General features: G+C 51.1%; 2 protein-coding genes, 2 long non-coding RNA genes and 2 other non-coding genes across 6 annotated transcripts; 3 read left to right on the top strand and 3 right to left on the bottom strand.

Annotated features, from left to right (window-relative positions):
• Positions 1–4,156: 4,156 nt before the first annotated feature.
• METTL14 (methyltransferase 14, N6-adenosine-methyltransferase subunit) lies at positions 4,157–19,411 on the bottom strand. The gene is made up of 11 exons (XM_008154882.3): positions 19,165–19,411; positions 15,820–15,908; positions 14,048–14,135; positions 12,848–12,928; positions 12,532–12,619; positions 11,950–12,040; positions 10,715–10,856; positions 9,750–9,842; positions 8,890–9,006; positions 7,395–7,605; positions 4,157–5,494 (listed from the first exon to the last, which is right to left on the bottom strand). Exons 1-11 carry the CDS (start codon positions 19,228–19,230, stop codon positions 5,190–5,192), a joined length of 1,371 nt encoding a protein of 456 aa, XP_008153104.2. The 5' UTR covers positions 19,231–19,411; the 3' UTR covers positions 4,157–5,189.
• Positions 19,412–19,510: 99 nt separating this feature from the next.
• On the top strand, positions 19,511–31,227 carry LOC129149359 (uncharacterized). The gene is made up of 3 exons (XR_008556276.1): positions 19,511–19,600; positions 25,137–25,182; positions 31,066–31,227. It is a non-coding gene; the product is annotated as an uncharacterized LOC129149359 (long non-coding RNA).
• Positions 31,228–64,910: 33,683 nt separating this feature from the next.
• PRSS12 (serine protease 12) lies at positions 64,911–130,063 on the top strand. Its single transcript, XM_054718300.1, is given in 17 exon segments — positions 64,911–65,424; positions 66,936–66,950; positions 67,365–67,378; positions 81,640–81,676; positions 81,679–81,748; positions 84,248–84,373; positions 84,796–84,917; positions 88,290–88,446; positions 102,387–102,565; positions 104,414–104,555; positions 107,337–107,533; positions 110,323–110,464; positions 114,624–114,829; positions 117,969–118,047; positions 118,609–118,731; positions 128,902–129,182; positions 129,756–130,063. Coding segments are annotated over 17 exon segments (2,712 nt in total).
• Positions 117,442–117,503, top strand: LOC129149593 (U7 small nuclear RNA). Its single transcript, XR_008556471.1, has one exon. It is a non-coding gene; the product is annotated as a U7 small nuclear RNA (small nuclear RNA).
• Positions 130,064–132,479: 2,416 nt separating the features above from the next.
• Positions 132,480–134,115, bottom strand: LOC129149259 (uncharacterized). Its single transcript, XR_008556212.1, has 2 exons — positions 133,188–134,115; positions 132,480–132,709 (listed from the first exon to the last, which is right to left on the bottom strand). It is a non-coding gene; the product is annotated as an uncharacterized LOC129149259 (long non-coding RNA).
• On the bottom strand, positions 133,011–133,140 carry LOC114227583 (small nucleolar RNA SNORA24). The gene has a single exon (XR_003613639.1). It is a non-coding gene; the product is annotated as a small nucleolar RNA SNORA24 (small nucleolar RNA).
• Positions 134,116–136,952: the final 2,837 nt, after the last annotated feature.

The following is a 136,952-nucleotide window of genomic DNA, read 5'->3' as shown; positions in this document are numbered from 1 at the left end:
TTCAGAGGTCACCACCTCCCGTTGCGTCTTGTTGGCTGGGAATGCCAGCCCAAAGCGTGTCCTCACAGCACGGCCCCCAGAGCCCTCGCCCCCACACCGAGCACTCCGAGCCCAGTGTTCAGTCACCTCGCAACGGCGGATGTGGGCGGAGAACCGAGCGCCCAGTACCTGTCCTTGCAGCGCGGCGGCTGCAGGGTGAGCTCGCAGGAAGGTCAGCGGGTTTCTCTGGACAATATTTTTGAAAGTGTTACCAGTTAGCTATCAATATAAAAATCTTTTGCAATAAGAATTTTCCATTTTAATACCTTTTATAGACTAAGGCTTTAGTTTATTAAGCCAGTCTTTTTCATTGTAATTTTTCAAATTTTGGTATTCTTTGGGCCATGAAAAACTGTTTCTTTAAAAACAGTATCCGTGCATGGCCCGTGTGGCTCCGTGGTTGATCATTGACCCATGAACCAGGAGGTCACGGTTTGATTCCTGGTCAGTGTACATGCCCAGGCTCAGTCCGTAGTAGGGGGCGTGTAGGGGGCATGCAGGAGGCAGCCGATCAATGATACCCTCTCATCATTGATGTTTCTCTCCCTCCCCCTCTCCCTTTCTCTCTGAAATCAATAAAAATATTTTAAAAAACAAAAACATTACCCATGTTTGAAGAAATCAGCTTTAGGATACTCTGTGGGGTTTAATGCCTGTTTGGCAAAAAGACGACATTTATGAATGAGGGGAAATGAGACTTGGCACATAGACTGACTTTGCAACAGTAAACTAGTGTGCAAAAAAAGTCCCGTTTTACAAATCACCCTCAGGAGCCTGACCTGTCCACGGGCTGGCACCCACAGGCCCCAGGGAGGAGACAGGCGGTATTGGCTGCGATGGCGGCCTTCCCCCGGGTCAGGACGTGGAGACACCCAGCCTGGGAGTGACCCCCCAGCTCTGAGGCCACCCCACCCTTCCTGTCAGCACCACCCCAGGAGGCGGCAGGATTTAAAATTCCTCGTGGGCCCAGATCAGCCCCACGGTGCCCTGGAACCCAGCTGCTCTGCTTCCTTGCTGAGCTCAGGGTGTGGGGACGACACTCAGCCAGTTCCCAGGGAGCCCCCCGCCCCCCAGGCTCCTGGGCTCCTGGGCCCCTGAGCCCTCCTCGGCCACCTGCCCTGGGCCCCACTCCTCACCGGGAGGAGCTAGTCCAGCTGCTCCTCCAGCTCCTGCCAACAGGCCGTGCAGCGTGGCCATGTCACCGTCCTTCCCGAACAGGCTGCGTCTGGCAGGAAGTGTTTAACATTACACCCCGAGGAAAGAGGCCATAAAGGCAGGGCCGGGGCAATTGGTTCGGTGAGTCCATCGATAAGCCAATGGACTTTCATACTATTCTATAGCTCTAGGAAAATGAATTTTTCAGTGTTTCACCAACTCCATGGAAATTTCTCGTCTCCTGAGCCTCAATAATGCTCTTTTTGGTGAGAGGAAAAATCCGTACTAGACACACAGGCTTCCTGCGCAGCGGGGAGGCCTCCGGGAGGGCCGGGGGGGCCTCGGGCGCCACCTCCAGGGCTCGGCAGGCTCCGCGGACTGTCTGTCCTGATGGTGTTACATTCAGAGGCCGGAAGCACCCCTGCGCCTTCCTGACGTGGCACGGGGCACCGGGTGCTAAGGGCACGGGCCGGTCACCCACAGGCCCCAGGGAGGAGACAGGCGGTATTGGCTGTGATGGCGGCCTTCCCCCGGGTCAGGACATGGAGGCACCCAGCCCCGGAGTGACCCCCCAGCTCTGAGGCCACCCCACCTTTCCTGTCAGCACCACCCCCAGAGGCAGCGGGATTTAAAATTCAGGGAGTTAGTTGGCTGAAAAGCTGACATTTGAGCTTATATTTCTTAAAATTTTGCTTTAGAATTATTTTTATACATAAAATTGCTTTAAAGACAATATTCTTAGCCATGCTTATGTGCTTTAAAAATCCTATTTCGATAAGACAGAACAGTAAAAAAGAAGCTCTCACCTTTTTTAACTGATTTGAGAGAGAGAAATACCTATTTGTTGTCACACTTAGTTATACATTCATGGGTTGCTTCTTGTATGTGCCCTGACGGGGGATGGAACCCGCAACCTTGGTGCATCGGGACGATGCGCTCATCAACCGAGCTACCCGGCCAGGGCAAGTGAGCTCTGATCTTGACCCCCTGTGACCAGGCACATAAGCCTAGCTTTTTGGACAGCCATACCCTCCACCGACCCGTGCAGCTCATCGGAATTATGGGCAAAGCCTCTCTCCCTCGTATTGAAGTGTGTGCACTGCCTGCCCCGATGCTGGTGTGCGAAGCACACACCTGTCAAAGGACAGCCAGCGCCATGACGGGAGCATGAACTTGGTGGCATCACCAGCATGAACTACTGTGGGCATCTCTGAACACAACTGTCCTGACTCTCCATCCTCCGCTTTAAAGACAAAACGGAAACCCCACGAAGGGGCAGGAGAAGCTGGTGGCTCTTTTCTCCAGGCCCAACCCGGCCTCCCTGTGCGCAGCGGAATGGCGCAGTCGCATCCGAGTGTCCGCCCGTGGCTGCGATCCCGTGTCCCAGAGCGTCCCGGCCGCATGCGCTCAAAGGGGATGGTATCCTGCCCCAACGGACCAACTGTTTTCCTCTTCTAGTAAATTTGGTTACGTAGTATTTATAGCGTGGAATGTACAATATGCCTGCAGCATTCAGCAAAATTAATTTTCAGAAATGTAGTTCCATGAAAGGCAAATGCAGGGATTTCGCATGAACATCTCAGACTTCAGCTCTTCCCTCCGCGGTGACCTCAGCGGGAGCGCAGCCAGGATGCCCACCTGACCCGGTGTGAGCTCTCCTGTCCGCACCTGCCTCAGGCCCGGGCTCCACGCCCCGAGGCCCATCTCTGTTTACTGAGGTGCTGGGCTGCTCCGCTCTCCTTAGGGAGCCGAGAACACCCCTCGCCGTGGGGACAGCACAGAGGAGACAAATGGGAGAACGGGGAGTGCAGGTGAATGCTCCGTCTGTGACCCTCACACTCACGCTTCCCCACGGACCCTATCACGCGCTCAGTTCCCATGGTGCTCCTGTGCCTACATTCTCAATTACTTTGTCTTTGGAAAAACCTACCGAATCCGACTTCATGTTGTTAGCACCTCTCTAGTCAGACCCCGCGGTCTGCTCGAGTGTGCCGGGCACTGGGGACGGGCTCAGGGGGTTGTCCACGTTCAGTGAGGCAGCGTTTCCCCCGAGGGGACGATGAGGCCTTGAGAGCAGGCGTCTCCAGAGCGGAGAAGTCAGGGGAGGCTTTCTGGGAAGGCCTGGGTGCACAGCTTCGAAGCTGACGACAGGTACTCGGCACCCAGGCCCCAAAGCCAGGAACTGCTAGGTCCTCATGGGCCCGGCCTCGCAGGGCAGCTCTAAGGAAGGCCTGCTTGTGAGCCCAGGTTTGCTGAACAGCCCACAACAATGTGAAGCTCAGATCAAAGAGCACTAATTAGAATGAGTCCCAACCCGGCCATCATTCTGTCGAGTCAATACGACTGTATTAAACAAATCAGTAAAATCTGGAACTATATACTTCGAAGACCACATGCTATTAAATCCAGGAGGAGAACATTAAGGGTCTTAAAGCTGCTGTAACTAACCAGCAAGCAGTCGTTCAGCAGCTGCGATGGGGAGGAAGTGCTTCAGCAGCATGAAAGGAGACGAGGGCGGCAGTCCTGCGCTCACCCAGCCCTGCCACCCTCCGCTAACACCCACCTCCGCGAGGCAGGGGTGTCCCTTCCCACGCGTGCGCGCTCGGGGCGCGGAGGAGGCTCTTCTCCTCACATCCGAGCAGCTCGCTGCTGCCAGTGCTGGTCTGTTCAGCTGTGGACGTGACCGGCTGCCACGCTGCCTCCACGTGACCCCCGTCCTGACACCTCTCCTCAATGCCAACCCGGGGACCACTCTGCACCCCCGCAGTCTCCACGGGGCTGCTTCAGCAGAGTTCGGGTCTGGTATCCTGCCCCCCACGTTCCAGCCGGTGCCACCAGCTCCTCCCTTCCCGTGCTGCACAGCGAGGGGAGGTCAGGAGCCGAGTGCTTGGGCCTCCTGAGCCCACCGTCCGGGAAGACGGGCACAGGGAGATGCAGCCACTGAAAAGAAACATCAGCATCGGAGGTTTCAGCTTTTATTAAAAAATCCTACACAAAATAAAAGACACTGATCAAGAACAACAGCATTTCATTCACGAAGTTCATTTAAAGCAGCCAGGCCCTGGGAGCACCCCAGCGCAGCCAGAGCAGCGCGCTCCTTCCTGACTCCAGTCGATGGGTTTCAGTTGCTTCCTCCACAAGAAGTTTGCAAGGTGCCATGTCCTCCGCAGGAGGGCAGCCTCCTCCCGGATGTCTGAGCGGGCGCAGGGGCCAGGGGCTCGCTGCCTCTTTCTCTCCGGTGCTGGGCAGCTGCGGAGTCCATCGGCCCGTCCACCGCGCCAGCCGGGCCTGTCTGCGCCAGGGAGCCGAGTCCTGCGGCGGCGGCCGAGCTCGCCATGAGGGCTGCGGGCTGTCTGCCTGCAGTTCCCTCTGCGCCTCTGGGAGCTCCTCCGCCGGGAGCAAATTTCGTTTTGGGAGGTGATTTTGTTCAAAGTCTTCCAATTTCTTCTGCAGTTGAATTATATCTGAGTCTAAGGTTTTTTTAAAAAAGAAAAATGTCTATTGTGTCACCAAGCTTACCCTGCCACTGCTTGCTGCGGAGGCTGCGGACAGCGCCCACGGCGCCTCCATTCACCCTCGTTTCCATTTCCACTTCCACACGCAGAGGCCGGTCCCCCAGGCCCACGCCTGGGACGGGAAGGCGCTGTGCTGCTCATCATGGGGGTCCATGACTGGACCGAGGTGGGGAGGCGGCGCCTGCAGAACTAGACAGTGTGTGGTGGCCACAGGGAGTGAGCTGCGCTGCTCAGAGCAGCCCCCAGAGAGGCCCCCGCCACAGCGAGGGAGGCCAGGCCTGGAGGGGCCACGGCGAGGGAGACAAAGGGCCTGGATTGAGCACAGAGAGGGAGGCCGGGGCTGGAGGGGCCACAGCGAGGGAGGCCGGGCCTGGAGGGAGCACAGAGAGGGAGGCCGGGGCTGGAGGGAGCACAGCGAGGGAGGCCGGGCCTGGAGGGGCCACGGCGAGGGAGACAAAGGGCCTGGAGGAACCGGCCAGGTTACCGGGGTGGAAAGCCGCCACGGTGTGCACCTCCGCGGCCCCCCCGGAAGCCGCCTCGCTCTCCGCGGAAGTTGGACCGGTTCCGCTCGCGTCCGCGGCCCGCCGCGGTTCCTCCTCGCCCCCCACCCCTGGGAGCACCCCCGCCCCGGTCGGACTTGGACTTGGGTGGGGGCGACTTGGGCCGCAGCCTCTCGATCTCCTCGGTGCAGCCCGTCAGGTAGGAGTTGGGGGCGCTGAAGTAGGACGCGTAGGTCTCCGCGTTGTAGTTGCTGTTGGTCAGCGTGGGTCCCACCGTGAGCCAGCCTGGAGGGAAGGACCATGTCTGCAGCCTTACTCGCCCCAGGTCTCACCCGCACCTTCTTCCCGCCCAGCCAGCCCCGCACCGCCCTTGCAAGGAGCGCTCAGCCCCAACCCCCTGCCCACGTCCCCTTAGGCGGTGCCTGGACCCCAGCTCCTCGCTGCCGCACCTTCAGTCCTGAAAACAGCACTCAGGAAGAAAGCACCTCCCGACCGCCTTCCCCGCCAGGAATGGCGCCTCCTTCCCAGGGGGCCCTAGAGCCAGCCCCCTCTACTCTTCCTTGCGCACCAGCCCAGCGGTCCCAGGGGTGCCCCACATTCCCCGCCCGCTGCCCCGTTTCAGCCTGCCCCCTCTGCTCCTCACCCCACAGCCTGCCCCCTCTGCTCCTCACCCCGCAGCCTGCCCCACTCCTCCCCTCACCCCACAGCCTGCCCCCCTCTGCTCCTCACCCCACAGCCTGCCCCCTCTGCCCTTCCCTTCAGACAGGCAGCCATGGATACTGAAGCTCCCAACCCCTCCCTCTGCAAGTCCGAGCCTCCAGCAAAGCTCAGCCACGTGGCTTCTCTGCGTTGGACAATTCCAAGCACGGCCTCTCAGGTCTTTTCTAAGGAGGCCTGACCTGACCTAACTCTCCAGTCCCAGTTCACGCAGCTTCACTGGAGAAACAGACCCCGGACAGGGCCTGTCTCCACCTCGGCGCCCGCTTTCTTTTCCATCCCTCAGCCTCTGACAGCCCCCTCCACATGCAGTTCAAGGGAACCCCTCCTATGGATGACAGCCACTTCTCTCAGACTCCCCACGCACAGTCCCCCAGGTCCAAGGCACCCGCCGGGCCCCTGCTGGACGGCTGTGCCCAGCACGGCTGCCTCACCAGGGAAGCGCCTGAGCGGAGGCTACAAGGACTGTGCGTGCCCAGCGGGCGGGCGTCACGCTTTGGGGCTGGGTTCCCAGGGGTAGTTCTCATAGCTGACGCATTTCTGGGAAGAGCCTGGGAATCTGCTCTGAGTGCTATAGGGCCCGGGGGGCCCCCAGCGCAGGGCAGGTGATCTCCATGAATCAGGTTCACAACTGAGACATTCGGTTCACAGTATCCTGCCCCATCTCCCTCACGCTTATTTCTCAGGATAGTAGATCCATCATAAAATGCTACAGAACGCAAGGTATTTTACCGGGATCACATTCCACAATGTAGCAGCCATTTCTGTGCAGGCCCTTGTTCACCGTGTAAAAACCATCATCCGTATCTAAGTGCGTAAAGATTTGAAGAACAGAACAGCAGGGAAAACTGTGCCCTTTCTGGGCATGAGGCCTGTGTGGGCTCATCTGCAGCTGAGCCTGAGCTTCCCTAAGAGCCGAATTGTTTTCTAGTCTTGTTTTTAAATGGTGAATTCACATTGTAGTGAATTAGTAAGGTTCTGAAAAGATGCCACCACCACACACGTAAGGAAACAAGCCAGGTGTTTCAGTCTCTAGTAAAGCCACAACCTGGATGGCACACATGTAGGGTGTTTCCTGCAGGACTGCCCAGCCATTTACTTATGCGTCTTCAGTCAGCAGTCACCGGAGGCCCTGCATGCTGGGAGAAGGGAGCGAGCAGACAGCTCTGCCTCCCGGAAACTGGCGTGAGAGACTGACCCAACGTGTGGCCAATTAATTGAATCTACAATTCAATGATGTAAGTAACGCGAGGAAACAGAAATAGACGGGGCCGGAGTGGCCGAGGAGTGGAGGAAGCTGCTGGGTTAGACCGGCTGCAGCAGGAGGACCGGGTGAGCCTGGCAGACCTGCAGTGCAGCCAGACAAGGCATCCAGCCGTCAGGCCTCACCGTCCCCAGCCCTGCCAGGTAGTTCCTGACGCCTGCATCCCAGGTGGCCAAGTTCTCTTTTCTTTTCCTGAGGTCCTACCTGGTCGGATCGTACTATCTCTTCCAAACAGGTGAAGGCGTCTTCTACCCAGACAGAAGTGTTCAATGATGTGGAAAATTTCTACGGGCTTTTCTATGTTCCCAATCTCAGGCTCCTCCGTGATGATCAAGTCGATGTCGACGTTGGCGTGAATGAAGTCCCCGTCTGTGCTGCGCTTCACAGTGCCTTTGATCCCCATGAGGCAGTGTTCCTAAACAGCAAGGAGAGACCGACACTTCCTCACCGGGTCACACTGCTCAGCCTCCTACCCCCCACGTCCCATTTCCTGACCAATGCTCCTTCCTCGGAATCTTTAGGAGACGGCTCTCTGGGTGACAGAGCAAGAAAACCTGGGTTCCTGGGTGTGGGGAGACTGCCAGGGAAGGGAGACAAGAGTACTGGACTTGGGGCCACCACATTTTAGATCAGAGTCAATGACCATGGAGTCTTTTCCCTCTAAAACTTAACTATAATAGGTTTTCAACAGGTAGGGAAACATGAAACTTGACCTTTGAACTATAAAATGATGTTATACTGGGCTTACTATGATCCAATATCAAAACTACACACAAGATATAAGCCTTTTAATATGGAGAAGAGGCTTTAAGCCTGGATAGACTTCCAAATACTTGACATAGGCAATGTGCAAATCAAACCCTTTTCTCTACTGTCTGTTGTTAGACCCTCTCTATTTCATCTGATGGCAGGAGTGTGGGTGGGACAGACTTAGCCTCTCACGTGATTCCACGAACCAACAGTGGATGGGTGGCTGAGGTTCCCTCGAAAGAATGTTCCAGTCCAAGGAAATCTATTCAATAAGAAACACCCTGCCACCAACGGCTCCGATGAGGGCACTACTGGAGGGCCAGCCGACTAAAGACGGCTGCACGGAACACGCACTGGGTGCTGCAGCCAGAGAGAAGAAGCGAGGCTGCCATTGGCAGCAACATGGATGGGCCCGGAAAGTATTAAGCTAAGTGAAATGACTCAGAGAAAGATAAATGCCACGGTATCACTTATACAGTATGTGGAACCTAAAGACCAAAATAATCAAAACAAAACAGAAACAGATGCAGACACAGAGCAAACTGGTGGTCGCCAGAGGGACAGTGGGGGGACTGATGAAATAGGGGTAGGGGTTGGGAGCACAACCTTCCAGCTGTAAAATGAGTATGTCACGGGGAAGTGACGAACAACATGGAGACTGCAGTCACTAATACTCGAGTAGCCTCACTTATGATCACTGCGCAATAAATGTAAATCTCGAGTCACCATTTCTACACCTACATTAGTATGACAGTGTAGGCAGCTATGCTGCAAACACTACCTCGGGTGTCTTCCTATAAATGCTCAATGCCATTTGTACAAGTCTAAGAAAAGGACCTTTCCACCAAAATTAATTAAACAATATGCAGTCATTTGGAAAATAATGAAAATTTTAAAAAATGATTGTGAGAACATAAAAATAAAGATGACTAGATCGTAGAGAGAATACCTTTGTTCTCTGGAAGACAGCCTTTGGATCTAAAGTCTTCGTCTTCCCAGGGTTGTTTTTATTGGTTTTAATCCAACAAATATCTTCACATCTTCTGTAGCCCCACTTGCGTAAACACTAGAAATGAAAATTTTAAAAAATCCTTAGCTAAAAGAAATAAACAATACTTAAAATAACCAACCAGCACTAAAAACGTCCTAGAGGCTTGAAATACCCAATTCCAAGGTGTCACAGTAATTGCTTTAGTGCAGATGTGGGGAAAAGAATTCTAGTCTTTATTATACAGCCATTCGACAAGATACTCCAATCGAACAGAAGAAAAGTTCTGAAACACAATTAAATACAAGGTACTTAACATAAACTGAGGGGCTAGAACTTCCTTGTCATTCTCGTTCATTCATTCAAACTACATCCCAGGCCTGGTGCTATTTTCCCCATTCCATCTGACTTCCATTTGGAATTCAGGAGTTAACGGAATTCAGAAAAACACTTTTTAGCTACTCATGAGCAGTGACACCAGGCAGCTTGTTTTTGACATGTAAGCTAGAGTTTTAAATCTCTAAACTGCTCTCTTCCTGCAGTCGTTAATAAACCCCATTTTGATTCACCCCTGGTACTAGTTCAGCAGTCGCCAACCTTTCGGACCCCGCAGACCACCGGCTGGTGACTATTGTAGTGAACTAAGTAAGGGTAGGTACTGCCTTTCATACATTCTTTCTTGAATATTTTTTCTTTTTAATATTTTATTGCCATTCAAGAAACAAAAGACAAAATACCAGTCTTCAAAGGTCTTAAGCAATGCATCGTATTGCATTTCCTCTCGTGAATTTAAAGATCCACTTTAGGAGACACGGGCTTACCACTCTGCCAAGGTCCAGCCCTTCCCCGGAGCCACACCAGAGGAAAATAAACGACCGCGGTGCCGCAATCTCATCGATTTCTAACTTCATAATCTGTAAGAAACGGAAACCATGGGGCCTGAACGAATGCTGTTTCCCTTCGTCCCAGGAGCAATCACTGGGTGTGTGAGGGCCTTCACCAGAGGCGCTCATTTTAATGAGGGACGTATGGGAAACAGGCACCGTAGCCTTCTCCTCCTACGGCGGTTTCCTCCTGCGGAGACCACGCGTGCACACGTACAAGGCACACCGGCTCGTGTGGAGAGGCTAGAGGAAGCCATGGTTACAGAATTCCTTAAGCTGTAGCTTGAGAACAACCCTTTAACATTTACAGAAAAACTACTGAGACGAAAACAGGTTAAATTACCTCCAAGTTGGGGGCAAAATTAAAATGAAAAATGACATCTCGGTCCTGAGTCTTATTATCTGACTCTCCAGCACAGCACGGCCTCGCACACAGTGGCACTTAAGAAATACCTGTTGTTTTTGTTACTGATAACAAACACATCACTTTTGTAACTAACAGAAGTTATCAGTTTGCTTGATTTTCTTTAGGTAAATATAACTTTATCACACTTTATACTGAAATTACTCATCTTTTTGTCCATTACACTGTCAGCCCTCAAAGAGCAGACCCTACACTTGACACATATTTCTTCTCCGATGTTGACCACATGTAGCCAAGTGCCAGTGCGGAACGAGCTCCCGTGGTTCGGGCCATCTCGCATCCTCCAGCCTCACGCCCAAGGACCCTAAGGCTGGTCTCCTGCGGACCAGCTGCTCACTGCCTGCGCAACTGCTGCCTCAAAAGGTCTTGTCATACTTGTTCATGTCCCTCAGGCCTGCGGCCACATCTACACTGGCACATCTGTGTGTGTGGCCCACGCAAGGAGGGATGATATTCACAAGGCGGCGTTTCACCATACATCGTCCCAAGTCCAGCACTTCTCGTTGGCAGTGATGCCGGTCTCTCTGTAATACTCTTCCAGAGGGGGTTCCAGAAGAATCACATCGAATTTGGGGGTGAGCTCTCTGATGTCAAAGGCTTCGATGTCTGCTTGTAAGTACCTACGTAAGGAAAGCACAGAGAGTGAGGAGACTTTCGAGCACCTTGCAGGCGGTCGTGAGAGGTTTCCCCAGTGTTACTAGACGCCATTCCCAAAGCAGTCGCGGGCGAACCACTGCGGGCCTTGCCTCTTGTCAGTGCGCACGGCGTGTACAGCACCCTTCCTAGGACATGCACGTAAGCACGCCACAAAGCAGTCCATTCCCCATGTATCCCTCGTTTTCACCCTGAAAATCCACGTTCAGCTGTAAGACCCAGCCCTTTCCAGCACCACCTGAGACTCTAGGGAAGGCCACACTACTTTTCTCTAACTGTTGAGTTAGTCTGGAAACACCATTTCCCTGTAAATTTTAAATTCCTCCCTCTAAAAACGTTTCTAAATTCTCTGGCCACTTAGTGTAATTTATCACTAGCCTTCATGGAAAAGTTATTTCCATAGAGTATGGAAGTATTTTGTACATAAAATATTTAAATATAAAATACTTTAAATGTAGAGTCTTTTTAAATAGGATAAATACTAAAGTCTGCTAACATTTCCCCCAATACTCAAACTTCTTTGTGGCTGATCTAATGAATAGGCTTATGTCAGCAAACTAATAAATGTACAAATGTTCAAAGTAAACTAAGTGTGAAATAAACAGTCTTCAATTTCAAAGGCCTTATACACGTTTTTAAGGAAAGCATTATTCTGTTTAGCAAAGGTTAAAATGAATTACCATATCCCAAAAATGTCCATAGTAGCCCTGGATGCTAAGTTTTTATTAATTTTAATTTCCTTCTTTTCCCCATCTAAATTTTCTTTAATAAATAACATTTTGAGAAGAAAAGCTATTTTAAAACATTTTAAATAAACTCAAGAACACAATAAATGTGAATGATTTTCTAAGAAAAAAATCAAGCAAGTTATTGAAAAACTGAAAACAAATTAAATGAGCATTCAGCACTGAGTCTCAAAGGAATATGTTTTACCATAAAGAGGAATAATAATGATGTTAAGCTTATGTGGTGCTGAGTAATTCCGAACAGAAAGGCCCCAGATGGGAAGCCTGACAGCTGAAGCTGAGCGGGAACAAGAGGGGCTGGAAACCTGCTTACATGGGCGGAGTGTTCGACTTGGCGATCAGCTCGTCCTTCAGCCGGATGAGCTCCCGCAGCTTGGGGTACTCTTCAAACCTGTCCGCCAGGCCTGAGGGCAGCAAGCACATGTCACACACCCGAAGCTAATGCAGACAGCAGAGGTGCTAAGCCCCCCAGGAAAACTGCACACATTTCATCTCTAACGATCCTCACTCCACAGGCAAATAAAAACCAGATGTCCAAAGCCAAGTTCAAGTCACCAACCATTCAATGTCTCCTACTTAAGTTAAATAATCTACTGGTAACATCAAGTTTAATCAGTCTCTTCTTGAGAAAGGGGGAAACAACTGCCTTTCTCTCATGTTTTCCCTCTTTTTTAGAGAAAAAAAAATCTCTTAAAGAATCTAGTAAAAATGAGTATTCTTTCATTTTTTTTATAATTAAGTAAAGGAAGAGACAAAATAGTAGAGATGAAATGCTGCTGCTGATCTTAAATTAACGGGCTATGCCTTGTAAACAAATCCAGTTAGAATTAGTCCCTAATTAGAAATAATCCACAAGTTAATAAATAAATTAAACAGTCCAACACATCTGACATACCTACATCCCTGATGAAATTCTGAGGTCTATGTCCAGTGTCTACAAAATGCTGGCAGTAATCATTATGGGGATTTAAACTCTGTGTTCCCTAAGAAAAATCAAAATTAAATTAATAGCATGCACTCTGATATACTAATTCTGCACTTTGTTTTTTATTATGACGCCATATAAAATGTAAGTTGATTGACATGATCTTTATTTTACAACAATGATTCCTTAATATCTTAAAAAATCGCGAAAACAAATAGGTATTTAAAATCTTTGCAGGCACAGAGCTGAAATGTGAAGGGTTATAAGGTCTCAATTACTGACTGACCTTGAGGAACGTACTGGAGTCTTTGTAAATCTCTTCCTCATACGGCAGGTTCTCCTCCTCCTGTTGCATCTCAGGCTCATCCTGGGAGACGGAGGTTAGTAGACATTTGACGCAGAGAAGGAACAGTCCGAGTATTACTATATCTTGATTAAGACTAGACATACATGTTTTATTTCCCTAGTGATAATAAACTTCTCAAATTATCATTAAAGTGGAACATTAAAATCTTTGTTTTCTTATCATTAGGTATAACTAGTTTATTCTTTTCATAATAAAATAAAAATTTTCATCAATAAAAGTCTGTAACTTGTTTTGTTGACCAAGTTGTGTAGAATTATTTAATCTCAAATATAATACTATAAATATTAGAATTTAGCTTAAATCAAAAGAGATAACCACCAATGGGCCAATTTTATTTCTATTACACTGAACCACATGAATCTACCTTTACAGGTCAAAACTGCCCAAATATTGGGAATTGCATATGGTTTGACCTGAAACAGTCACAAATATTTAAACTACATATTAGCATATACCAAAATACAACAGACAAGACAGAATTAATAAGATTAGGTACTGGTATCATTGAACTACCTGGAGACTGACTGAAATGGTGCATGCTCTTCTCTATTAAATATAGTTGTACAATTAACTTTAAGAAATGGAGATAAGTTTTTCATTATATTTTCTTTTCAACTAAATATTGCAATTACAAATTTAGAAGTTGGATTTTTTTCTTTGGGCCTCTTTCAGAAATGGTTCTACACTGCTGTCTAGCTCATGGATTTTCAAAATATTTTAATTGTACTGCCATATATTGTTAACATTGAGTAACACAAATCACAAAAAGGTATTGTAGCCTTTAGAAATCTAATCCAAATACCCAAAGTTTCTGAACACTTCCTTACTTCCTTACTGTTATTTAAGAATATTATTGCCCAGTGCTTACCAGGCATTATGCTAAGTGCTTTCTGTGAATCACCTAGTTTAACCCATACACTCTTGTGTTAAAATGAGGAAAGTGATACAAAGAATTAATTTAACTGATTATACATATGCTTATACATATATTATACTCATGACAATTATTTTAGACACTGTCATATTCAGCTTTTGGTCAAGTTTGTTTTCCTCAATAAGAATCTATTATCGGAAGAACTAATTTTTTCTTGACCATTAAATTGCCCAAGTCCCACTTGCCTTATATTCTTCCATTTTGTCCTCATCTGTCTCTCCTTCATCCTGAGACTTACGTTTCGCATTTGGAGCAGAGGTATCATAGGAAGCCCTGAAAATTAAAACTGACGCATTACACACAAGTATGTACAGATGTATAAATGCATTTAGAAGCACGAAATCCTATCTAATAAAAGAGTAATATGCAAATTGACCATCACTCCAACACACAAGATGGCTGCCCACGTGTGGACACAAGATCGCCAGCAGGGGAGGGCAATTAGGAGGGACCAGGCCTGAAAGGGAGGGCAGTTGTGGGCGATCAGGCCAGCAGGGGAGGGCAGTTGGGAGGGACCAGGCCTGCAAGGGAGGGCAGTTGGGGGCGATCAAGCCTGCAGGGGAGGGCAGTTAGGGGTGACCAGGCCGGCAGAGGAGGGAAGTTGGGGGCGACCGGGCCTGCAGGGAAGGGCAGTTGGGGGGGACCCAGGCCTGCAGGGGAGAGCAGTTGGGGGGGACCAGGCCTACAGGGGAGGGAAGTTAGGGGTGACCAGGCCTGCAGGGGAGGGCAGTTAGGGGTGACCAGGCCTGCAGGGGAGGGCAAACAGGCTGGCAGGGGAGCAGTTAGGCATCAATCAGGCTGGCAGGGGAGTGGTTAGGGGGTGATCAGGCTGGCAGGCAGAAGCGGTTAGGGGCAATCAGGAAGGCAGGCAGGCAAGCAGTTGGGAGCCAGCAGTCCTGGATTGTGAGAAGGATGTCCGACTGCCCGTTTAGGCCCGATCCTCCCGGGATCAGGCCTAAATGGGTAGTCGGACATCCCTCGAGGGGTCCCAGATTGGAGAGGGTGCAGGCTGGGCTGAGGGACACACCAACCCTGTGCACAAATTTTGTGCACTGGGCCTCTAGTAACATAATAAAAACAGAATGAAGCACGTTTTTCCTGATTAAACAGTATCTATTAACCCAGATTATAAATCACCTAAAAAGTCACAAAACTTTATTGGTAAGCAACCAAATCCTATATAATAAGAGAGGAATATGCTGATTATCCGTTACACCATGAGGTGTAGCGACCAACTTCGTAACGATCGAATCACGGATCTGCAGTAGGGTGGGGCAGTGAACTACATGCGGGCGGAGGAGAGCTACAGGAGGGGGCAGGGCAGTAAGCTATGGGGGGGGAGCTACAGGAGGGTGGCAGCGAGCTACTGGCTACAAGCAGGTGGTGGAGAGCTACAGGAGGGGGCAAGGCAGCAAGCTATGAGGGGGGGAAGGGGGAGCTACAGGAGGGCGGGGCAGCAGGCGGAGGGTGGCAGAGAGCTACTGGTGCACAGATTTGTGCGCAGGGCTACTATTGAGAAAATAAGCTATTACAGGGGTATAGCGCAAGAAGGAACTTCTAAATTACGTATCATTCTAATCTGCCTCTAGCGAAACTAATGCTCAAATTGATAACTAGAATACTGAAAAATTCTGAAATGCTTTGTGAACTATCAAATGATTACCACTTTTAGGGTAAAGTCAGTTTACTTCTATAAGAACTTAAAAATAATTATTTATTTGTGGTATATAAGCTAATCCTTAGTGTAACATTCCATTTCCTACTACATGAGAAGTTACTATAGCCAGAAAAGAAACAGTTCATCGTTCATGCACTAACAATAAAACCAATGGCTCTGAAATCTTTATTTTGGTGCTTTCATAACACACTTCATACCTAGGATCATTTTATTAAAACAATAATCCTTTCACAATATTAAGCTGTCAGTAAAACAACAACAAAAAACTACTTGACAGACCTGCAAGTCTCCCTGGTTTCAGCAATCTCTCTCTGCTCCTCTTTGCTATTTAACACGGCACCAATGCTGTCGGCACTTTCAGCTCCCAGCTGAGAAAACAAAAACCAGAAATGAGATCACTAGGCAGTTTATCCTTTTAGTCAAATTTGAAATGAAGACACTTCATTTGCCAATCTTTTCTTTTAAAGTAAGTAAAACATGACTTAGTAATAGCTGCAATAGCCAGGATAGCTAACACACAGCATCCAGTGTGGTCGGCTCTATGTTCAACACTTCACGTCCATCAACTCACACGTGATACCTTATTCATCCCATGCTCTAATAAAATGTATTGACTTTTATTCAAGCCAAGTCTTTAAAGAATGAGTATAGACACAATATTGAACTTTACTAATTCCTTAAAAATGGTAACGCAAAGTCTGGTCAGCAGTTGGGAAAATTTTGCAATAAAACACACGTAAACAAATCGAAAAGACTAGCTAAGGAGCGTGGGATCAGCTCACAGAAATCTTCAGGAGCCAGACCACGAAGTGCAGAATGCAGCCCACAGGCCATGAGGAACCATCTGTTTTTAGGCACAAGAAGGGCATGAGGAAATGTGTAATAAATAGTCCCTTTAGCCAGGAAGTGGGGAAGGCATACTAACACATCAGAGCCACAGTCCTCAGCATTTATCTTAAATAATCACAACTGTTTAGTCTACCCATGTCTCTCCAGGGATAATGCTTTTCCAAAATATCTGTTCCTGGAATTTTAACTGCTCCATAGATCTTCCAGACCCTATTCTCCTGACTCAGGAGACACAGCCACTTCCCACAAAGGAAGCGGGAAAGCTTTCTAACCTTCTCATGGCCCACTCCTCTTTTCATGCCGAGTACGAGTTACTTCCTCGGAGGGGTCCCCATGAACGCTGCATAGAGAATAAGTGGCCCCTCCCATGGTTCTCTTTTCTACCTCCTTTCCTCATTCAGACCATAGCACTTAATATAACTTTCAATTATTTTGTTTTACTTTTGTTTGCTCCCAAGGTATATTGTTTCACAATCTCTATCACAACTTATAATTATTTGTAAATTTCAATTATTTTTTATCAGTTTACTTCTTCCCCACTGAAAGGTAACCTCCCTGGCAGGAACACTGTCTGTCCTGTTCATATCTGTATGCCCAGCAGCAGTATGTCTGACTCATAGCACATGTTCAATAAATGTATGAGGGAACCAGCAAGATTTCCTACTAGGGCCTACGTTAGGAAACAGTACACTGCAGAGAAATGCTTTAAATAAAAATTCTGCTGCCCTAGCTGGTTTGGCTCAGTGGATAGAGCGTTGGCCTTCAGACTAAAGGGTCCCCGGTTCGATTCAGCTCAAGGGCACAAGCCCAGGTTGGGGGCTCATCCCCAGTAGGGGGCGTGCAGGAGGCAGCTGATCAATGATTCTCTCTCACCATTGCTGTTTCTCTCTCCCCCTTTTCTGAAATCAATAAAAATATATTTTAAAAAAATTCTGCTTACACATTGTCTTCTCATGCACCAACATTTTTTAAAAATTGTGGAGTGACTGGGTTAAGTAAAAATATGTCCTGTCTCGTTCATAGAGAAAAGTGGTGAGAAAAGGTGGAGTGAGTGGTAAAGTCAGTCTGTCATTGGTTATAGTATTGGATTCCTGACTTAGGTGGGATGGTTCCCATCCAACTAGAAGGCCAGGAGCACTTGGGTCATTGGACAAAACACCGAAGGGCTAAAAACTGCAGCTCACCAGCTTTGTGGGTTTGAGCACTTAATTGAAATTCTTGGAGCTTAATTTTTTCATCTGTAAAATGTGTATCTGTACCATTGAAGATAATGTAGGTAAAGAGCTCAGCTGAGTCTGACACACGGAAGGGACTTAGTAAATGGCAGCCATCAAATTTTCATGCACTCTGTACGTTCTTTGAGGGTAGGGGCCAGCTATTATTCATAGTTAAGTGAATTGTAATTGTTCTATAATGTATTTAGAGTCAGAGTTTGAATTCAAATTAAAGTGTAAGAAGTTTACTTGATGGCAACAAGAAGCTATTGAAGATAACATGATACAGAAAGTTGGGCAAAAGAAGGCTTAGAAAAAGATACCTGATTTGTCTAAGATCATACTGCCACAGGGACAGGGACTGATATGATTCCAAATTCCCACTTTTTAAAAAAATATATATATATATTTTAAAATATATTTTATTGATTTTTTTACAGAAAGGGAGAGGGATAGAGAGTAAGAAACATCGATGAGAGAGAAACATTGATCAGCTGCCTCCCGCACACCTCCTACTGGGGTTGTGCCCGCAACCAAGGTACATGCCCTTGACTGGAATCGAACCTAGGACCCTTCAGTCCGAAGGCCGACGCTCTATCCACTGAGCCAAACTGGCTAGGGCCCAAATTCCCACATTTTTAATACTATACCATAAATCTTTTCATCAGATCATAAAAGAGAGGTTTCAGATTTCCATTAATTAAAACCAAGATTTACTACTGAAAAATAATAACCTTAAGATGCCTCATTAAAGCCTCTCCATCACTCTTAATTGATCTGAATGGTAAAATGTAAAACACAGCTTCTGATTTAAGCATTTCCTGCATGCCTACTCTACTCATCAGCAAGTGTTAACTTACACACGAGAGGCAGTGAAGACAAGCTTCAGAGAAACAAACTGGGTTCAATTTCTGGCCCAGCAGTGATTGACCCCTAGGCCAAAAATCAATGAACCTCTAGAGCCTCCTTTAAGTGAAGATAATACTTACTACTCACATCAGGGGTGTGCTGTGACACAGAGTATGAATTCACATATTGGCTGTGGGTGACCGCGAGGACACTGTACATTGCACAGTGGACTGCAATACACAAGAGGCAGAATCTACAATGTACCCTCAGGCTACTTGCAACGCAGTCTTTAGATATGACCCCCCCTCCATTTCTGTAAACCCATTTCACAAGTAGCCACAATCTCAAGACTTAGGTGCTGACTACGAGGAAAGGCAACACACAGAAGAGCATGCAAACGGTGAAGAGACATTTAGGGGACAAGTCACTTTGACGTGTGAAGGGCGGTAATGCATTCAAAGACCAGAGCTTCGCGTGCCCAGCACTGAGTGCGGGCTGGCACACCAGGCGGGCATCGCGTAAGGTTGCTGAAAACCAGCGGTGGCGTCCGGTTTAGCATCGCCACACGACCCGGAATGGAAACTCCTCAGGGCACCGCGGAGGCTGAGAACCGAAGGGTAGGCTCGGGCAAGGGTCAGGGCCGTGGGGCGGACAGAGCGGATGGGACGCGGCGGCCGCGCACGCGCATGGCGACCCCTCCCTAGCCGCGGACCTGCTGGGCGAGGAGCTGTCGCCGTAGCTTCTGCCGCTCCCGGATTTCTTGCAGGCGGCTGTCCATGTCCGGACTCTCGTTTCCCGCTCCCCCGGGAACTTGGCAGTTAGCGGAGGGATCTCCGCCCAATTTTCCTTCCGAGTCCGCGAAACACTAGACCTGCCTGGACCTCCAGGCGGCGGGTACCTTCCATTCTTTCTTCAGTGGGCATTTCCGGCGCGGCCGGAATTGGTTCTCCAGCCAGGAAGTCCCGCCTCCTTCCAGACGCCGAAATTTGACGCCACAGGAAGGGGTCCAATGAGAGCCGCCGGGGCGTGGGCGGGGCCTCGGGGCCCGCCCTCCGAAGCCGTGGCGCGGGAGCCGGTGTGGGCGGCTCCGTCGCTGCGCCGTCTCCCGGGACGTCGGACGCCCTCGGTGTATCACCCCTGCTTCCAAGGTGTGCACCGGTTTCTTCATCCCCCTTTCCGTTAATTCCCAGTTGCCATTCTGACGTTAAAAAATTGCCAGGTGTCAGTTTTTTCCTGGGAGCACAAACTGGAGCCGGATGGCCAGGTTTGAACCCGGCGCTGTCGTTCCTGAGTGGCCTCGGCTAGGTAGTCACCTCCGGGGCGTGTAAGGTGCCTGCCCCCCAGGGCCGCGAGGACGGGAAGCTTGACCGCCAGGCGCATGCTCTGTGGCTCCGCTTCGTTGACTTGGAGTCGCACCGTCTCTTCCGGTTGCCCGGCCGCGGGCGGCGCAGCATCCACCTGTGCTCTTCACCCCTGAGCAGCCCAGGAAGTCCGATGGTTCTTCCCTTCGGGGAGGCGGGCGGGCGGCAGTACCACGGCCCAGAGGCCCGGGCACCGCTTGTTGTGCGTGTCTTCGTGGAAATAACCCCGAGCGTGGGAACAGCCCCGCATTGCCTGGGTCTGGTGGGCAGGCGGGTGCTCCTTTCTCCACAGGAAGCAGCTGGTCTTCGGTCATTACTTATTGTCCACTCCTATTCCAAATTCAAAGTGTCAGGAGTGGACTAAGACATGTTGCCTCCCGTAGTCAACGCAAGAAACCTTCAAACCTGTGAAGAATTTTTGTGAGTTTATTTGAGGCAAACTGTCGACAATTGCCGAGAAGCAGAATCTCAACTGTAATGGAAAATACTAAATTGTACATAGGAGTTAAAGTGTTCTTTAAAAAATCACTTTATATCTCCATGTAATTTGAGTACCGATTTGAACTATTTATCAATGATGGGAATAGGAATTTGTTTGCTCAAATATTTAGTGATATTTATTGAGCACTTTATTTTAAAATATATATATATATTTTATTGGTTTCAGAGAAGAAGGGAGAGTTAGAGAGAGCTAGAAACATCAATGATGAGAGAGAATCATTGATCAGCTGCCTCCTGCACGCCCTTCACTGGGGATTGAGCCCACAACCCAGGCAAGAGCAGGGAATCAAACCGTGACCTCCTGGTTCATAGGTCGACAGTCAACCACTGAGCCACATCAGCTGAGCTTTATGGAGCATTTTATATGGTAGTCATAGTGATAGACCCTGCCTGGAGTCTGCCAAGTTCATGAAAGATCAAAGATCAAATGAGTCCATTTTCTTTATTAACAGCTAAAGGAGAAAAAGTTTGTATTCCTAACCAAGTGCAGGTTATTTGCCTGTGGTCTCTGAACCCCATATTCACCGAAACTCTGCTCTGTGGTGATGGTTGGGCGGGGAGTCTGCAGACTACATGTCCCAGCCTTCCTGGCCAGGTGGCTTCCACTAACCTGCCCAGAGGAGGCACAAGCAGGGAGTCAGAAGGTGGCATTCTGGGGAATGGCTGTGTTCCTTACAAAGTCCCAGAGGCAGGGACGGCAGCCTCTCCTTGGTGGCCTGTCTTCCTTTCCCACGCTCAGGGGCGCCCCCGGCGGGGAGTTTGCTCTGGAGCTCTGAGGATGAGATACCGCCCTCACTCTGTTCTCCCAGCTCTGGGACTGAGCTACTTCTGCAGCCAGGAGTTTGTGATTTAATCTCAGGGTCCACGCTTTGATCTTCTAGCACCTCTGTATACAGTTCTCATGGTAAATGCTACTTGTTTAAAATTCCTTAGAAAATTTCTGTTTCCCTGCCTGGGACCTGGACTGATAAGGGCGCAAATGGTGTTTACAAAGCCTCTGGAATACAGCAGAGGGCTGTGGCTGTTTTCACAAAGACAGGGCTGTAACTGACCACGCCCATCAGTAACATCTGTTTATCACCACATCACAAGGGCCACTAGGGAATGCCTGTTTATCACCATATCACAAGGGCCACTGGGGGACAGGGAGAAGAAACGTGGAAAGTCTCCACATATTACTCATACTCTTTGAAAAAGCAGTTTCTCTTCTAGGCACTTATTTTAAGGGAGCGATGAGGAGTGATGAGAGATCCACATGCATGCATCTCCCTTTAAGCTACTTGAGAATGACTCCTCCAAACTTCTATATCCAGCTGCCTATTGTACATCTTGCTAGACTGTCCCTCACAATCTCCTACTTAAAATGGATAAAACAGAAATTCACCTTTCACCCCCATCCTCTAAAAAGTAAAATCAATTCCACTCCTTTAGCATTTCCTATTTCAGAGAATAGGGTCAATATCCACCCAGTTTCCTGAATAGGGAGCACGCCACTCTCCCTGCTGCCAACACACACACACACACACACACACACACACATACATACATACACTCACTCTCCTGTATCACAACCTATGGATGATATGTATCCTAACTCATTCTAGTTGGCCTACTGCTTTCAGACTATCACATTGTTTCTAGAAATTTGTAGAAAATTATAATTTCATCATTTCCAATAGAACTTTCTATAATGATAGAAATATGCTATCTGCACCAACCGATATAGTAGCCACTAGCCATATGTCGCCACTGAGCTCTAGAAATGTGGCTTCTATGCCCAGGAACTTACTTTTAAAATTTTAATTAATTAAACTTAATTAACTGTATCTTGGCAGTGGCTACCATATTGGACAGCACACATCTAGGTTCAGGGGGGTAAATTTCTTAGCCACTTAGCATTATGAACAATTCTCTGCATCCTGCTCAGTCTCGTTCTATTTTTTTGTTTGTTTTTTTAAATATATTTTTAATTGATTTTAGATTGATGGGAGAGGGAGAGAGAGAAACATCAATGATGAGAGAGAATCATGGATCGGCTGCCTCTTGCTCGCCCCCTACTGGGGACGAAGCCTGCAACCCCTGCATGTGCCCTGACCGGAATCTAACCTGACCTCCTGATTCATAGGTCCATGCTCAATCACTGAGCCACGCTGGCTGGGCAGCCTCGTTCTATTGTTTATGGACCAATCTTCCAGGCTTAGACAAAAAAAAGTTTTTGTCTTTTTCCCTCAAACATGACTTGTTTCCTGTACTTTTTACAAATATAATTGGGTAAGAGAAAAGTTTCCTAAAATAAAGAAGTAGGTTTCAACATGACTTTTGACAACAGCATTTGGTAAGCAGAACTTTTCAGGAAAGCACTTAAGATAAAATGGATGTCAGAATCTGCTGATGGCGTCTGCTTTCTCCAGTGCTGGCAAAGGACAGCCGCTCGGTGGATGTTTACTGCTGCTGCGTGAGGCTGAGCACTCTGACTTTCCTGAGCTTGTTGGGAAGGCTGGTGCGAGAAGTGCGTTGGGGAGGGAGGAGACAGCCAGTTAGGTTCTGCATCCTCCTGGCGATGCATTCACAGCCATTAGTTCCCCAGTTTGCATTTGATCATGCCCAGCAGACAACTGCTGTGGTCTAGAACAGCTGTGGCTCATGGGCATATTTAAGAAGCCTCCTGTGTCAAATAAATGGACTACGTAAGAAATTTGGACAAAGAAAGGAGAGTGATATTCCACAGACTACATGTTAATATCAAATAGAAACATATGGATAATTGAATACGTTTGACTTTAGGGAAGAACTTGCATAAAACATGTCTAGTGTCTTTTACATTTAATCTGTGGAATGACACTGGTCAATAAAACCATACGGATTTCAGGTGTACGACTCTGTACCACATCCTCTGCTCCCTGCAGTGTGCACTCACCACCAAAGTCAAGTCTCTTTCTGCCACCATTTATCCCTTCTTTGCCCTCTTCCACCTCCCCCTACCCCTCTTCCCTCTGGCAATCAACATACTATTGTCTGTGTTTATGAGGTGTTTTTGTGGGTTTTGTGTGTGTGTGTGTTTTGCTTAATCCCTTCATCTTTTTCACTTAGCTCCTCAACCCCCCCCCCCACTCTGACAGCTGTTAGTCTGTTCTCTGTATCTATGAGTCTATTTCTATTTTTCTGTTTATTTTGTTCATTAGATTCAACATATAAGTGAAATGGTATTTGTCGTTCTCTGACTGATTTATTTCACTTAGCATAATACTCTCCTTTTCAAAATGACCAGAATTGGGAGGAAAGTGAGAAGGGGCAAGGTGAAAGGAATAAAATAATACAAAAACATAAGTAATGGCAACACATTTAACTGAATAAATGAAGAAAACTATTTAAATGTTGGTTAGTATAACATTAGTTTGCTGCATTATATGAAGAATTCAGTTCTGCTATGAAGCACAGAATGGGGTGGGTGAGCCCCATAGGGTGCATTAAGTGAGGCAGTGAGCAAGCAGTGAGACAGGCAAAGTTCAGGAGATATGCTGACTATAGAGACTAAGTCACCTACTAGCCTGAAGGATGGAAAGTTAGGTAGACTAAATGAAACGTATGACGCACCAAACAAGACCGCTATGGAGGGAAAGACCAAATCACAATCGGGCCATCTCTGGGCTGACAGCCACATCACCCTTACTCTGGCCACCATGGTCCTATTCTGGACCCAGAGGTGCTCTGCCTAAGAATGGATGCTGGTACCCATAAGCTGATGGCAGGCTACTGGGCGAGCTACAGCTCTGGCGAGGCATAAGCCCCTCTGCTCTTTATCAGAGCAAGTGTGTATCACTGGCCCAGGTCCCTTCTGTCTGTTGGCCTCCTTGTTCAAACATCAGTCTCTCCCCTGCCCACCAGCTGGGCAGGCTGTTGCAGGAGAGAGAGAGAGGATCAGGTGCATGCAAACATTTCATAACTGGGGATCCATGTAGTGTGGTCCTTCGCACTTGTACCCATCCTAAGTGTGGTGGCAGACCCTGTCTCTTCCTCCTGCTTTAAAGTGATGTAATAAACTTTGACTTGAGCATCTCCGTTTGGCCTGTGATCCTGTCTGTCCCACGACTTCTGGGATGGCTTGGCCTGCAGTATCCTTGGAGGCCACATCAAGGTAGTTTCCATGCCAACTAGAGAAAGCATAGGGAAATAACGTAGAGTCGTATAGCATAAGCTAAAGGAATACAAAGAGAGTGAAGAAAGGCATTCATCTGTTAATAGACTGAGAGACCAAAATCAGCAAGTAAAAGGCAAACACAGAGATAAAATATGGGATTTATTTTTCCTAATTGATTTATGGAAACAGGAAGAAGACAACAAGACTCTAATGGGTTTTGACTCTAATGTTGTGTAGATGTCACTGATACCAATTATATGTTATCTCTGAGACCAGAATAACCGTTTCAGAGGTAAATGCAGCGGAGACCAGATGAAGGGAAGTGCTCTTCCAACAGGCAGACTGATAACCTTGCATTTCTTTCTAGTTCACTCTAAGCAGCATTGCAATCACCTTTTAAATGTCCACTACATTTTTAAAGTATTTAAACTCTCAAGAAGAGAGGCTTTCAAAACACTTCGAGGTGATTGGGAGGAGATGCACACATAGTCCTACTTTCTACAAAAGTTCTGTTATTACTGTACAATTTCTGAACAGTCTCTGTAAAGTTCCACTGTGAAAACAACAGCAATGCAACGATTTTAAAGATCTGTGGGGTGACAGGGTTAGTGAAATGAACTATCCCTTTGAAATGAAATTAATTTATTCCTAACTTGCCTCTTTCATATCCATTTTCTTTAACAGGTCACTATCTCTGTGGCACAGAAAATGTTGAGCTAAGTCTTATCAGGTAGGTGAGACGCTGTACATACAGCGCTTGCACAGCTCTAGACAGTAACAGTCCTCACATAAGAAATGGAATTGTTTATGGAGCAAGTACTTTTAGAGGCTTACTCTGTGGTTTTTGAAAGCCTATGACATTTTGGGGTGTAGCTAATTCAAACTGACAGCCTTAATGCTTTAATACTGGTTTTAAGTTTTTCTGTTTTTACAACTTAATTCACACTTCGAAGTTGAGTATTTCTCAATAATTTGAAATGGTAAAAACTAGAAAAAGAAAGTGCGTTCTGTGATGAATCAAAGATAAAGCCTACATTCAAAGAGACTAATGGTACAATATCATCATTAGTGCTACTTATTTTTAAAAAATCTGTTGTGATTTTAAATATGTCATTACAAAATGACATAAATGGTAGAAGATTTGTTCTCAGAATTTACAAAGTACTAGTGAACTTTGTGCCATTTAAAAGAACCATCATTGTAACGAAAGCCCCTATTCTAGAGATCTGGGTCAGAAAAATAGTAAAAATCACTTTTGTTACTGTATACCTAACCACCAGAAGAATGGTTTTAGTTGTATACATTCTTAAAAACATGGCATATTGTAGCCAATGCAAATACTGTAATATTTACAATACTTACAATTACATTTCTAAATTCTAAAAAAAAATTTCAAATGAATATACAAAGGCTATCCTTGTATAAATGCTAAAAAAAAAAGATATTAAAAGCAAATTATGGCTAAGATACTATATCTGTTTCAGATTACGAATGAGTGCATGCAAGGAAATCACTGGTTCCTCCCTCTCCACTCCCAGCCTCCTCCTCTGGGCGCTCATGTCAGCTGACTTAGGAATGTGGTGTGTGTTCTCTGGCCAGGCACTGGTCCTCAGATTTCCCTCTGGTTGGAATGGTCTCTGCTGTGTTTTTTTCTCATTCATTTTTGGGTCCAATGTGCAATCAATCAAAGCATGTTGATCTTGGTGAAAGTTAGAGAGAAAACAGCATTGGCCAGTGGCCACAGAAGCATAAAAAGTGTCACTGAAGGGAAAACATTGGATATTTTTTCATCCTGGATAGGAGCTGGGTCCTAACTTTTGTTTCCAACTGGGGTAGTTCTGCTGTTCCTCTGAGGGCTGAGCTTTGCACATAGCAGACTCTCCAGGCAGCATCCGCAGTCTCACTGACTCCGGAAACGAGATCCTCTGAAGCAGCTCCCACATCCGCATCGCAGTCTAGACTCTGTCGTACTGGAGGGCACAGAATTCTGTGTGTACACACACACTCATCTGTATGCGCTCCAACAGTGAAATCTGGAGCAATTTCATTAAGATGCATAGGAAGAGCCTTTGCATTTGGACTACTGAACAAGCAGGACATGATATGTTCATTTGTAAAGCGCAAATTAAATTTTTCCCCACTTCCCTTTCTGGGTGGCCCTGTCCCTCGATGAAAATTTAGGCAGTCTTCATGCTTTTTCTAGTTGTCTTAAATATTAGAAACAGTTATTTGGTTCTTTAAGCTTCAGTCTCAGTTTAACACTCAAAATAGGTCTCATTTACTCCAGGCTTTTTAGCCACAGCCTCTCTCCCTGCCCCGTCTCCAGGCTGGCCGCAGGCCTGATGCTGGCAGCTGGGGAGGTGGAGGCAGGGCGCGCAGCCTGCTGCTCCTGGGACCTTTCCCTGCGGCCCAGCTCCATCTGAGTCGGGGCTCCTGGGAGGGTGGCGATGGGTTTCTCAGTCTTCGTCAGGGACTCTGGACTTGCAGACGTCGGAAATGGACTCCCAGGAGCGTGTCCATGGGCTCCTTCATGGCCTCTCTGGCCCTCCTGTGGGTGCCCATGACAGGAGCTGACGGGTCCTTGGCTTGATTTATTTTCTTGGCTTTTTCTGCAGCGGACCTTTCACCTTTCTTGGCCAGCCTTTGGGGCATAACCCAAGCAGGCCCCATGCTGGCTTGTTAAAGTGAGTGGCCTACAGTTGGCACGCGGGAAAGCCACATCATCCACCGCCCCCCCCCCCCCCCGACTCTGGAAGCAGTGTTTTACTGCCGGGATTCAGGGAACCAAGTGCTGTGACCTAGTGGCCACTCTACACAGCCCCACTACCCCTTCGTCTTGGCTTCCTGAACATCCAGCCAGCCATTCTCCAGCCCTTCCCATTTCCAGGTGGGAGGTAAAGACTCCCGTGGCCCGCAGGTCCTAAGTTCTCCCGGTGTCTCCTTAAAGCCGCACTCTTGATTTAGGGTGAAGAGGGCCACCCCACCACTCTCTTTTGAGGGGAGGACTGGGTATCACACTGTACAGCAGTGATCTCTGAAAATGTTCTTCTCCGATCTCTCGTCCTCGATCACTTGAGACCCTCAAAGTGGGCAAAGTCGTTTGTAGGGCCTCTTCTTGTCTATACACCTGCAGGGCGGGCATGATCCTCGCTCAGTGTTTGCGCTTTCGGAGTTCTAGCCAAAGCTTCCACAAACCCAGTTGTACATTTAGGTCAAAGATGTCCTTCTGTGCTCAGGGAACCCGGCCACATACTAAATTTTTAAAAATTGAACTTTTTATTTTGAGACAGTTGTTGATTCCCATGCAGTTGTGAAAAAGAATACAGAGAGAGCCATGGGCCTTGACGCATGTCTCCCAGAAGTGACATCTGGCAGAACCCTAATGCAGTGTCACGCCCCGCATGCTTCCATCACCACAGGCCCTCCCGTCGCCCTTCACAACCACACTCACGTCCCTCACCTTCTCCTTAACCCCGGGGTCCACGTCTCCATTTCCATGGCTTTGTCATTTCACGAATATTCTGTGAAAGGGCTTACAGTGTGCCATCTCCGGGGTTCTCATACTCAGCGTGATTCTCTGGCGGTCCCTCCAGTGTGGCATCCGTGGGTCATTCCTTTTCAGCAGCTCAGCCGTGCTCCGTGATGCGGACATGTCGTGACTTAGCCGCTCACCTGATGAAGGACAAATGCTTTGTTTGTTTTCGCTGTTTCCCATAAAGCTTCTATAAAATTTCATGTACAGGTTGTTGTAAGAATGTAATTCTTCATTTCTTTGGGATAAATGCCTGGAGTGCGTTTATTTACTGTGTTGTATGGTAGTTGCATGTTTAGTTTTTGAAGCAACTGTCAAGCTGTTTCCCAGAGCTTCTGTGTCATTCTCTCTTCCCACCAGCAGTGGGGAGGGAGCCAGTGTTTCAAGCCCTCGCTGGCGTTTGGCAGTGCCGCTCTGCATTGTACCCTCTGATGGATGCAGTGTGCTTACTGGCACCTTCGGGGGGTGGCACGCTGCAGACAACTTCTCCCTTTGAGATGAGAAAGCTTCCTGATATTACTAACACCATCTCAGTGGGGTATTAGCTTGCGTTTCCCTGACAAATGACATTGGACATCATTTCCTGTGCTTATTTGCTATCTATATATTTTCTTTTCTTTTTTTGGTGAAATGACTCTTCATGTCTTTTGCCCATGGACTAATTTGATTGTTTCTTACTGTTGAGTTTTGAAAATTCTTTATATGTTCTAGATAGTAGTCTTAGGTTGGAGATGTAGTTTTCAAATGTTTTTCTCCCAATTTGTCGCTTTGTCTTTTTGCTTTCTTAACAGAGTCACAGAATGAAAGTTTTCATTTGATAAAGTCTGTTTTATTTTCATGGGTCATGGGTTGGATGTATAGTAATAGTTAACATTATGTGTGTAAATAAATACATCCTCTCTCTCCCTCACCTTCCATGTTCAAATCATTGGCTGGTCCTGAAGTACCACCTCCAAAATATAACCCAAATATGTCCATTCTCTCAATTTCTACAGCTATCTCGCAGGCTCAAACCACCATCATCGTTCACTTAATCTGTTTCCCTTCTCCTCTCTTTTAAAACTGTAATTTATATGATATGATTTAAAATCCCCAAAAGTTCCCAGTAGGCTGAAAATAGAGTCCACACTCTACCGTAGCCTCTGAGAACCTACCCCACTTGGCCTGCCTAACTATCTCTGATCTCATCCGGGTCCACTCTGGCCTCCCTCCCTCTCACCCTGCACTAAACTAGCCACATTCATTTCTCTTTGTCCCTCAAGCACAGCAAGCTCCTCCCCACTTTGTCCTTAATGTGCAGGACCCTCCCTGTGTTCGCAAGGCTGGCTTCTCTTCATTCAGTCTCTCCAAGGCTCCGGGTCAGCTGCTCCAGGCTGCCTCACTGATGGCCTGCTTTGTCTTTTTTTTTTTAAATCCTCACCTGAGGATGTTTTTCATTGATTTTAGAGAGAGGAGGGGCGGGGGGGGGTGGAGAGAAAGAGAGAGATAGAAATATCCATGTGAGAGAGAAACATAGATCAGCTGCCTCCCTCCCACTCCCACACCGGGAATCGAACCTGCCATCTTTCTGTGCTTAGGACAACTCTCCAACCAACTGAGCCACTGGGCCAGGGCCTGATGGCCTGCTTTTTAAAAGAAACTGCCCTTCTCTTGCCACTTTGTGTCATTATTCTGTTGCTTTATTTTTTTTAGCTAAACTTTTTATAGTTTTTTATTTTTTGCCAACTAAAGGTACTTGTTTACCTTGCCCTACTCAAAGGTAATCTGTCAAAGCCATGTGTCCCTGGGTCTGGGATTGTCCGATTACTGAGACAATTGTCCGATTACTGAGACAATTGACTGCCTGTCACAGTCAACGTACCCCAAACACCCAGTGCATAAGCAGCACTCAGTCAATATTGGCTGAATGTTGAGCTTTTCCATTTCTTTTTGGAAAAGCAAATTTTCTTTTGATAGTTCACCTGCTGGTGAATTCATAATGTCCTCAGAAGGGATATTTACAATAATACTCGTTAGTTAGAGGAACAAAGGAAAGTGAGTTCTGAGTTCTGATAGATTCAGCTTATATTACTAAGTCATATCCTTTATTCATGCTGTATGAAGTGCAGGAACAAACTGCAGAACAGAAGGTCTCTCAATTGTGTCTTGATTCTGAATGCAAAGGAAGGGACCCTTACTGTATTGCCCCAAGCTCCCCAAAATGGAAATTCCAGTGACTGACTTACCCTGCAAGTCTGAGCAGGTCTGCACAGCCCAGTGTCACGGGGCACAGCACTGGCTGACCTCATCGGGATGCCATGCAAAACAGCGTCTGTGTTGGTGGGCAGCATGTTTACTGCGTGACATCAAGACCTTGTGCCTTATGCCATGGAGGGGCCACACACACTCTTGGAGTTGGCAGAGGGATTATGGTGCCTGTGTCAGGTTAATTTTGGGGATTGTGTTACAATTAAATCTGAAGATAAATTTGGCTAGGCTGAAAATTGTCTCAAATAATTTTTGTGTTTTAGAATAAGACTCTTAGATAATTTCCTCAAAATTTTAGGATAAAATCAGTGAAATATACCTAATAAACTTCAGTATGATCTCCCCTGTCATTAGTTCTCGTGTGGACAGATCTACAGGTTAGGCTGGCAGGTGCTGCTCTGCCGTGCTTAACTGCTGGTGTTCTTGCTGTCATTGTCAGGCTCCTTAATAACATCTTCTAGGTATTATGTCGTTTCTGTGCACTCTGTACTTCATAAACCATAGCCATGGGACTGTGTAACCAGATGATTATACTATTCAGAGGGCACTACTTTTCAATAGCTCAACCTCATTTAGAAGCTTTTATGGATGTTTCTCTTGGTTTAAAAAGCAAGTGTTCAATATAACCATCTTTTCTGATGACTCTCACATTTAAAGAATAATATGATTTTTATTACTAATATTTTAGCAATACACAATTCTCTGAATCCTCCAATTTATAGTTAAATAGTTCTACTAAAATGTCTTATAACTTGTCAAAAATGTTCCTAATAATGTTATATATGTTTGTGTGTGTGATTTAATGTTTCTGAACTTTGTAATTTCTTTATTCAGTATTTCATGTGCTTTTCCACGTTATGAAAAACGGGGTCATTACACAAGAATTCTGAGCATATTCATGTTCTCCTTTCCAACGTTTTCCATGCCCTGGCAACGTAAGATATAGTGATATTTGTAAGGCACCGGAGAAGACCCCGTAACTGGAGGCAGCTGCCTGTGGGGTAGGTCCCGCCCCATAAGTTCCGCACCCTCACCCTGGAGCTGAAGGGACCCTATCCCTACACACTTGACAACTATTTGTGCTTCACCAACCCCATTGGGAAGCTCTGAATTAATGCTTTGAAGTTGTTCAAAAAAAGTAACTTTTCTATCCTCTAGGTAAGATTAGTGCCAGAACTTAGTGAGACCTCCTGTTTTATAATGGATTTAGAGAGAATAAAAGATGCTCCCAAAGAGTGGGCAAGTCTCCTGGAAGATCTCAGAGCTGTTCTCACAGGACAGGCCATTCACAGGGAAAAGCCGCTGCAAACAACTTGGGTGGGGCTGCAAATTGAGTGGGGCGGGATCTCAGGGAATCCTCTGGTGGAGTGAACAGAGTGGATCAGGTTGATGGAGACTCAGGTTGATGGAGACTCAGGTATGGGGCCTGCCAGTCAGCTCTGTGGCAGGGGAGGTCCCAGCACTTTTATCTGGGAGAAAGCTGCCCCCAGTTCTTATCCTAATGCCAGGCAATTTAGTTCCTTCTGTACATTCCTGGATCCTTTTCAGCTGCTGGAGCCCTGAGGGAGCAAGTCCTAGTAAGTCCCTTGCCGGCCCTTTAAGAGGGAAGCCTGGGGCGTCAGCAGCCTCCCTGTACCTCAGCCACAATCTATGCTGGTTTTTACCAGCACTGGAACCCTGGGCTGGGGGGTCGGGGGGCTGGTGTGGGGCAGGGACCCTTAGCCCCTCACAGGAGGCTTCCTCAGCCCAGATAGCCCTCCTGATTAAATAAACACCACAGGTGGGTGTGGGACCAGCCTATTCCCTGCCTCCGCCCCTCCCACCAGTCTCCATGTGCGTTCTTCTCTAGTTGTAGGGCTTCCTTTCAGCCAGATTCCAGGCGGTTCTGAATGATGGTGGTTCTGTATTTTAGTTGTAATTTTGATGTGGTTGTGGGAGGAGGTGACTGGCATTTACCTACGCTGCCATCTTGGTTCCTCTTAGTTTAGCCAATATAATTCAAGTCATTATTCCAGTTGTTTTGTATTTTTGATGATTTTTTTTCTTTATATTACAGTTTTTAATTTCTTTTGTAATTAAGAATATATTACTTTTAGCCCCAGCCAGTGTGGTTCAGTGGTATATTGTCCTTTTGTGCAACAAAGGATTGCAGGTTGATTCTTGGTCAAGGGCACGTACCTTGGTTGCAGGCTTGTTCCCTGGCCCCGGGTCAAGGTGGGGGGAGTGGGGGAGGGGTTTGGGATACAACCAGTCCATGAGTCTCTCTCACATTGATGTCTCTCTCTCTCTCTCTCTCTCTCTCTCTCTCTTTCCCACCCCCTTCCTTCCACTCTCCAAAAATCAGTGGAAAAACTATCCTTGGGTGAATTTTAATAACATCAACAGAATATATTACTTTTATAGTAAAAATCATAGTTGATTATATTTTTGCTATATAATATTAGATAAAATATAAGTCCTAAAAAACTGGAAAAAATGTACAAAATATAACTATGATTATCTGGGAGTGGTGGGACTTTACGTGATTTTATTCCATTTTTCAATTTTTTTCTATAATGGACACAGGAAAATTTTTAAGAATGCATATATAACTACATTGGATAAATAAGGGGAGAATGCGGCATCTCAGGGAATCCTCTGGCGGAGTGAACAGTGTGGATCAGGTTGATGGAGACTCAGGTATGGGGCCTGCCAGTCAGCTCTGTGGCAGGGGAGGTCCCAGTACTTTCATCTGGGAGAAAGCTGCCCCCAGTTCTTGTCCTAATGCCATGCAATTTAGGATTTAGAAAGAATTTGCTCAGTGGATAGAGTCGGCCTGCGGACTGAAAAGTCCTGGGTTCGATTCTGGCCAAGGGAACATGCCTGGGTTGCAGCTGATCAATGATTCTCATCATTGATATTTTTATCTCTGTGATCATTGATATTTCTCTCTCTCCCTTCTTCTCTGAAATCAATGAAAATATATTGAAAAAAAAAAAAAAGTCTCGTCCTGTCCCCATGGGCCGGGTCAGCACCACTGAGCCAGCACCAGCCCCAGAGCGTGATTCAGGTTTGTCTGCAGCTGCATCCATGCACAGAGGGTGTGATTCTCCACATCTAGACCTTTCTTTGATGTGACTACTAGTGACCCAGTGCACGGATTCGTGCACATTGAAAGGAAATTCATTAGAAGGTGGCCAGCAGGGTGGGACTGGGCGAGATGGGCCAGACATGCCCTGGAGCCAACCTCCCGCGGTCCCTTTCCAGCCGGCCACACCTGAGGTGGCGCCATGGCTCAAAGGACGTCTGTGGAGTGAGCAGTGTCTCTCTGGCAGGTGGGGTCCCTTGGCCTGGCCTACGGGGATCGGGCCAAAACTGGCTCTCTGAAATCCCCCAAGGGGTCCCAGAGTGCAAGAGGGCACTCTGCAAAATTGCTGTCGTACAGGGTGTGGAACACAAATGCAAGTGTGCAGTAAACCAGATTCAGGGCACACAGTGCCCCAGCAACAAAATAACCCACAGCCGAAGGTGGAATCGCGCGGCCCCGCGAGGAATTGTGCTCCCTCCTCTCTGGTTTCGGGGTGCATCACCCGAGAACCGCAGCTGTCAAGTCACTGCAGCTCAGCAGCTCCTGCGTTGAGCATCTTTCGCCTGGTGTTCAGTGAGCGTCATAGCTACCAGTCGGACAGACACTTAGCATATTAGCCTTTTATATATATAGATAAGATTGTTTCCACTATAAAAGCCACATAATTACATGACAGAACCTTAGAAAATAAGGACAGATTTTATACATGACTAGAGGCCCGGTGCATGAAATTCATGCACTGGGGGTGTCCCTCAGCCCAGCCTGCACCCTCTCCAATCTGGGACCCCTCGAGGGATGTCCAACTGCCAGTTTAGGCCCAATCCCTGTGGACAGTCAGACATCCCTCTCACAAATCCAGGACTGCTAGCTCATAACCACTTGCCTGCCTGCCTGCCTGACTGCCCCTAACCGCTTCTGCCTGCCAGCCTGATCACCCCCTAACCACTCCCCTGCCAGCCTGATTGACGCCTAACTGCTCCCAAACCGGCCCGATTGTCCCCAACTGCCCTCCCCTGCCGACCTGATCGCCCCCAACTGCCCTCCCCTGCCAGCCATCTTGTGGCGGCCATCTTGTGACGACATGGGGGTGGCCATCTTGTGATGACATGGGGCAGCCATCTTGTGACAACATGGGGGTAGCCATCTTGTGATGACATGGGGCGGCCATCTTGTGATTATGTGAGGGCGCGAGGGCCACCTAGACTTTTATTAGTATAGATACCAGTACTCCAACACAGACTTCTTAAGAAGTTGGTACAATTGTTCCTGTAGTTTGGTGTTTGTGGTTGTTTTTATAAGCATATGGAGTGAAGGTCCCAGGCTGACAAGAGAACTCAAATCCATGTGGGCATACCTGTCAGTCCTGCTGAGACCCGCCAGCGGAGAGAATCGGGAGGAGGGACACAGGTGGTTCAGGGAGAGACGGCAGCAAGTAAATACCAAACCCTGTCACCAACCAACCAACCAACTAGCAAATGGAAAGCCAGTCACATTAGTGTTCGGGGCCCGGGTTTCAGTTTCTCACTGAAGTAAGCAAAGGGTGACCTCCACAATCTTAGCTGTGAATGTAGTGGGACTTTTGCAGGCAGGGCTCGGCCGGCTTCCTGGGACACAACACCAGGAGGAGGGGCAGGAGAGGCAAGCCCTGGTGGATGAGTCTGCGCTCTGCACACACGGCTGCCCTGCAGATTCTGTAGAAACGCTGGACTCACGGAGGGCTCAGCAGGCCCCAGAGTCAGGAGGGCGATGTGACTGCGAACCTGCCATTCTGCCTCCAGACGGAGTGGCCTGAGGAACGGGGTTTATATTGCAGGCTTGTGGAGGAACCCCTATCCTAGTGCATTGGCTGTCTGTGTGTTCCAGAGGCTGCTGCCTCCCCTAGAATTAGCTCATGTACTGAGACAATGGTGGGGACATGGTTCGAAGACTGCATTGCAGCTCCTAGGAGGCTGGGACTGCCTCCCTCAGCCCTATCCCAGCAGCCAGCATAGTCTGCACATAGCAGGTGCTCAGTAAGTGTGCAGTAAACGGAGTCAGTAAATGCCCGGGGAAGCCTGGTGCACTGGCTTCGTGGGCAGCATTCGGAGGCTGACAGCTGCTCTGGGGAAACCATGACGCTGTGGCAAGGCTCACGCTGCAGAGATCCTGTGGTGGCTTTTAGCTCTGGGCGGTGGGGACTGATGGAGCCTGCGGACCAGCTGTGCCCTTGGTGCAGGTCATCTACAGCTGCGAGGGAGCGCGGGCGGGGCGCTTGCTCTGAGGGCATTGAAGGAAGGGGCTCCCTGGGACAGTTGGGAACCTGGGAACCAGAAACAGGTCAGGAATTGGGTTTGTACTCATGAGGTCATATGAGGCAGAGAAGTAAATTCAAACTCAAAATTGTAGTGGCTTAACATGATAACAACGCTTGCCTCTAAGGAGTGCAAATTCACACACCCTGTCTCAAGGGCCACTTGGTGATGTGCTAACAACCACTGTGGGCCGGGCCTCAAGTGTCTCCACTCACGCCCCTCTCAGTAGTCCTGAGCTAGTTACTAACTCCACCCTGTGCTGGGGGGCTGGGCGATGGATCGCTCACCTGGGGACTTCCAGCCAGAGGGCAGGAGAGGGAGGCTGTGATGCTGGGAGCTGGGCTGCGGCGGCTGCTTTCCACCCTACACAGATCTGTTCTGTGTGGTAAGAGGTGAGGGCCCCTGGTCTGCTTTGGGGAGAAACAGTAAGCGTGCAAAGTGAGGCAGCAAAGCCTGGAGGCTGAGACTCTGGTCCTGCAGGAGTGGGTCCTGCCACCTACCACAGGGCCTTTGCAAGCCGCTGACTCAGCCCGGAGCTCCTGTGTGAGCTGGAAGCGCAGTGTTCTGTCGCACAGGGCTTGAAGTAGGAAAACACTGCTTGTTGGTGGCTGCACTAAAGATGTGACTGCCTGCACAAAACTAAAGTTTTTGAGACTCCAAATTTGTGATAATACAATTACACAGAATATTGTTTTGCTACTGACATGAACAGTCCCGTCTTCGGTGAATTAAAGCGTGGGAAGCCCGGAGGGAAGTGTAGAGTGAAAATTCTAACACAGCCCACAGCAGCCTGGTGAGAGGAGGCCGCCCACCTGCCTCTTTCTAGTCTGCATTTCACGTTGTGCAGCGTCTGATGGTGGCGCCCGATGCTGTGTCCTCGGAGACAAGGCGGGCTCCTGAGCCTCCGTTGCGCATAGTTGCGAGGTTGCTCTTCTGGTTTGGGTTCTGCAAATTGCCTTTTCTGGCTCCACAGCGTGTCAGATCCATGCAGTTGATACAAGAATTTCACCACCAGGAGCAGAAAGGAAACAGCCCGAGGCAGCAGCGGTGCAGCTGCAGGAGCCGCTCTCAGTCCGTCCGCCCCGGCCCCGCAGGGACACGTGCGTTCTGTGCGCCAAGACGAAGGGCACCAGGAAGGACAGCGCGCTAGAACTCACGTCCTCACTGCAACTGGTGCTCACTATCGTATTGCCTTTCTTTGCAATTTAGAGAGATAATAAGAGAAAATTACAGGGGAAGCGATGTTTCTGTTTAGTGTTTTGACCAAAGCAATCTATTGAGTCTGACATTTTTTAGAAACCACCAACATGATTAAAAAAAGTTTGCTGCTCCTTAAGGCTCATTTAAGGAAACTTCAAAATACAAGGAAATGACAATTATCTTATGATTCCTGCAATTTACTAGTAGTGGCGCTCGTTGACGGTGGACATGTTTGCTGCGTGGCAGGAGCACAGCCGAGATGAGGGGTCCCGATTCCGGGAACACTGGGTAGCGGGAGGGGCAGGCAGCATTCTGGAACACACTGTTCTACTTTGGAATTCTGGACAACTTTTCAGGGGCTTCTTCCTCCATTGTCTCCTTTCTGAGATAGATTCAAACCCTTTTTTGATCCCAGTCCGGAGTTCACCCTTGGCCAGGGCCCTGCCTGCCGGCTGACGATAGTAGCAGGTACCAGAGGGGCTTGTCGCTGGTGCAGAGGAGACGCAGGCACTGTCTGGGTACCAGGAGGAGAGACGGACACACCTGAGATGCAGTTGTGGAGGTGCGCACGGCTAGTTTTCATTATTCAGGCGGTACTGCTTCTTAGGAGGAAAGTACCAGATAGGAAAATAGGACCTGCCCCGGCAGCTGGACAGAGGGAACGTCACACAGCAGCCTGTGACAGAGGCCCTGGATCTGGGCCACCAGGGAACCCAGCCGCAGTGCCTTGGCCATCGGGCCGTGTTCTTCATTGAGGGAAGAATAAAGTAGACACGGATCTTTCTCAGTTTCTTTCTTAGGCATATTATTTTCCACATGCATTCTTCTTAATTTATTGATTATTTTAGAGAAAGAGAGGAAGGAAGGGGAGGGGGGAGAGAGATCGTTTGTTGTTTCACTTCTTTATGTATTCATTGGTTGATTCTTATATGTGTCCTGACCGGAGAGCGAACCTACACCTTGGCGTATTGGGGAACGCCCTAACCAACTGGGCTCCCCCACCAGGGCTCCACAGATGCATTCTTTAAAATTTGTTTAACACAGTTACCCTAAAAGCTTTTACTTATTCACTTTACATATTACGCAGCTCATACTCTCAGAAACAGCTTTAAATTATAAAAATCAATAGTGCATATCTCAAAAATAAAAAGTATATGAAGAAAAAACTTTAAAATACCAGTTATTCTACCACCTAGAGATACTGCTCTCAAAGTTTGGTTGAAAAGCTTATAGACAAACCTGTATTGGCTCATACAGTCCCAGGACTAGCGCTCCCCTCCCATGAACATACTTTGTCTGCTTTCTACCATATTAATGCTCTTCAGAAACGTTTCCTTTGGTGACATCAGTACTTACAAGTCTGCATTTCTTTCCCATTTTCCGATTACTGGACATCGAGTTTGTTTCCAGCTATGTTATTTCAAATGAAGCTATAATGTAATATTCTTATACATAAACGTTTCCCCCTGCTTCTTTGATTACTTCCAAATCTAAGAAAAGTCTTACCCTCTTGGTTCTTCTTAATTAGACCTGTGAGGGAAGAATCAGCTCTAATTATGACTTAAATATGAGCAGTGCTAAATGACATGGCTTCTCAGAAATAAAGGGAAATTACATCTTTACAATCACTGCCAGCAGCCTCTGCAGGCCCTCAGTCACCAGCGCCCTCTTCACCTCTTGTTTTCTTCTCAGTGAATTCAGTTTTCTAGTGTCATCCTTCAAGTAAAAAAAAACTCCGACTCCTCAGTGTAGCTTTCTCACTTTATGCTGTACTACTACTAGAGGCCCGGTGCACGAAATACGTGCATTTGCGAGGGGGGGTCCCTCAGCCTGGCCTGCGCCCTCTCGCAGTCTGGGAGCCTTGGGGGGATGTCCGACTGACTGCTTAGTGGGCCAAAGCCGTCAGTTGGACATCCTTAGCATTGCCACGGAGGCAGGAGAGGCTCCCACCACTGCCACTGTGCTCGCCAGCCGTGAGCACGGCTTCTGGCTGAGCGACGCTCCCCCTGTGGGAGCGCACTGACCACCAGGGGTCAGCTCCTGCATTGAGTGTCTGCCCCTGGTGGTCAGTGCGCATCATAGTGACCGGTCATTCCACCATTCGGTCATTTACATATTAGCCTTTTATTATGTAGGATACACTGTAGATGAGGCCTCCTAGAACCGTAAGAAATGCCAAAAATTTACTGTTAACTCATTCTCGAATTGCCTCCACTTAAAATCAAATTGCCCCCCCCCCCCCCTCTCTGTGGGGCATGTGCTGCACCTTGGGAACCACTGGGCTTGACACTTCCTCTCTGAACTTCATTTCTGAATACATACGCATATACCATAGGAATTGTGATCTCTTCTCCGCCTACCTCACTGGGTTGTCAAGAGGAGGTTCTGAGCTAATAAACCTAGAAATGTTTCATCAAGTAAGTGATGTCTAAACGGGAAGGGATTGTTATTTTTAAGCCCACGGGTACCCTCGCAGGTAGCAGGTGCTGATTAGGGGAGGAGGGCATGATTGTTTCCTGGGACTGTAGCTATGGAAGCTTTGCAGAGGGTTCCGCGGCCTCGGAGGGGCGGGCTCTGGCCAGCAGCCCTGTAGTGGTGGTCGTCCCTGGAGGTGCTGGCGGGGGGCAGGGCGTTAAGGGAGTGCTAGGGGGGTGGTGAGGCCAAAGGGAGAGTAACTGTCAAATCTTCCTGCTTGGTGCCATTCTTTAAATTGTACGTGGCTGTTTCGCAGCTGTACCTGCTCAGGGCGGAGCCAGGCGGGCTAGGAAGGCGGGTTTAGCCGCGCCCCCAGCAAGGTTCAGTGTGCTTCAGCTGCGGAGACAGCACTGCTGCTGTTGGGGGAGATGGGGAAGGGTCTGACCCTGGGGGGCCGCTCAGGCCTGTCTCCACCCGGGTCGGGAGTTATAGGGAGGAGAGGCGTGCCCGGCCCCTGCAGAGGGGGCCCAACAGTGGCGTGCCCGGGACCTGGGTGCCTTGGGGGCGCAAACTGGTGGTCAACGGCATGCTATTGTTGTGGACACCCCTGGTGGGGGTGGCAGGGGAAAGAGATCGAGAGTCAGAGGTGTGGGCTGCAGCTATCCCCAAGGCTGGGTCTTCTCCCTGTCCGGTCAGCCTCCCAGTACCCCCGGGGGTGCAGGGGCTGGGGTAGGGTGGCCATCTGTCCCCCCCGGGGGTGCAGGGGCTGGGGTAGGGTTTCTGTCCATCCCCCCAGGGGTGCGGGGGCTGAGGTAGGGTGTCCGTCTCCCCCCCCCGGGGGTAGGGGCGCTGGGGTAGGGTGTCTATCCGTTCCCCGGGGGTGCAGGGGCTGGGGTAGGGTGTCTATCCGTTCCCCGGGGGTGCAGGGGCTGGGGTAGGGTGTCTATCCGTTCCCCGGGGGTGCGGGGGCTGGGGTAGGGTGTCCATGCAGGGGGATTGGAAGAGCTCCCCGTGGCCGCGTCCTCTTCCTTCTTTGCAGTCCAGGCTTCTGTCAGGCACTCTCCTCAGACCCCCGGGAACTTGGCTCCAGGCGCCCACCCACTGCTGAGCACCCAGCCTCCTGCTGGTCTGTCAATATGCAAATTAGTTGTTACTGGGACATCCATCATAAGGGCAATTAGTATATTACCTCTTTACATGTATAGATAATTGGAGACAATATTGTTTTCTACTATTTTGATCAATTGCAACTCAGCTACCGAATAAACTTGAATGTATTTATCCTTGTGCTCAATATTGTCTCTGTGGCCATGTGCCAGAGATCCAAGTACATGTGTGCACGTGAACTTCTCCCAGCACAACACGCTTGGCAGCGAGGGCCTCAGGGAGTCACCCTTGTTTAGGTGCCCTCATGCTGCATAATGTGCAGACACTGAACAACATTGGGCGCAGGTGGGTGGTTCAGCATCAGGTCAAACACGAAGAGCTGTCTTTTCTGAGAGGTGTGTGTATACACTGGGTGCTGGGTGTGGGGGATTCTCTGAGGGACCTGCCACTGGATTACTGGCATGACCCCCAATTATGTCGATCTCCAAAAGGAAATGAGGAACCTGGCGATTCAGGTCCTGTGGAGCTGTGTAAAAGCCATAGTCACCTCTGTTGTCCTGTCCCCCGTCCTGCTTTATTTCTTTCATAACATTTACCACCATCTGGCGTGTAATAAATTTTGTATTCATATAGTTATTGTATGCTGTTCTTTACAAGGCTTTAAGCACCATAAGAGCAGGTTACTCACATTCTCTTTTTTATTCACTGCCTAGTTCAATAAATGTTTTATTTGAATGAATGAATAGTGAGTTAGTAAACAGTGAAGATTCTTTGTTTTTCAGATTTGATACAATAGAAATAATATATTACAAAATACCGAAAAATTTTGTAAATACGTCCAGTTTAAAAACTTGCAAGTGCCATATTTTTATTATTCCTTAAAAAAGTGAAAGTATCAAATCTTTTGCTAAATCTATACAGGAAAGAAACATGAATCTCAAAGCCTACAGAGAAATAACATGTATTTTTCTTTCCAAGTAAATTAATGAGTTTTGCCTTAAAAATATGAAAGAGATACAACTCTAAACCAAGTAGCATTCTCATGATTTTAGAATGTGGTTGCTCTGAACCTCATGGAAAGTCACAAATATGTTTTTCATTTCATTTACTGTGTTCTTAATAAGTATGTTAAAACTCCCACACCATACAAATTACCCCTGGACAATGAATAACATGTAATTCAAATCTTCTGAAAGTAAGAAGGCTTAACAGTGCAAAGATAAACTGTTTAGTCTTATTTTTGGAAGGGCAAAGCTACAGAGAAATAATAAGATGGCCAGGGTCAAACCCAGCCTGGCTGTATTTTCCAACAACTCTTAGGCATAGGAATGCGTTTGTCATAGTTAACAGAAGGTCCCAGACAAACTAAATGAGGAACTGGATTAGAATAGATTTTAAACAAATGTTATTAAAATTCACAGCTGTATTTATTGTTGGTAACTGGACCTCCAGAGCAGAGAAAGAATCACCCTTAAGAGGTGAACCAGTTAATAACCAAAGCCTGCCATTTCCATTATGTCTCTTTCTCTCTGTCTCTCTTCTGCTCTCGCCTCTCCCTTGCAGACCTCTTCCCTCCTCTCCCACACAGTCACACTGCACACTCATGCACATCCACAGGGCTGTCGTTGGTATAACACTCTTGTCTTAAGTTGATGGCAAGTTATCTTTACTAAAGGACCTAGCCACAGTTATTCATTACAGCACTTACAACAATAGCTGCTCATTACCACAGAAGGGCATATGAATAAAAAAGTAATTCCCCTTTCTTATTCTACAGGCCTACCTTGAAAAAAAAAAAAAAGCAATTACTTCTGTTATTTCCTGCCGGAAGCAGAATGTTTATATGACTGAAGGAGTAGGAAGAATTTTTTTGTTTACTCAGCCTTCTGTAATGACATAGAAAAGTTTGTATATCAAAGGCCAGAAAAAAAAATCAAGAAATTTTACTCAAAAATATCAATGCCATCAAGTCTGTGTTTAATATAATAAAATATCCTCCTCCTATATAATAAAGAGCTAATATGCAAATGGTCATCATGCCCTCACGCCATCGCGCCTTAACGGCTCAGACATTCAACACTGGGGAGAGAGGAATGGGGACCAGACAGACATAAATGAGCTTGCAAAAGCGGAATGGGGACCAGCCAGGCCGCAGCCCGGGAGAGGGACAAGCCACCTGCCCCGCAGTCCCGGGCACCAGCGGCTGGGGCTGCAGCCCAGGAAAGGGACAAGCTGCCCACCCTGTGGTCCTGGGCGCCTGCGGCCCAGGAGAGGGACAAGCCACCCACCCCGTGATCCTAGGCACCTGCGGCTGTGGCCCAGGTGAAGCCACCAGCCCACGGTCCCCTGCGGCTGCGGCCGGCCCGGGTGAAGCTGGCCCAGGTCCTGAGTGCCTGCGGCCAGCCAGAGGGAGAGAAGCCTGGGTCCCGGGTGCCTGCGACCAGTCAGAGGAGGGAATCCTGGGTCCTGGGTGCGGGGTGAGGCAGAGGTGGTTAGGGGCGATCAGGCCAGCAGGGGAGCAGTTAGGGGCAATCATGCAGGCAGGCAGAAGTGGTTAGGGGTGATCATGCAGGCAGGCAGAGGTGGTTAGGGGTGATCATGCAGGCAGGCAGAGGTGGTTAGGGGCGATCAGGCAGGCAGGCAGACGAGCGGTTAGGAGCCAGCAGTCCTGGATTGCGAGAGGCATTCGGACATCCCCCGAGGGGTCCCGGATTGGAGAGGTGCAGGCCGGGCTGAGGGAATTTCATGCACCAGGCCTCTAGTTTAATATAATATTCCAAAATATGGGAAAGTATGAATGCAAGTATAGGTGAAAGTAACAAAATAAACTCTGGCAAAATTAAGCAAATAGGGGAGTTTATTGGAAAAGTAATGAATAGGTCGCAAAATTAATGGCACATTTGTAAAATAGGTTCAGGAGTGGACAGGAGCTGAAACAGCTCTGGGGTGGGTGGTCCATGCTCTAGAATTCTTAGACTCCCTTGTCAGTGTGCTGCCACTGGCATTAGTCAGCTCCACCTGCTTTTCTGTCTTGGTTCCAGTCTGCTTAATATTCAGAAAGAAAGAGAGAGGACTCAAGGAAAATGAGAAATGAAAGTGAGCTGATACCACAAAACTGATACTACAAAAATAGCAAGGATTATGAAACTACTGTGAGAAATTACCCACCAACAAATTCAATAACCTAGAGGAAATAGATAAACTCCTAGAAACTCACAACCTATCAAGAGTGAATCATGATGAAACAGAAAATCTGAATAAGATGATTATTAGTAAGGAGATTGAATTAGTAATAAAAGAAAAAAAGCCTCCCAACAAACAGAATTCTAGAACCAGACAGCCTCACTGGTGAATTTTACCATCATATGAAGAGGAATTAATATAAATCTTTTCAAACCCTTCCAAATAATAGAATAGGAGGGAACTCCTCCAAATTCATTTCATGAGGCCAGGATCATCATATCAAACCAGACAAGGACAACACAAAAAAAGAAAATTATAGGCCAATATCCCTGGTGAACATAGATGCAAAAATATTCAACAAAATATTAGCAAAACAAATTCAATAATACATTAAAAGGATCACATATCATTATCAAGTGAAATTTATCCCTTGTCATCAAGGGATGCAAGGATGCTTCAACATCCACAAATCAGTCAATGTGATACACCACATAAATAAAATGAAGGATAACAATCGTATCATCGTCCTAATAGAGGAAAAGCATTTGACAAAATTCAATATCCATTTATAACAAAAACAACAATAATCTTCAACAATGTGGGTATAGAAGGAATGTACCTCAACATAATGAAGGCCATATATGACAAGCCCACATCTAACATCATACTCAAAGGTCTAAAGCTGAAAGCTTTTCCTCTAAGATTTGGAACAAGAAAAGGATGCCTACTCTCACCATTTTAATTCAACATAGCATGCAACATAGCCAGAGCAGTTAGGTAAGACAAAGAAATAAAAGGCATCTGAAATGAAAAGAAGTAAAACTTACTATTTGCAGATGGCATTATGTTATACTAGAGGCCTGGTGCATGAAATTCGTGCACAGGTAGGGTCCCTAGGCCGGACCTGAGATCAGGGCCGATCTTCCCTGGCTGCCAGCAGCTGCCCTGCCCCCTGCCGCTAGTAGCCCTCTGTGTATGGGTGATCGGCAGGGCGATCAAGGTCCTGGCACCACCCACATCTGCTGCCACCCACGCTCAGTTCCTGGTTCCCCATTGGGCGATCGGAGCCTGCTGGCAGGGGGGAGGAACCGAGAGGTTGGCCATTCCGCCCACTCACCGGCCCCACCCCCCGCTGCCGCTGGTCGCCCTCTGTGTGTTGGGGGCGACTGGCGGAGTGATCAGGGCCTGCAGGCTAGGGGCAGCTCCTGCATTGAGTGTCTGCCCCAGGTGGTCAGTGCGCGTCATAGCCGACTGGTTGATTTGCATATTACACTTTTATATATATATATACTAGAGGCCCGGTGCACGAAATTCGTGCACTGGGGGGTGGGGGGGGGTGTGCCCCTCAGCCCAATCTGCACCCTCTTCAATCTGGGACCCCTCAGGGGATGTCCAACTTCCAGCAGTCGGACATCCCTCTCACAATCCGGAACCACTGGCTCCTAACCACTCACCTGCCTGCCTGCCTGATTGTCCCTAACCCCACTGCCTGCCTGCCTGCTCACCCCTACCTTGATCTCCTGCCAGCCTGATTGCCCCTACCTTGCCCTCCCCTATCAGCCTGATCACCCCAAACTGCCTGTGCCTTGGCCCCCAGTCTGGCCTCCCTCTGGAGGCACCACCCCCATAACCCCAATGCTGCTGCCACTGCAGCTGGTTATGGCTGCCTGAGCCTTGGCCTTTGTAGCCACTGCGGCTTTCTCTGGAAAGATGTCCGGAAGACAACCACTCTAATTAGCATATTACCCTTTTATTAGTATAGATTTGGGGACCATTACAACCACGCAGAACTTGAAGAAAACACATGGCCCTGGTCAGTTTGGCTTAATGGAGAGAGCATCGGCCTGTGGACTGAAGAGTCCAGGTTTGATTCTGATCAGGGGCACACATGCCTGGGTTTCGGGCTCAATCCCCAGTAGGGGGCCTGTGGGCGGCAGCTGATCAGTGATTCTTTTTTTTTTTTTTTTTAATATATTTTATTGATTTTTCACAGAGAGGAAGGGAGAGGGATAGAGAGCTAGAAACATCGATGAGAGAAACATCGACCAGCTGCTTCCTGCACACCCCACACCGGGATATGTGCCAGCAACCAATGTACATGCCCTTAACCGGAATCGAACCTGGGACCTTCCAGTCCACAGACCGACGCTCTATCCACTGAGCCAAACCGGTTTCGGCTGATCAGTGATTCTTATCATTGATGTTTCTATCTCTCTCTCCCTCTCCCTTTCTGACATTTTAAAAATATATATTTTTTAAAGAAAACACATGAGCTTCACTTTGGGCTTTGTCATCTTACAATATCCTTTGTGCAGTGTTTTAACTTCCCTCAACTTTCCTTTACCTACCTTTAAAGTGCAATCTATTTTGGGGAAGATGATCAGGAAAGTGATTCAAATGGGTAGAAGTTTTTTTTGGAGGGGATGGGTCATGAAGATATTTAAAAATTGAGCATGGTGATGGTTGTACCACTCTGAATTTACTTTAAAAAAACAGTTCATTGTACACTTTAGGTGACATGTACAGTATATGGGTATTTCTCAACAAAGCTGTTCTTTTATTTCTTTTTAAATAAAGACCAGTCTTATAATCAATTGCAGATGTTTACAGAGGCCCCTCAAGATTTGCTTACCATGTCCCAAATCACGGCTGTGATTCCCAGTTGCCTCCAGTCCTGGTTGATCTGGATGGTGTGGTTTGCAAAGGAGAAGGTGGCAAGAGGCTTATGGAATTTCGGCAACCCCATTCCCCCTGTCTCCTCATAGGGCACCAGGGCCATTCCCACTGTGCCAGCTCTGCTCCCTTTAACCTGTTGGGCAAAAGAATCCTGCGTGCTCTGGCCAGAAAGTGCATTCTTTCTTAGGTGGCCCGGATGCTTTTTTTAAGGTCGTTTTATGGATTCAAAAGAATAAACAGAGATGTGGAAAGCTTTTGTCAAAATCCTTTCACATGGTTCTTCCAGTCTCATGGGAAATGAGATGTGGCTCTGAATTCATCCCAAAGTGTGTCTTTGGGCAAAAGCACCCAGAACGGCACAACTCCTGCAGAATGCCCCATACACTTTGCTGTCAGGACTCAGGGGGGCTTGAGGGTGAGCGAGGCGGCAGTGCCAGCACAGGACCTGGGAGAAGGTAGCGCTTTCTACACTGCCCAGGCCACGTGGACTACAGCAGTACCCGCCCAGGTGGGCAGGGTGTTTCTGCTGTTTTGTTTTGGTCTGGCCTCCACCCCGTCAGCCACGGACCTGTGCCTGCACTGAGACTGAATGGTTTGATGGCCCTACTTTTTGGTGGACAGTGGATGCACTCCCAGAGACTGGCAGTTAGACTCTGGTGGCTTCTGAGTCCCTTGCGGGGAGAGCCCGGCCCTAGGTCAAGAACAGACTCAGGCGTCCTCGGCCAGGAGGCCTCCTTGGGCTAGGGGCCGCCACAGTTTGAAGGCTGGCCATGACCCCAATCCTGGCAGGGGTCTCCTCTGGGGTGCTGGCAGGCCTGGGCTAGGGCTGCGGGCGGTTTAGAGGCTGGTCACGCCCCTGATCCTGGTGGGGATCTCCTCTGGGGTGCTGGCAGGCCTGGGTTAGGGTCACTGGCGGTTTGGAGGCCGGTCACGCCCCCGATCCTGGTGGGGGTCTCCTCTGGGGTGCTGGCAGGCCTGGGCTAATGGCTACCCTGGTTTAGAGACTGGTCAAGCCCCCGATCCTGGTGGGGGTCTCCTCTGGGGCGCTGGCAGGCCTGGGCTCTGGCGCCGCAAAGGGAGAGGTTCCTGAACCTGCTTCCCACACACCTAGGCTAGGATACATCTTGTAGGAGGCGGCTTCAATGCCGGGGGTCGGTGACCAGGTCCTCCGGAGCCTCGCTTTCTGGGCTGCAGTCCCATGTCTCCCAGTGCCCCAGCCTCGGATGCGCCCATGCAGTTGCCCCCACCACCAGCCACCTCAGCGCAGGCCACAGTAGCTGAAGCCAGCCTCTTGGAAGCCAGGCCACCACACCCACCACCGCTAGTAGCTCTCTGCTGCTCGCTCTCTGTGCCCTGTCCACTGGGGTGGGGGAGTGCTCCCAGCCCAGAGGCCCTCCCTCCCTCTGCAGCCTGGCTTGGGAAGCTGGCCTCGTGCTGGGGCTACTATGCCAGCATGCCCACTCGGCTACTATGGGTGCGACACGGGCCCCACGGAGGCCAACCTGGAGAACGTGGACCCCAGCTCTGCATCCGGCTGCTGCAGATGGCCTCGGTGGTCAACTACCACCTGCTCCTTCCACTGGCCCCATTGATCCCTCTCAGCACCAGCCATTTAGGCCAGGGTGGCGATCGCCCGGGGACCCCGCCCCGGGAGCGGCTGGCTGGGCCTGGCCACGCCCCCCCGGGAGGCTTCTGGCTGTGGCCGGCCACGCCCCCCCGGGTCGCGATGCGCCCCGGGACCCCCGGGAGGCTTCTGGCGGTGGCCGGCCACGCCCCCCCGGGTCGCGATCCCGCCCGGGACCCCCGGGAGGCTTCCGGCGGTGGCCGGCCACGCCCCTCTAGGGTTGCCATCGCTCCCCAGGACCCCCGGAACTAAGAGGATTTGGCGCCGCCATCTTGGTTTTCTCAACGGCCAGATAGGCCACCCGGAGTCCCGCCCCCAGCCTCTCGCAGGCCCAATCATGGGCATAGCGGAGGTGCGGTCAATTTGCATGTTTCTCTATTATAAGGTAGGATAGCTAGATAGATAGATAGATATAGAAAACCCTAAGGACTCCATCAAAACTGTTAAAACTAACAAATTAATTTAATAAAGTTGAAGGATACAGAGTCAATATTCAGTGATCTGATGTGTTTCTATACACTAAAATCGAACTATCAGAAAGAGAAATAAAGAAAACAATTCCATTTACAATTGCATTGAAAAATAATAAAATACCTAAGAATAAATCTAACCAAGGAAGTGAAAGACATATATGTTGCCACCTACAAGACATAAAGAAATTGTGTAAGACACAAATAAATGAAAAGTTAGTCCATGTCCATGGATTGGAGGAATCAATATTGTTAAAATGTTCATGACACCCCCCAAAAATCTATAGATTCTAATGCAATCCCTTTCAAAATTTCAATGGTATTTTTTAAAAGAAATAGACGAAAAACCCTAAAATTTGTATAGTACCACACAAAAACCCAAATAGCTAAAGTGATCCTGAGAAAAAAGAACAAAGCTGGAGGCATCACACTCCATGATTTCAAACTTTGTTACAAAGCTGTAGTAATTAAACATTATGGTATTGACATAAAAGCAGACACATTTATCAATGAAACAGAATAGGGGGCCCAGAAATAAATCCATGCATATGTGGTCAGTTCACTTAAGACAAAGGAGCCAAGAATGTACAATGGGGGAAGGATATTATCTTCAATATATGGTGCTAGGAAAATTTGACAGCCTCATGCAAAAGAATGAAACTGGACCATTATCTTACACCCATACACACAAATTAATTCAGAATAGATTAAAGACTTGAACATAAGACTGAAATCATAAAACTCCTAGAAGAAAAACATAGGCAGTAAACTTCTTGACATAGGTCTTGGCGATGATTTTTTTTTTTTTTATGAGTCTGACACAAAAAAACAAAAGCAACATAAGTGAGAATAACTAAGAGGACTATGGCCCGGCAGGCTTGGTTCAGTGGTTGAGAGTCGACCTATGAACCAGGAGGTCACAGTTTGATTCCTGGTCAGGGCACATGCTCAGGTTGTGGGCTCAATCCCCAGTGTGGGGTATGCAGGAGGCAGCCAAACAATGATTCTCTGTCATCATTGATGTATCTGTCTCTCCCTCTCCCTTCCTCTCTGAAACCAATAAAAATATATTAAATAAATAAGTTAATTTAAAAAATTAAGTAGGACTATGAAACTAAAAAGCTCTGCACAAAAAAGGAAATCATCAACAAAATGAAAGGCAACCTACTGAATAGGAGAGAATATTTACAAACCATATATTTGATAAGGGACTGATATCCAAAATATGTAAAGAATTCATATAATGCAATAGCAAAAAGCAAACAATCCAGTTAAAAACTGGACAGAGGAGTTGAATAGACATTTTTCCAAAGAAGACATACAGATAGCTGACAGGTACATGAAAAGTTACTCAACAGCATTAATTATCAGGAAATACAAATCAAAACCAGAGTGAGATATCACTTCACAGCCATTAGGATGGTCATTATCAGAAAAACAAACAAAAAATGCTGATGAGAATGCGGAGAAGTTTGAACCGTTGTACACAGCTGGTTGTTAAATGGTGCAGCTGCTATGGAAAACAGTCTGGTTTCCTCTCCACCCCCCAAATTACAAATAAAACTACCATGTGATCCAGTGATTCTACTTCCTCGTCGGCATGATTCTGGGCTAACTTCACAGAAACAGCTTCAGGGTCATAAAATATTCCTCCAAGGAAATGTGTCCTAATTTACTTCACTTCTTACCACTACTTAGGTTGCTTCCACTTTCTTATTAGAATAAGTAGCACAGCAATGAATAACTTGGTATCTGTTGACTATTGCTGTGTAACAAACCACCCCAAAGTTGTTAATAATCCTGCTGCTGCTCACAGTTTGGTTGTAATTGATTACATTCCAAAAATATATAACACTTTAAGGAGTCCTACTTTAAAATAACAATCAAAATAATAAAATACATAGCTTAAGGAGAAGACAAAATATTTTCAGACACTATGATATCTATAAAATAAATTTTGTCTAATTTGATAATTGCATTTAAACATAAAAGACATGAATCCAGATATAAAGAGTAACATTAAGAGAACAATGTTAATTTCTTCCCCTAAACTTTGGGAATCTTGAAGGTAGATAACTGTCCTATGTTAGAGGAAGCAGGTCTTAGATGTTCAGGTAATTTTACTTTCTCAGCTTTCTGTCCTGTGGCTGGACTGACACACCTCTCCTGACACACACACACACACACACACACACGCGCACGCACACACACACACACACAAAGTAATACCTCTCTCTATATAAAAGCCTAAGTGACCGGTTGATTAAACAACCAGTTGCTATGATGTGCACTGACCACCAGGGGACAGATGCTCAATGCACAGGATCAGGCTCCCTCTTGTCTGGATCAGGCCTGTGGGGATCGGGCTCCCTCCTGTCTGGATCGGGCCATGGGGATCGGGCCAAAACCGGCTATCCGACATCCCCCGAGGGGTCCCGGATTGCGAGAGGGCACAGGCCAGGCCGAGGCACTTGTTTTGTATTATTTAAGGTAAAAAATGCAGACAGTGTCATGGAAGTTGTCACTGGGCTGACCATACTCGTGTCATGTCTTCAGAGGGTCGAGGGGGGACGACTAGCTCTGGGACCCCTTTGGCAGCTCTGCTCAACAAGAAAAGCGTGGGTGGTGACTGTGAGGTAAAAAGCTTTGATTCCTTTCACTTCCTTTGCCATGTAGGGACACTTGTATGTTTGTAAAATGCCATCTGTGGATGTAGTTAATCAGTTTGATTTGTTATGGGAATAAAAATAACATAAAGGGAGTCTCTGAAGAGGTATCAGAGACGTCAGTGCTGGCCAACCATTTCACATCTTTCTGATTATCTTTCTTCTCTCTGTATGTGGACCATTTAATTCATTTGAGTCCCCATTGACACTCCATCTCACCCTCTACTGTGAGCCATTTGTGGAGAGACTTCCTCTGTACAACCCATTTGCACAATATAATGAAAGGGCTGAGCAGCAGGGACTTGTTGGGCATAATTGACATCTACTGCATAGACAGACCTTAATTGCTTAGTGGCTGATTATCCTTTTTGGTGAACATAGAGCATTTTGTTTCTGCTGTGTCTCACTATTGCTGGCTGTTTAGCCGCACATCTGTCAAGAGTGGCTCGGGGAAAGAGTAGAGGATTGTGTCCATCATTTTGGTGTATCTTAGAAGACAATAAAGTCTTCAGTGAATTAGGGAATTGATGCTGGTGTATAAATCAGTGGAGTTTAATGTTTCCATTGTCCATGTTCTCTGTCTCCCAAGGACCTTGAAAAGTTCTCTATCCCAGTACATGTTTTGAAATCCCTAAGAATATGAGCAGGTGTCAGTCCATTGGGGCTGCTAAGCAAATCCCGTGGACTGGGTGGCCATAACAGCAGGGGTTGTTCTTCGCAGTCAGGAGGCTGGAAGTCTGGGGTCAGGTGCCAGCACAGTGTCCTCACCTGGTGGGAGGGGTGCGGGGTCGGTGGGGTCTTTTAGAAGAGCACTGATCCCATTGCTGAGGGCCCCACCCTCAGCACCCCCGAGACTAATGCCATCGGTGTTGGGGTAGGATATCAGCAGAGGACTTTGGGCCCACAGAGACTCTCGGACCATAGCACCGTGGTTATGCACATTTCACTGCTTGGTGGATATTGCTACATGGTCCAAGAGAAAGTTCTACCGGTGCACACTCCCCATAGGTGGTGTATGCACGCGAGTGCCTTTCCTCCAGAAAACTGCTGGGAGCAGGGAGGGAGAGACTCACCGCGTACTTGATATCTTTTACCCTTTTTGATTTTGTACTTTGAGTACTTGTTACCTATTTAAAGACATTTCTAAAAATACAGTCATGTGCCATAAGATGTTTCGGTCTGTGACGGACCACACCTATGGTGGTGGCGTGCCAGGCAGCCTAGGTGTGCAGTAGGCTAGACCAGTGGTCGGCAAACTCATTAGTCAACAGAGCGGCAAACTGCAGCTCGCGAGCCGCATGTGGCTCACGAGCCGCAGTTTGCCGACCACTGGGCTAGACCATCTAGGTCCAAGTGCACGCTATCATGTTCCCACAGCGATGAAGTCAACTAATGACACATTTCTCAGAATGTCAAGCCGTGTATGATTGTAAATTAATAAATGAAAAGCATCATGTTTTTAAAATACATATATTGATTTCAGGGAGGAAGAGAGAGGGGGAGAGAGAGAGAAAAAAAAAATCAGTGATGAGAGAGAATCATCGATGGGCTGCCTCCTGCACACCCCACACTGGGGATCGAGCCTGCAACCAGGGCATGTGCCCTGACCAGTAATCGAACCGTGACCTCCGGGTTCATAGGTCTATGCTCAATCATTGAGACACGCGGGCCGGGCACGTCATGTTTTTCCTACGCATATGCGTGCATTCTTCTGTCATTGGTTTTCAGCTGGAGGTGCTCTTGCCCCCAGGGGACATTTAACAATATCTGGAGATATTTTGGGTGGGTGGGTTGCGACTACTGGCATCTAGTGAGTAGATGTCAAGGAGGCTGTTATACGGGCTGCAATGTACAGCACAGTCCCTTCCCCCCCAATTAAGAATTATCTGGCCCAAAATGTCATTAGTGCTGAGGTTGAGACACTCCATTCTAGGTATGTGTTTAAAAAGTAAAAACGTCAGTGCCTACTTGTTACTGGGCATTGTCAAGGCCCTGGGCACACACAGAGGGGTCAGACAGCCCTGCTCCCCGTTGGCTCACCGGCTAGTGAATGAGGGAGGTGAGCAGGTAGCCGCAGGAATGCGATCCACTCCAGCAGAGCACACACAAGGCCCTGGGTGAGAGCCGGAGCCGCTCAGACAGAGTCCCAGACCGGAGGCCACTTGTTTGAAGCTGCAGTTTGAACTGAGGAGTTGAACTGAGACATCCATTGCAGAAGTTGTTCCCACCGACCCCTCGGCTGGAGAATGCAGCCCTCTGTTCGAGGCGCCGGGCTCCTGCGCCCACATTCTGTCCGCAGACACCCACGAGGGCCCTGAGTGTGGTGCTAACAACTGTTGCTCTATTTCCGTGCCGAGTAGCGCATTTTGGAACCTTAAATGGACTCTGATATATTTTAACAGGAATGTGTAGGTCATGAGCGATGCTGTTGCTGTCTGAGAGAGACGGTGCCTTTTACTAGAAAGACATCCAAAGGACTGTCGTGTTGTGCAGGTTTTCTGCCATGCATGTGTCTTTTTCTGAGAGGCTCACAAGTTCAATGCTATTTCATCACCAAAGGAACCAGATGAAGCTCAGCTCTGAAAGCCACGGGCTTTGTTCGGTTCTCTAAACGTCAGGGCGCTCACTTTCGCTCTGGTTTAGTTTTCGCTGGTGCGTTGGAGAGCCCTGCACACGTCTGTCTGAAAGTGAGAAGAAATCCCATGCCCTCCGCCCTGCCCACCAGCTGCCTGCACACGGCACCCCCACCCTCAGTATCTTCATGTAAAATGTCCACTTGGAGAGCTTCAGGGTAGGAAAGTGGAAGAACGCATGTAAGTTCTTTTACCGTGGCAGGAGTAGTCACGTGTGGGGCTGTGATTGTCCCAGTGGCAGACTGTCAGCCACTGGTCAGGCTCTGCTCCTGTGCCTTCTGCCCTGGCACTGACTGTGTCTGCAGTCAGCATTTGTGTAGAGAAGCAGCGGCTCCCTCTCCTCACTGGGCGGCCCTGTGCTGGCGCTCACTCGGGTGGCATGAGCTCACATTGGCGCTCACTGTCCGTGGCTCCTGCCTCTCTCCGCTGCGCGTAGAGCACAGCACCGGCCATCTTAGCTCAGAACTCTCTCTGCTTCACACCCCGTGGCTTCCGAGAATCTCCCACTTGCCCCATTACCACACGGACTCAGCCTCGCCAGGTAGGAAGGAGCCTGGCTCTCCCTACACCGGCCCGCCCTCCACAGCTGAGGGGAGCCCGCTGCTCGCAGAGCCAGAGCCGCCCCACCAGACGCGGTGCTTGGGTGCGGTGACCAGGCCGCTGTCTTCCCAGGCCATGCACACGAGTGTCTGCCATTCACATCGCAAAGGGGTTTATTCCACTCAAGAAGCTGAAATTTTACATTTCAAGTTTGTGTGAAAAGTTATCTATACTAATGAAAGGGTAATATGCAAATTGGCCAGGACACCCTCACAGTAATGACTGAACAGCAGGCTGCGTGGGGCAACAAGACCAGCAAGGGGGTTAGTGAGGGACAACCAATGACTGAACAGCAGGCTGCGTGGGGCGACCAGGCTATCAGGTGGAGCAGTGAGGGGCGACCAGATCGGCAGGGGGGGCAGTTGGGGGTGACCACGTCGGCAGTCGGGGGGCATTTAGGGGTGACCAGGCTGGCAGAGGGGGGCACTAAGGGGCGACCAGGCCAGCGGGGGTGAGGGCAGTTAGGAGTGATCAGGCCGGCAGGCAGAGGCAGTTAGGGGTGATCAGGTTGGCAGGGGGGGAGGCAGTTAGGGGCAATCAGGCAGGCAGGCAGGTGAGCAGTTAGGAGCCAGCAGTCCCGGATTGTGAGAGAGATGTCTGACTGCTGGTTTAGGTCCGATCCCCAGGATCAGACCTAAATCGGCAGTCGGACATCTTCCCAGGGGTCCCGGATTGGAGAGGGTGCAGGCTGGGCTGAGGGGACCCCACCCCCCCACACACGAATTTCGTGCACCAGGTCTCTAGTATTAAATAAACAATCTTCTTAGAAAATGCCTAACTAAAAGATGCAGTCGTTTTTCTTAGTGTTGATATTTTATACTCCTGTACTTTAATGAAAGCTAAAAGTTAGGGCTGGATTAAACATGAAAGAAGGTTAAAGAATGTAGGCAAATTCATTATTTTTCTTTATTATGATTGATATTAGTAATGATGATACTGGAATAGAATAGAAATAAAAGGCAAACGGTCTTTAGCAGCTAAATGGCTTTAGACAGTTAGTTACAGATCCAGCCCCTCCGGGCGAGGAGGGACCTGGAGGTAGGGAGCTTCTGAGGGTGCTTTCTGCCTCCCTCCCCCACAGAGGACGATGAGAAACAGACCAGCGCCTTTCATCTCCCTGCTTTCCCGTCAGCTCACTCCCGAGGGGAAGTTTCAGAGCTGGCACGTCCATTACGCAAGCAACAGATTTCAAAAGAGGGATTTAAGAGATGATAGAGATGCACATGAAAGAGGAAAGGAGAGGTGGGGAGGGGAAGACAGTTCGGACAATTCCAGGCCAGGAAGCCGTGCGGGGTGTGGGGGAGAACCACCGGAGACCAGGCGGTTAGAAACGACCGGGAAGCAAAGGCCTCGAGTGGACACTTCTTTGCCCAGAGGACATGCCTGCGAGGGTTGTGCCAGGTTCTGGGGCCTTGAGCTGCGGCCGCCCCCAGGAGAGAGGCCGTGAGCTCTGCCGGGCTGCTGTCCAGGGCATGTCTCAATCTGCTGCTGCCTCCACCTCTTGCTGCTCTAGAATCCCCTCTGCTCATTCCTCTGGGCGACACCCCAAGGTGGATGTTACCGTGAAGAACTGCATTAGGAGTGCTGGCGATGGAGAGGAGCGGGGGTGTGATCTGTTAGTTCCAGCACGAAGGAGTGTATTAATGAGCCACTTGGGCACACTAGGGCCTGTCTTGTCCACAGGAAGTGTTGGCCCTGAGGGACTTCGGAAGGAGCGCTGGGGCCCCACAGAGCCCACCTTCTGGTATGAACAGCCGGGCACCGGGCTCTGGGGCCCAACTCAGGTGGCTGGCTTCTAGAGAAGACAGAGGACACCAGACAGCGAACGGGAATGATGTGGGAAATTCCGCTACTCGGGGCCTTTTGCAGCTCACCTGCTCACATGAGGCTGACTTGTCAGCAGCTGAGACCGGCCTGGGCCTGGCTGGGGTTCCCCACTGTCCTAGGCAGCTGGTACGGGAGCCCCGTCTAAGACTCTCCCCTGGACTAGGCGGAGGCCCTCGAGGTCCCGATCTGAGTCTGGGCTGAGGCCTTAAGGATGCTGTCCTCACCGCACAGCCTCCGGAGCTGACTGGGAGCAGGGGTGGTGGTTCTAACCACATCAAGGGCACTGATTTGCGTCACAGTTGACTGGTAACAAACGTAGGGCAGAGCGGGGGCACGCTGCCGGCCGTGTAGTACTTTTAGAAACGAGGGCCGTGTGTCCATCAATACCGTGGGCAAGGCCCTCCGGCAGGGCACTCACAGCGAGGAAAGGGGCCTCGGGCACTTGGCAAGGTTTAGAGAGGGGCGGAGGGTGAGGCCTGGATGCCTTCCTTTGTTCTGAGCACTGAAGACCGTGGGCACCGTGGGCACAGCACGGCGAGATTCCTGCCTCCTGGTGCTTGCCTTCCGGTGCGCCCGACAGACAGCGGGCAGAGCAGGAGGCCGGCCATTTCAGGCAGAGGCAGGTGTGGGAGGACGGGGACGCGTCTGTGGGAGAGAGACCTGCCTGGGGAGGCGACGTTTGCTTGAGGTCTGAGAGATGAGGAGCGGCCCTGGGAAGATACAGCCGTGGGAAGACCCGTGGGGGGACACTGACCAGAGGAGCAGCACGTCCAGAGGCCTGAACTAGCGGTGAACTTGATACACTGGAGGGACGAAGTCCGCAAGGACAATAAAGACAGTGTGGCCAAAGAAAGTGAACCAAGGACAAGAAGGCTAAGGCAGGCCGCAGGGCAGGCCACGCTCACACAGCGGCTTTTCATTGCCAGGAGAATGTAAAGGGGGCGTTGTGACTTGGAGGAAATCCAGGAAAAGCCAGAGGCCCTTCATCCAGTGTTGTTCTATGTGGGTGTGGGGAGAAGAGGGCAACTCGGGCGAAAGCCACAGCGACAAGAGCCAAACCCCAGGGACACCCCATGGCCACAGGCCTCACTTTACAAAGGAAAGGGCACGCCGCACTGCTCATTGGGGGGTGGGGGGCGGGTGCAGTGGTCAGCCCGGACCCCAGGCTGCACTTGTCACAGTTGGTATTTGAGTCCAGAGGAAAATGGAGGTGATGCCACTGATCTCGTCATTAAAAAGCAACACAACAGATACAACTCAGTGGGCTAAGTGCTTTGTATCCTATATAATAAAGAGCTAACATGCTAATAGTCTGATGCCCTCACACTGTAACGATGTTCAGCAGGAGGCTGCGTGCGCGGCAGGGCAGAGCTGCCACATTGCTCCAGAGACAGGGTGGAAGCGGGGAGGCACCCGTAGGAGGTGGGACCATCCCGTGGTGGGGAGGGTGGGGGTGAGAGCCCATAGCGCCCACCTCACCAGTCCTTCACCACCCACCGCTCGCACTCAAGAGAGCCCCGCCTCCCACCTACCAGGGGAAGGAGCGCAGTGCGGGCACCGCCAGGAAGTGGTGCTCAGAACTCTGCAGCAGCGAGCCTTCCATGCTCTCCTCTGGTGCCATGATGGGGAGATGGGGTGGGAGCGGGGAGGCGCCTGGAGGAGGCGGGACCAGCCCGAGGTGACTCATGGGACCGAGGGTGGGGCTTGAAGCAGCCAGAGAAGGCCGGAGGGGTCAGGGGCGGGGCCAGGTGCACTGGAGCTCTGGGTGGAGAGGTTAGGGTGTCCAGGCGGGGCAGCAGGCGGGTGGGGGTGGGGTGTGCGTGGGTGGGCGGGGCCATGCGATTTCGTGCGCTGGGTCTCTAGTATTTAATAAAGCAAAACATGGTTACAACTGCTGCGCGGGGACCAGGAGCACCCGTGCCTAATTCAGTCCTTAGAGGTAACGTTTCATCTGTGTTTCAAATTGTGACACTAATTCGCTCCAGATTTCTCTGCCTGCCAATGGAAAGGGCAAAGTTCACTGCCACAAAGAAACTGGGATTTCAGTTAACCCCACATTACTTACTAGACTCCAGGCCCCACGTGTACCTAGGCGAGGTGTTTTCTAAGGTGGCCCTGTTCTCCAGGGTTCATAACCTCTCTTCCTGGCACTGCCACTTGCCCGGCTCGTGAAACTGCTTCGCGACACGTGCTTTGGGAGCGGGACTGTCAGCCTCTAGTGATGCTGCACGGACATTGAGCTCCTGAAGGGGACAATGGAACAGCACCCACGCCATCTGTGGAGTTCCCGTGCAGCAGCCAGCGCAGCGTCTTTACCCTCTGCCCTCACCCCCTCGCTCTGAGTGGCTTCGCCCCTGCATGCAGCTGAGAGGAGCTGGCCGAGGGCTGAGCTGGAAACGGCTGAGTGGGATTGGCCTTAGTGCCCTCGGCTGCCAGGCTGTGTGCTGCCCGCCAGGCAGTGCGTGTCCCTTTCTCGATGCCACAGTCGGTGCAGAGAGCACTTGACTTCCTAAATGCGGAGAGGAACGCGGAGCTCAGCTTGTTGGAATCACCTGATTGTAACAGCAGGAACGTCAGCCGCTAGAAACCCGCAGGACCCAGGTTGCAGTTCAGTGATGGGCCGAGGAGGCCGGGAACGAGGGAAGAAAGCGTGCAGCCACGCACAGCCCTGGGCGCCCCGGGGGCACACTGTCCCTTGAGGGCGAGGAAAGGGGTTCTCCTCCTGCCTCTGGCCTCTTAGTATTTAGGGGTTCACGTGGATGTCTAGGCGAGCACTTAAGAAATTCAGAGACAAGCAGCCTCTGCTCTTCCTTTCTGAACAACAAAATAGGCACGGAAGTGCCGGCACTCTCTCCGTTCACCTGGGAGCCCGGACTGGCGTTTCCCTTGGCGGGGGTTACGCTCGCTCTACAGCACCGACCTGGGAGCAGAGCCTAACGTTCACCGGGGCCTGGGCCTGGGCCGGAGCCTACCTGGTGTTGACCCGGTGGCTGCGTCAAGCCGTGTGCAGGACTCAACTCGCCCACCCTTTCGCCTCTTCCTTCCTTTCTCAGAAGACAGTCATCCCACTTAATTCTCCGAGCAGTCTTAGGAGGCTTAGAGGGGTTATATAACATCAGGACTGGGCTGCTGAGATGGGTTTGAACCCAAGCCGTCTTGCCCCCGGGGCCTGTGTGGTGACTGCCAGATTGTGCCATTAGACCTCGGCCGTATGAGAAAATCTTAGCCAGGTGAGGCGTGCAGCTCCGTGGCAGGCGGTGGCCTCTCGTTAGCTGCATCGCCGTTTGGTTTCCCGGTTTCAGCAGCAGGTCTGTGTGTCAGCGGGCGCCTGCGTGTGAAACCTGCCCGGTAAACTCAGGCACTAGACCCGACGCATCAGGGCCCCCAAGTCTCCTTTTCTGCCTTGTGTGCTGTGTGGCTGCCGCTCACAGAGCCGGCTCTGGTCTTCAGCTCTGTAGGGCTTTGTGGGATAATCAAGTGAGTCTACTAGGGTCTTTGTCTTAGTCCTTGCGAAATGGTCACCCGAATGTCTGCACTGACAGTTAGTGTTGAAGATTATGAGGACAGTTCAGTTGAAATCTTACTTTTTGTTCTGTAGTTTAGTGGGCGAGGGCCTGCCTGGGATCTCTTCTGTCACACACACTACCTGTGCAGAGTTAGGCACGCTGACTTAACTTACTAAGCCTCAGTTTTCTTTTCTTTCAGTGGGATAATAATGTCTATATTATAGAACTTGGGAAGGATTAATAAATATGTATTAAATGGACGGTTGAAAATGTGATTAGTGCGGGAACTCGAACATAAGTGTTCCATTAATGTCCACTCATGGTATTTAATCTAAATTGTCAAGCCCCCTTACTTTGACTCTTCCACCGCATTTCTTTCTGTCAGCCTATAAATTTGATGCTGCTAAAGTGAGCTTTGAATATGAGCTGTGGTTCAACAGGCAGACAGACCTGAAGGAAGAAGTATGTAGTTTTCAAAGACTATTATGTATCACAATCAAAAATGAAATCATGGCATCAAACAATTATCTTCTTAAAACTGATGTTATTGTTTAGGTTTTTGTGTTGCTTTTCAGTGTTTAAACATTTTAAACTCTTCAAGAGACCTGTTTCTTAGCGGGTTTATTCCTTCTCTTTAGTCGTTATGTGAACTGTTGAGTTAATTTCCAAAGGCTAACGTCATTCAGAGTCATTGTTGATTCTTTGAAATAATTTACCTGTAATATTTTTAGAGACAAGCATTCCACAAGACATGTGCTTTGCATCAACGGGCATCCTTTCGTGGAACAAAAGCTTGCTAGTTAATATGTTTTATTTTAGGCTCCGTAAAGCTGTCTATGCCTAAACTTAGCTTGAGCTTCAACAAAACTGATCCTGTGTGGGAGTATTGTGTTCTTGTTGACTGGCTGACCTCACTTCATCTTCCTGAGGGCCACTGGGTGGCAGAGGGCTTCAGTCGCTGTGGAGCCTTTTTTACCGGGGGTGGAGGTTTCTGGCCTCCTAAAAACAGAGAGTCTAGAGCAATGTCATATTTTCAATGCCCTGGGATGTTTTATTACACAGCTCAGCTTCACATACTGCCAGTGAGTCTGTTTCAAACTGTATCTATCTTTAATCCTGTAATGAGGCCATATGTCCTTCACAGTGTCACTGTTTTATGAAAGTGTCAGGAGAAAAAGAAACTCTTCCTGATTTCATCCCTACCAGAAAATGTCGTTTCTATTGTTGTAGCAGTGTTATACATAAAGAGAAGCCTTTTGATGCTTTGGGGGTTTTGTTTGGGTTAGTGTATCTAGGAAAATAACAGTAATATGTGTAGCATAATTTCTTGGACAAGAAACTCTGTTGCATTGCAAAATGCTGGGAGTTGTTTATGTTACAGATGATGAATACAATGTAACTGAAAAGGTTTGTAATCTCACCAGAGTGGCCGTTTTTGTCTTGTTTTATGTCTCTCTTCCGCGTATCTTGGACAGCCTTGCAAGTGATACAGTTTCAGGAGGCATCTCCTTGTCCAAATTCCTGCTCCCCTGAGGCCAGTACAGCGATGCCTGGAATCCCATAATCCCCTTGGCCATTCCGTGCATTCTTTGTCCCTGTTGAAATGTTAACTCCAGATGGTTGACACATTAGGTTTTATCAGGCAACTAGGAGTCTGGATACCTGAATTCATTGATAGAGTCTATTGCTTTCTTGCACCCAGACAAAGAACAAGACTAATCCTGCTCATGATGTAGAGTAGGAGATGCAATTGTGAGTAAATTCAGACACCATTGCTCACAGCTGACCCCGTGTTACATGGAAACTTCATGAATGCGCTACTGTTTTTAAATAATGAATTTTAATTTTTAAAATGATTCTGTACCAAATAAAATATACCTGGGTGGCATGACCATCTTGCTGGCTGCTAGCTTGTGAATTCTCTTGTAGACATTATATTATAAAACATTTTAAAAAGCTGTTTGCATTTTATTTGAAGATCTCATTTTTCAATGACTGCGTATTGGCTGCCGTTTTTGTTTAAATTAAGCCTTTTTTAAGAGCAGTGTTAGGCTTAGAGCTAATCAATAATTTAATAGGGATTTGAACCCAGGTCTGCTGGATTCAAACTCAGTACGAAGTCAGCCAAGGGTAGGACCAGAGTCACAGCTGGATGAGGTGGGTTTCTACCTGGAGGCACCCTCTGGCTGGTGGAGGGGAAGATTGCCCAACCATTTGGGTTTATAGAGAGGGGTGTGCTGGCTCCCAAGTAGGAACTGCCCCCACCAACAGTTTTCAAGAAATAGCAGAAATCCCGTGTCAGGAAGTTCTGGGAAGGATTCCTCAGTGGACAGGATGTCGGGGCTCTGGGTCCTCAACAGTGATCTGGGTCCTCAACTGAGATCCCCCCACCTTTCTTCAATGGTTAGTCTTTTGCCTGAGGTCACACCCACTTGCAACCCCGGGGTTTGAAAACCACTCCTCACACTCAGGCAGGTTCCTAGGAAAAGTGTTTTAATCCAAATACTCGTTAGTGTTCCATTAACTTTCATGGACAGAGTTGCTAAGAGGGAGAGAGAGGTCAAGCACCCACATGATCGGAGCCGGGCAGCCTCCCACTGTCCTGGGTCTCAGAGGAAATTACTGAGGTGCAGTAGGAGACAGGATATGGCAGCGGGGGCGGCGAGGGGTGGGGGCAGAATCGGGACAGATTTCCTGCTTCCTCCAGGCGGCTTTCACAGGGCGACTGAGTGTGAGGGGCTAAGAATTCAGGCAGGCACAGAGGCCATGGTACCACACCCTGCTTGGCATTTGTTAGTACCGCGTCCACAGTTCACATGCATTACATCAGTTTGCTCTCAGAGACCTCTCAGGCAGGGTGACTACAGACGCCTTGGCCCTGGAAGGAGGGGAACTGCCAGAGACCCACAGGGAGAAGAGCTGAGCCAGGCTGAGCACCAGTGTATTCCAAGGCTGAAGTAGCTTTCTGTGTGTGATGTCTACTTCTAAATCTACGTCTGTCTCTATCTTCCTCATCTATTAGCATGTGTAATTTGCATGACCCTGGAGATGAATCTGTAGAATTAATTCCCATTTAGGGATTATGTCAAAGTTAGAGGAATTTTTAAAAATATTATCAACACTAAAAGAGTTTTATTGCCCTGGCTAGTTTGGCTCAGTGGATAGAGCATTGGCCTGCAGACTGAAGAAGGGTCCTGGGTTCGATTCCCAGTCAGGGGCATATGACTGGGTTGTGGGCTCTATCCCTAGTGGGGGTCGTGCAGGAGGCAGCTGATCCATGATTCTCTCTCATCATTGATGTTTCTATCTCCCTCTCCCTTCCTCTCTGAAATAATAAAAAAATATATATTTTTAAAAAGAGTTTTATCAAATTCAATTTTAAACAATGAGAAAAGTAGAGATCAAGTGTTTCTCGGGAGCATATGGGTACTATGAGTCAGCAGAAGCCGTCTTTTGCTCTTGGACACCATATGCAAGGTCAGCAGCCCTGTATGTGCTTATAGTATACTAGAGGTCCGGTGCATGGATTCGTGCACCAGTGGGGTCCCTCGGCCTGGCCTGCTCTGTGGGCAGCTCTGCCTTGCACGCGGCTGCCTGAGGCCCCTTCAGTGGAGTAGCCCCAGGACCTCCAGCCCCTCTCAGATTCCGGCAGCCTCCTCTGTCCTCACTGCTCCATTCCCGTCTTCAGCACTCAAGAGTTGTGGGCTGGGCCTGCCTGCTGCCCCAGGAGGGGAGAGAGCAGGGGTGGGGGCAGGGAGTGTGGGGGGGGGGCATTTTGGGGAGGCAGGGGCTCTGCCAGCCAGGACCCGCCCCAGCCTGCCTGGGCCTGCAGTGAGGGCAGAGGAGGAGAGGCAGTGGAGGAAGTGTGACTCCCATTAGAACTGTCACTGTCACACTCAGGAGCTGTGACTGGTAACACTGCCCACCCTCCTAAAACAAGTCTCCTCCATCCTGTGCTGTACCTGCACCCCTCCCCAGCACAGGTTAGCTCGCCTGGAACCAGAGACGTGTCAGTGCAAAACCAGAGTGGGTGCCAGCATCTCCGTGACAGTATCTGGAATAAGGATGTTTGTTAGGAGAGAAACGGAGGAAATGACAGAGTTCACTAGTTGGGCTGAAGAAGCTCCTCAGGAGATTATGTGCAGAGGTTACGCTGAGACGGGTGGCTGGAGTTGATGCGTTTGGTGCAGGGAGTTGATGCGTTTTCCCCTGGAAACCGAGGTTTTAAGGACAAACAGCGAGCTGTGCTAGGTTTCCTGCCCGGCTCACTGCGCCTGCCCTGGGGTGAGTCTCCCCACACTGCCCGGGCCTTCCCAGGGCCGAGCCAGGACAACCCGCAGGGGAAATCCCAGGCAGCAGCTCCAGTGGCTTTTAAAATTCTAAGCCAGCTTTTTGGCGCAGGTGGCTCAGGGGAAGGAAGGGCGAGCCACAGGGCAGCCAGGAGCCGCTGCTCTCAGGCTTAGCTGGGCCTCGCCCACCCGGAGAAGGGCAGGTGTAGGAGGGATGGCTGTTGGGTAGGATGCAGGCAGCGGAAGAAGTCTTCTCAGGTTAGAGAGGAAAGTTGGTGTTAAGAGGACCTCACTGCGCCCCAGTATAACCAGACAGCCGGTGCTGCCCGCCCCGGGACAGGGTGGGGGGGAGGAGGGGGGGGTAGAGTGGGCGGCGGGAAGTGGACGCTCGGGTCGTGCGGAGTTTATCAGCGGGTGTTGACTGGGCCTGGGAGTGTGGGCAGCGCGCTCAGCACCGGTGTCCGCTGCAGGAAGCGCCCAGCCGGGAGCAGCGCGGTTCCGTAACACGGCTTCATCATCCCGCGTCGGCTCCATAACTGTATCCTGGGACTTGTCAGGGGAGAGGTACTGGACCTAACCACAGTTTTCTTGCCCAAACCGATAAAGCGGGACATGAGCAGGGGTCAAGGAGAGATGGCTGCCTGGACGGGCGCCAGGCTGGGGCCGCCAGGCGCGAGCTGTGCTGCCCGCTGGCACCGGGCGGCCGGACACACAGGGCGGCAGGACCGTCCCCCGCGCTGCCACCCTCGCCCGGCTCGGCTCGGGCGGCTCGGGCGCTGCGAGGTCGTGGCGGGTCTGGGCGGCCAGGCGGGCCCATCGGAGTCTGCGCCCGCAGCCAGGGGGCGGCGTTCCGGCTCGTGCTGCCGGCCACCTGGGCTCCAGTCCGCCGCTCGGCCGGTCCTCTCCGCCAGCGGCGCTCCCGGAGCTCCAGTCTCAGCGCCCGAGCAGCAGGCGCAGAGGCGCGCGGGGAGGGAGGCGCGGGGAGGGGCGGCTGTCGGCGCAGGGGCGGCGGGGGCTCGGGTGGGGGGCTCCGGGGACGCTGAGCCCCGCCCCCTCTCCTCCCCTCCTTCAGGACCCGCGGAGCCTGGAGCAGGGGCATGGGCCAAACTCCGCTGCTCTGGCACCATGACGCCCGTCCGCTTCGTGGTGGCTCTGATTTTAGGGGCGCTCCCCGAAGTGGTCGGCTCTGATGCAGTCCTCGTTTATCCCCTCCACTACCGCCATCGCCACCGGCCCCCTGCGGGTCCCCAGTTTCCTTACCGCCTTCCCACCCCGCAGCGGCCGCAGAGGGAGACCCCCTCCCCGCGGGCGCACTCCCCGCGGGCGCACGCCCCGCACCCCCAGCCAGCGCCCGGTGCTCAGCGTCCGCTGGCCCTCCACGCGCAGCACGCGCCCCAGACGCCCCCTGGAGACTGCCCTGCGGGGGGCCCCTGGGTCAACGTGACGGACTTTGGCGCCCCGTGCCTGCGCTGGGCGGATGTGCCGCCCCTCCTGGAACGATCGCCCCCAGCGGACTGGGCTCCCCTGCGAGGGCAGCGCCACAACTTCTGCCGGAGCCCCGACGGCGCAGGCCGCCCCTGGTGCTTCTACCGGAACGCGCGTGGCCGCGGGGACTGGGGCCACTGCGACTGCGGACACGGTGAGCGGCCGGGGCGCGGGGACCCGCCTGGCTGGGAGAGGGCGTGGGCGCCTGGAGAAGAGGGAGAGGGCGTGGGGTGGCGGGTGGCGTTCCCCAGAGTGACAGGGGGCGGGGGGGGGGGGGGCTGCTCTGAGTTCCCGGTACCTTGGCGTTATCTTCGCAAGGTGTGCTTTGTGGTCGCCAGGGCGATGGCTTCTCAGCCAGGTGCTGCGCTCTGGGTGCCTGGATGTGGTCTTGTTTCTGCTTGTTTCTGTCTGGCCACCGTGTGTGCGCGCACGTGTGTGTGTGTGTGTGTGTGTGTGTGTGTGTGTGTGTGTTTTATCTAGATCTTTATCTAGATCTTATCTAGATCAGTTTGCCTTAAAGGTGTTACAGTATTTACGCAAAAGAAGCAAGTTTTTAATTACTTGTTTCGGAAAGGGAAATATTAAATTTAATATGACAATCAATAACCTTTCCCCCTCCCCAGACTCCTATTTGAAAACATGTAGAGCTTTTGCCTTACTTCAAACATTGACCTCTATTGGAAAAAGTATGGCAACATTTCTGGGCCGAAATATAACTTGTCAAAATGATGTTCAGGTCTGGGGCAGAGTGTGGTCAAGATCATCAGTGAGTGAAGAAAAACGAGGGAAAGAGAGAAACAGCGAGGGTCTCAGGGAAGAAGCAGCTTGCCAGCGTCCAGGGCAGCCTTCAGGACGCACTGCTGCCTGTGTGTGCTTGTGGGAATGGGGTTAGCTGGTAAGGGAAGGCGGTAAGATGTTCTAGTTTTGTGGCAGTGAAAGCGCCACCTGAATAGATCTAGTGAAAGTGAATCACCTGCCTTAGCATACTGCTTCCTTTTGAGCTTGGGAGTTTGTTTAATATGAAAGTCTCCTCCTCCTCCCTCCTCCTCCCTCCTCCTCCCCTTCCCCCTCTCCCTCCTCCTCCTCCTCCTCCTCCTCCTCCTCCTCCTCCTCCTGTAGGTGGTAAGAAAAGCTTAATGTCCTTCAATGTTTAAATTTTCCTTAGAAAGAAAGAAAGAAAGAAAGAAAGAAAGAAAGAAAGAAAGAAAGAGAAAGAAAGAAAGGAAGGCTGCTCTCCACGCAAGCTGTGGGCGGTCCGTGGGCTGGGGTTCTGACAGATGTGGCGCTTCGTGCTTGGTGGAGGTAACCTGGAGGTTAGCTTTCACATGCCATCCTTTCTGACCGAATGGTTATTTATCTGTGCCTTCTATTGCATCAGTGCACTGACTGAAAGGAGAGAGGCAGGGTGAGACCTGTTCTCCTTCATCCTACAGAATGAAGTCATCGCTGTGCTCATGTTCCGTGGACAGAATGCCAATGTGGCTGTGAGGCATCTGAGGCGGTGTCAGGCTGAGCCCTCGCGCTGTCCCATCAGTTCCTGAGAGAGGCTGTTGGTAGTGAAAGCTCATGTTTAACGAACAGCGACCATTTTTCATTTTCCGCTGCTGTTACAGTCCTTAGTGTACGTGTAGGTAGAGGGGGAGGAAACGCTGGACTCAGAGCTAGGCACTGTCGGGATCCGTGGCTCTCTTTCTGCCTTTACATTCCACCTGCGGGAGCCGCGGGCCCGGGAGCCTGCCGCTCGTGGTGATGACAGCAGCACAGCCTGCGACGCCTTACGTCCACGGCTGAATCCCACCAGACAGAACTCCAAGCCGTGGGGTAAAGGAATGAACACAGGGAAACAAAAGAAACCACCCAGGTGGGAGATAAATGCCCCCCACCTGCCCCCCAAACCCCCAAACCGGGAAAGCCACCGGCTGGCTGTGTGCTCATGTAATTGCTTTCACAGACTCGGTCTTGATAACTCATTCTGTCATTTTCTCTTCACTTACTGGTTGGGCATAACTCAGACCTGGAAAACGACTGGCGGGTCCAGAGCCTTGTGGCTTTCTTGGTCCTACATTCACTTAGGAGTGTGAGCTAAGCTCGCAGGTGGTGGAAAGAATATGGAATTGTGCGTTAGAAACCTTGGCGCCGGCGGGCTCTGCGGGGAGCTGCGCAATGCAATGCTGGGTCCGTCTGTTAACCTCCGGGCTTTGGTGCCTTGTCTGGAGAGGAGCGGCTGGTAGTAGGTTCACTCAGAGGCCTTCATAGCTCTGAGCACCGGCGGGTGAAGACAGCTGGCCCGTGAGAACAGCTGGGTGAGCATTCGCTCTGTGCGGCGCCGGCAGAGCGTGCTGCATGTCCGTTTCCTCGTGTAGTTCTCACGGCGGCATTACCCGGGAGCGCATCTGCACCCCCAGCTCATTTTGCCCTCCCTCTTCAGTTACGCAAACACAGCAATGCCGGTGTGGCCTGAAGGGCCTCCTTTTGGAGCCTCAGGATTAACTGGAATGAAAGGAAGGAGGAAGGGAATTGTGTTCGGTCCAGGTTATAAAATTTCTAGTCTCTTATGATTTACAAATATCCAGGATTGTCTTCCTTTCCTTTTTTACCAAAAAAAGCGAGGACAAAAGGAAAGAAAATTTATGGTAATGATATCCCGCCTTTAAAAAGTAAGCTGGAGGCAGAGCCACGTCTCGAGTTGCATCAAGGGGAAGAGGAGGCGGCCCAGGGGGTGGAGAGCTGGCTGAGGCCGAGCTGACGGGGCAGCAGGGGCACCAGGTGAGCTGGGCAGGGCCGGGCACTCCAGGGGCAGGAATGTCTGAGGAGAAAGGTGCTGCCTGGGCCCTGGTCGAGGGAAACTTGCCACTTAGTAATAAGGGTCACGGGGGAATGGAGCGCCTGCAGCAGCCCCGAGAGAGCTCTCTCAATGAGCCTGGGAGTCACCGGGCCTGTGACGATGCACATACCTGGGCTCTCGCCTTCGGTGGCCCCAATTACATAATCCCTGGGTCTGCTCAGTCAAGGTGCTTTAGATGCTGAAGACCCCTCGTTACTGTCAGGGAAAACCCCGGAGGCATCGGGGCCCACCTGGATACACGCACAGTGGTGGTCATGGTGCTGACGGAGTCCCCCATTCTGTGGCCTGCTGGGTGAGGGTCAGGCATGTTGGCTTGTGCGTGGGCTGGACAGTGGCACCCCTGGTGTCCATTTGACTGGTGCGAGGTCACGGCAGTCTGGTTCACAGGGTGCGGTTCTCAGCGGGAGCCAGGCTGTGTCCGCACGTCTGCAGGAGGAGCAGACAGCAGTGAGGCCCCACAGGAGGGGAAGTCACTCTCTGTCTCCGGCCATGGCGGGCGGGCAGCTCGCTTGACTGCGGCAGGGGGTCCTCTCTGTGACAGCGCACGCGTGGAACCCGGCCTGAGGGTGAAACAGGCTCGGTCCTCATGGTGCTCTCATCGTTGGGCTTCTACCAGGAAGAATGATGCGTGGACCTGACTTTTTGTCACTGATCGGTTCACATGTGCCTCCCCACCCACATCTCCTGCTGCAGGTGGCACAGCGGACGGTGGGAGGAGGCAGTTCCACGCTGCACGCTTCCACGCCCATCTGGTGTTTGAGGAGAAAGCTAATTAAAAAGCTGGCTGAAAGCTGGCCCTTAAAAACACACACGTGCGTCTTGATTCCATTTAGCAGGTGCTGAAAAACATTGATTAGCAATACCAGATTTGTACATCTCCTGGCTGGATTTTAAGTATTGAGCTCAATCTGCTTTTCAGGCTAAGGCAGATATAAAATGCTTTGAATTCCTTAAAATAAAACCACATGTATATGGGCAAATAATTGCTGACAAAGGAGGCAAAATCCTACAATGGAGAAAAGAAAGCCTCTTTAATAAACGGTGCTGGGAAAACCGGAAAGCCACCTGCAAAAGGATGAAGCTAGACTGCTGTTTGTCCCCATAAGTGAAAGCTAACTCAGAATGGGTCCAAGACCTAACTACGAGGCCTGAAACAGACTGCACAGAAGAAAACACAGGTACCAAACTTTTGGGTCTTGGTCCTAGGGAATATTTATGAATTTGACCCCAGAGACAAGGGAAGTAAAGGCAGAAATAAATGAATGGGACTATATCAAACTAAAAAGCTTCTGCACGCAAAAGAAACTGCCAGCAAAACAAAAAGACAGCCAACTGCATGGGAGAGGATATTTGCAGACAGCAGCTCTGACAAAGGGGTTAATATCCAAAATACATAAAGAATTCGTACAACTCAACATGCAAGCCAATTAAAAAATGGGTAGAGGATCTGAACTTTCTCTAGAAGACATACAAATGGCCAACAGGTATATGAGAAGATACTCAACTTCATAAGCTATTAGGAAAATGCAAATCAAAACTAAAATGATACCACCTCACACCTGTTAGAGTGGCTATTATCAACAAGACTAGAGGCCTGGTGCATGAAAATTCGTGCACTCAGAGGGGTCCCTCAGCCCGGCCTGTGCCCTCTGGCAGCCCAGGAGCCCTTGGGGGATGTCCCACTGATGGCTCCCTACGGGGAGCGGCCTAAGCCGCAGTTGGACATCCTTAGCGCTGCCGAGGAGGTGGTAGAGGCTCCCACCACCGCCGCTGCGCTTGCAGCCATCAGCCCGGCTTGTGGCTGAGCGGAGCTACCCCTGCGGGAGCACACTGACCACCAGGGGGGCAGCTCCTGCATTGAGCGTCTGCTCCCTGGTGGTCAGTGCACGTCATAGCGACCGGTTGTTCCCTGGGCGGAGGGTCAATTTGCATATTACCTTTATTATATAGGATAAGTAATAACAAGTGTTGGAGAGATTGTGGAGGAAAAGGAACCCTCATTCACTGCTGGTGGGAATGTAAACTGGTACAACCACTGTGGAAAACAGTATGCTGGTTCCTCATAAAATTAAGAATAGAATGAGCGTATGATCCAGCAATCCCTCTTCTGGATATCTACCTGAAAAACTCAAAAACATTTATTTGCAAAGATATATTCACTCCTGTGTTCATCACAACATTATTCATGGTGGCCAAGACATAGAAACAACCAAAGTGTCCTGTGATAGATATAATTGGGTAAAGAAGATGTGGTACATATATACAATCCAACACTACTCAGTTATAAAAAAAAAAAAAGGTGAAATACCGCCATTTGCAACAACATGGATGGACCTTGAAAATATCATGCGAAGTGAAATAAGTCAGGAAAAGATAAAAACCAGATGATTTCACTCAGACGTGGGCTATAAAATGGGAACTCATAGACAACAGTTATGGGGGTTACAAGAGGGAAGGGGGGTGGGGAGGTAGTGAAGAGTAAAGGGGGCCAAATATATGGTGATGGCAGGTGATTTGACTTGGGGTGGTGCGCACACAGTGCACTCACTAGACAGGTCATGTGTCAGGAATGGGTAGCTTCTTCAGCATCTTACTTTTCTAGAGCAGTATCTGCCTCTCCCCTCCTCCTCAAATTAGCACAGTACTAATAAGAATTATTGTATGCAAAGCACTAAAGTAATGCGAGTTTTTCCTCCTACAAGCCATGCATGGACATTCAGCCTCAATACTTTAGTTAGGATCACAGAGTGGAAACGGCTGATTCCTGTAACAAGGCAAGGATAGAGTCACTAAGTGTTTGCCGAGTTCACGGTGGGAGCAGAGTTTACAAGACTGACGGAGAAATCGCCCGCCCTCTGGTTGAGGACACCCACAGGCTGGCCGGTGTCAGCAGGACCCTGAGCATTTTCATGACCTTTCCTGTGACAGCTACTCTGGGAGACAGGAGCGTGTGATGTCATCACCCAGTGATGGACAGTATAATGTGACACTCATGCCATTTGCTTATGTGTGAGTAGTTCAGACACGCAGTTTGTGAAATTTTCTGCTAGGGTGGCACATGCATCTATTGTTAGTGTAACCTAACTTAACAATGTGGAGAATCTCCTTTTGCATAATCCTATCTAATAAAGAGGGAATATGCTAATTGACCATCACTCCGTCACAAAGATGGCTGCACCCACAGCTGAGGCCAAGTTCCCATAAGGAGCCTTAATGAGCCATCAGCAGGGACCTGAGGCTACGCCCTCCCCCACCCTGTGGGGTTTGACAAGGGATCTTAGGCCACACCCCCACCCAGCAGGGCTTGACAGGGGACCTCAAGGTGCGCTTCCCGTCCTGGTGCTGGGCTAGGGGACCTCAGGCTGCTCCCCCCGCCCCAGAGCCAGGCCAGGGGACCTCAGGCTATGTCCCCCACCAGGTGGGGCTTGACAGGCAACCTCAGACCATGCTCCCCACCCCAGCACCAGGCCAGGGGACCTGAGGCTGGGCCCCCCTGCCTGGCTGTGCCCCCCTGCCTGGCTGGGCTTAACAGGGGACCTCAGGCCATGCCCCCCACCCAGCAGGGCTTGATGGGGGACTTCAAGGTGCACCCCCAGTGCTGGGTCAGGGAACTCAGGCCACACCCCCGCCCAGCGGGGCTTGATGGGGGACCTGAGGCTGCATCCCCCTGCTGGTGGGGCTTGATGGGGGATCTGAGGCTGGGCCCCTCCCCCCCGGCTAGTGGGACTTGACGGGGGACCTGAGGCTGTGCTCCCCCACACACACCTGGCAGGGCTTGATGGGGGACCTCAAGGCATGCCCCCCGTCCTGGTCTGGGCTGGGGGACCTCAGGCCATGCCCTCTGTCCTGGCGGGGCTTGACAATGGCGGGACTGGCCGGGTCTGGATCTAGCCCAATGGGGGTGAGGGCCAGCCGGGTCTGGGTCTCACGCGATTTTGAGGCGCATGTGGGTGGGTGGGTGGGGACTTGACTCTGGGTCCCGTGGTGCTCCCCCAACTCTGACAGGAGGAAGGTTTTCATATACATTTTACTAATTTTCTTTCATCTCTGACACTTCTTTTATAGAGAAAGGGCAAATAGCAATATTAAATTATTTCCTCTAATTAATCCCCTTTTAATGTGCACGAATTTCGTGCACCGGGCCACTAGTACTGTATAATGTTTTAAACCAAAGAATAATTTATAAGATTTATAAGCTTCTAATAAGCCAATGTAAATGGGTAGAATTGCTGTTCAGAGTATACATTCTCATTTTGAGCTAGAGCAGTTCGGACTTTTTCTCAATACTGACGGCATCTACATGAATAATACATGGCAGTTAGTATGAATTATTGATGGAAACTGATGGAGGCAAATGCAGTCCAGTGGGATCTCGGCTCAGGGGACTTCTGTATGTGCTAAAAAAAATTTTATTTCATTTTGATGTGCCATGCTTAAACAGGTTTCAGTTATGGAGAAATTTAATCGGAGACAAAATTATACCTTAGTACTGTCAGGTAGGCTGTAGGAAAAAAACACATCAAAACTAACCTGGCCTCCCTGACTGTACTTGAAAAATCCAGCTAACAGCCCCCCCAATTCGGTGGTACTTAGGCAATGTGAATTTTTTGTATATTTCATAATTAAGATAGGAAATGATCATTTAGCATATTTTTCTGGTGTTGCTTTTGGTATAAGACATAGTTTATGTTTAATTCATTTGTCAAATATGTGTATTAAATTGTTTAACATGTAATAGGTGTTTTTTTTAATATTCCATAAACAAATTTCTATATCACTTTCAGTTTTACATATACTTTTATTAAGGATTGGAATAATAGCTTGATGTCACCAGCATTTTCTCTGATTCCACCAGAACAATTAAATGCTTAAAATTAATTATTTTGTGCCTCTGTGAAGTTCAGTGATAGATGAGAAAGGACTTGTGTGATAATGTTAAATTTCTTTTACTCATTTGTCAAACTGTGATTTTAAAAGACTAAAGATATTTATTATTAATTCTGCTCAGAAAACAGTATGGAGATGGGTCTTTGTTTTTGCCATTCTTTTCTTCCTCTTCAAGGGAGACAGTGCTATTCTGTAAGTACATCTTAAGAAGGTAACTAAGGAGGCACGTCTTTCCATCGGTTGACTATGGAGGGAGCTGGATTCAGGGAACACGATGGCTGCCCTTGGTTTCTCTCCTCCTGGTTCTTGCAGGCCTCCTGAATCTGGAGGGTGAGGGGTAGAGTGCCCAGGAGCGGGTACATCACGGCTGGATGCTTGGGCTGCTGTACCGAGTCCCACAAACTGAGTGACTTACACAACAGGAACTTTCTGGTTCACGTTCTGGACACTCGGAGCCCAGGACAAAGGTGGCTGCCGAGCCAGGCTTCCCATGGCCCCGCAGGCTCTGTGCCAGGCTCTCCCCCTTCCCCACCCCACCCCCCCGGCTCCAGTGTCAGAGGGCACTCTCCCCTGTGTGTCCCCTTCCGACCAGACCTCTGTCACACTGGGTTAGAGCCCATCCTGGTGACCTCATTGTAAATAATCACCTGCAAAGACCCTGCTTCCGAATAAGGTCACGTTTGTTCATAGGTCCTAGGTGCCAGGACTTCAGCAGCTTTTTGGGGACAGTATTCTACCCATCACAGTAGCCTGAAGAACTGAGACACCAATGAGCCCGTGAGGGGATATTATTCTGTCCCTGTTCCTCTCTAGGGTGCCTGCACTGATGGAGACGGGGCAGTGGTAAAGGGAGCCCCTCTGCAGTGCCTTTTTATTTAGGGAATTCCTGTTCTTTAGTGCATTTCTGTAACGTGAATCTTTTATGTTCCCTTTGCTTTATAAACCTGGAGATGTATCTACATGGAAGAAAAGTAATGGTAAAGTAAAATGACAGTAAATTCCACGTCTGGCAGACAGTGAGGGCAGCAGAATTCTGAGCCTCCTTGGACCTGGACGTGGTCACCTTCAGCGGCTGTACCACCAGCAGACTGGCACAGTGCACGGCCTTGTGGCCTTTGTGCACCAGTTCCGTTCATGAACTCAGAGCACCTGCCATCATGCGTAGTTTTACAGTCCAGCCTCTCTCACTGGTTGGGTCTATATATTGACTGTGCCTGTTACTGTTGACCCACAACCTCCGTTTGAGACTTCAGATTTTAAATTATTGTTGGTACTCATTTTAAAGATAGGAGCAGTTAGAAGAGAAGAGTTTCCACCCAGTGGCACTCGAGAGACTTAAAGGCAGCGCAGGCCTGGGCCACTGGGTGTGGTCCTGAGGCCTTGGCTGAGGCTGGGGAGCGAGGCCCGTGCTCAGCTGCAGGAGCGAGCGGGAGCAAGCAGGGGGCTCAAGTTCTGACAATAAGAGATGGTGACAATTGAGCAACATTTGCCAAACAAAAAATATTGGTCTAGAATTTATTGAAGAATGTTATTGTTAGTAGGTTAGCAACGGAAGCGAGGTCACCAGGTGGTGATCCTTCTGGGTTGCTTTATCGTTCCATCCTTTTATTTTCAGGGAGCTAAGGATATGTCCCGTTTTACCTTGTAACTGTGCACTTCCAGATTTGTGCAAACACATGCTTCACACAGCGGCGCCCCCTGGAGGACCAGCCTCAAGCGCGGAGAACCAGGCAGCCTCTCTGGTGTGTCCGGCACACACTCCGCTGTCTTTGCTCCTGCTGGCTGATGGTGCCCAGGGAGCACTGGCGGATTGTGGTCGTGTTTCACACAGCATGGTGAGAGCCGGCAGGGCGTGGTGTGTGAAGTGGCTGACACCTGCAGCAGGAACAGCTGCTTGTTGCATCCCAGGCCCTTTGCCTCTTTGCCAAGCTTGGAGCTGGGTCCTGCTCGGTGCCTGGGTCCTCAACAGTCAACTGAGGGAGATGAATGACAGTGTTTAGGGTCTCCATCATGTGGGAAAAGGGGCCACATGCTAACCTAACAACTCAGGGGAGGCCTGCAAACTCAGAGAACTAAAGTAACTTCAAAGGATGGTCTGAAAGGAAAACTTTTTTATCCAAAAGCAGGTTATGGTGCGTAGTCATGTTCTAGACCGGTATCTTCCTGACAAAGGTCAATCTTGACCTTAACTGAGCCTGTCTATTGTCTTTTTGCACCTACCATAACACATCATATCATTGGAAGGTCAAAGTAATTTTCCTTTTTCCAGACCCCTCAAAGCACAGGCATCCCTCTGTGGAGACCACAAAGCCCCTCATTGTCATTGAGTTAATTGCTGACTGTTAAGTATCCTGCACCCACCTAAGTAAAAGAAGTGTGTGTCTGTCATTTTACTCTTTATCCAATCCCAGAGGTTTCCCTGCTTTGCTTCCTCCCGCCTCCCTGATCTATCACCAATGGATTTCATGTAACCCACTTACATCTCCTACTTTGATTGCAATGTATCAAACAAGGTGAAAACTGCCACTCTCTGGAGCATTATCCCAATCCCTTGAGATTCTGCTTCCTGCCAGTTGTTGACAGTTTGGCTCAAATAAACTCACACTCATTTTTCACAGGTTTGAATGTTTCTTATGTTGAGGTGACAATCACCTCAACCATTTTAAGAGAATAAATGAAGCAAGGACAAAGTGAAACCAAAAACAAATAAAAAAACTACCACCTATCTCAAAAATATATAGTATAAATGGTGTGTTCATACTTTATCATTTTGGAGCATATTATTATACTGATTTTGTTGTTAATCCTCACTCAAAGATATTGTTTTATTGATTTTAGAGAGAAAAAGAGAGAGGAAGAGAAAAAATACACACACACACACACACAGAGAGAGAGAGAGAGAGAGAGAGAGAGAGAGAGAGAGAGAGAGAGAGAGAGAATATGATTGGTTGCCTCCCGCACACGCCCAGGCTGGGGATCAAACCTGCAACCTAGATATGTGTCCTGACTTGGGAATTGAACCCCACAACCTTTTTGTTGTACGGGAAGATGCTTCAACCAACCAAGCCACCAGGCCAGGGCTATATTGATTAAAAAAACCCCACAAAACTCTTTCAAAAAATTGTTAGAAGAATTGGGAACCTCATGGAATTACATACCATTAAGAAATACTCTGGGTCCCAGGTAGATGTCTCAGACTACGTTAGGAATTGCTGTGGCCATCCATGAGGAAAGGGTGAACGTGTGGAGGGCGCTGCTGGGAAGGGGTGTGCGCTGGGGATGTTGGCATTGGGATGTGTGTGTTGGGGATGTGTGTGTTGGGATGTGGTGTTGGGGATGTGTGTGCTGGGGATGTGTGTGTTGGGGATGTGTGTGTTGGGGATGTGTGTTTTGGGATGTGGCGCTGGGGATGTGTGTGTTGGGGATGTGTGTGTTGGGATGTGGTGTTGGGGACGTGGCGCTGGGGATGTGTGTGTTGGGGATGTGTGTGTTGGGGATGTTGGCGTTGGGATGTGTGTGTTGGGATGTGTGTGTTGGGATGTGTGTGTTGGGGACGTGTGTGTTGGGGACATGTGTGTTGGGATGTGTGTGTTGGGGATGTGTGTGTTGGGGATGTGTGTGTTGGGATTTGTGTGTTGGGATGTGTGTGTTGGGGATGTTGGCGCTGGGATGTGTGTGTTGGGATGTGTGTGTTGGGATGTGTGTGTTGGGGATGTGTGTGTTGGGGGTGTGTGTGCTGGGGATGTGTGTGTTGGGGATGTGTGTGCTGGGGATGTGTGTGTTGGGGATGTGTGTGTTGGGGACGTGGTGTTGGGGACGTGGCGCTGGGGATGTGTGTGTTGGGATGTGTGTGTTGGGGACGTGGTGTTGGGATGTGTGTGTTGGGGATGTGTGTGTTGGGGGTGTGTGTTTTGGGATGTGTGTGTTGGGGATGTGTGTGTTGGGGATGTGTGTGTTGGGATGTGTGTGTTGGGATGTGTGTGTTGGGGATGTGTGTGTTGGGATGTGTGTGTTGGGGATGTGTGTGTTGGGGATGTGTGTGTTGGGGATGTGTGTGTTGGGGGTGTGTGTTTTGGGATGTGTGTGTTGGGGATGTGTGTGTTGGGGATGTGTGTGTTGGGATGTGTGTGTTGGGGGTGTGTGTGTTGGGATGTGTGTGTTGGGGACGTGGTGCTGGGGATGTGTGTGTTGGGATGTGTGTGTTGGGGACGTGGTGTTGGGAAGTGTGTGTTGGGATGTGTGTGTTGGGGACGTGTGTGTTGGGGATGTGTGTGTTGGGATGTGTGTGTTGGGGACGTGGTGCTGGGGATGTGTGTGTTGGGATGTGTGTGTTGGGGACGTGGTGCTGGGGATGTGTGTGTTGGGATGTGTGTGTTGGGGATGTGTGTGTTGGGATGTGTGTGTTGGGGACGTGGTGCTGGGGATGTGTGTGTTGGGATGTGTGTGTTGGGGACGTGGTGTTGGGAAGTGTGTTTTGGGACGTGTGTGTTGGGGACGTGTGTGTTGGGGATGTGTGTGTTGGGATGTGTGTGTTGGGGATGTGTGTGTTGGGATGTGTGTGTTGGGGATGTTGACGTTGGGATGTGTGTGTTGGGGATGTGTGTGTTGGGATGTGGGTGTTGGGGATGTGTGTGTTGGGATGTGTGTGTTGGGGATGTGTGTGCTGGGGATGTGTGTGTTGGGGATATGTGTGGTGGGGATGTGTGTGTTGGGATGTGTGTGTTGGGATGTGGTGTTGGGGATATGTGTGGTGGGGATGTGTGTGTTGGGATGTGTGTGTTGGGGATGTGTGTGTTGGGATGTGGTGTTGGGGATGTGTGTGTTGGGGATGTGTGTGTTGGGGATGTGTGTGTTGGGATGTGTGTGTTGGGGATGTGTGTGTTGGGATGTGTGTGTTGGGGATGTGTGTGCTGGGGATGTGTGTGTTGGGGATGTGTGTGTTGGGGATGTGTGTGTTGGGGATGTGTGTTTTGGGATGTGTGTGTTGGGGGTGTGTGTGTTGGGATGTGTGTGTTGGGGATGTGTGTGTTGGGATGTGTGTGTTGGGGATGTGTGTGGTGGGGATGTGTGTGTTGGGGATGTGTGTGTTGGGTGTGTGTGTGTTGGGATGTGTGTGTTGGGATGTGTGTGTTGGGATGTGTGTGTTGGGATGTGTGTGTTGGGGATGTGTGTGTTGGGATGTGTGTGTTGGGGATGTTGACGTTGGGATGTGTGTGTTGGGGATGTTGGTGTTGGGATGTGTGTGTTGGGGATGTGTGTGTTGGGGGTGTGTGTTTTGGGATGTGTGTGTTGGGGATGTGTGTGTTGGGGATGTGTGTGTTGGGGGTGTGTGTTTTGGGATGTGTGTGTTGGGATGTGTGTGTTGGGATGTGTGTGTTGGGATGTGTGTGTTGGGGATGTGTGTTGGGGATGTGTGTGTTGGGGATGTGTGTGTTGGGGATGTGTGTGTTGGGATGTGGCGCTGGGGATGTGTGTGTTGGGGATGTGTGTGTTGGGGATGTGTGTGTTGGGATGTGTGTGTTGGGATGTGTGTGTTGGGATTTGTGTGTTGGGATGTGTGTGTTGGGGATGTGTGTGTTGGGATGTGTGTGTTGGGATGTGTGTGTTGGGGATGTTGGCGTTGGGATGTGTGTGTTGGGATGTGTGTGTTGGGATGTGTGTGTTGGGGATGTGTGTGTTGGGATGTGTGTGTTGGGGATGTGTGTGTTGGGATGTGTGTGTTGGGGATGTGTGCGTTGGGATGTGTGTGTTGGGGATGTTGGCGTTGGGATGTGTGTGTTGGGATGTGTGTGTTGGGGATGTGTGTGTTGGGGATGTGTGTGTTGGGATGTGTGTGTTGGGATGTGTGTGTTGGGGATGTGTGTGTTGGGATGTGTGTGTTGGGGATGTGTGTGTTGGGGATGTGTGTGTTGGGATGTGTGTGTTGGGGATGTGTGTGTTGGGATGTGGTGTTGGGGACATGGCGCTGGGTGGGTTCTGAAGGAGAGTGAGTTGGTCGCTGACATGCAGGTGCATTGCAGAGCTGCCCGCACTGTGATCCCTGGCTGAAGGGAGGCGGGTGAGGCTGCAGGTGTCCTGCCGTCAGCAGGTGCAGCACAGCGCAGCCCGGCTGTCGCCACCTGCGCAGCCGCTGAGAAGCGCGGTGACGAGATGGCTGGAGGCTTGCCAGCGCTGCCTCTGCCTTAGACGGTGGCGACCACTCTGCGTGATGCAGTGTCCTCCTTCCGCCTCTAGCTGCCCTGATCCTTAGGTGGCATGCATGCATCCTTCCTCCTTGGTAGCGGTGTGGCGACCTGGGCACCGTTTTACATGCACTGTGGTTATTTCACCTGCGTAAGTAGAGGTCCAGTTTAATGTCACGACCAGACCTTCCTTCCGGCCTTTGACATGCGTAATTTGGTGGAAGTGGGTTGGGTTAATAGATAATAGATTAAATATCTCTCTCAAATGTCGGTTTGAGGTGAGCAAATGGATTCCTTGGAATGAAATAAGCTGCTGGCATTTGTAGTGTGCCTGCTACCATGTGCTATGTGGGTCTTTATAGGAGAGATTTTGTGATTAAAACCTATGGAAGCTCAGCAAAGCTCTCCAGACAGAGCTCTTTCAAAGTGTCTGGAGCTCACACTGGCAGGGAGGGCCGCTCCCCCTGCTCAGCCTGAACTGGGGTCGGAGTGTGACTGTGGCAGGTTACCCGCCAGACGCACACCGGTCCATGGCCCCCAGTCAGGCCTGGCCGTGATGCTTGTCTCCGTGTATTGCCGCCCTCGGTGTGAGTGGAGTGGCCATGCTGTCATGAGGAATTGGATGTGTCTCTTAGTTCCATGTTCAGGGATGCTGGTTGGGAGGTAATGGTGGTCAGTGACTAGGTTGGAGCAAGCGGAATGTGAACCTGATGTTTTTGGAAAATTATTTTAAATCCACATGTAATAACTTGGACATATGCAGAACATACCAGAATTTTTGGATGGGATTTAATTTCTTCATTTCCTTACCTATGAAATGAAGGCCTTTCTAGGCGACTTTTCATAGGATTTGTGAATTCCTCAGTTGTCTGAGTGGGATTCTCATTTCAATGTCCCAGTTGCTCTCCTTAGTACCCGCCCGTCCACCAGGACCAACGCGAAGAGAAGTCTAGGCCTCGGCCCACACTGCATGGATGAAATGCACTTAAATTTCCGCTCCTTTAAAGACGGAAGAGAATGATGCAAACCGTGGCCTCTGGAGCAGCGGAGGGGGCGCTCTGGGGGGAAGTGGGCTCGCAGGGAGGGAGGGAGCAGCGGAGGGGGCGCTGTGGGGGGAAGTGGCTCTCGCAGGGAGGGAGCAGCGGAGGGGGCGCTCCGGGGGGAAGTGGGCTCGCAGGGAGGGAGCAGCGGAGGGGGCGCTGTGGGGGAAGTGGGTTCGCAGGGAGGGAGCAGCGGAGGGGGCGCTGTGGGGGGAAGTGGGCTCGCAGGGAGGGAGCAGCGGAGGGGGCGCTGTGGGGGAAGTGGGCTCGCAGGGAGGGAGCAGCGGAGGGGGCGCTGTGGGGGGAAGTGGGCTCTCAGGGAGGGAGCAGCGGAGGGGGCGCTGTGGGGGGAAGTGGGTTCGCAGGGAGGGAGCAGCGGAGGGGGCGCTGTGGGGGAAGTGGGCTCGCAGGGAGGGAGCAGCGGTGGGGGCGCTGTGGGGGAAGTGGGTTCTTAGGGAGGGAGGGAGCAGCGGAGGGGGCGCTCCGGGGGGAAGTGGGTTCGCAGGGAGGGAGCAGCGGAGGGGGCGCTCTGGGGGGAAGTGGGCTCGCAGGGAGGGAGCAGCGGAGGGGGCGCTGTGGGGGAAATGGGCTCTCAGGGAGGGAGGGAACAGCGGAGGGGGCGCTGTGGGGGAAGTGGGCTCGCAGGGAGGGAGCAGCGGAGGGGGCGCTCCGGGGGGAAGTGGGTTCGTAGGGAGGGAGCAGCGGAGGGGGCGCTGTGGGGGAAGTGGGTTCGCAGGGAGGGAGCAGCGGAGGGGGCGCTCCGGGGGGAAGTGGGTTCGCAGGGAGGGAGCAGCGGAGGGGGCGCTCTGGGGGGAAGTGGGTTCGCAGGGAGGGAGCAGCGGAGGGGGCGCTGTGGGGGAAGTGGGCTCGCAGGGAGGGAGCAGCGGAGGGGGCGCTCCGGGGGGAAGTGGGCTCGCAGGGACGTCCGCCACACCAGCCACCCCGCCTGGCGACGGCCCCAAGGCTGACAGTGGCCACTGTTCGCACACAGGGTTTGGAATCACAGCATGATCTCTAGGTCGTGCTGCTTGAGACTAGAGGGGAAGGCTCTTCCTCTTTCTGGGGAGGAGGAGCCAGGAGAGGAGCTGCGCCCAGCCCGGGAGGAGGCCGGGCAGGGCACCGGGTTCGTTTCTCTGGAGCTCACGGGAAGGCAGGAGGGACCGTGAGTGATGAGAATGTCTCCCCTTTCACAGTTCCAGCTGGACTCCTGTTGGCCCGGATAAAACTCGCTACAATTAGCTCTTCATGAGGATGTTAATTACCAACACAAAACAAAACTAAACCACCCAACCGCTGCGAACCCTCATGTAAGGGCAGAGCCTGAGCAGCGGGGCCCAGTCCCTCTGACTGCTGAGCGAGGACGCCGGGCGTCCCCACAGTCATTTATGAAAGGGCTGGGGGTTCTTCCCGCCGACGAGGTGGAGGGCACCGTGGAAGTGTATGCCGACGGCGCGGGGGCCCAGTCTGCAGCAGCCGCTAGGACGGCGCGGGCACTGCGGTCGTCTGTCACCAGCTGCCGCTGGGGTGAGTCCAGCGTCCTCTCCTGGGCGGGGCGCATGACCCAGAGCGAGTGGGCACCATGGTGATTGTGGGAAGGTTGGTCCTCCTCCCTCATTCTCACTCTCCTCAGCAGAGTGGCTGAGAAGGGCCCGGAGGGAGAGCGCTGTCTCACCCTCACGCACTCAGTGTGCCCACGTCGCTCCCCCGCTGGCCACGACGTGGCCTGCTCAGCGGTCGGAGGTGGAAAGCACCTCTGGGTCTTGGTCTTTAAGCAGATAGTTGTTCAGTCCTAGGAAGCGAGGACTTGGATCCTGAGAACGGTAATTCCTCAGTGGCAGGTGGGCCTGGGTTGCTGCCCCCGCTCCGTGTTGCTGTGAAGGAGGTGGCCTTCACTGGGCTCTTGTCCCTGATGGGTTGGGTGAGATGGGCCGTCCCGAGGAGCTGCCCGCTCCCCCAGCCCTGGCACCTCACTAAAACGGATCGGTGCCCACTGCCCCGGCCCAGCCCTCCGTGCCTTTGCCGAGGGTCTCACCAGGAGCGGGCTCCATTTTGGAGCAAACGTTTTATTTTTGTTGTTATTCCTATTGTTCTGTTTTTGTGTCTGATTTCTTTTTTCTAAGGTCACATGCCATATGTTTTTCTTGGCCTTTATGACCAGAGATCTTTAGAAAGCATCTTCTAGCCTGCCAGTGTGGCTCACTGGTTGAGTATTGACCCATGAACCAGGAGGTCACAGGTCAATTCCCCGTCAGGGCACATGTCCAGGTTGCGGGCTTAATCCCCAGTGGGGGTGTGCAGGAGGCAGCCCATCAATGATTCTCTCTCTCAGCACTGATGTTTCTATCTCTCTCTGCCCCTCCTTCCTCTCTGAAGTCTATAAAAAAAAAAAAAAAACGTTTTAAAAAAGAAAAATGCAGGTCTAAAAGACTGAAAGAAAGGTTTGTAATTTAGAAATATTTTGCATTAATCATCAGTGATTGATAACCTATAATAATAAACGCATACTATGCTAATTAGACCAGATGTCCTTCTGGATGTCCTTCCGGATGACCTTCTGGATGAAGCTGGGGCTGTGAGGGAAGCCCAAGTCCCGGGTGCCAGAGGGAAGCCGGTGCCAGCAGCCGGGGGATGGAAGGCCTACTCTTGCATGATTTCGTGCATCGGGCCTCTAGTATCTAATAGGATGATACCAATGAAAAGGTTAGTCAACTCCAGTGAAACCACTAAGATTTTTGCCAGCTTCCTCCTGCCTTCCCATGAGGAGGGTGAGGAATGAGTATTCAGTAGAGGCAAACCTTGAAGTTTGTTCAGAGTTTTGATTAGAGCAGCAAGTAGGGTTAATGTACCTAGTTACTGATTTGTAAACGAGAGTATTGCTCTGAATCAGGAGGGGAGGCGGAAGCTGGGCCTGGAAGTGTGTGGTGGGAGGAGCGGTAATTACTGACTTGATCAGTGAGGGTTCCAGTCTCAAAAAATGTTGACTTGAGCTTCTCCTGGGAGAGCCCGAGGGGGTCAGCATTGGGGGGCGGTGTCAGCATCTTCCTTCAGCCACATCTTCCTGTGCTTTGGTTCCCCGAGAACCAGGGAGGAACCGTGTCCTCTGAGGCTCCGACCTGGGGAGGCAAGAGCGCCCGAGTGGGCATGGACTCCGTGAGCTTACCTGTCACCGGCCGGCCGGCCGGGTGGCTGACCTCCGCTGCGCAGACGCACACTCGGGCAGGCTCGTGCTCACAGCCCCCGGGTGCCCGCTGTAAACAGCGCCCGGGAGGGCGAGCGGCGCCCAGACTCCGTGCCGGCGGACAGTCATGATGCAGACGTGCTCCAGACATGTACTGCTGCGGGGGTGGAAGCTGCTGCGTGGAGACAGTTCAAGAAAGTACCATGTTAATCAGATAACCCTCTCATCTATTTTAAATGTAACATCAATCTGTACATATAAAAGCACGTCCATTAGGTGTGTTAACGCAGAGCTTATCTGCATGTTATTGATTTATTAATTGCTTTCAAAGGCGTGCTGGCATATACTGTGTAGAAGGTTTTAATGTGATTGGATCGCCTCTCTTGATACATCTTGCTTAGATACAGTGGTGACAATCATTCTGAAATGCTGGGCTGAAGTGCTGGCGTGAGAAAGACTCTTCAGGTCCCGCCTCTCCTTTTCCTCATCCGAAGGCAGAGCGTGGGCAGCCCAGCTGAGTGACCTGAGCTGTCAGACTGGGCTCCGGGCCTCACTGTGCGTGACCTGCTCCTCCCACAGCCCCGGGCCCCTCTTTACATCGGTGTGTCTGCCCTTTTCTTCTAAAACCTGCCATAGGCTTTAAAGGCACATGCATACTGGGGGTTCAAGATTGACTGAGAAGATGGCCACGGGTAACGCACCCGGATTGTGATTTCCTTGAAACTTGTGTCATCCACGAGTTCCACATCCATCTTTATGGATTTCTTCCATTTTTTGAAATCCAAATGATTTGGTAAAAGTGCACCCACCTTTGATAAACCTAACGTCAATCATTGTGCTTCCAGAAGAAAGGGAGTCGCAAAACACACCCCGTTGTCCGGGCTGGGCCGCGTTCCCGTTCACTGGGCGCCCGAGGGGCGGGGCGGGGCGCGTCCTCAGGAGGCGGCGGCCGCTGTGCAGCGCTTCCCCCGGTAAAGGTGTTCACTCGTGTTTGCCTTCTATGGAGTTGTCATCCTGACTCCCGGTGGTGACTGTGTCTTAGTCACACCGCTTCCCGAGAGTGCGTACAGACGTGAGCCAGGCATCGCCCTCTCCGGTCACAGTTAGTCTTCGCTGGGAGTGTCTCCGTGTGGGTGCCGTTCGGCCTCGCACTCGGCATGTTTTCTATTTGCCTGATTTGCTGACAGAAACTGGGTGTGCTGTGTAGAAACACTGACTCTGGTGGTGGGAAATCATGATGGATTCGTGATAGAAAGTCAGCTTGAGACCAGATGTGACATGCGGCACCCACAGGCTATGCTCACTGTGGGTGACAGGTGATCATGTGCCCATGTTCCCTGTGGGTTTTACAGGATGACTTGCTCCCGTGGGTACGGTCTTTGTTAAGGACCAGGTACTGGGCACGAGGCGACCAGCAGAACGGTTTCAGTCCACACAGGCCTGTGCTCGTAGGGACGGAAGTAGAGGAGGGAGCAGCTGCTGTCATAAAGGCCTATGGGTTTTCTGGGGACCAAGGTGTGTTTTAATGGGCGATCACCACCCTGGCCGCCACACCGTCACAGACTCCCTTTCTGATTGTCCGGAGACAGCAGCGTGGCAGATGCCCAGGCAGCGGGTCTGTGTGATGCAGGTGTCAGGAGGAAGGACAGGGCTCCCCACCAGAACTACAGAGACCCAGGTGGGGCCTCCAGGGGAGCGGGCCGGAAGCACTGAGGCTGTGGACGGGCCACGGGGGTGCGCTCTCAGCGCTGCAGCCCTCTCCTGGCGGGCGGGTGCCACCGCTGTCTTGTATCTTCCCTTCCCTGCCCCTCCCCGAGCATGTGTTCGCATTGCTGCCTGGAGCGAGGTGCGGATGGGCTGCACAGAGCACTGCTTTTTCCTAGGTTATTGCTGGGATTCTGTGCTCACCCAGACGGGTGAGATGTCACATTTTCAAGTAGTGAGGTAAGAAAATCTTAAAAACAATAATTCTTTTTCTGTTAGGATGTTTCTCTACTTCTTAAAAAATTCTTCCTACTCTCTATAAGCAATCCACTTGTTTAAACTCTGGTTGCAAAGGTAGAGTTAAGGTCCTTTATCGCCATATATGAAACATAGGCAGTTGAGATGAATTGGAAGTGAGAATGAGAAGAAGATGCCCATAAGCTACACGAGACTATGAAAGCAAATAGCTCGAACCAGGAAACACTGAGTTCACCTCAGGCCCGTGGCAGCTTTTCCTGCGTGTTTCAGTTGGGAGAGTACATTTGTGTCTTGTCCTCTGGGACCTGCCGCCTCCTGACACGTGTGGAGGACACTGTGGGGCACTGGCACGCGAGCAGCCGCCTCCGGGAAACCTCGGGAGTTTTATTTGTCCGCAAGCCCAACGTGAGCCAGCCGCCTCCGGGAATTCTCTTTCCGGTGATGTTTTGTGTGTTTGTTGGGAGGATGTGGGATGTTGACGCCCCTTTGTCCTTGAGCTTTTCTCTGTTTTCACAATTACTCATACAACCAGAAAAACCACATGCTTTCAAATAAAACACGACATTAAAAATGCAAGATAATGTGCCATAATGGTCCTGGGTTGTAGGTGAGTTTAAATTTTCTCTGAGAATATTTATTTTCTGTGTTCTCTAAGCTTACCACAGTGTGAGGGGGAGGGGGAGCAGGGGAGAATACAATAACTTAAGAAACTTACACATTTTAAAATTATTTTTCTGTATTTGCCAAGCTTTTTAACCTTTTGCACTCGGATGTCGAGTGTGACTCGACACGGTTAGCATTAGAATAAAGGAATCGAGAAAAAAGCAAGCGAGTGCAAAGGGTTAAAGGAAAAATACACATAACTTAAGCAAATTTGTTTCCTACCATAATTGGGCCATCAGTTAATTATAGGAAGCAATATACGATGTTGAGAACAGCTGTGCTTATTAAGCCGTCTTTATTCTTTTGCAAATAAGAGCCCGTGACCTGCATAAGCGCACGCAGCAGACACGAGTGTGTGCCGAGCGCGTGGGCCGAGCCTGCTCAGAGCTCGGGCTGGGGCGGGACGTGCACTCAACCAGGTGCCGTGCGGAGAGCCTCGGCCCCGGGCCAGCCAGAGTGTCTCCTGCGGCTCAGTGGTTAGCATTTGGCAGGAGGTGCAACTAAGCCTCCTAACAGGGACTGCGCCTGTTCTGACCCTTTTACCACATCACAGCCTTCATTCCAGAAACAGCAGGCGCCTGCTGTGTCCCACCGCATTCCGCGGCGTCCTGCTGTGCTTTGCTCGCACTGGCACTGCTCGCTCACTCGGACTCTGAAGTCCCGCACCCATCACCCATCGCGGGCTGCCCGGCTTCACCGGAACAGATGCCCGCTGCCCTGCAGTGAGCAAGCTCCAGGCTCCACTACCTAGGGCCTTCCTGTCAACTCTGGCAGGAAGCGCCTGGAGGTGAGGGCTGCCAGGGCCTCAGGGGGTGCCCTGCAGCACCTGGGCAACCCCTGGCACAAGCAGGCGCCTCCCATCTGGGGAGTGTGTCCGTGGGGAGTGTGTCACTGGGGAGCTGAGGAAAGGACAGTGCTGGCGTTTTCCCTGCTCCTGTCCTTCCTCGATGCTGTGCTGCCACGTGTGGGTCCCGCCAGTGCGCACGGTGCCGGAGAGGCTCTCTGTGCTGCACCCCACTTGACAGGTGACATCACATCACGGCACTTAGGTGAAGGTGGCCCGAGGGAGACGGGGCAGGCAGAGGGGCTCCCGGGGGAGCCGTGTGGGCGGGGCCCAGGGAGGCTCCTAAGGAGGACGTTGGAGTGGAGGACTGACTGAGAAGGGTCCCCTGTGACGGCCTGGTGGGACATCACTCCCACAGGAGGCGCAGGGGCGTCCCGGCCCGAGGCGGGGCCAGCGTCAGGAGTTCCAGGGAAGGGAGGAGGGCAGGTGGTCAGAGCCCTGACCGAGGCAGGAGTGGAGGGAACTCCAGAGCGGATGGGGCCAGCTCGGGGCATGGGCTAACGGGGAATCGGGAGGAGGACCGTGGTTGTAGACACAGGATGTGAATCTGAACCGGCTCCTGCCCATGACATCCACAATGTGTCATAGTGTCAGGTGTCCACTTGGACTTGGTTTCTGCAAATATCAACGTATTTCTGTGCTGAAAACAAGGATGCTGCAGATGTAAGTGGCTTTGTGGTAACTCCAGGTTGGTAACGCTCAGGTTTCGGGAAGAGCAGTGGCACCACCGCAATGCCATGGAAACCCCGCGTGCTCCCAGGCACGTGCTCCCAGGCGGGCGGTGGTGAGGGTCTCCTCTGGTTTCCGCGGCTGCTGGGAACCATGCGCTGAGACGACTTCCTCTTAAGAGCTGCTTGTGTGAACGAAATTCAGTGCGGAGCGTGTCAGCGGGGAGCGTGTCCGTGGGGAGCGTCTCAGTGGGGAGCGTGTCAGTGCGGAGCGTGTCAGCGGGGAGCGTGTCAGTGGGGAGCGTGTCCGTGGGGAGCGTGTCCGTGGGGAGCGTGTCAGCGGGGAGCGTGTCAGCGGGGAGCGTGTCCGTGGGGAGCGTGTCAGCGGGGAGCGTGTCCGTGCGGAGCGTGTCCGTGGGGAGCGTGTCAGCGGGGAGTGTGTCAGCGGGGGAGCGTGTCAGCGGGGAGCGTGTCAGCGGGGAGCGTGTCCGTGCGGAGCGTGTCAGCGGGGAGCGTGTCCGTGCGGAGCGTGTCAGCGGGGAGCGTGTCCGTGGGGAGCGTGTCAATGAGGAGTGTCTCAGTGGGGAGTGTTCTAATTGGTGAGATGATCATGAAGTAGATGAGAGTGTGTGCCCATCACTGAAGTGCCTTACTAAACATTACTTCATTATTGACGCTGGGAAGGAGCTAGGATAGACCTAATCTTACTGCTGGTGTCAGGAGGTGGTGTAATTGTCTTTGATTTCCCAGGCGCAGGCCCTGCCTCCCCAGCCCTGCGCCTTGCGGGTGGGAGCAGCGAGCACGAGGGCCGCGTGGAGGTCTACCATGCCGGTCAGTGGGGGACCGTCTGCGACGACCAGTGGGACGATGCTGACGCGGAAGTGGTCTGCAGGCAGCTGGGCCTCAGGTTGGTTTCCCTCGTCCTTGTTCCGTGTGCTTTCACGTTTGAACCTCGTATTTCCTTGCCCACCGTCAGGTGCTGTGTGTGCAAACTGCACGTCCTTGAGCGATTGGGAAATGCCAGCTTTGCGCTTCCTAAAGGCTGCGGGCTCCCCCCGGAGGCCATGTGCTCCGCGGTCCCCTCTGTCCTGTCAGAGCTCCGTGCGCTGCTCCGCAGTCTCCCGTTTTACCAGGGCTCCGAGGATTTTACTACATGTACCGGTTAATAATGCGAATTTTTTTCAATAAATGGAGTTACACATATGTTGATATAGATGCGATTTGATATGTATGCTATTTTGTTGTATTAACAGCTAGCTTCAAAACTTCATATGTCAAATTTGCTGGAGGTGTTAACATCATAGATATTTTTACGCTTAAAAATGTAGAATTTCATGCCAAAAAAAGAGCATTTGTGGGAAGTTTTAATTCATTATTTTGAAGAAAAAGTTATCATATACTTCGGGAAGCTTATGGTGAACATGCTCCATCTCAAGATACTTGTGAACACTGGTTTAGATGCTTTAAAAGTGATGATTTCGATGTGAAAGACAAAGAACGTCCAGATCAACCGAAAAAGTTTGAAGACCAACAATTACAAGCATTGTTGGATGAAGATGCATGTCAAACTCAAAAAACAACCTGCAGAAAGATTAAACGTTGCTCAGCACACAATTTCCGATCATTTACAAGCAATGGGAAAGAGTTTAAAGGAAGGAAAATGGGTGCCACATCAACTGAACGAAAGACAAATGGAAAACCGAAAAGTCATCAGTAAAATGTTGCTTCAACGGCATGAAAGAAAGTCTTTTTTTGCATCGAATTGTGACTGGCGATGAAAAGTGGATTTATTTTGAGAATCCCAAATGCACAAAATCATGGGTTGATCCAGGTCAACCACCAACATCGACTGCAAGGCCAAATCGCTTTGGAAAGAAGACAATGCTCTGTGTTTGGTGGGATCACGAAGGTGTGGTGTGTTATGAGCTTCTAAAACCAGGTGAAACCGTTAATACTGATCGCTACTGACAACAAATAATCAATTTGAACCATGCTTTGATCGTGAAATGACCAGAATGGGCCAGAAGACATGGCAAAGTAATTTTGCTTCATGATGATGCACCATCACACACTTCAAAACCAGTTAAAGACACCTTAAAAGATCTTGCCTGGGAAGTATTAACCCACCCGCCGTATTCACCAGACCTTACTCCTTCAGATTACCACTTGTTCCGATCGATGGCGCACGCACTTTCTGAGCAGCACTTCAAAACGTATGAAGAAGTGGAAAATTGGGTCTCTGAATGGTCTGCCTCAAAACAAGAAAAGTTCTATTGGGACGGTATCCACAAATTACCTGGAAGATGGGGAAATGTGTAGCTAGCGGTGGACATTACTTTGAATAAAGCGCTTTTGATGTTTCTCTTGAAATGATCGTGTTTTCTGTGATTACAAAATCCGCATTATTAACCGGGACACCTGGTACACCCAGAGACGCGGAGCCTTGCACTGCTGCTCACAGTAGCTCTGCATCGCTCCGGCAGCCACAGACCTGCCAGCCACATGATGGCACCACAGCGTCCAGCTGCTCCCCCAGACGTCTGAACTGTGACCGCTGCTTCCTTGTTTGTCGGTTGATGTGCGAAGGGGATGGCTCCCAGGGCAGGGAAGCGCAGGTGTGCCATGGAGGCCGTGACAGTCCGTGCTCCCTGCCGCGGCGGGGTGGTGACGGCCCGGGACACTGCGCTGCGCCCCAGGTCCGCCGGCCCCTCTCCAGTGGTTCTGGGCGTAGGTGCAGCGAGCCTGAGGTGTCCCTGGAATTCTGTTAGGGGCTTTTAATATTGGATATTTCCCCTGCTATTGGGCTTTTCCACTGAGCCCTTGGGGCTGTCCGCACGGCTGTCAGGGACCGTCCCTGATGGTGGTCGTCTTTGGAATGTGAACTGTCTCCACTCGTTTGTTGTTGGCAGTTGTTTCTGTAAATCACCCGCCTCTTTTTAAAACTCTGTGTTTATATTGAAGTATTTTAAAGTAATATACAGACATTTTACCTCTAAATACTCCGTAGACATCTCTTACAATAAGAACATTGTGCTGCGTAGCCAGATGACCCTTATCACAAATGACCATTCCTGACGGTGTCTGGTGCCGTCACACTCAGATCCGGAGCTGCCGCACGTCCTGACACGTGGTGGCTGGTCGGCGGCGTCCTCGCCCTGGCTGCACGGTCCCTGAGGTCTCTCCCAGGCCAGAGCCCACTCTGTGACAGTGACAGTGGTGTGGAGGGGACCAGCCTCGTGTGCTGCAGAGCGTCCACCCCCTGGGTCAGTGTTAATCCCCTGACAGGAGCCTCGGGCTGAAGGGTCGATCAGCGTGTGTTGTGGCTAGAAGTCCCCCCAGGGGACATGCTCTCCTGTCCCCTCCCGCCAGGACGCAGGAGCAGCTCTGGGCCGCCTGGAAACGACACTGCCGGCCTTCCCTGCCCGCTGACCCGGGCCTCAGTGCGGGCTCCCGTCCACGTGTGGACCGGCACAGCGAGACCAAGCCGTGTCTGTGGGACTGAGTGTCGGCGTGTGGCGGGCACCCGAGGTCATTGTGGTCACTGTCCTTGGATGGGTCAGGAATGAGGCCAGCTAGCTTTTCCTGGGAAAACTTACTAATCCTTACATTTTTAAGACTAGATTTAAAAAATATTTTTATTGATTTCAGAGAGGAAGGGAGAGGGAGAAATAGATAGAAACATCAGTGATGAGAATCATTGAACGGCTGCCTCCTGCACGCCGTGACCTTCTGGTTCATAGGTAGACGCTCCATCACTGAGCCACACGGGCCGGGCTTAGCACTAGATTCTGAAACTGTTCTGATTGGTGTCAGTTTCAGGACCAGTTTTCCTCAGATTTTAGGTGTTGGTGGATCAGCACAGCGCGGGGTTGGGTGTGGGCCTGCGGTGGGACCGCCTGGAGACGGATCGGCACAGGATACCTCTCAGCGGCAGTGCCCTCCTCTGTGATGCACCTCCTCACGTGTGGAGTTCAGTGCCTGTAACACAGTTAGCGCAACATACTTTGGCAATGCAGGGCAGTCTGTTATTGGTGGAGGATGTTATTAAACATTCCAAGTAAATTGACCTTTTGGTGGTGAGTTTATCAGACACCATTCCTTTATAGAACTCCTATTTAGTTAGGTGTGGCTACGAGGTTCCCATTTTAAAACACTCACTGATGTGTGTATTCGCTGCGTATTGATCACGTGGTCAGTGGTGTGCTAATTGGTTTTCATGTGAGTTACTGAGAAACCTATGTCTTTGTCAAAAGTGGTAAGAATTTTGAGGGTATAGTAATAGCATATTTAGCATTACCAATTACAGTATGGATTAATCTAAATTTAAGCTATAAGGCATTTTAAAAAAAATCACTAATATATTTCTGTGGGGAAAAAGGCAAGCTTTTTTTGGCTCAGAAAAATACATAGAAAATGTAAATGACACACTGAATATTAACTATATTTACAGTTATAGAAGTGATTCTAGAAGGGCAAAGATTTTTTTCACTCACATGAACAGCTCTTATACAGACCATGTTGCCAACAGCCTATACATAGAAAGAAAGAATATACAGATAGACTCACAAGGACGCCTCTATTAATGCTGAACACGTGTGTGGGTTCTTTCTCATGTGTATCCACGTGCTTACGTCTTAAGCATTAGCTCATTGCTGTCTTTTGTATGAGGACTCATGTTTGGGAGAGTGAGTCAAAGGGAAACTCTCTCCAAACATACACGCAGCAAAGGTCACCCACAAGCCTGCAGCGCCCACCAGCCTGCGAGAGCGTCGCTCCCCCTGAGTGCGCCGGGCTCTGAGCTGCCGCTGCCATTGACAGTTCTCTCACAAACGCGCCTTAAAACAGCATTCTGCTCTGCTCTAGAATTTGTTTGCTCACTTAAAGGCACAGTACTTTTTTTTAGGTGGATTGTTTTTAATGGCACTTGACGGTAAGCAGACAGCAGATTGTGCTTGTCCACATTTATGATTTGTTCTTGAGCAAATTGCGTCTCAGGCTTGTTGGCTTCGTTGCTCCCCCGAGGGAGACTACGTCAGGCCTGCCCGCGGAGGGGGCTGCCGTTTCTGTGTGAGGTGCTGTCTTCGCGCACCCTCCTCTTTCCATGGTGTCTGCAGATTTTGCTCGCTGGCACGCTTCCCGAATACCAGAGGAATTACTGTACTCAGGATAGCGGATTGGTTATCCCAGAGCTTGGAGAACAAGGCGGGATAGGAAGGGAGGCAGCCAGATGTTAGCAAATGAACCTGCGAGGGCATCCGTACCCAGGAAGCTCCAGGTGGAATCTTACTGGGGCCTTTCACGCACTGACGTTAGAGCGTTTCTTACGCCTTCAGAACCCGTGAAAGCATAGCCTAGGACGGTGACGTCCTTTTTATTGTGTGGATGTGCTATGATTGCATAGGAATTCAACCATTTCAAACAGTTATTTCCTCTTAGTTTTTTTTCTGCTATAAAATGATCGTACAAAACCATATTATTGAGTGGTCAGAATAAAAATTCTTCTCATCCAAATTGCTTTTTGAAAGTTTTTTCTTTGCTCTTTTATTTTACTGTTCTTTTGTTTTTAAATATAGTTTATAAAATTTACCAAAAAGATAGCCTGGTATATGGAATTATTGAGAAGAAAGAGGTGAGGGAGTTAAGCCTCTAAGATGACCCTAAGTCCAGGGGTCTGTTAGTGAGAGCCAGAACCCTGAGGTTAGAGGCTCCCAATGTTACACTGCTTACAAAATAGCCATGTGTTAATAAGAATAAATACAAATACGGGCTGAGAGAAGTAGGGAAGTCAAGAAAGAAAGGTTAACTAATGGAGGAAAATGAGTATGTTTTAGATAGACAATGTGTGAGGGGCCACGGCACCTCATTACAAAGGCCCAGGAGGCTGGAGCCAGCAGAGCGCCTCAGACTGCTCGGGCCAGGCCGGCTTTCCATCCAGCGGGGGTTAACCCTGAGCAAACGAGTTAACACCTGGGCCTCAGCTTCCTCGTCTGTGAGTTGGGGAGAGGACCTCCACGGGTTATAGGGAGGATTGGGTGAGGTAAGGCCTGGGCAGCTGGGAGCCTGGTGCCCAGCCAGCAGTGAGCATTCGGTGTCCGCCAGCTCTCATTCTTGGAGATGGAGGGGTTGCTTTCTAGGGAGAAATCCAGGCTATTGAGCATTTAAAGTGTGTTCTTTCATCCATAGGTTACAAGTGTCACAAACTGGTATTTGTAGTTAAAGGACCAATTTTTCATAATCTACCTTGCACAGTAGAATTGCCCGCTCAGAGTGGTTGCAGGGCCTGAAGACTGAGTTAGTTCAATGGGCTATTTATTTGGTCTTTTTTTTTTTTTTTTCATGAAAAACCAAAACAACAAACCTTTATACGAATACAGTCTGATCAGTGAAATAGGTTTAGGAATGTTCAGGCCAAGGGTCAGACATAGAATCAATCCTGTGTTTGGGGGATTGCTGTTCTTTCGGTCAAATAGCTCTACAGGAAATGCTAGTAACTCTGTTCTATCGGAGCACCGTTCCCAGGTTTGTTCTGTGGCCAGAGGGTGAGGAGGCCGCAGCTCTGGGCTGTCACCACGGAGGGAGCAGAGGCCAGGCAGCTTTATTGAATTCACACGGCACGTGACGGTCACAGCCGAGGGTTTTGTGTTGCGCTGCCGGTCTGCACAGTCTCTTTACGGGCAGGGTCATCGGTGCCTTTGTGGCCCCCTGAAAGCCCAGGGCACAGGGCGGGACTGGACGGAGGAATGTGTGTGTCAATAGCATTTCTTCATCTCAATAGCCTCCCATCAGCTGGAAACTCCACCCACCCGCCCGACCCCACGCCAAAGTGCTGACCGGGCCGTCCACCTCCTGCCCAGCCCCAGCCCCGCCTCCTGGATAGTCTAGTGTCCCGCAGCTTCCGCCTGTGCTGCGGGTGGGGGGCCACAGCTCAGGCCCCTCCCTTTGGGTCTCTCCAGGGTCCCCACCTGTCCTCACCCAACCAGAAGCCCTGGCTTTCCCAAGGGAGTGGGGAGCTCAGGTCCCCTGGGCCTTTTTGGTTGTCTGTCTCCCCTCCGGGGTGGGGTGGGGTGGGGTGCACGGTGCAGGCCCTTGGGGCCGGCCATCCTTCCAGCTCCCGCTCCCCCCTGGTCAGTTCACCCATTGCTGTCTGTAACCGGCTAACCATGATGCCTTACCATGTGGAACGTGTGCTGTGGGGCCGTCACTAACCTCTAACCCTGTGTCTGCATGAGCATGTGGTCTCCCAGTCCTGCCACCCCATCTGCAGTCCCTGTGGCCAGGAGGCGTGGACACGCTGCTGCTCCCTGAGCCAGGGCCTGGCCAGCCCCCCCTTTACCACCCTCCCCCCCCTGCACCTCCGCCCCAGCCAGGGCTGAGGGGCGGCTCCCGGGGCCTGGGGAAAGCCAAATGGCCAAAACAGAAGTCGCCTCCAGCACCACCTGAGAGGCCGGGTGTCCGTACGCCTCTTCCCTCTGTCCCAGTGGGCAGCACCAGACCCAGTCCACGGCAAAGAGCCCTCGTACCAAGCCAGCGGCCGAGCCTCACTCGCCCACCTGGGCCCACCGGCCTGGATGGCGTGGCTGGCCTGTCGGTATTCATTGCCTCCATACGTGCCGTCCTCTGGGCGCACTGGCCTGCTGCCTCTGCCCCCAGGCTCCACGCCATCATCCCCAGGCCCTCCCGGACTCAGCCAGGACAACTGTGGGACCAGGTGTGCACAGTTGGAGCTGTCCCCTGTGCCTCCTTCACCCCTCCCTCCCCCCAGGTCAGGCCCAGGCTGGAATGCACAGGAGCCTGTCCCTGCTTCTCTTCTGACCGGGAAATAAACTCCCCCGCTAAGGGGAAAAAAAGCCCACCGCACCTGCCTGGGGCACATTCCTCCTTCACGTGAACTCGAACTCGCAGCTTCCAGCCCTCACTGGCCTGGTCTGCATCCTTGGCCTCAGATGGGCCCCACCTTTATGCAAGTTCATGGCCATCCATCCTGGCCTCCTTGCTCCACTAGCTCCTAGACCAGTTCGCTCTCTCGCGTTCTCTCTTGCTCTCCCTCTCCTCTCTTACTAGTGTTAACATAAAAAAACACATTGAAACCTGTAACGAATTTTTGTGAGTGTATTTGAGCAAACTGTTGACATATGCCAGGAAGCAGAACCTCAATGAATGGAGGTAATGCTCCGGAGAATGGTGGGTTACATCTGTATTTATACATTGCAATCAAAGGAGGGACTTAGGTGGGTTACATGAAATCCATTGGTAATAGATTAAGGAGGTGGGATAAAGCAAAGCTGGGAAACCCCTGGGATTGGATAAAAAGTGAAATGATGGACACACACTTAGGTGGGTGCAGGAACAATTAACATGATAATGAAGGAATTTGTGGTACCTGTCCTGGCGCCCTCCACATTTGGTTGTGACCCAGGGGCTCCAGAAAAAGGGAAGTTACCAGTTACCCAGACAGTTCAAGGGTATGTTATCTTAGATGCAAAAAGACAGTAGGCTCAGTTAAGGTAAAGGTTGACCTTGTCAGTGAAGATACCGGCCTAGGACATAACTGCCCACCATAATTGCTTTTAGTTAAAGTTTAATTTCAGGCCATCCTTTGTGGTTACTTTAGGTCTCTGAGTTTGCAAGACCGCCATGCAGGCCTCCCCTGGGCTGTCAGGTCAGCATGTGGCCCCTTTTGTCCACATTAGTACATCCTTGGGCTGGATCTGGTCTCTGTCACAATAGGCCTCTGCCCAGCCCCTACTCAGGCATGCTGGTGGGTGGGGTGCAGCTGCCCCCACACCCGTCTGCCCTGCCCAGGTCTCTCCCCTAAGCCCGGGCCTGCAGGCGGCAGGTGGAGGTGCTGCCCCAGCCCATGCTCTAGTCGTGAGGGGAAGCACTGGGCTCAGTCAGACCCTGGAAATCAGGCCCCGGGAGGAGCCCAGCATCCCACTGCAGTTCCAAGCATGCTTTTCATTGTCCCCCTCCCCCCATGATGGCTAGGTCTCCCACACCCACCCCCACCTCACTACGGGCCCTTGCTGTGGGGTTTTGAGCAATCATGCTCAGCTTGAAGAAGGGCTGCTTCCGAGGTCAGATGTTGTCTTTCAGTTAAAGAAACAGTGTGCAAAAAGAAAAGAAAAAATGTTTTTCCTAATTTTTCTTGTTCTCAAGTTTATTGTGTGGTTTTTTTCTGATTAATTAAACATTTTTTGTGATCATTAAAAGAATGTTTATAAATAATGGAAGATATGGGAATATATAAGGAAGAAAATAAAACACCCAGTGGTCTTTGAAAGAGTGCACACACATCATCTTTCAGGTTTGAAATACAATGTATCCCAGGTGCTCTGCTCAGCCTATTGAGATACAATGTATCTCTGGTGCTCTGCCCAGCCTATCTTGAGTCACTCTCAGCCAATGGGTGATTCTAAGTTGGGTTTGTTATTTTTGCTTGATGATAAAAAGATTTAAGTTTGTAACCTTTTAGCCTAAATCTTGTGTGAAGATGATATTAATCTTTAAACTCTCTAAAAGTGAAATAGGAACGAATGCATTATAATTGCTCTAATCTGGCCACTGTCAGGTTGTGCCTTTTCCCACATGGTCAGTGGCCATGGCCATTGCTTTTTGTGTGAACAGCTTGATCTTCTCCCTTGCCCCATTTTTTGGGTGTGTATCAGTTGTTTTGTCTTTCATTACAATACTAGAGGCCCGGTGCACGAAATTCGTGCATGGAGGGGGGTTGTCCCTCAGCCCAGCCTGTACCCTATCCAATCTGGGACCCCTGGAGCCTAAATGGGCAGTCGGACATCCCTCTCACAATCCAGGACTGCTGGCTCCCAACTGCTTGCCTGCCTGCCTTCCTGATTGCCCCTAACTGCTTTTGCCTGCCAGCCTGATCACCCCCTAACCACTCTGCTGCCAGCCTGTTTGCCCCCAACTTCCCTCCTCTGCTGGCCTGGTCACCCCTAACTGCCCTCCTCCTGCAGGGTTGATCACCTCCAACTGCCCTCCCTTGCAGGCCTGGTTCCTCTCAACTGCCCTCCCTTGCAGGCAGGGTGCCTCCCAACTGCCCTCTCCTGCTGGCCATCTTGTGGTGGCCATCTTGTGTCCACATGGGGGCAGGATCTTTGACCACATGGGGGCAGATATATTGTGTGTTGCAGTGATGATAAGTCTGCATATTACTCTTTTATTAGGATAGAGGCCTGGTACAGGGGTGGGGGCCAGCTGGTTTGCCCTGAAGGGTGTCCCTGATCAGGGTGGAGTTCCCTTGGGGCGTGGGGCAGACTGAGCGAGGGGCCTGTGGTGGTTTGCAGGCCAGCCACTCCCCCTGGCAACCCAAGTGGAGGCCCTGGTATCTGGAATTTATTTTTCTTCTACAATTGAAACTTTGTAGCCTAGAGCGGAGCCAAGCCTGGGGCTCCCTCCATGGCCGGCAGCCATTTCTGTTGGGGTTATAATTGAAACTTTGTAGCCTTAAGCGGAGGCCTGGGCCCCGCCAGGGTGTGCGGAAAGCTTTGCTTCCCCTGTTGCTGGGGGCAACCCTGGCCTGCTCTCTCAAGCTCCATTCTGCCACCATTTCTGTTTGAATTTGTTTACCTTCTATAATTGAAACTTTGTAGCTTGAGTGGAGGCTTAGGCCTGGCAAGGGCTGGTGGAAAGCTTGGCTTCCTCTGTTACCTAGGAAACCTTGCTCTCTGTGGCTATAGCCATCTTGGTTGGATTAATTTGCATACTCGCTCTGATTGGATGGTGGGCGTGGCTTATGGGCGTGGCTTTGTGGGTGTGTTGGAGGTGTGGTCAATTTGCATATTTGTCTATTATTAGGTAGGATTAATTTCTAGGAGTTTTTTTTTTCCCCTTTGGTTGCCATTACATAGTTCAGATATTTCTTCCAGATTGTCAGTTTGCCTTTTGATTCTGATTAGGACAGAGTACCTGAGATACATTGTGTTTCAACAGTCTTGCTCTACAGAAGTTTAAATTTGTATGCAGTTCAGTTTAACTCTTAGTTTTAGTTTTCTGACTTCTGGGTTTCTAATAGTGTTCATATTCTAATACTAGAGGCCCAGTGCATGAAATTCATGCACTTGGGGGAGAGGGGTTCCCCAGCCTGGCCTGTGCCCTCTCACAGTGTGGGAGCGCTGCAATCAATCTCCCTAAAGAGGTAGGCCCCACCCACTAATCTGGGGTTCCTCGATGGATTGCCCCAAAGAGGTAGGCCGAAGCCGAGGGTCCCGCCTCTGCTGTGTGCGGAGCCGCGGGACCCCCGGTGTTGCTGCACAAAGCCGCTGGGACCTGCTTCCGCGCCGCATGGAGCCGCAGGATCCCTGGCATTGTCGCGTGGAGCCGCCGGGACCTGCCTCTGTGCCGCTCACGCAGCGTCAAGTCCCTGCCCACCCGAATGCACCTCGCCGCACACACAGCTGCACCCACTGCGCACACAGCCTCCTGGTGATGGATTGTTATGGCATGAGGGCATCACGGCATGAGGGTGTGACAACCACATAGACTTTTATTAATATAGATTGTTCATAACTCCCAAGGTTATGAGAAGAGTTTTTATTCTTAGTCACTTTTTAACCTGTTTGCTGCCTTCTGTTTGTCCTCCCTTTCTCCTCCTTCCCTTCTTCTTTCTTTCTTCCAATATGTGGGTCTTTGAACCTTCTGGAATTTATTGTTGTTTCTGTTGAGGTTGGGATCAAATTTTATATTCTCCCATATTGGTCCCTTGTATTCTTACAGCTCTGAATCCTGGCTCAGTGAATTGTGCCCATTGAAAATGTTTTAATACATCTTTCCCTTTCCTAGCACCTGTCCCAGGGCCACGGTTTCCCGCAGCTCTCCGGTCTGGCCGCCCCTGGCCCAAGTCGGCCTCCATCAGCCTCATCCCTCTGCCCTGCTCCGCCCCCTGCCTTCAGTGTGCTCTGAGCTGGCTCCAGGTCTGCAGGCATTAGTCCTTTACCTTGGGACCTAGCGGGGGGCGGGGGGCGGGAGGGGGGTGTCAGCAGGCTGGACTGGAAAAGGCCAGATAGTAAGTCCTCGACTTTGCAGCTGTGCACTGTGCCGCTGTCGAGTGCAGCTTCCAGAGCCCATAGCTGTGCGTGGTGTGGCTTGTTCCAATGAAACATTGCTTCCGGGCCGTGGAATGTGAATTTCATGTGATTTTCACACATCACAAATTAGATTTTTGTTTCGAGTTTTCCCCAACCATTTATATACTAGTAAGGTAGAAAAGCTCTCGGCTCCAGCACAGAGGAGCGGGCATGTGCCGCCTTTCGCCGTCCGTTCCGAGCCCCAGCTCCGACCTCTCTGCTCCCTGGACCCTCCCGCAGGAAGGAGCCGGGTGGAGCATGGACATAACGTATGCAACACTACACCATCCGATTACTCAGCCCCAGGTTCTGGGAGTAACCACAGCCAGTAGATGGGGTGAGAGGGTGATTTTCATGGGGGGTCACACGGCCCGCTGCCCCCGTTAGCGTGGATGTCTGTGAGCAGGCTTTCTTGCGGAAGGGAGATCTCTTCCACTCTGACTCTTAAAACATTTTAATTTCTTCACAGCCGATAGACCACGATTGCAGGGTCATTTTGGTGTAAGAAATACCTTCCTGGGGTCACACATCCTTCCTTTCTTTCAAAAGGTTTGGTCTGTCTGCTGCAGTGATTCCTGCAGAATGCTGCGTGTGCGGTAAAGCACCTGCCACGTCCGTCCTTGGTCACCCACGCCCCTGCCCCGTCTTACGAGAATAAAAACAACGCCGACTTGTTTAGTGTCTTAGAGGCTGCCAATTACTTCCACAAATGTGTTATTTTAGAGGTTACTTTAACTAAACAAATAAGGAAAAAGCATTTACAACATAAACCCAGGAAGTGCTGGGATTTTAGTGGATTCTCCCTCCTCACCACTGGCCCAGCGCTGCCTTTGCGGAGCGGGGAGAAGGAAACTGGGACGTTTGTTGAACTCGGTACCCGGTGCGTTGCAGGCGCATTGCTCAGCGGTGAGGGATGTTGCTCAGCAGCTGCGGGCCGGGACCACCCTGCCGAGGCCCTGCTTCAGGTCCCTCCTCACAGCCGAGCGAAGGAGCAGTCCTCCCCCGTGTTTGCTCCACTGATTTATTACTGACCCCGTGTTTAACAGAAGCCTGCAAAGTTTGTAAGCTCCGGAGGGAGCCCCGCCAGAGCCAGACTTGCACCGGAAGGCCGTCCCACGTCAGCCTTTGCTCTGCAGACTCGGCCAGAGCATCGGCTTTGGCCCAGTCAGTGAGCGTGGGCATGTGGTGGCCGGGGCTCTCCTGTGGGCACACAGACCACAGCGCCACCACCAAACGCGTGGTCTAAAACCCTGTTAATCGAACATGCATGGCTTCTGTCCAGGAGACTAGAGGTGGCGTCCTCTGTCATTGTGTTCCCTTAGCAAAGCCAACACGTCCACTCACACATCATGCTGTGACGGTATCACTCGAGTTAGGAAAACGTCCTTTTCCCTTTGGAACCTGTCACTTAGCTGTAGACGTTCACCTTTAATCTTTGCTGGGGCGGACTCTGTGTGCACTACCTGGCAGATACCAGCTAGGGATTCGGAGTCGGGACTCTAGGCCGTACAATGTTAACTCCGCCAAATCACCCTCTGCAGCCTGTCGCTCCTTTTGTCTCGGCTTCCTTCACCTCCTGTGAATCCCTCCCTTCTCCCTGCGGCACGCCATCCGCGTGGCGCACAGAAAGTGGGCCGGGTGATGCGGAGCAGTCATTTGCTTGGATGGTATCTAAAGTGTTTACTTTCAGATTATTTTAGACGTGTTCTCTTAAGAGAAACTTCCATAGTATCTAGTAAGATTAGTCAAACAAGTTCCTCTTTAACCATAAAATTTACTCCGCGAGACTTTACCATTACTGGGGTATTATAGCTGTTTAGTGCACTTTTATTCAACACATTTGGTTGTAAATTAAACAATGCGGGGGGGTGGGCAGCGTCATTGAGAAGTGAGCCAGCAGGCGAGGAGCCGCGCGTGCAGTTTCCCAGTCGCGCATCCTGCTGACGGGCAGGCCTGGCCGGCATGAGAGCGGTCCCCGGGGCCGCCACTTCGTGGAGAAGTACGGTTAGTACCGATGACCTGAGTGAGGCGGTGTTCAGTTAGAAATGTGTTTGGCTGTAAGAACTGAAACAGCAGTGACTTCAACCAGTTCCTTTCTCTCTCAAGAAGGGACCAGAGGCACCGCTTAGGGCTGGCCGGCTCCGCAGTCCTCGGGCCCGGGCCTCCTCCTCCTTGCAGTTCCGTCTCATTTGGCCCCTGAGGGCCCTGATAGTGCTGGGAGCTGCAGCCTCGCCCCAGCCTGGGTCAGCGGGAGGAGGGCCTCATGGCACCGCCACCCGGCACCTCTGGGCCAGCCGTGCTGCTCGGAAGTGGTGGGAGTCCACACGGGGTGCTGGCAGGGTCTGCAGACGGTGGTGTGACCTTGCACAGTGTGAATGTGTTAATGCCACTGAAGCGCATACTTAAATGCTCAAAATGATAGGTTTTATGTTACGGATATTTTATAACAAACAAGCAAGCAGACGTAGCCCTCCGGGAGGGGAGCGGGAGTGGGCTCTTCCCGGGACAGCCTTGCGCGCCAACAGCCCGAGGTGCGGTTCCTGTGAAAGGGAGTGAGGTTGTGCGTGACCAGGCCTTTGGAACACTTGTCACGGCCAAGAGTATACAGAGCCACGGCCCCGGGGCAGGAAGGTGTGGGGACCTGCGGAGCGACTGCTGAGGGAAAGTGTGGGTCCATCCTGGTGAACGGTCACCAGGAGCAGAAGAAGGACGTCAGCCCCCCCCCCCCCCCCCCCCGCCTAACCCAGAGTTCTTGTCCTGCCAGTGGCATCGCCAGAGCGTGGACTCGGGCCTACTTCGGGGAAGGGTCCGGCCCGGTGCTGCTGGACGAGGTGCGCTGCACCGGCAACGAGCTGGCCATCGAGGAGTGTCCGAAGCGCCCCTGGGGCGAGCACAACTGTGGCCACGGAGAGGACGCCGGGGTGTCCTGCACCCCTCTCACGGGTAGGCTTTCCCCGGCCCCCGGCAGCTCCGGCCCCGCTCCGTGTGGGCTGCTCCTTCCTTTGTCTCAATGTAGGTAGGATTAGCAAATGAGCATAAAAACAAACACGCCCACAAAACCTAACAGAAATTGTCTGTGAGAACGCTATCCCCTTACTTACAGACATTCTGAATTTTCACTGGAGGAGTATACAGTACTGCCTGGCTGGCGTGGCTCAGTGGTTGAGTGTTGACCCATGAACCGAGAGGTCACCAGTTCGATTCCCAGTCAGGGCACAGGCCTGGGTTGTGGGCTTGATCCCCAGTGGGGGGGCGTGCAGGAGGCAGCTGATGGATGATGTTTCTCATCGATGTTTCTATCCCAATTCCTTCCTCTCTCTAAAAATCAGTAAAAATATATTTAAAAAAGTAAAGGGTATACAGACCTGTAAAGCTAGATCAGAAAATATGATTTTGTTGCAGAATATGACCTTGTTTCATTCTATAGTACCAACAATGAAAATCGCGTTCAGTGGCAAATTTCACATTTTAGGTTTTAGACTTTCAGTCCATTCCTCTTTGAACCTGTATTGACTCTCAGAATGTGTTTGCAGCTGGTGAAGCTGCAGGGGTGTGGTTCTGAGTCAGCACTGTCAAAGCAACCCAGGCAACCGTGTGTTCCACTGTCAGACTGCGCCAGGCCGCAGCGGCTGCCATCGCCACGTGCTGGAGAAGGCGTGCTGCAGGGCTGATGCGCGTGCACACGCGCACACACACACACACACGCACACACACACACACGCACATGCTCTTACATGTCCAGGCGGCAGAGGAGGGACGTGCACACCAAGGAAGGCAGGTCATCACAGAGCTACTGTGTCTATAGTAAAGAATTCGAAAATGTGGGGTTTTAAACTGTGTTTAAAAGAAATAAAAAAAAAACAACTTAGGGCCCGCGCAGTGCTGAAGTTATAGTTTTTCATTAGCATGGTTCTGTGCACGCTCTTGTTTTCATTAGCAGAACAACACGTTTACCAAACACAGCAGGAGCACAGCATTCCGCCGAGGCCAAGCCGGAGCGCCTGCCTGTCTACGCGGCCTGCCTGTGGTGTGGCCGCGAGGCCGCCGCGCTGTGCGGACTGTAGTGTTACACTAGGTCCTTCTGTTCTAAGCGACATGCTGGTGCTTTAAACGATCCCGAGATTCATGAAAAGTATGACTTTTGCCCAAGATTATTTTTATGTTCCATTTGGGACAGTATTTGGATTATTTTGGGTGGAAATGGCTTTTAAGTCTACTTTTTGGGGATAAATTTGTCGTATTGTGAATCCACTAGAACGTAGTTACAGGGTTCTCGGGAATTAACACTCGTTGAGTTCATAAGGTTCAAATTCAAGTCTGTGTGGTGAGGCGGCGCCCGCAGGCGCGCCCTGTGCCGGGCCTGAGGCTCCTCTCCGGCCACAGTACTGTCCGGGCTTCGTATTTTAACTTTTTTCACTTGAAGTTAAAGTTTTGAACCGTTTCCAAGATACTTTGTTTTCTTACTTTTGAAGTTTAAATGACAAATACTGCTCAGACTTACGGCAATTGAAGCCACAGGACATTTCCCAAATATTACTTACTTCGGAGAAACCTAAACAGCTACTATGGAATTACATCAACGTGTTTTCCCACTCGGAGAACGAGAGCATAGAAAGGAGGGAAGGTGTTTCCTTAGACAGGGGTGTGTGTGCCATACTTAGAAACACCCAGCGACCTCAGCTCACCGAGTCAGAGACCTAAATCGGGTGATGTTTCTAGTGACATGGAAACGTTGTTTTGCTCTTTTTTGAGAATTGTTTTGCTTATGTTTGTGTCTCTTTCTCGTCACAGATGGGGTCCTCAGACTTGCAGGGGGGAAGGACAGCCACGAGGGTCGCCTGGAGGTGTATTACAGGGGACAGTGGGGGACGGTCTGTGACGACGGCTGGACGGAGCTGAACGCGTACGTGGCGTGCCGGCAGCTGGGGTTTAGGTGAGGCCCAGTGACACGCGGCCCCGGCGGCCACGTCCTCTTTAAGCCGATGAAGTCCTTGCTGTAACCTCTAACACCAGGGACGCATGCTCTGTCATCGGCCCGCCCACTGGGCCTGTAAGCAAGGAGGGAAAGAGAAACAGCATTCTCTCTGCCGATAGAGAACGTGTCGTGCTGTTTGTCTCCCTCGCCTCCCCGCCCCGGCCCTCTCCTTGAATAATGGGTAGGGGCGGGGTGACTTTATGTCCCTTGGTGTCCGTTCGAGTCGGCCGTGCGCTGTGGATGCTCGGGGTCACCCTGCACCCCTGCGCCGGATGCTGCCAGTTCTGACGTCATTGCATCTCAGTGGCAGAGCAGCCGTGCAGGGGCTCTGGGTTTCCATTATTCCCTTTCTCAGAACGCGAGGACAATTCCCACTTCTGTTGAGGAAACAGCCTTCTTGTCATGAGGTGACCTCTGGAACTCACCCTCGACCTCACTGTAAAGGCTGGTGTCACACTTGGGCGACATGCTTGGTGTCCCTCCCACGATGCACTCCAGGGCAGGAGGCGCGAGTCCGCAGACGGCGCCTCACTGACATTGAGCTCATGGAAGCCCGCTCTGTCCTCTTGTCCAGATTCCTGTCGTGCTCAAATCTGGCAGAATCATGTCATTGTGGCTCAAGATAGAGCTAACTGCAAACATGCATTAACCCTTAACATGTGCTTTCATTCAAGCCAGGCATGGCCACGGTTGATACATATTTTTTTAATTTGTGAAAGTAATGTAAAATATTAGCAAGTTTGAAGAAGAAAATAAAAAGTACCCATAATGTTCCCATTCCTATATCAGTGTCATCATTATAACTTGCATGTATAACTTTATAATCATTCTAGTAGTGGGCATGGGATTTTTCTATCCACATTTTTACCATTATTTTACTACATAGTCATAATTTTTAGTGACAGCAGAATTTCCACTGAATGTTTATACCATGATTTATTTAATATTTAGGTTCGTTTTTTCTGTTATAAATACTGCTATCATACTATAAACACATGTTATTGCCCGATATTTTTGTGGGCACTATAGTTGTAATTATTGGGTCAAGGGGTATGACATACCTGCCAAATAAATAATGATATTTAATGAATGAGAAGTACTTACTAAATGTCATTTCATCTCCAAGGTAATTTGTTAGACTGAGGGCTATATGTCATTTTCATAGATTTAGAAAGATTCATAAAAACTTATATTTACTATTTTTATATTTTTCTTTATTAGGGTAAACAATTGAGTGACACTGATTTTTTTCTCCATATTTCTTTAAAAATATATTCTTGATTTCAGAGAGGGAGGGAGAGGGAGAGAGAGAGATAGAAACATCAATGATGAGAATCATTGATCCGCTGCCTCCTGCACATCCTCTACTGGGGATCAAGCCCACAACAAGGGCATGTGCCCTTGACCGGAATTGAACCCTGGACGGACCCTTAAGTCTGCAGGCCGACGCTCTATCCACAGAGCCACACTAGCTAGGGCTCTCCATATTTTATTTATTTTGTTTCACAAATCCATTTAGGGTTGTTTTGTTTTCCATCTATAGCGTTCTAAAATGTTCTCATAGTATTTGTAAAAGTTCTGGATGATTCTGTTAGAATAGGCATGTTGTGCCATGTATACCTGCAGTTTACCTGGGAATTGCTGGAAGAAAATATTGGTCAGGGGTCTGAGAAGTGTTGGGTCGGGGTTTCTCTGTGTACATGGATCTGTTGTATGGTTGCTGTGGACGGGGGTGATCAGATGGGCGCACTTTGTGGGAAAGTGGTGTCTGTGGACAGTGATAGTGAGGCGGGATTTAGGCTAATTTCTTTCCTAGCCAAGTCTTGATGAGTCGGCAAAATAGGAGATCTTAGAAAAGTTTCATTTTTTTAGTTCGTTCAAATGCTGTTCTTGTTAAGCAAATGTGATGACCAAGTGCACAGGGAGAGGATGAGGAAGATTCGTGCCACACAGAGAGGTGTCTTCGTGTTCTCAGCACAGACATGACCACATCCATGTGTGAGTGAGTTTAGTTACATGGACTCGGAGGGCCGAGAGGCGCCTGCGCCAGCTTCTGTCGGTGACTTCTGGTGACTCGCGCTTTACAGAACGAAAGGAAGCGCTGGGGGAGGGTGCGTGAGCGCAGGCCGAGCTAGTGACCAGGTTCCAGTGCAGGTGCGTTTATTAGGGCGTTAGGTTCCAGTGGTGCAGGGTCGCAAGTAGGTCAGCTGGGACACAAGCGTCCTCCATAAAAACTTAAAAAATCAAGTTCATGTGACGACATGAGCCTCTGAGAACATGGTCAGTGTCCTTGTTGATGGGCTCGGAGCCTGAGGGGTCGCTGAGCTACTCCCGCTCTTCCTTCTGGGGAGAGGAGACCAAAGAGGCCGCAAAGCTGGGGGGACCAAAGCTGATGAGCTCAGAAGGCTGGTCAGAGGCCCAGGTGTGGCCAGCGGCCTCCGCTCCAGGCCCAGTGCTCTGCCTGGCCAGGAGCCCGAGGTTAGCTCTTTGTCTGCGTTCTCTCGGTGGGTTCAAGGGCAGACAGACAAAAGCCAAGAATGGGCAGGGAGGAAGGATGATGGTCCGCTGGCTGCACTGCGCCAGCCAGCCAGCACGAGGCTGGAGCGGTGAAGGCGCGGACAGTGCTCTTCGCGGAGTTATCAGGAGCCGTGTCCTCTGGGGCAGGCACCGGGCCGGCTGCTTGCCTCCTGGGGGGTGGGGCAGGCGAAGTCCTCTGCACGTGTCTGTCTCGTTGTGCAGGTACGGCAAGCAGGCCCCCGCCAGCCCCTTCGGGGAGAGCGCCGGGCCCATCTGGCTGGACGAGGTCAGCTGCTCCGGACGGGAGACCAGCCTCCTGCAGTGCTCCAGGCCGCCGTGGGGGCGCCACGACTGCAGCCACCGCGAGGACGTGGGCGTGGCCTGTGCCCCGCGCGGCGAGGGACACCGGCCATCTCTGGGTGAGGACACAGCTGCTGCGCTGCTGTCTGTCCCAGGCGCGGGGGAAGCGTCCGTCTGGGACCTTTCACTCTGGTCCCTGCATGTTCTCATGGTCAGTCATTTCCGTTAAAATATTAATCTTCTGAGTCTTCCCCGCAATGTTGTAAAATATCTGCTCCTCAAGGTACTTTTCTTTACCCGGAAGCCAGGTTTCCTACTCAGCGTGTACAGCCAAGCCCTCTGAGCGAGGGAGCAGCGAGGCTGCCATGCCCCCTCTCCTGCCGGAGTCAGAGATGCTGTGGTAACCAGCGGGGCTCACTTCTAACCTCGGCTGAGTCAGCCCCTTGGCGTCCTCCTGCTCTGAGACGGGGAAGCTTAAACCTCCTGCTGTAAAAGGGCAGGACATGGTCCCCGGTGTTCACCATGTTGGGCACTTAGGTAGTCAAGGGGCACGACTTCGCTCATTGGACCTAACGGTGCAATCCTGGGGCCTCCCTGCCCCCTCGGTCCGGCAGGGGAGACGCAGCGCCCTCCCGCGCCCTCAGAGGCCATACTCCAGTTGTCTCTTTCCTCTGTTCTCTGCCTGGCTCCCTTCTGCGCACGGGGGTCGATGTCTCCCCGGCTGAGTGACGAACAGTCAGCAGTGTCTGGGAATCGGACCTGGTTCTGGAAATGGACCCTCTCAGCCCAGGTGGCAGGTGTCTGGGGCATGGGGTGGTCTACTCAGTCCCGCTGCATCGGCCCAGGTGACAGAGTCCGTGTCCACACAGGTGCCATCGCCTACCTCCCTGCAGGCCTGTGTGGTTAAATAGGCCCCGGCTTAGGGCCGCTCATCTTCTCGGTCCTCCTGAAGGTCTTTCAGTTGTCGGAGTCTGGGCACATTGCTCAGAGATTCAGAAAGCTGAGGGTGCTCGCTATTAGTAAAACAGGCGTCCTGGTGACTCTGGGCTGCTTCGTGATGTGTCCATTCTCTCGCCGTCTGTGATGAACGTTGGAGCCACAGCTGCTCTTGGCATAGAATTGCAGGACTGTTTATTCTCCAGGGAGGTCCTTCCTCCCACGTATGACAAAGGACTGCCTTTGACAGGACCTCCGGAGACCGCGGATGGCGCAGTGAACAGCATCTTGGGCCCCGTGATAACGAGCGCAGGGCTCTTCCTGTTTGAGGGGTGACTGTGCACCTCAGCTTTAAATGTGAATAAGACGGTTCTCAAAATGAGCAGTCGTTCAGTAGACACTTTCTGCCTGGCAGTGTGTGACGGAGGGAATGTTTATCAGCAATGGCCTGGCTTAGTGAAGTAGCTCTGGGAGGAAGGCAGGCGGGCCGGTGGCTCGGGGAAGTTGGTGGAGCTTGGTTCTGCTGCGATGCCAGGCCCAGCAGAGCACAGAGCAGACCGGACTGGAGAGCCCGTCACAGGCACACAGGAGGGGGGCGAGGACGGGCGGAGGAGCCACCAAGCGCTTTCTGCCATTAGCAAACGCCTCTTCGTGCTTCTGTGTTGGTGTGGAACCTGCCGAGTGACCTTCCTTCATCAGCCGCGTACCCACTGCCGTAGTCTGCAAGCATGCATCATTGGGTCCCCTGTGGCCCCACTGTGGTCTCAGGGCCTGGCGCCGGAGACCCTTCTAGTACTAGTAACTGGGTAACGGAAAGCGTGTGCCTGCTTCGCTGGGGCTTCCGTAACAGGCACACTGCCTGCGGGCTTACCCTGCAGGCAGCTGTCTCAGCGCGGAGGCTGCAAGGCCAAGATCAAGGTGCGGGCAGCAGTGGTTCCTCCAGGCCTGGGAGGGAGGGACTGCGTCAGGCCTCTCTGTGGCTGGGCACGGCTGCTTGTCCCTGCGTCTCTGCCTCTGGGTCTGTCTGTCCACATTCCCCTTTTTATGGGGACACCAGTCATATTGGATTAGGGCCCACCCCACAGCCTCACAGTTTAACCCTGAGAGCCTGCAAGCACAGCGGGCTAGCTGCACACCACTCCCGGCGTCGGCAGACACGGGAAACCACACATGTCTGTGTTTGCTTGCGGTCAGGTGCTCAGCTCCTGCAGCCTGCCGTCCGTATGACGTAGCCTCCTTGGCATCAGCAGCAGGAGGAGGTCTGAGGTGCTCCCTGTGAGCGCCCCTGTTCTCTGCCTCGGCCTCGTCCCAGCCACAGGCCGGCGTGTCTGCTCATGCTTTCTGAGGGTCTCAGCGGAGCTGCTCACGGTGAGCGAACAGGCACGAGATAGCACAGCTCCAAGTTAATGTCTTACTCCTTAGAAGTCAGTGGTAATAAAATCAGGCTCGACTTTATTATTTTGTTTTATTTTATTTTTTAAATATATATTTTTTATTGACACTAGAGAGGAAGGGTTAGATAGAAACATCAGTGATGAGAGAGAATCATGGATCGGCTGCCTCCTCACACTGGGGATCGAGCCCACAACCTGGGCGTGTGCCCTGACCAGGAATCAAACTGTGACCTCCTGGTTCCTAGGTTGGCACTAAACCACTGAGCCACGCCGGCGGGCGATGCATGACTTTACAGTGTCCCTCCCGACCCCCTCCTCCCTCCCTCCCTCCCTCCCTCCCTCCCTCCCCAGCAGCTGGCGCCTGCCCTCCCTCTGCTGCCGCTCCAAGTGCTGGGACTGCAGAGCTGAGCAGTGGCCTCACAGCTTCACAAGATAAGGCCAGAGAGGGGAGTTTTTGTTGTCCCTTCTCTCTCCGCTGCCCAGCTGACTGCGAGCTGCCTTTAAAAACAAGTAGTGTTTGGGGAAGTCTCTTCCGTTCGTGTGTTTGGCTGCCCTGATACTTTCGGATCATGCCCTAGGTTTTCCCATCAGACTGGTGGACGGAGAAAATGAGAGAGAGGGGCGAGTGGAGGTTTTCCTCAAGGGCCAGTGGGGAACCATCTGTGATGACGGCTGGACTGACAGGAACGCGGCTGTGACCTGTCGGCAGCTCGGCTACAGGTAAGGGAGCCTGATTACTTCAGGAACACTTCTGAGTCTCTAAAGCCTTGTTCCAATGAGTTATTTCTTGAACATTAATTTATAAATCTCATTCAGAATTGTAAAGAATACTAAGTAGAGTGTTTAAAATTTTCTGTCTTCTCACAAGAGACATATGATATGTCACATACACATGTAGCTTATTTAATAACAAATCTATGTATATAAAAGCCTAATATGCAGTGTCTCCTCTGGAGGGAGTTCGACTGACAGGGAGTTTGATTGCTTGCTATGATGTGTGCTGACCACCAGGGGGCAGCGTGGAACAAAGGAAGGCCCCAGCCGGCAGCTGGGGAAGGGAGGCCCCAGCAGGGAACAGCAGCGCTAGAGACCCTACCAGTGCACTGGGCCTCTGGTTGTGTAATAACTCTTGACGACGCCATATACTGCTGTCAGCAGGGGCTAAGCTAGCCTTTCCTGCGTGGTGTCTGTCCCGTGCTGTCGCCGTGAGAGGCTGTGGAGTTGGTGAGAGTGAGTGGCTTTCAGTGTACAGGGCAGTGACGCTCTGTAAACTCACTGACAGCGAGCCCTGCGCCTTGGCTTCCGAGCGGAGGCCAAACTGGACACTGCTCTGCCTTCCTTCGTCCGGCTCCCGGGCTGGCAGACGGCCAGCCTTGGCAGTCTCCAGCTGCCTTTTGTCTTTGCCTTCCCTGTGCTTTCTCTGTGGGCACTTTCACCGCCTCGATGGCCCCACGCTGGTGCCTAGCTTTCCTGAGCGCAGAGGCTGTGCGCGTCTGCGGGAGCGTCCGCGGGCTCCCAGGCTCACTCAGCCCCAGGCCCAGCGATCACTCAGCCCTCACCAGCCTGAAGGAGGACGCTTGTTGCCACTGTGAGAGCTGACCCGGAGAGGCAGGCCCCCTCCTGTGGCCTCCTCCCGCCATGCAGGGGTTTGAGGCTTCGTGCACGTGTACAGTGAGTGTGCAAATATCTGGAACGTGTTCCGTGTAGAGGGCTAGGATGTTTCAGCTAATGCACACACACTGTCCAGCTCATAGTACGTTATGAATAGTGGTTTGGATTTTAAGCTATACCCTTTTTTACACATCTGTGTATATAAATTTAACTAGTTAATCTATGCAGGATACATTTTTATTTTTTAAAGTATTTCTGTTTTATTTATTTATTTGTTATTTTATTTATTTAATTATTTTTAAAATATATTTTTATTGATTTTTTACAGAGAGGAAGGAAGAGGAATAGATAGCTAGAAACATAGATGAGAGAGAAACATTGATCAGCTGCCTCCTGCACACCCCCTGCTGGGGATGTGCCAGCAACCAAGGTACATGCCCTTGACCGGAATCGAACCTGGGACCCTTCGGTCCGCAGGCCGACGCTCTATCCACTGAGCCAAACCGGCTTCAGCTCTGTTTTATTTATTTATTTTGTTAATCCTCACCTGAGGATATTTTTCCCAATGTTTTCTCAGGGAGTGGAAGGGAGGGAGGGAGGGAGAGAGAAACATGGATGTGAGAGAGACACATGGATTGGTTGCCTCCAGCATGAGCTCTGACCAGGGTCGGGAAATGAACCTTCAACCCAGGTACATGCCCTTGACCAGAAGCAAGCCCTCCACCCTTTGGTGCACAGGCTGACGCTCTAACCACTGAGCAATGCCAGCCAGGACTAAATTATTCCTATTTTAATAAAAATTCAAAATTAATTGTCTAATGTTTTAATTCAAAGTTTGTTTTCTGTTACTCAGATACTATAAGTTACTGCTCAGTTTTGGACCCAGTTACAATTCCAGTTGTCCTCTGGCCAGAGAGTGCATTATTGGTGATCACATTTTCAGTGTCCGCATTAGCATGTGACATGGATTTCTAGCTTTGAAAAATGTAGGCTGTAGAGGCAGGCAGGATGAGCCTACCTTAGATGCCCACGTGAACTTTGTCAGTGATTCATTTTGTTTCCTTTCTCACACTCCTTCCTCCATTTGAACACACACACACACACACACACACACACACACACATATATATTACATTCCCAGGGAATTTCCTTATTTAAAATCAGCCATTAAAGAACATTGCTGTTTGAGACCGTTTTATTGTTCATACTTTAGTTTTTCTTTTTTTTCTTCCTTTTCTAAAAAAAAGACAACAAGCTGATTATTAGAAAGAGAGGAAGGGAGAGGGAGAGAGAGAAAAACATTAATGTGAGAGTGAAACATCAGTCAGCTGCCTCCTGCACGCCCTCCACTGGGGATCAAGCTGACAACCTGGGCATGTGCCCTGAAGGGGAATGGAACCATGACCTCTAAGTGCCCAGGGCGACGCCCAACCACTGAACCACACTGGCTAGGGCCATACTTTAGTTTTTCTATAGACATGATCCAGGCAATCTCATGGTATGTTGGAAATATGAAGGGAAAGGCCAAGTTCGATCCTCACATTGTGTTGGAGCCACAGTTAAGGAAGGAAGAAGTCCCTAAGCACACCCATCAATGCATTTTCACTTCCATCTACGTTTGTCATTGCTTTTTACTTATCACCACTTAGTCCATTCTACGTTCAACTCAAATGGTGAACAGAAGTGAGAAATAGTCCAGATTAATGAACATTAATGAACGTCTGCAGCAATTTTCCATGGTGTTTCTGTCACAATGATTAAGAAAAGCACTGAAAGAATATTTTACTTTATAATTGTTTTTCTTTTAAATAAAGTCTCTTAGTAAGTAAAACAGTAATTTAATGCTACTATATAACAAATTGGATAATCACCTTCTAGTGCAGGGGTCCTCAAACTTTTTAAACAGGGGGCCAGTTCACTGTCCCTCAGACCGTTGGAGGGCCGGACTATAGTTTAAAGAAAACAACTATGAACAAATTCCTATGCACACTGCTAAGTCGGCTGCTAAGCAGGACAGGCAGCGGCGGCAAAAACACCCGGCGGGCCGGATAAATGTCCTCGGCGGGCCGCATGTGGCCCGCGGGCCGTAGTTTGAAGACCCCTGTTCTAGTGCATAATCCACTCCTTCCCATCAAATAGTGTTTAAATGAGAATCATTTAGGTATTTGCTCTGTGAATGTACTTGAACATTTTAATGCCTTCCCACTAGGAAGTGGGATTTCCTGGGAGAACATGCACATAACTGTGAACGGGTTGTGACTAGAGCAGGGGTCTTTTCCCTGTGTTTGATTGTTAAAAGTCTTCGATAAAGCATTTATTTGTAGACACCAATCAAGAAAACCTTAAAGCTGTTAAGGCGTGGACCTTATTGGTAAGAAGTCCGGAGGCCCGTTCCGAGCCAGCTCTATGCTAGGGAGGGTTAGTCCTTGGAAGCACTGAGAGTCAAAATAGCATTATAATGCACTTCCTTACTGGGAGAAACAGAACCGAAGTGATGGAACCAGGAAAGGTGATGGTGACTAACTGAGACGTGCTTAGAGTCACCAGCAAGTCAGCCGCCTTATTCCTGAGGGGTCACGTGATGTCTGGAGCTCCAGCACATGGGCACATTGTCTCCGAAGCCTGAGAGAGATGTGCTGTCCGCTAGCTCGCTAAGGTAGACTAAACAGCCCGAAGCAGAAGGACGGTCCACCCCCTTTGAACTTCCTGCCAGTCCATTAGCATAGGCCTCCATGTGGCTTTCTTCCAGAACTGCACGACTATTAGCGCGGTCTCCCTTAAAACAACTTAGAATCTGTGGGCCTTTGCTGTTAGGCAGAGACCTAATATCAAGTGTATTCAATGTAGATGTGTGTGCTCCCATACCATGTGTGTGCGCACCCTCCTGCAGGAGGAGAGCTATTTGTCTTGCAAAAAGAAAAGTATATCTCATTGTGTCTCACACCTCAGAAGCTGCACAGGGTTTCAGGTCTGGCGTATTTGTACATGACATTTAAAAATAGAGCAGTCACATCCCTCTTTAGTCACATCCAATGAAATATAAATATCACCGGGAGTGACATTCTGTCACTCAGTTTAAAAATACACGAGCAAGCTCTTCTTTGACCTTCACAAATTTCACATAGCTTGTTTTCCTCCTTAAACTTGTAATTTAAATTGCTTTCCCCACAGAATTCATTATGCTTTAAAAAATGTGTGTGTACATATATATACATATATACACGTGTCTGTGTGGCGGGCGCCTCTCAGCCTCGGTGCTCTCTTGCAGGGGCCCCGCCAGGGCGCGGGCCATGGCGTACTTTGGGGAAGGAAGGGGGCCCATCCACATGGACAACGTGGCGTGCACGGGCAGCGAGCGGGCCCTCGCCGACTGCCTCAAACAGGAGATCGGGAGGCACAACTGTCGCCACAGTGAAGACGCGGGCGTTATTTGTGATTATTTTGGCAAGAAAGCTCCAGGTAACGGTGATAAAGGTAAGTCCCCTTCTGGCCCCTGCAGCCCCCCCAGTCATGACTGGGAGCAGTACCCCCATAGCCGAGCCCCAGCCCAGGAATGCCCGGCCGCCCCGGTGCTGCGCTGCGGGGAGGAGCCAGGGCCGCTCCTGCCCAGACGCTCTGCAGGCAGTCACCGTCCGAGTCGTCGGCGTCCTGAAAGCCCGAGTTGACATTTACTTCATAAAAAGAAATGAAAATATGAGGATGAATACCAGAAGGGCACTTCTCCTCATCCTGACATTTAAAACAACAGGGATAATTTTTTAAATAGAAGAAGAAATTATTTTTTGTAGATTTTATTTTGTGAAATTAAAAATGTCAGGGAAAGGAGAAAGAACATTTTCATAGGAGACGGTCACTGATGTGTTATGCTTAAATAGAAGAGTTCTTGAAAGCTCCGAGTGTAATTTTGATGAAACAAGTACTGCTTTAACCAGTTAACTGCCATGCGTCCAAAACGGAAGCCACCCTGCGAATTATAGCCGCTTACGGCGTGCACCGGGGTAAGTGAGTAAGCGGAAGCACTCGCTGTTTGGAGAAAACTGGCCCTGTTGTCTGAAAAGAGCCATCGCCTCTTCATTTACACGGACTGGAGTTCACAGTCGTGACGAGCTGCGTTTCATAGCTGCCCAGGAGCAGACGGTACATAAGCTGGGCCTCGTTCATGAAGTTCTTCACTATCTGAGCGGCTTTGGAATGTAGAGAGAAACATTTACAACCCTTTGTGCTCGGAGACACGTATTTATATGCACGACAAATAGGAGTTGGTGAGCTAGTTCTTCCTAAGTGTTGGTTATAACTTATTTTTATTAAATTCCCTTCAGTAATTCAGTTATATTCCACTTGTAACCTCCAGTTACAAGTGGAATATAACTAGTAGAACATTCTTTCAATTATTCCTTAAGCAAAAGAAAAACATAAAAACCCAGTAATTGTAAAATGTTTCACTATATTTACTATATTCCCATGTAAACCTATTTTAAAGTATGACATAGATTTATTTCTCCATGATTTATGCATTTGTTCTTATGCCTTCTTAGAGTTAATCCTCACCCAAGGATATTTTCCCATTGATTTTTAGAGAGAGTGGAAGGGAGACAGAGAGAGAGAGAGAGCGAGAGAGAGAGAGAGAGAGAGAGAGAGAGAGAGAGAGAGAGATCAATGTGAGAGAGACACGTTGATTGGTTGCCTCCCGCACATGCCCAGACCTGGGGCCAGGATTGATCCTGTGAGCCAGGTACGTGCCCTTGACTAGAATTGAACCTGGGGCCCTTCGGTCATGGGCTGATGCTTTATCTACGGAACCAAACAGCCAGGACAGGCCTTCCTAGAGTTGTAGCAGTGTGTATTTTGATACATCTCCATGGGTCCAGTGCTACTGTACGTCAGATAAAATATTTTTTCGCAGACTCCCCAGATCGTAGTCTGGCTCATTCACTGTTGCTTCTGTGTTGAGGCTCCAGACCTAGTGACCGACTGCTAGAAGGTGATTCAGACTTGAGCCGTTGGTCATCTGAGGGGTCCTTTTATAAATGGGCTTCATTTAGCCTCTTAATCGTTGTAGCAGTGGACGTTGTGGGCTTTGATAGATTTTCCGTCCTTGCAAGCTGGTGCTCTGCTCAGAATGAGGTCAGCGCCAGCCCTGCTGGCTCAGTATGACCTCGTCCCTGCTTGGCAGCATCCCGCTGGCCTGGCTCGGAGGGTTCCTGCAAACGTATGTTCTCCCACATATTAGAGTTGGCAGTGCCAGTGAGAGGCCTGGCGTCCTGCGGTGAGGACCCAGCCTGAGCATGAGCTCATGTGGCACCTTGCGGGACCTCCTCCATAGGACATGCTAGTGCTGACTTCCTGCTGGGCCACCCTCTCCTGGTTACCAAGGCAACCGTTGGTGCTGACAGGACTCCATGTCCTCACCCAGAGAGACAGTCTTTACCTACCCTTTATACCAGTGATGGCGAACCTATGACACGCGTGTCAGCACTGACACACATAGCCATTTCTGATGACACGTGGCCGCTGAGGTGGCCGCATGCCGAGGATGAAACATTTGCTGCTCCTGAGGATGAAACATTTGCGACATAATGTTTTTTCCTCAAAGTGACACACTACCCGAGTTATGCTCAGTTTTTTGGCGAAGTTTGACACACCAAGCTCAAAAGGTTGCCCATCACTGCTTTATACACATGTACTTCCCCAAAGAGCAGAATGCTCACCTGTCAATTCTACCTTCTGAAACATTGAAAAGTTAGCTATACCTAGATTTCATCTGCTTTTGCACACCACTTATCATATATTTTTAATTTGGCTCTTTTGTTTATGCTCTTGCTGTAAAGTTTGTTATCTTGGAAGTGTGATTGAATACAGTTTTCCAACCCAGCCAGAGTGGCTCAGTGGTTGAGCGTCGACCTATGAACCAGGAGGTCACAGGTTCGATTCCCAGTCGGGGCACATGCCTGGGTTGCGGGCTCAGTCCCCAGTGGGGGGCGTGCAGGAGGCAGCTGATCCATGATTCTCATCATTGATGTTTCTCTCTCTCTTCCTCTCCTTTCCTCTCTGAAATCAATAAAAATATATTTAAAAAGTTATTTAAAAAGTGCTTACAGCTCTTCTTGAATTATCTAGCAGGTCTTCCGGTTTTTACCGGAAGGCCCTAAAAAATAAATGAATGAATGAATGAATGAATGCAGTTTGCCACCTGAAGGGGCGCAGTAAGCCCTGTGGCGTGTTGATATGGGAGTCGGTGTGCATGTGGGTCAGCTGCCCTCTGAGGGAGGCGCTGCCCTCAGGTGCCTGTGCACACAGGGCTGGCGGAGGGCTGTGTGTGAAAAGCAAGGGACTAGGCCACTGTGGGCTGCGGTTGGTGTTCCCGAAGCCCTAGCAGCCTCTCCCCAGCAGAGGAGGCGTGTAGGTTCTGATGGGTCAGATCCGGAACCGGAAACCGAGTGCCCGCTCTGCGTGAGTGGCGCTGCCTTGGGGCGTGAGAAGGCAGCGTTTGGCTCTGTCAGGGAAGCAGCCGATCGTTTGAGGAAGAGGCGTTTGACACGGAGCAGGAGCAGCGGGGTCTGTGTGACTGCTTCCCGCCCTCGATCTGACAGTAATTCCTACCGTTTCTGCCCAGCGCCCGTCCCATCCGCCTGTGGGCTCCGACCGCTGCACCGTCGGCAGAAGCGCATCGTTGGCGGGAAGAACTCTCTAAGGTAAAGGTCCTCGGGAGACCCTCAGGTCAGAGGTACCGGGATGCACTCGGGTGCAAACGGGGCGTGATTTACTCGTGGTGTTTTCCAATCAAACCCGGCCACGCTGCGCACCCGGGCCTGTGCGGTGCTCACGCCGCTGTCCCCATTCCGAGCTGCTGAGCGCGCGGCAGAAACCAGCTCCACCCGGAGATCCGAGCGAGCGCAGCTGCAGAATTCACTGCGTGTAGCAGCTGTTCCTTCTGGACTTGGCTCCTGTTCACACGGTTATTTTGCTGCTGGATTTACTGCGCTTTGCCCAGTGAATGCTCTTCAGGCTGCTTTGGGGAGGGTGTGGGGAGGGTGTGAGGCGGGAAGCACCCTTCTCATCCCGAAGCACAGAGGAGGGGCTGGTTTCTGGAATGGGGTGCCCAGGTGCCGGTCTGTGCAGGGCGGGGGGCACCGTATTACGGCAGGGGGATCTTTCATCCGGGCCCTTTGATGCCCCCCAAGCCTGCCAGTCGTTGTCCTAAGGATGCTCCCCTGCCTCTCCTGGACCTTGATGAGCCGCCTGCTTTCTTCCAGGGGCGGCTGGCCCTGGCAGGTGTCGCTGCGCCTCAGGTCCCCCCGCGGGGACGGCCGGCTCCTCTGCGGGGCCACGCTGCTGAGCAGCTGCTGGGTGCTGACGGCCGCGCACTGCTTCAAGAGGTACGTCCACTCAGACAGCCCTCCCTCCAGTCCCTTCCCGCCCTCCCCCCCAGCACGAGGCGGGGCCAGGTCTGTGCCGCACCTGGCCTCCGAGGGAGCGAGGGAGGGGCCCAGGCGTGAGGGCCCTCAGGGAGCTCCCCGCTGCCCTGGTGTTAGAGAAAGCCTCCACTTGGGGGAACAGAAGGTGGTGTTTGGGGGAGGCATGCCCGAGGGTGACATGGTGCCGAGAGCTAGCCGAGACCCTGGTTATCTGGTTAGGAAGGTGGGGAGGGTGCAGGCTCGGTGTTCTGGTCCTTTGGGTCATGGTGTTGGTGTTTTATTTTCTCTGTTTGTACCTTCTAGAGTCAGGTGGCATCCTGATTATTTCCTCCTGTCACAAACAGTCTCGGTTCCAGCTGAAGTCTCCCAGTTCAGAGACACCCCTCCCCCCCCCCCCACACACACACAGGAAGTCATGGAGTAGGGTCCCAGTGCTCAGGTGGGGGTTTGCTCTGCAGCCCGCTGGCCTTGCCACTGTCCCTGCTCGGGGTCCCAGCCCGACCCCCTGCCTCCCTGTCCCTGCTCCGGATCCCAGCCCACCAGCCTTCCCTCCTGTCCCTGCTTGGGGTCCCAGCCCACCAGCCTTCCCCCTTGTCCCTGCTCGGGGTCCCACTCATGGCCATTTCCCAGCCTGAACTTGGTGGAGTGCTGGGAATGACTGGAGCAGGTGATGGGTGTGGAGTCCCACTATGCGCACCTCATCCTGTGCATTTGAAAGTGCTCCTAGTCACGCTTTAAATAAACTGGGCACCATGTTGTGAAAAAGTTCTCCCAAGCGACCTTTGATGTCTGGATTTCCACGAGCTGTGCTGTGGCCTCCTGTAGATCCGCATCCCTCCGCGGGACTGCTCCCTTCAGCGGAATTCAGCTCCTGCTGAGAGGAACACAGTTGCCGTGTCCCCCTGCGATGGCTGGCTGGTGGCTTCCATGGGCGCGGGGCTGACGGGGACACCCTGCCAGTTTCCCGGGACGCGCAGGTGGCTGGTCCTGGCCCAGGGCGTCATTGCCGCCGCCGAGTTCTCAGGCTGCGCCCGGGCTCCGCGGAGTTACGGCCGGAGCTGCCTGGCGCTGATGGTGGCACAGTGACCTGGCTGCGCCTCAGACTCACCCCTGCGTGATGCTGCCAACATTTTTAATTCTGCCTGTCCTCGAGGGTTGGGATTTTTTAAAAATCCATTTGCCTGACGAGTGTTGTCTTTCATGAACTCTTTGCTTCCGTCCTTGGCCTGCTTTTCCATGGGGTTATCTTTTGTCATTGCTTTTTAAGTGTTTGACTGTTCTGTGAGCACAGTCCTTGTCATGTGCCATAAATACCTTTTCTCAGCCAGGGCGTGGCTTTTCTTAGGAAGATATTTCAATTTTAATCTACCGAAATGTGTCTACCTTTTCCCTTAAAGTTTATAAATGCTTTGTAGATCTTACTTTAAAAATCTTCCCTTGCCTCATATATTGAAGCATTCTCTTATTTTTGTACTAAAAGTAGTTAGTTTTTATGTATAGATTTTCCTGTTTGCAGTCTGTTTTGTGTGGCATCTGGGGGAGGAAGGGACCTGGTTAATATTCTCCTTTTGGGTGGTTCCCAGCGCGTTGGTGAACACCCGTTCTTCCCGCCGTCGTTTCCGTCCGAGCTCCCGTGCATCTCGTGTTAGGGTCTCGTCACCGCCTCTCGTCTGCTGGGTGGGTATTTGTGGGCATCGCCACGTGAGGACGCTCCATCTTACATCGCCTTGTCATCCCGGGATGGCACCTGACTGGGGGAGCTTGAGAGCCACCTGGGCGCCAGGTAACACAACACATTCACGTGTTACCCGAGTGGCACAGATAAAAAAGACTGGTCATTCAGTAACAGCTGATTATTGAGCTCCGATGTTCCCAGGCTCTAGAGAGAGAGTGGCGGACAGACAGACAGGACCCTTGCTTTCATATGCGTTCTCCGTGTAGCTGTGAGGTCCCGGAGGAGGGAGGCATGAAAATTGCTGATGTAACAGGATCAGGAAAAGTTTGGGGCTCCCTTTACAAATGTGGTCTTCTTATCACAATGTTTTATGTTCCGTTTGTTAAACTCCAGATTCCTGCCCTGGCTGGTTGGCTTAGTGGATAGAGTGTCAGCTTGCGGACTGAAGGGTCCCGGGTTCGATTCCGGTCAAGGGCACATGCCCAGGTTGTGGGCTCAATCCCCACTACGGGGTGTGCAGGAGGCAGCCGATGAATGATTCTCTCTCATCATTGATGTTTCTATCTCTCTCTCCCTCTTCCTTCCTCTCTGAAATCAATAAAAATATATTTAAAAAAACTCAGATTCCTAGCCCCTTCCTTTAGATCCGCTGAGTCTGTGGAGCTGAGACCCGAGTTTGCACTTTCCCAAGCATCTTCAGCGATTGTATGCGCACCGAAGGTTAGGCCCCAGTGCTCAGTGCAGGGAACAGATCTGGGCTGGACGTTCGGAGAACGATGAGGAGGAAGACATAGGAGGCGGAGGACACTTGTCCTTGTCCCAGTGAGCATGTTCTTCCCGGAGCTGGGAGGGTGCCAGGAGGGCGGAGGGACACGAGGCTGGAAGGCGGCCTCATGTGGCCAAGGACCCGGATGGCTGAGAACGGGCAGTGCAGAGTGAGGAGGAGCCCGATGCGGCCTTTAGTTCCAGGAAATGTGCTTAAATGCAGACAAATGGAAAGGCCCTGTGGGGTTCAGTGTCATCGGCCTTAATGTAAGTCGGTGATGTCATGCGGTTGCCCCCCGCCCCCCCCTCCCCCCAGCAGCGATAGCAAGCAGCTGAGAGCTGTGCCGTACCATCTGACGGTGCCCGGCAGTGTCCCTGTCACAGGCCTGTGCCCAGTTAGGGCGCCACAGCACGAAGAGGGGCAGGAGCCCCAGGAGGGAGCAGAAAGGGGAGAGGGTGTGGAAGCCGATTAGCCGTGTGCCACAGATGTCATGAGAGGCAAGGGAATTTTTGTTTTAATGTAAGAAAGGCGTTTTTTGTCATCGCCGATGTTTATTCCTTTAACCCTGGGACAGCTCACAGATGGCTCTGGGGTGGGAAGAGTGTAGCGCAGAGCGGGTGGCTCCCTGTGAGTGGAGGCTGGGGTGACGTCTGATGGGGAGGGCCCAGGGGTGAGGACAAGGCATGTCTGAAGGGAGGCAGCTCTCCGTTAGGATTGTGGGTCTGGAATCCGGGGCCCAGGGCGTGGCTTCCTGCTTCCTTCAGTGGGTGGTGTGGCTGCACTGGAGGTTTCTGAGCCGTGACCTGGGCTGAGAGGAGCTGGGGAGGCAGCCATTGGAGATGTTTGGGGAGACCTGAGTGGGTAGAGTAGAGCAGTTGTTCATCGAGGGTCCGTGATGAGCTCCACGTGCGTGGGGAGCCTTCACACATGTCACGCAGCAACCAGGTGACTAAGACCCGCTGTGGAGGGGACCGGAAGGGGCGGGTTGTGAGGCTGTTGTCATGGAGACAGCAGTGGGAGGGAGGGGGAGGGGGGGGGAGATGGGGCAGATGGTATAGCTGGTGCCTGTGACCAGAGACGTGGACCTGCCACTGGGACCCGCGCAGCCCCCGCTCCTCCGGGGCTAATGCTGAACTGCGTGGGGGTTTACCTCGCGGAGCCTGGTCTTCGGGCGCACAGTGAAGGCCGGACGGTCCACCGCGAGGAGCAATGGCTGCTCAGGGTGTCGGGGCTCGAGAAGAGGAATCCGATGATCGTTAGTGCAGTGGGATCCGGTGGTCTTGCTCTATGAGTGGAGGAGGGGGTGGAGTCAGCAAACGCTTCAGCACTTCCCTCCGGCCCTCCCGGTCAGTCTCTGCGAGACGTCACGGGCTTAGGGTTCACTGCTGAAAGCACGGAAGTGGGGAATCGTCCCCCAGTTCCTCTTGAGGTTGAAGACCTGGATCTGACTCCCGGGTTCCTGGAAGGTCTCCGAGCACGTGTTGGGGTTTGTCTGTGTACACACGTTATGGCTCCCAGGCCTGCTCCCTCCGATCGCTGCTGAAAGCCAGCCATCTCTCCCGTGTGTTGTAAACCAGTGTCTCGTCTATTACTTGGAGCGGCGTAGAGGCTTCTCAGTGGTTGCTGCGTGAGGACAGGGCTCGGCTGCCAGGCGGTGGGTCTGGTTAAGATGCTGCGCTCTTGCTGGGCGGTGCCCTTTACACCCGGACCCACTGCCTCCTGGTCACTCCGAGTGTCTCCCCCGTGTGCCCGGAGGGTGTGGGCGAGGGAGCAGGGGCGGATTAGGGCAGGGGCCCGGTGGTGGCTTCCGACACCGTGCCCGCCCTGACTGCGAGCAGGGAGAAGGCTGTTTTGCAGATGGACCGCCTTATCCGTGGGACGCGGTCCCTGACCTTACCTGGGTCCGTGGGCCTCCGGTTCAAGGTGCCCACGGCGGCTGCGACTCACATCTCCAGTGCAGTGAGCTTCCTGGAGGCATAGACAGCGTCCAGGGATCAGAACAAGCTGCAGCTTGTGTTCTCCTGGGTTCGGGGGTTTGGGGTGCAGCCTCCCTTTGACCATCAGAAGCTCTGAAAGACGCCCGTGCGGAGACAGGTTCCCCCTGGACCTGCGGAGACTGCAGCGGGGGGGACCGAGCGCTCGGATCCAAGAGGTGGCCTTTCGGGTTTTTAGAAGTGATTTAATTCCTTTTAGAAGTTAGCTCTGCCCGCTCTTCAGCTGCGTCTCCACGGCTGAACTCCTGGCCTTCCGTGTGTGCGGCGGTTCCCGTGTGTTCAGTGGGTCCCCGCTCGGCCTGTGTGATGGGGCCCCGCTCCGCATGGGCGGCAGGTCCTCGCTCCACCGGTGTGACAGATCCCGCTACACAGGCCACTTCTCTCTAAGCCACTGGACCTGTTCACACAGCGGCGTGTCAGCCTTTGGGTTTATCTGACAGCAGAGCCCGGTCGCAGCTGGGCATGGGCCGATGGAATCCTGGCCTTTGAGGAGATGGAGGGGGGCGAGCACCGATGTGACCTGCCCCTGCCCGACTGGCTCTGTTCCTTCTCGCTGCTGTCGATTGTCGCGTGGACTCTCAGAGGAGAGGGGGCTGGGTTTGCTGAGCTACTGGGTTCTCCTGCTCAGTGTCAGGGTTTCCTCCAAGTTTTATTTGAGGGGGAGTCGAAGGCGTTCCAGCAAAGGGTATCTTTAAGGGTTCCCCAGTCTGTTTTCTTGCGAAGCCGGAACCACAGTGAGCGCTGTGCACACCCAGTCACACTGGGACCTCGGCCCGCGTGTCTCTCGAGTGGTCAGCATAGCGAGCCAGCAGGAGGCGGCCCTGACACGAGGGGCCTGTAACCCCTTAGCAAGTCCTAGAAACCGGCATAAACGCTGAGGGCCTGCTGCTGGGAGTGCGCAGAGGACGGGCCGGTTTCTGGGCCGGCGGGGGCTGCTCGGTGTTCTTGACTTGAGACCTGAGAGGTAGTCTGTCTTGCCTCAGGAGGATGGGGTGGGGATGGGGTGCGCTATTGCAAATGGTTTGAATGAAGAGGAGGCTGTGAGGCACTTGTTTAAAATTTTAATTGTTTAAAAATGTTTTTATTGATTTTAGAGACAGAGGAAGGGAGAGGGCGAGAGAGAGAAACATCAACAAAAGAATCATTGATGGGCTGCCTCCTGCACGCCCCCTACTGGGGAGGGAACCTGCCACCTCTCCGGGCTGCACGATGCCCCACCCGCTGAGCAGCAGGCGGCTGTGAGGCACCTGTTTAAGCAGCTGAGATGGCACAGGTCCAGGCTGGATGAGGGGTGGACAGGGCCTTTCTCGGGCGGTGGGTTATCATTTAAGGGTCTGACCTGCAGCACGTAGGCCGTGGGGACCCTGCAAAGGGTAGTCAGAAGGGTAGTTGCTTTGTCTGCGGGAAACGTCACTCTGGCCGCAGCGTGGAGGATGGATTTCAAGTTACACATGAACATGATGCTCAGGTTAGAGCGCGGAGAGGAAGGCCATGTGGTGCGCTGTTGCCGTGGTCCAGGCATGGTGACGCGAGAAGCAAGGCTGCCCGGGACTTCACGCGTATTTCAGTCGTGACTCTCCTTGTGCAGTGGTGTCCCGCTGCTGCGGCCCCGATGTCTAGATGGTGTGGGACTTGTTTATGCGGCCAGTTCAGATGCAAGGTGTACTGCAGCTAAGCGTCAGCTCCTTCTCACGGACTGGCTGGGAAATATTGCAATAAGACTGCTTTTTAGGTTGAACAGAATGTAATTATCTTAAAGAACATAAAATGTTGACATGTGAAGGGAATGTCTTATAACTCAAGCTTAAGTTATAAGCAGCCTAGGAGAGGGTGTTAAAGATATATCATCAATGGGAGGCCTAGTGTATGCCGACCTCTTTCTCCAGGCCAGTGCTGTCTGGTGGGAATAAAATGAGCCACAAATACAAGTCATACACGTGGCGTTAAATTTATTTGCTAGCAGCCACATTAAAAGATAAAAAGACCAAATGGGTAAAATTAATTTTAATGATACACTTTTAACCCAGTACATCCAAAACATTATCATTGCAAAATATAACATAAAAATTGAGATACTTAATTTTCTATTATCCATAGAAACATTATATATATAGCACCCTTTTTAATACTAAATATTTAAAGTCCTGAGTCTCTATACTTTTAGCACATATCCATTCAGGCTAACCACATCTCAAGTTCTCCTGCAGACACGTGGCCTCTGGCTACTGTACTCAACAGGCACAGGTGGCCTCTGGCTGCTGTACTCAACAGGCACAGGTGGCCTCTGGCTGCTGTACTCAACAGGCACAGGTGGCCTCTGGCTACTGTACTCAACAGGCACAGGTGGCCTCTGGCTACTGTACTCAACAGGCACAGGTGGCCTCTGGCTACTGTACTCAACAGGCACAGGTGGCCTCTGGCTACTGTACTCAACAGGCACAGGTGGCCTCTGGCTACCGTACTCAACAGGCACAGGTGGCCTCTGGCTACCGTACTCAACAGGCACAGGTGGCCTCTGGCTGCTGTACTCAACAGGCACAGGTGGCCTCTGGCTGCTGTACTCAACAGGCACAGGTGGCCTCTGGCTACTGTACTCAACAGGCACAGGTGGCCTCTGGCTACTGTACTCAACAGGCACAGGTGGCCTCTGGCTACTGTACTCAACAGGCACAGGTGGCCTCTGGCTACTGTACTCAACAGGCACAGGTGGCCTCTGGCTACTGTACTCAACAGGCACAGGTGGCCTCTGGCTGCTGTACTCAACAGGCACAGGTGGCCTCTGGCTACTGTACTCAACAGGCACAGGTGGCCTCTGGCTACTGTACTCAACAGGCACAGGTGGCCTCTGGCTACTGTACTCAACAGGCACAGGTGGCCTCTGACTACTGTACTCAACAGGCACAGGTGGCTGCTGGCTACTGTACTCAACAGGCACAGGTGGCCTCTGGCTACTGTACTCAACAGGCACAGGTGGCCTCTGGCTGCTGTACTCAACAGGCACAGGTGGCCGCTGGCTACTGTACTCAACAGGCACAGGTGGCCTCTGGCTACTGTACTCAACAGGCACAGGTGGCCTCTGGCTACTGTACTCAACAGGCACAGGTGGCCTCTGGCTACTGTACTCAACAGGCACAGGTGGCCTCTGGCTACTGTACTCAACGGGCACAGGTGGCTGCTGGCTACTGTACTAAACAGACACAGGAGGCCTCTGGCTACTGTACTCAACAGGCACAGGTGGCCTCTGGCTGCTGTACTCAACAGGCACAGGTGGCCTCTGGCTACTGTACTCAACAGGCACAGGTGGCCTCTGGCTACTGTACTCAACAGGCACAGGTGGCCTCTGGCTGCTGTACTCAACAGGCACAGGTGGCCTCTGGCTACTGTACTCAACAGGCACAGGTGGCCTCTGGCTACTGTACTCAACAGGCACAGGTGGCCTCTGGCTACTGTACTCAACAGGCACAGGTGGCCTCTGGCTACTGTACTCAACAGGCACAGGTGGCCTCTGGCTACTGTACTCAACAGGCACAGGTGGCCTCTGGCTGCTGTACTCAACAGGCACAGGTGGCCTCTGGCTACTGTACTCAACAGGCACAGGTGGCCTCTGGCTACTGTACTCAACAGGCACAGGTGGCCTCTGGCTACTGTACTCAACAGGCACAGGTGGTCTCTGACTACTGTACTCAACAGGCACAGGTGGCTGCTGGCTACTGTACTCAACAGGCACAGGTGGCTGCTGGCTGCTGTACTCAACAGGCACAGGTGGCCTCTGGCTGCTGTACTCAACAGGCACAGGTGGCCGCTGGCTACTGTACTCAACAGGCACAGGTGGCCTCTGGCTACTGTACTCAACAGGCACAGGTGGCCTCTGGCTACTGTACTCAACAGGCACAGGTGGCCTCTGGCTACTGTACTCAACAGGCACAGGTGGCCTCTGGCTACTGTACTCAACGGGCACAGGTGGCTGCTGGCTACTGTACTAAACAGGCACAGGAGGCCTCTGGCTACTGTACTCAACAGGCACAGGTGGCCTCTGGCTACTGTACTCAACAGGCACAGGTGGCCTCTGGCTACTGTACTCAACGGGCACAGGTGGCTGCTGGCTACTGTACTCAACAGACACAGGTGGCCTCTGGCTACCGTACTCAACAGGCACAGGTGGCCTCTGGCTACTGTACTCAACAGGCACAGGAGGCCTCTGGCTACCGTACTCAACAGGCACAGGTGGCCTCTGGCTACTGTACTCAACAGGCACAGGTGGCTGCTGGCTACTGTACTCAACAGGCACAGGTGGCCTCTGGCTACTGTACTCAACAGGCACAGGTGGCTACTGGCTACTGTACTCAACAGGCACAGGTGGCCTCTGGCTACTGTACTCAACAGGCACAGGTGGCTGCTGGCTACTGTACTCAACAGGCACAGGTGGCCTCTGGCTACTGTACTCAACAGGCACAGGTGGCTGCTGGCTGCTGTACTGGCCAGTGATGCTCGAGATGGTTTTTAAATTCTATTCCAAAGATACACGAAACATTTCAGCAGTACTTTCAAGGGTGCAACCACAGTTTTTCTCGTTAGAAAAGTAATAAATCACTTGGGGTATTACTTTAAAACCTGAGTAAATTAATTAGGCATATTAAATCTTTATAATAGTAATATCAGTATACCTATAGTGGGAGTTAAGTGAGAATTACCTAAATATTTGATTATTGGCCTCTTTTTCTTTTTAGTCTCGGGATGTGAAATAATCCTAAATGTTGCTTCCATTTTGAAGTGGAGCCCAGCAGGTGATACTCTGTAGGAGCACCATGTAGAAGGCCGCTGGGTGTTAAAGATGGAGATGAATTCAGGTTGGAAATGGAGACCCTCGGGGAAGCACAGGAAATGGTATTACAGGTCTGTGGTAGGTGGCTGATAGCGACATCATCTCTGTAGCGTCGTTTGGTGTTTTGAGCTGGACAGTTAAATTACCTTACAGTCCAGTGATGGGCAACCTTTTGAGCTTGGTGTGTCAAACTTCGCCAAAAAACTGAGCATAACTCGGGTAGTGTGTCACTTTGAGGAAAAAACATTATTTCGCAAATGTTTCATCCTCGGCATGCGGCCACGTGTCATCAGAAATGGCTACGCGTGTCAGTGCTGACACGCGTGTCATAGGTTCGCCATCACTACCTTTCACACTGCGGCGTTGTCCGGGCCCTGCACAGCCTGTCCGAATGTTTGGCAGCCTCTAGCTTCCAGGAATAGACAGGAGCAAGGGGGAGGTTATGCTCTACAGGTGGGCAGTCCCTGGAGAATGCCAACTTCTCTAAATTCACACCCAAGGACAGGCCTGGTTCCCAGTGGACGACTTTCATGTTCCGGGGCAAAGTTCAGATGAGCTGCTCAATGTCATTTCCCCTTTCCGCAGCCTAGGAAGTGGTGCCCATGAAGCCGGAGCCGGAGGTCGGCAGATAAAAGGACAGCGGGATTATGGGATGCAGCCTGGGGAGAGGGAGGTCAGGGTCAAGGGACTGAGGTCCCGTGGGGTTGAAGGATGACTTCCGCGTCCCACAGCGGTGGGGGCAGAGCAGTGGAAGGAAAGGGGGAACGTAGGGGGCGGATGACGTGGGACACAGGCTTGCAGTAGCTCCAGGGCCGTCACTCGGGCCACGACCGCCTTTCAGCATCTGAAACGCTGACTAGCTCCTGCCTCTCAGGTACGGGAACAGCACGCGGAACTACGCTGTCCGGGTTGGGGATTACCACACGCTGGTGCCCGAGGAGTTTGAAGAAGAAATCGGAGTCCAACAGATTGTCATTCACGGGGCGTACCGGCCGGACAGCAGTGACCACGACATCGCCCTGGTCAGGTTACAGGGCCCGGACGGGCAGTGCGCCAGGCTCAGCAGCCACGTGCTGCCCGCCTGCCTGCCGCTCTGGAGAGAGAGGCCACAGAAGACAGCCTCCAACTGCTACATCACAGGCTGGGGCGACACAGGTAACGGAAATGACAGGTCGGGAGGTGGGCTGCCCGTACGGTCGGTTGTGAAATCTTAGTGGATTCGGGTGAGGTCATGAACTGGGATTCACATCCTGGGTGTGGAACTAAAGCCCGTCGTACATGTGTATGAAGATACGGCTTCTGTTTAGGACGGTTACTGTCCCCTTCTGTGCTGACGATAATTGTCATCAGTCCTCACGTCAGTGAGGCAGATGGATCTTAGAGGAGTGGACGTGCTAACCCAAACCAGCCGGAGCAGCCCTCACCGTTCCTATACGGAGTTCAGACGCTGACGCCTGCACTCCTGCTTTCTGTGGGGCTGTCTGTAGCGAGTCCATCATGTTGCTAGTTGGTCTTCCAAACTCAGTGCTGAGAAGCAGGTCAGTGGAGGTAAGAAGGTGCCGAGTGCCAACATGACAGGAGGCAGGCGGTGGCACCCTGTGCCGTTTAAACTGCACTAGCGTCCCAGGAGGGCTTTTATTTGAAAGACGGTTAATGCTCCTGCAACTGCCCAGTGCAGCTCTTTCTGCAGGACCGTAGCGGGAAGCTAACCCCACGTTTGGTTTGCAGGCCGAGCCTACGCCAGAACCCTGCAGCAGGCCGCCGTCCCCTTGCTGCCCAGGAGGCGGTGTGAGGAGCGCTACCAGGGCCGCTTCACCGGGAGGATGCTCTGTGCTGGGAGCCTCCATGGACACAGCCGTGTGGACAGCTGCCAGGGGGACAGCGGAGGGCCCCTGGTGTGTGAGCGGCCGGGAGCCAGCTGGGCCGTGTACGGGGTGACCTCCTGGGGGTATGGCTGCGGAGCCAAGGGTTCACCCGGCGTTTATACCAAAGTTTCAGCCTTTGTACCTTGGATAAAAGGTATCACCAAACTGTAATTGGTGGAACCCTCAAGGAAATAGTACTTAAAAAATGTGTTGGAAATGTTCAACCTCAACGTTGGTCCTCAGCCAGAGATGCCCGCCAGTGGGGACTGAGGTCCGCGTGTGTGCAGTTGTGAGGACCGTGTACCCTCTGCTGCCTGGGAGAACTTGTGGTGTGAGCGTTTTTGTAGATACCTCGATGTGGTACTGATTATCCTTAATTAGCATTGTTGCCTCCCAAGTTAGTTTCACTGGAGACTAACTTTATTCTTATTTGAACCTTATTTAACTCTATTTCTCAGAATCCTCTGGATATTATTGTATATAATAATCGTGCAATAATGTTTTTACCTTTATTTGGAGAACTTGTAACTGAACCAGTGATATATGGATTCATATTATGTGCCCACGTTTGACGGAAAGAATACTCATTACCTCACTGAGAGTAAGAGTGCCCTTGTGTCCTGTTTACATAAGTTTCAGCTCAGTTTCTGCTCCCAGAGGCTGACAAAGCTTCATGCGTTTGATCTCTGTGGCCTTTGACAGGTGCGATAAGGGCCGAGGGAAGGGACCGTACTGGATAGACTGGAGTAGGCTGTCACAGCACATTCACGAACAAGGCCTCTGCACCAGGCACACGGCAATCACCTGAGCATTCTAACCACCTTGTATGTTGCTAGAAAATGTGGAATTCTTGCTAACACAGTAAAGAATGTCTTCAATTTGTTGGATGCATAACCTAATTTATCCACCCGATGTGTTAGCACATCTACTCTGGTTACTTCTAACCATGTCACACAACTGGGCAAACATGTTTGTTCCTTAGCATTATGCCGTTTCCTGCACCACGACCTAAGAGGGCGTCTGCTGCCACTTTCCCTGTAGAATCCTCCCGAGACAGCCCGACGGTCCTGTTTAATAATACACTGAAGTGCTTCCCCTGCCTGCGTGGCGAGCTCTGAAGGAACTGCTTATCCCATGTGTACCAGCATCTACCAGTGTGTGCCCGGGCACCATGTAGGTAGGTGGCCGGTGTGTGCCTGGATACCGTGTAGGTAGGTGGCCAGTGTGTGCCTGGGCACCGCACTGCTTACAAAAAGCTGGTAAGGCAACAGGCCTGGAGAGCAAGTGAGGCAGCTGGTGGGCCTTGAATCCAAACCCCAAAGATGGTACCGAAGCTGCCAGTGGCATTGTGCCCCCATGTTCTCCTGCCCAAAGGGAGGTTTCCCTCTGGCTCACCTCCCAAAGTGCTAAGGACTGCCTGTCAGGACATTCTTGGTGGCAGCCCCAGGATACTCCAGTGACCCTGTTCAGACATGGAGTCTTCCCCAAACCCCAGGTCGTCCAGTTCTCCTCTATCCCAGTTGTCATAGAAACAGGGGAAGAGGTTTGTGCAAACTTCAGGCCTAAGGATGGCTAAGCAATTCTCTTAAGGAGGGACTGCTCCCTTTCCCTCTGGGTCAGATTGTGTCCTGTTTTGCAATCCTCAGCTTGGTAAAACTGGTGCTAACCTAATGGTGCTTTGCTTTATTGTAGAACTGCAATGCTGTGTCAAGTAGAGTAACATTATCAAAAGCCTGAGCTTTTAGGAGGGTTAAAGGAAACTTTTTGGTTCAAAATATGCTTTTTTTCTAATTTGTTGACTATGTGACTTCTGTTAAGATGCAAATGTGTAAATAAAGTGCATAGCCTTTCACCTTGTGTAGTTGCCCAGTTTGTGTGGCTTGTCTCCTCTCCCCTAGAGGTTGTTAGACATGAACAGAGCAAGGACGGACCAGTTAGACTCACCAGGGCGGAGCTCCGGAGGCAGCCAAGCAATGAAAATATATTTTAAAAAACCTTGGGAAAACAAGAACCCCAGGGTAACCACTACCCCCTGCCCCCAGTATATCACTGGTCATGAGGTTTGGACCCCCTAACCTTTTTCTCCCTAAAGGTAACACCCAGGCCTAGAAAAGCAAAACGAGACAAGTGGTACACCCCTGGAAAGCTGATGAATATTCTATTAATACTCTCACCTAAGAGTTCCACCTGCACGAGCTGAATAAGCTCAGGACAAAGGACCAGTGCACACTCTCCCCATGGAGCACATCTGTGCCATTCCCCCACAGGCATGTACCCCCACCTCTAAGGGTCCGAGACTTCATCCAGGGGAGCAATGGGCAGCAACAGCTCGTCCTGGGCTAACCCCCTGAACCTGTCTCCAAGGCCCCCTTTCTCCTTAAATAAACTGAATTTTCTTCAATCACTGCTTGAGATGGCTATTTAGCTTGCCCACACACCCCAGACTTGAACCTTTCAGGGGTTACCTGGTTTTCATGTATCCGTTTCCCCAAATGCTCACCTCTCCCACCTGCACATGCTCTCCTGACAGAGCACCAGCACTTGTAAGCACCTTCCCAGTTAGTGATCAGCCAGGGCACAGTGAACATACAGATGAACCAAGCGCTTTATTTAATTATAACAAGTGTACACTCATTCGCTACTTAAAAAAAAACATTCAGGTCTATGCTAAAGATACTTCCTCTGTAGTTTCCAGAACATTGTTTTCCCATCACATTTCCCACTCAACCCTGGAGCTGCTGACTTGGAAATCACGTTTGTCCTGTGCACTGCAGGAAGCTCCAGGAAACTTCACCCACGGCAGGGATTTCTCGATCCCTGCAAGGAAGAACAGCTTTATAAAATTCCGATCTGTGCACTTAACTCACAGGGCCAGGTAGTTCAGTCACTCCCGACTTGGTTGGCTAATTATTCCTTTGAGTTACATAATGCCAGCAGTACGGGCCAGTTTTGGCCTTCCACTTCCTTTGCAGTTAAGACTAACTTTGAAATACGGATAAAAAAGGAACGTACCTTGTTTCCCATCACCCATTGAAACAATTAGTTCAACTTAGCAGAAACATTTGAGAAATAGATCTTTGCGCAACAACCCAGCACCCTCCAGGGTTTTAAAGGTGAAGAATGTTACTTGTGCAAGTCAGAATCTGATACCAATTAAATGGTGACAGCTTTGCCAATAAACAAGAAAATGCTCTTCCATGGCTAGGAAGGGAGACTGCCACAGTGACAGGTCCCAAAGACACATGGAGATCCACGACCGCGAACCGACCGGCGACCACGAGCACACACTACTCACCCGCCGTCTGCAGGCGTCCCGCTTAGTGGCGGGGAAGCGGATTCACGACGGCCACTGGGCACCCACAGTGGACCCGACCTTCCTGGACTCGCCCGGCCGCAGGGCGCATGCGCGCCGCCTGGGACTCAGCACCCAGGGTTGCACGTGGCGGCCGCGCGACCTAAGGAACACGGAGTCCGCCCAGGCCTCCCAGCCCGCAGGCTGCCGAAGCCGACCTCGACCTGCCGCCGCAAGACCCTCGAACCGGCTGCATTCTGACTAGGCCAAAAGGTTCCGTCCTAATAATCATCGCTTTAGCGCACAAATCACGACCGCAGACCGACCTGCAAGCGACGCTGCCCAGACGTGAAAGGCCGCACGCTTCTGCGCACGCGCTCTTATACAGCGGATGACGCCATTCCGGGGCGCGCCGAGAGGGGCGGGGCTGGGAGGGAGAGAGGGCGTAGGCCCCGCCCCAGCTCCTCCCCCTCCTTCCTGATGGCTTCCGCCTTTTTTCCACTCCCTTGGCTGGGGGCCAGCTCGGTAGGCTTCCAAGTTTGACGCATGCGCATACAGGAGAAGCTCAAAAGTTCTCGCGAGAACTGGAAATCCCGCCGCGGGAGGGCGCTCGGCTGACAGGTGGAGAGGTTGAGTCCAGCTTCTTCCGGGTAGTTACAGTAGAAGCGGCAGGTTGGCGAGTCCCCGCGGGTTCACCTTTGGGTGGGTTAGGCCACACGGGACGCGGTGGTCGGTGTCCCCGCCGTGGCTTCCCCGGCCGCGGGGCCGGGCTCTAGGGGATTTGCAGGTGGCTCGTCGCTGACGTCACCAGGTTAGAAGGGACGGGGTCCGGCGACGCACTGGCGGCCCCGCAGGTGTGTCCCCGGGCGTCGCTGTCGCCACCCCCCTCTCCCCCCTCCCGCCGGCCCGGCACTGCCGGTGCAGGTGCATTACTCCAGGGCCGCCGCCCGGGACACGTCGGGCGCAGGGCGAGTGTTGAGGAGTCGCTTCCTGATGCCTGCACCTCGGGCCGCGAGGCCGCGGAGCCCCCCGGGCTCTGGGGGGCGGGCTCGAGAGCGCTCTCGGAGCGGTGCGCACCCTCTGGGGCAGCACTGCTGCTGTGGGCCGGGCCTCGGCGGACCGGGTTCCGGGAAGTGCGGTTCCCTTTGGAGGAACAAAGCTCTCCCGGGCTCCCCCTGCCCCCGTCTCACTGCACTCACTCAGGAATGAGTGCGGAGGCCTGGTCGTGACCGCGGGCCGTCCGCGAGCTGGGTTTTATTTACAGTCTCTAGCCGGCTGTCTTAGCAGCGGGAGGCTGGGTGCTTGACAGCAGGAATGCAGCTTCCCACCTTGGGGCACTGGGGTCTGACGTCATGGTGTCCCCAGCGTCGTCTCCTCTCTCCGGCCTGTAGAAGGTGCCCCTCCATGCGTCTTCCATCCACCTGGGTTCCCTCCATCTGTGTTCCATGCTCTGTAAAGACAGGAGCCATATGGGATTAGGTCCATCCCAATGACCTCATTCAACCTTAATCCTTAAAGACCTCCTCTCCAAATATAGTCATGTGGACGAAAGGGGCCACATGCTGACCTGACAGCCCAGGGGAGGCCTGCATGGCGGTCTTGCAAACTCAGAGACCTAAAGTCACCACACAGGATGGTCTGAAATTAAACTTTAACTAAAGGCAGTGATGGTGGGCAGTCACCTCCTAGGCCGGTATCTTCCCTGACAAGGTCAACCTTTACCTTAACTGAGCCTACTGTCTTTTTGCATCTATGATAACATACCCTTGAAATGTCTGGGTAACTTGTAACTTACCTTTTTCTGGAGCCCCTGGGGCACAACCAAATGTGGAGGGCGCCAGGACAGAGACCACAAATTCCTTCATTGTTATCATGTTAATTGTTCCTGCACCCACCTAAGTATGTGTCCATCATTTTACTTTTTATCCAATCCCAGGGGTTTCCCCGCTTTGCTTTATCCCACCTCCTTAATCTATCACCAATGGATTTCATGTGACCCATCTAAGTCCCTTCCTTTGGTTGCAATGTATAAATACAAATGTAACCCACCATTCTCCAGAGCATTATCTCAATTCATTGAGGTTCTGCTTCCTGGCATATGTCGACAATTTGGCTCAAATAAACTCACAAAAATTCTTTACAGGTTTCAATGGTTTTCTTACGTGAACAGGCATGACCTGAGGCACTAGGGTCAGGGAGGAAAAGGCAGCCCAGGACACTGTCAAACACTGAACCGTAAACACTACTGGAGGAGTTTTAATGGATGTACCCACTGGGTTAAGGAGCTAAAGCACCGACCTATGAGAGAGCAAGACAGAGCCCCTGTTTTGTGTGCTCTTTTCTCCATCCTGAATGTCTTCCCATCTATTTCCTTCTTGTTAAAAATTGAGATATACTTGGCTTAGGACATTCTATTAGTTTTAGGTGTAGACATAATGATTGGTATTTTATATGTTGTGAAATGATCACACTAGATCTAGTTAAACTCAGTCCCACACATAGTTAGAATATTTTTTTAAAGAGGACTTTAAAAACCTACTCTCTTAGCAACTTTCAAATATGCAGTATTATTAACTGTAGCCGCCATGCTCACATCTCGTCCCTGTGACTGACTGGTTTTAACCGGAAGTGTCCGGGGAAAACGTCTTTGGCCTTCCCTTGCCTCCGTTCCTGTTATTAATAACTGGTTAATTACAACGGTCTCAGAAGTTTGTACCTTTTGACTCCTGCACCCCCGCCTGCCACCACTGATTTGTCTCCATCTGTGAGCTTGCTTTCCAACTTTTCTGTAAATATAAAACTTTGAAAATAAAGCTAATAAAAAAGCATTCATAACTTTGCACTCTATTCTGTTTTCACTTTAAGCAATGCTTTAGTGGCCGTTTCTGTCTGCTGGTAGTGTGAAATTTGTGGCCTAGATAGCAATCAATTTGTGGGGTTTGGGGAACAAAGCTAATGAACTTTTCCAATGTGAAGCCTAATCTGTGAGACTTAGGATACTCAGGAGGATCATGTGGTGTAATAAACAGGAGAATAACAAAATTGACTGTAAATAAAGGCTGGCCTAGGGATTTTACATGCCGCCGCGCAAGGCAAGCTGTAGAACTGGTGAAGTGAAGAGGTCAGGTGTCAGCTCCGCATTTGACACGGGACTGGAGCAGCCCAGTGCAGAATGCTGGTTCTTCAGCTCCCCTGCTTCTCCCCTGGCCGGCGTGTTTTTGTATAGAGACGCTGGTGCTTATCAGAGGAACAGAATAAACTGCACATCTCTCAGGAGAAGTCAGGAAATGGCCCGAGGGCTTTCTTTTACTTGTGCCTTGTGTTTCAAAAAATTGTTCATCCATAATGAATGCGTTCCTTCTATCCCCCAGGCCCTGTTCTGGGTGTGAGGGCACGAGCGGTAGACAAACAGCCACGCCGTTTGTTCCAGAGCTTGTATTTCAGTGGCGGGCATCGATGGAACCAGGCCTGGGAGACCGGGGAGAGGAAACCCCTGGGAGGTGAGACCTGTGGTCAGGTCAGCTGTGCGTGAACCGGACCCTGAGGTGGCCTGGGACCTCACTGATCTCCCCCCGGGCCCCAGGCTCCACCTGATGTTGGGGGAGATGCCAGGAGGAGGAGACGCAGGGAGGAGCTGGTCCCGTCAGACCAGGCGTCCCTGAAGTGGGCAGGGAGAGGCAGCAGAGGCAGCCGCAGACCTGGCTGGGGTCCCACCCCCCCCCCCCCCCCCCCCCCCCGGCCGGGCAGGCACAGAAGGCACAGGTTGCG

This window comes from Eptesicus fuscus, chromosome 6 (genome assembly GCF_027574615.1).
Source record: "Eptesicus fuscus isolate TK198812 chromosome 6, DD_ASM_mEF_20220401, whole genome shotgun sequence".
NCBI lineage: Eukaryota > Metazoa > Chordata > Mammalia > Chiroptera > Vespertilionidae > Eptesicus > Eptesicus fuscus.
This window is presented reverse-complemented; position numbering and strand designations above follow the sequence as displayed.

What these genes read in the sequence shown, in the direction of transcription:
- METTL14 (XM_008154882.3), bottom strand. Translation starts at nt 19,230, where the DNA reads ATGGACAGCCGCCTGCAAGAAATCCGGGAGCGGCAGAAGCTACGGCGA. An exon ending in GACAGCTCCTCGCCCAGCAG is followed by an intron (nt 15,909 to 19,164) that starts GTCCGCGGCTAG and finishes TTGTTTTCTCAG; the next exon opens with CTGGGAGCTGAAAGTGCCGA. An exon ending in CTGTCTTCCAGAGAACAAAG is followed by an intron (nt 7,606 to 8,889) that starts GTATTCTCTCTA and finishes CTTGCTGTTTAG; the next exon opens with GAACACTGCCTCATGGGGAT.